The sequence below is a fragment of the Panthera tigris genome, chromosome B4 (genome assembly GCF_018350195.1).
Source record: "Panthera tigris isolate Pti1 chromosome B4, P.tigris_Pti1_mat1.1, whole genome shotgun sequence".
NCBI lineage: Eukaryota > Metazoa > Chordata > Mammalia > Carnivora > Felidae > Panthera > Panthera tigris.
In genome coordinates, this window is record NC_056666.1 from 80,834,919 (window position 1) to 80,979,097 (window position 144,179).

General features: G+C 35.0%; 10 protein-coding genes and 4 pseudogenes across 10 annotated transcripts; 13 read left to right on the forward strand and 1 right to left on the reverse strand.

Moving 5' to 3' along the window:
* The first annotated feature begins 13,501 nt into the window (after positions 1 to 13,501).
* On the forward strand, positions 13,502 to 14,440 carry LOC102950368 (olfactory receptor 6C74-like). The gene has a single exon (XM_007081445.1). It carries the CDS (start codon positions 13,502 to 13,504, stop codon positions 14,438 to 14,440), a length of 939 nt encoding a protein of 312 aa, XP_007081507.1.
* An 18,871-nt stretch (positions 14,441 to 33,311) lies between these two features.
* LOC102950668 lies at positions 33,312 to 34,236 on the reverse strand (annotated as a pseudogene).
* A 13,518-nt stretch (positions 34,237 to 47,754) lies between these two features.
* LOC102963941 (olfactory receptor 6C6-like) lies at positions 47,755 to 48,726 on the forward strand. The gene has a single exon (XM_015537235.2). The coding sequence runs from the start codon at positions 47,788 to 47,790 to the stop codon at positions 48,724 to 48,726; it is 939 nt and encodes a 312-aa protein (XP_015392721.2). The 5' UTR covers positions 47,755 to 47,787.
* Positions 48,727 to 65,072: 16,346 nt separating this feature from the next.
* On the forward strand, positions 65,073 to 65,993 carry LOC102950980 (annotated as a pseudogene).
* A 7,324-nt stretch (positions 65,994 to 73,317) lies between these two features.
* On the forward strand, positions 73,318 to 74,256 carry LOC102951268 (olfactory receptor 6C1-like). The gene has a single exon (XM_007081446.1). It carries the CDS (start codon positions 73,318 to 73,320, stop codon positions 74,254 to 74,256), a length of 939 nt encoding a protein of 312 aa, XP_007081508.1.
* A 720-nt stretch (positions 74,257 to 74,976) lies between these two features.
* LOC122240530 lies at positions 74,977 to 77,514 on the forward strand (annotated as a pseudogene).
* Positions 77,515 to 82,355: 4,841 nt separating this feature from the next.
* LOC102964520 (olfactory receptor 6C3-like) lies at positions 82,356 to 83,294 on the forward strand. Its single transcript, XM_015537236.2, has one exon. It carries the CDS (start codon positions 82,356 to 82,358, stop codon positions 83,292 to 83,294), a length of 939 nt encoding a protein of 312 aa, XP_015392722.2.
* A 6,054-nt stretch (positions 83,295 to 89,348) lies between these two features.
* Positions 89,349 to 90,299, forward strand: LOC102964804 (olfactory receptor 6C1). Its single transcript, XM_007081570.2, has one exon. The coding sequence runs from the start codon at positions 89,364 to 89,366 to the stop codon at positions 90,297 to 90,299; it is 936 nt and encodes a 311-aa protein (XP_007081632.2). The 5' UTR covers positions 89,349 to 89,363.
* Positions 90,300 to 92,967: 2,668 nt separating this feature from the next.
* LOC102965103 lies at positions 92,968 to 98,159 on the forward strand (annotated as a pseudogene).
* A 9,068-nt stretch (positions 98,160 to 107,227) lies between these two features.
* Positions 107,228 to 108,202, forward strand: LOC102965392 (olfactory receptor 6C3-like). The gene has a single exon (XM_007081571.2). The coding sequence runs from the start codon at positions 107,228 to 107,230 to the stop codon at positions 108,200 to 108,202; it is 975 nt and encodes a 324-aa protein (XP_007081633.1).
* Positions 108,203 to 112,921: 4,719 nt separating this feature from the next.
* On the forward strand, positions 112,922 to 113,869 carry LOC102965684 (olfactory receptor 6C1-like). The gene has a single exon (XM_007081572.3). The coding sequence runs from the start codon at positions 112,922 to 112,924 to the stop codon at positions 113,867 to 113,869; it is 948 nt and encodes a 315-aa protein (XP_007081634.2).
* A 5,644-nt stretch (positions 113,870 to 119,513) lies between these two features.
* Positions 119,514 to 120,452, forward strand: LOC102965965 (olfactory receptor 6C3-like). The gene has a single exon (XM_007081573.2). The coding sequence runs from the start codon at positions 119,514 to 119,516 to the stop codon at positions 120,450 to 120,452; it is 939 nt and encodes a 312-aa protein (XP_007081635.1).
* A 6,874-nt stretch (positions 120,453 to 127,326) lies between these two features.
* LOC102951571 (olfactory receptor 6C3) lies at positions 127,327 to 128,262 on the forward strand. Its single transcript, XM_007081447.2, has one exon. It carries the CDS (start codon positions 127,327 to 127,329, stop codon positions 128,260 to 128,262), a length of 936 nt encoding a protein of 311 aa, XP_007081509.2.
* Positions 128,263 to 136,545: 8,283 nt separating this feature from the next.
* Positions 136,546 to 137,484, forward strand: LOC102966256 (olfactory receptor 6C1-like). Its single transcript, XM_007081574.1, has one exon. The coding sequence runs from the start codon at positions 136,546 to 136,548 to the stop codon at positions 137,482 to 137,484; it is 939 nt and encodes a 312-aa protein (XP_007081636.1).
* The last annotated feature ends 6,695 nt before the right edge of the window (positions 137,485 to 144,179 follow it).

The window sequence follows — 144,179 nt, forward strand, 5'->3', positions numbered from 1 at the left end:
CTATAGATTATTTCTGACTGCACAGGAATGTTATGAATATGGAATAAGCAGTATGAGTTGGGCCTCTTCTGCCTAACATGATGTCTGTGGAATCTCTACAAGCTGTTGTATCTTGCATGATTTTGGTCACTTTCATTGCTTTATGACATTGCATTAAGTGACTATCCCAAATGTGAACTGGCATATGAATTGTTTAAGTGTACGAATTTCATGAAGAGTATTGTTATGGACATTTTTTGTATATTGTATATTTTTTATTTAGATATCGTTTCTCCTTGGGTTAGTTTTGGTAATTTGTGTTTTTCAAGAATTTGTCCTTTTTCATTTAAATATTCAGATATATTGGCATTTAGATAGCATTTTCATTCTCAAATCCCAGTGTTCATTGCTTGGACCTGGTCTAGTCTTCATCTTCACTCATTCATTCTCCTATGGTAATAATCCCAAATTCCTTCTGTAGCCTGGAACTCCTCTTTGCATAAAAGAACTACCTGCTTATTCTAAATCTCTATTTGGACGTCTAAGAATCTCAGACTTAACAAGCTCTGAATTTAAACTCTATTTCCCCTGAATTTTTTTTTTCTTTCTCAGACGTCATCTCAGCAAACAGCAACTTTCTTTCAGTTGTTCAGGTTAAAACCTTGAGATCATCTTTTTTCTTTCTTTTTTTCTTGTTTCCCCTCATACTTCTTAGCAATCTCTTGGCAATATCCGTTGACTATTTTCAGAAAACAGCCTCTACTTCTTCTTCCATTGCAGCCACTCTGGCCCAAGTCAAAGTCCCTTTTTGCTGTGATGATTGTGATAGCCCTTTGGTAACTCTTCCTCCTTCTCCACCTCCTCTTCCTCTCTCTTCCCTCTTCCGTTCTTTTTCTTCTTCACCTACTCCTGTTTTTCCTCTTCTCTTCCCTACTTTCTGTACCTTCTCCTCCACCTCTTTTCATTTCCCCCCATCTCTCACATCATGTATTTCAGCCTTCTACCGAAAACCCTTCAAAAACTCTCATCTTAATCATTTTAAGAGAAAAAAGCCTTAAAGTGGTCCACATTTCAGCTATATGATTTCCAGGGTTTTTTTTTTTGTTTTTATTACATTAGCCTCATCTTTTCTAATTGTTCTTTCTTACTATTCTGCAAAAGACAGAACACGTACTTGTCTTAGAATAGTTTTCACTTGATTTTCCTTTGCTCAAAATATTTTTTTCTTGATCCACATGAATTAAATATTCCTCCATGAACTTCTGTATTGTATTTAAATCATAATCCCACACCAGACACACCATAGTTCCTTCTCTGATTTACTTTTCTTATTATGTACATGGCATATTTTATTTTATTTTATTTTATTTTATTATATTTTATTTTCAATATATGAAGTTTATTGTCAAATTGGTTTCCATACAACACCCAGTGCTCATCCCAAAAGGTGCCCTCCTCAATACCCATCACCCACCCTCCCCTCCCTCCCACCCCCCATCAACCCTCAGTTCTCAGTTTTTAAGAGTCTCTTAGGCTTTGGCTCTCTTCCACTCTAACCTCTTTTTTCTTTTTTCCTTCCCCTCCCCCATGGGTTTCTGTTAAGTTTCTCAGGATCCACATAAGAGTGAAACCATATGGTATCTGTCTTTCTCTATATGGCTTATTTCACTTAGCATCACACTCTCCACTTCCATCCATGTTACTACAAAGGCCCACATTTCATTCTTTCTCATTGCCACGTAGTACTCCATTGTGTATATAAACCACAATTTCTTTATCCATTCATCAGTTGATGGACATTTAGGCTCTTTCCATAATTTGGCTATTGTTGAGAGTGCTGCTATAAACATTGGGGTACAAGTGCCCCTATGCATCAGTACTCCTGTATCCCTTGGGTAAATTCCTAGCAGTGCTATTGCTGGGTCATAGGGTAGGTCTATTTTTAATTTTCTGAGGAACCTCCACACTGTTTTCCAGAGTGGCTGCACCAATGTGCATTCCCACCAACAGTGCAAGAGGGTTCCCGTTTCTCCACATCCTCTCCAGCATCTATAGTCTCCTGATTTGTTCATTTTGGCCACTCTGACTGGCATGAGGTGATATCTGAGTGTGGTTTTGATTTGTATTTCCCTGATGAAGAGCGATGTTGAGCATCTTTTCATGTGCCTGTTGGCCATCTGGATGTCTTCTTTACAGAAGTGTCTATTCATGATTTCTGCCCATTTCTTCACTAGATTATTTGTTTTTTGGGTGTGGAGTTTGGTGAGCTCTTTATAGATTTTGGATACTAGCCCTTTGTCCGATATGTCATTTGCAAATATCTTTTCCCATTCCATTGGTTACCTTTTAGTTTTGTTGATTGTTTCCTTTGCTGTGCAGAAGCTTTTTATCTTCATAAGGTCCCAGTAGTTCATTTTTGCTTTTAATTCCCTTGCCTTTGGGGATGTGTCGAGTAAGAGATTGCTACGGCTGAGGTCAGACAGGTCTTTTCCTGCTTTCTCCTCTAGGGTTTTGATGGTTTCCTGTCTCACATTCGGGTCCTTTATCCATTTTGAGTTTATTTTTGTGAATGGTGTGAGAAAGATGTCTAGTTTCATTCTTCTGCATGTTGCTGTCCAGTTCTCCCAGCACCATTTGTTAAAGAGACTGTCTTTTTTCCATTGGATAGTCTTTCCTGCTTTGTCAAAAATTAGTTGGCCATACATTTGTGGGTCTAGTTCTGGGGTTTCTATGCTATACCATTGGTCTATGTGTCTGTTTTTGTGCCAATACCATGCTGCTGTCTTGATGATTACAGCTTTGTAGTAGAGGCTAAATTCTGGGATTGTGATTCCTCCCACTGTGGTCTTCTTCTTCAAAATTACTTTGGCTATTCGGGGCCTTTTGTGGTTCCATATGAATTTTAGGATTGCTTGTTCTACTTTCAAGAAGAATGCTGGTGCAATTTTGATTCGGATTGCATTGAATGTGTAGATAGCATTGGGTAGTATTGACATTTTGACAATATTTATTCTTCCAATCCATGAGCAGGGAATGTCTTTCCATTTCTTTATGTCTTCTTCAATTTTCTTCATAAGCTTTCTATATTTTTCAGCATACAGATCTTGTACATCTTTGGTTAGATTTATTCCTAGGTATTTTATGCTTCTTGGTGCAATTGTGAATGGGATCAGTTTCTTTATTTGTCTTTCTGTTGCTTCCTTATTAGTGTATAAGAATGCAACTGATTTCTGGAAATTGATTTTGTATCCTGCAACTTTGCTAAATTCATGTAACAGTTCTAGCAGACTTCTGGTAGAGTCTATCAGATTTTCCATGTATAATATCATGTCATCTGCAAAAAGTGAAAGCTTGACTTCATCTTTGCCAATTTTCATGCCTTTGATTTCCTTTTGTTTTCTGATTGCTGATGCTAGAACTTCCAACACTATGTTAAACAACAGCGGTGAGAGTGGGCATCCCTGTCATGTTCCTCATCTCAGGGAAAAAGCTCTCAGTTTTTCCCCATTGAGGATGATGTTAGCTGTGGGCTTTTCATAAATGGCTTTTATGATGTTTAGTATGTTCCTTCTATCCCGACTTTCTCAAGGGTTTTTATTAAGAAAGGGTGCTGGATTTTGTCAAAGGCCTTTTCTGCATCAATTGACAGGATCATATGGTTCTTATCTTTTCTTTTATTAATGTGATGTATCACATTGATTGACTTGTGAATGCTGAATGAGCCCAGCAGTCCAGGAATGAATCCCACTTGATCATGGTGAATAATTCTTTTTATATGCTGTTGAATTCGATTTGCTAGTATCTTATTGAGAATTTTTGCATCCATATTCATCAGGGATATTGGCCTGTAGTTCTCTTTTTTTACTGGGTGTCTGTCTGGTTTAGGAATCAAAGTAACACTGGCTTCATAAAATGAGTCTGGAAGTTTTCCCTCCCTTTCTACTTTTTGGAATAGCTTAAGAAGGATAGGTATTATTTCTGCTTTAAACGTCTGGTAGAACTCCCCTGGGAAGCCATCTGGTCATGGACTCTTATTTGTTGGGAGATTTTTAATGACTGATTCAATTTCTTCACTGGTTATGGGTCTGTTCAAGTTTTCTATTTCCTCCTGATTGAGTTTTGGAAGCATGTGGGTGTTTAGGAATTTGTCCAGTTCTTCTAGGTTGTCCAGTTTGTTGGCATATAATTTTTCATAGTATTCCCTGATAATTGCTTGTATCTCTGAGGGATTGGTTGTAATAATTCCATTTTCATTCATGATTTTATCTATTTGGGTCATCTCCCTTTTCTTTTTGAGAAGCCTGGCTAGAGGTTTATCAATTTTTTTTTATTTTTTCAAAAAACCAACTCTTGGTTTCTTTGATCTGCTCTACATTTTTTTTAGATTCTATATTGTTTATTTCTGCTCTGATCTTTATTATTTCTCTTCTTCTGCTGGGTTTAGGCTGTCTTTGCTGTTCTGCTTCTATTTCCTTTAAGTGTGCTGTTAGATTTTTGTATTTGGGATTTTTCTTGTTTCTGGAGATAGGCCTGGATTGCAATGTATTTTCCTCTCAGGACTGCCTTCGCTGCATCCCAAAGCGTTTGGATTGTTGTATTTTCATTTTCGTTTGTTTCCATATATTTCTTAATTTCTTCTCTAATTGCCTGGTTGACCCACTCATTCTTTAGTAGGGTGTTCTTTAACCTCCATGCTTTTGGAGGTTTTCCAGACTTTTTCCTGTGGTTGATTTCAAGCTTCATAGCATTGTGGACTGAAAGTATGCATGGTATAATTTCAATTCTTGTATACTTATGAAGGGCTGTTTTGTGACCCAGTATGTGATCTATCTTGGAGAATGTTCCATGTGCACTCGAGAAGAAAGTATATTCTGTTGCTTTGGGATGCAGAGTTCTAAATATATCTGTCAAGTCCATCTGATCCAATGTATCATTCAGGGCCCTTGTTTCTTTAGTCTGGTCATTAGGATTTTAAACAAAGCAGTATCGATGTTGTATATAAGACATAATAGGGGAAGAAGAGGATAGCTTTTGCTGGCAGTGAATTGTAATGTGATTTTTATTTAGGAAATAATAGAAATATATCAAATATCCCAATATATACATTCTGATTTTCTCCAAACCCTGTACCATTATTTCCAATCTGTGAGCTTTCACAAATAAGATCTGGTAAGGATGCAATTTCAACTGATGTTGTTATTTAACACGCTACAAAATCAGAGCCTACCTTTGATGATAATGCTTAATTGTATATTTGAAAGTTGCTAAGATTCTAAATCTTAAAAGGCCTCATCACAAGAAAATAAATGCAACTATGCATGGTGGCAGATGGTAACTAGACTTATTGTGATGGTGATTATGCAGTGTATATAAATATCAAATCATTATGTTAGATACTTGAAACCAATATAATATGATATGACAATTATACCTCAATTGAAAAAAGAGATCAGAGCCTACCTTTGTTTACAGCAATACCTAACATAAGGCTATAAGAGGTATTAAATTTCTTTGAGAAGTCATGGGAATTCCATGGTTTTCTGACTATAAATCAAGCTAAGAATTTAAAGCCACAAATTTGTCATTTTCTTTCTTTAGATCCTTGAAACGGTTAGAAATAACCATCCTGCCTCATAGCATGATAGTGACTATATATCTGTCACATTTATCATATTGCTATCATCTCCATTTAGTTTGGAAAAGGTTATCCTTTAATGTAAATTTCTTCCTAAGTGATAATCTAAGTAACTCTGTCAATACTTGATGCCATGGATTCCTGATGTCTTATTATGGTCACAGCCCTATCTTCAAACACTTCAAGGTCAGAAAACAACTTCAAAAAAAAAATCCCCCTTAAGCGTATATTTCATGCAACCCCCTGTGCTTTCATGACTACTGAGTGCCAATTTTCCATGGACTTGCTACATACATATCTTGTATTAGCTCTTGCTCTAGATTATTTTTACAACTGTTTTTATAGCATTCAGCCATGGATATAGAGATTATATCTCCCTCTATGCAAGAAGGCAGACTTTTTTCCTGACCAGGATTAGAAAGATCATGCCTCTGCATATGGCAATATTGGCCAGGTTTGGTAGCAGCCTCTTTAAATACTGTGATTTTTTCCAAGCTCAGAGTTTCTCAGCTCTGACACATACCTATTGTATGTGCAGCGTCCATGTGCATCCTCTCTGCATTTCTCTGTGTGGGGACTGGGAGGCAAGGGGAACTGTTGTAAACATGAAGTCTATGCCACCTGCTATGCTGTGAGTAGTAATATCTATTGTCTCTGACTAGGAGTCTTGTGTTTTCTGCCAGAATCTATGAAACTGTGGTTGGGTGACCTATTATCTCCCTCCAAGTTCTTGACAGTTTTGTTGAAGAAGATAAATTGCTAGAAAAGATATGGCTCTCTGGAAAAGGAGGGCACAGGGATCATCCATGGGCAAGGTTAGGAATGTGAAAGATCCCTCATCCAATTATAGATGCTCTTGAGCAGGTAGCAAATGAAGAGGTATGAGTCCCTAACTCACCTACCTCTTAATGAGCCTGAGGGTCAGGAGGTAGGATTGAAACTATCCAACAGATCACTGCTTTCAGTTATTGTTTACTCCTCTAGGTGGAAAGAGGATGGCCAAGGATGCACCAAACCTGACTTTGGATGTAAATGATATACACAATATTTTATATGTTTATATATTTTATATATGATACATATATATAGCATGTATGTTTTATATCTAATTGGAAAAAAATGAAAGCAATTCACAGGCTATTCAAAAGGCAAATGGCTAAACATACAGCAAAAGGAATAAGCTATCAAGCCATACATAGACATAGATGAATGTTAAATGCACACTCTTAAGTGAAAGTCAGCCGACTTCAAATGCTATACAGTGTATGATTGAACTTATATGCTATTCTAAAAGAGACAAATTTATAGATAAAGTAAACAGATCGGTGATTGCCAGGACTTGGGAGCTGGAGGGTTGAACAGTTGAAACACAGCTGATTTTTTTTAGGGTAGTAAAGTTATTGAATATGATGCCATGAAGATGGGTATATCACACTACAGTTGTAAAAACAGGTAAAAAGAACATTGCAACACAAAGAATAACTCCAATGTGTGAAAATTAAAAAAAAAATTAAATCCAGGATCTTAAAATGGAATGCAGAGGATTTAATTGCATTATGAATGTAAGAAACAACTTCACTGAAGGGAGTAGGGGAAATGATACTAACCTATGGGTGGAAATGAGTGAATCAGTAAGACTCAAGTCATAAGCCCTATACTCTAGTTGATATAGTTGCTTCCTACTGGACATTTCTATTGGAATTGAATAATTAAGTCAATTGCAGATGGAGGAAGCCATTGTTTCACTGCTGGAGTAATACATAGGAGCAAGAGGACAAAGGTAGAATGATTCATGTGATATTGGGTTAAAGTTGAAGATACTAGTATGGATTCATGTGTAGCATAACATAGATACAGAATGATACACATGTAAATGCATAATTGTGTGTATAAATCTGGATAGATATAAATATATATTCCCTTGCTCTATCACCTGAGGGTATCCAGAACAGATACTCCAGACACATTCCAATAAAGGGAGATTCTAGAAAATGCCTGACAAGTACTTCTCAGAACTGTCTAGGTTATAAAAAATAAGAAATGTCTGAGAAACTGTCAGTCTACAGAAACCTAAGGGTACAAGTCTAATAAATTTAATGTGATAACACCTGATACATTGTTATATTATTGCTTTAAACAAACTCCAATCAGTCAGGTTGGTACACATTCCAGGTGGGAACACGGCCACAAGGGGTCTAGTGGATTCAAGTTTAATTCTGGATAAGTTTTAAAAAAATGTCCTTGTCCTTTCTGCACCTGATCTTTCTAGATGAAAGGTCTCAGTATGAGTAGGGGATAACTGGAAACTAGATGCAATTATAGCTAGTGGAATGGACCACTCAGATTTTGTAGAAGTGGAGAGAGAGAAAAACCTGGTATCAGGCAAGATACCTGCCTTCCTCCAGAAGACAAATACTCCAATGCAAGAGCCTTAAATTTATGTGTTAGGTCTGCCATCTTCCACCAGATGGTCTCTGAGGATAGCAGAGACAAGAGGGGACCACTCCAGTACCTCCTGGTCACCCCCATACACCTACCTTCACCCTTCGGCAAAATACTTCTTTTTATTTTTTATTTAATTTTAATTTTTTTTTTTTACTATTTATTGATCTTTAAGAGAGATAGAGAGCAGAGGAAGGGCAGAGAGAGAGAGAGAGAGGGAGACACAGAATCTGAAGCAGACTCCAGCTCAGAGCTGACAGCTCAAAGCCTGACACGGGGCTCAAACTCATGAACCCTGAGATCATGACCTGAGCCAAAGTCAGAAGCTTAACCAACTGAGCCACCCAGGCGCTCCAAAATACTTCTTTTTAAAGTTTAATTCCAGTAAATTAACATACAGTACAATATTGGTGTACAATATAGTGATTCAACACTTGTATACATTATTTAGTGCTCATCATAAATGTACTCTTGATCCCTTCACCTATTTCACCCATTCCCTATTTATCTCCCCTCTGGTGACCCTCTGTTTGTTCTCTAAAGAGCCTGTTTCTTGGTGTGTCTCTTTTTCTTTCTTTCTTTGTTTTGTTTCTTAACTTTCACATATGAGTGAAATCATATGGTATTTTTCTCTGACTTATTTTATTTAGAACAATATCTTCTGGATCCATCCATGTTGTTGCAAACGACAGGATTTCATTCTTTTTGTGGCTGAATAATATTCTATTTACCACCTCTTCTTTATCTATTATCTATCAGTGGACACTTGGGCTGCTTCCATAATTTGGCTAAGGTACTACAATGAATATAGGGGTACATACATCCTTTTGAATTAGTGTTTTCATATTCCTTGGTGGAATTCCTGGATCATAGAGTAGTTCTAGTTTTAATGTTTGAGGAAGCTCCAAACTGTTTCCCACAGTGGCTGCATCAGTTTGCATTCCTACCAACAGTGCATGGGGGTTCTGTTTTTCTCCACATCCTCACTAGTACGTTTTTTCTTGTGTTTTTTATTTTAGTCAGGAAAAACACTTCCAAATGTCTTCCTCACTCGTATTTTGAGTCATAATGAAGCAGACAAATGTCACATGGCTAATGGCTTGAACAAATAGAACAAATTGGATTAAATACACTTAAGCAGTCCCTCCAAAAATAAGTGACTGAATTGGGAGCTCTAAGGCTTACCAGCCAGCTGGAAGTTACATGGGAGGCTTGCTAACCTGTAATCTGAATGATGCACGCTTAATGTGGCTGCCAACCTCTAAAATTGTAAACTCTTTCTAGGAGACCTCATGCACTCTTGGGTTTATACTTCCTGTGTGAGGGCTGGACATTGGTTGGCATCTTGTTGGAAAACACTGTGGTACCTTGGGAGTAATAAGAGAGACCTGCAGGTTAATCAGAGAGGTTAACATAGGAACATGCTTAGGGGAATTTGCAGCTGAAGCCAAGTTGGTATAGAAATGAGGGGTGGATTTGGTGGAAGGAAATTCTGAAACATTTCCACATGTTGTGATAGGTTTTGTTCTGGACTCTGTTTTCAAGAATGTTTTGTAATAGATTTGGCCTATTTTTCCCCTTAGCAGTATATTAAAGACACTCTCTTCTAGTAGGGCAAAATTAAGCAGACTTTCTCTTCACAAGACTGAGAATTTCCTAACCTGGTGTTCCTCAGCTTTAAATGTAGGTGCATTGTGTAAATAACAATATTTATTAGGGTTAGGGCCCTTCCTTGAAGAGAATTTAGGGGTCAGGAGAACAGATGAGAACATGAAGCTCCTGCTTCCTGCTATATAATACATAATAAAGTTTTCTGTTGCTGACCTGGTAGGCTTGCCTCCCCATCAGTATCTATGAAATGATGGTGGGCCAACCTGTTAGTCTCTAGGTAAAAGTTCAGACCCTTCTCGGGTTTTGATTAATACCATAGATTTGGTAGAGTGTAAGAAAGACAAATATCACATCATGGAACTCTTCTATGAAGTCACTGTGTTTCTTAGCTGGTAGGACCTGCGATGGTGTTAGGAACTTGGGTCTGCTGTCCCGTATTGAATGGCCAGTGTATTCCTCATGTGCTTGCTCATACTCATGGTTCCAAATGGTTTGCCATCCAACCTGCATCACAACTGTGTGAGGGACTAGCAGAGAGGAAGAGGAGGGCAAACCCCTCTTATCAAAGAACAATCAAAGGAAATTGCACAACATCTCCACTTATGTCCTTTGCTCATAATTTAGTCACATGGTCACAACCAGTTGCAAGGAAGGCTAGTTGTAGACAGAGACAAATATTCCATTAATACAGAGAAAGTGGAGAATGCTTGGGTGTTATGAAATAATCAGTCTTAAGATCTATAAGATCAGATTGTAAAGACGATTTGGAGGAAAGACTGAATTCAGAATAAAAACAAAATGATTATATGGAATAAAATGTTAGATATTTCAGGTGCAATTTTTTCTATGACAGGTTAATAACTTCTCCAACTAATATTGTCACTTGTTATTATCAACTAAAATTTTCTTTTTTGACTTCTAGTTTGTTATCTATGTATTTAGGGTTTCAAAACACATCTGTGTGGAAGGGCAAACACACATTAGGGAAATTTATACTGAAAGCTTTGGAGACAGAGTTAAAAGCAGTCTTGAAAAAAAAGTATATAATTTTTTTTTTTAAGTATTTAGTGCCTAGGGAGAACTCGTGCATAATGTATAAATTTGTGACCCTTTGAGAATGGTCTTCTTGGATCTCATATCCTCTCGGGACTCCTCATAATCTTTAGATATTTTCTTTCAAGATACAGACAGCATAAATATTCAATGAGATCAAGTGCTGATGAATTTCATATGGCACTGTGAATAATACCAAGAAAAGCACTCAAAACATAAATAAGTCAATTGTAGTGACAGGGAAATTTAATAGTCTAAAACTCTGAAAAAAAAAAACACTTTAAAACCATTTACAAAGTTGCCATAAATAAGTAAGAAAATCAGTCATAGATTGTGGGGTAGAGGGAGAATCCTACAGAGAAGAATGGAATTATCACTGTGGTCTGTTCAGCATGATGATAAAAGAGTTAAATATTGAAGCAGAGATAATTTGCTGGAATAAATCTGTTTAATATCTTCAAAAAATGTGTTTGATTTTTAAAGTGCTTTTGGCAGACTGATTAGGACTCAAAAGGATGAAAAAATTGGTATGTCGAAAATTTAAAGACCATATTTCCATTAGATTTGTTTTAACCCATTTTGTCTTATTTTTACCATTATGGTATTAACCTTATTTTTCTAACCTTCACATTTTGATTAAGGGGAAATCATGAAAAAAGACAGAATACAATGAAAATTTAGTTTTGAAAAACTTTACCTTTTTAAAATTTCACTAATATTCATAATATTTAACATAAGCTTGACTTCTAATGGTTTTGTAGTGTGAGCTTTGTTAATTTTTGTACAATATGTGTTGGGGATAGTTGGTGGGTGTAACTGTTGTAGTTGGACAAAGAAATAATCTGACATAGTAAAACTCTGATATAGGTGTTTTAGATATAACATTCCTACAGTTGTTGCCTTTGGAGTAATTTGTGTAAATGAAGAAAAATTTATGACTAATCGTGTCACAATTATGTGAATGTAAGAGGAATGTCCAGGAAAAACAACCATCCTTTCTTTTATACCCATATATGTCTACATTACTAACATGAATTTGACAACAGATCTTATTTTTTACCTACACTTTTAGATATAACTGGAAAGAATTTTTATTTGTACTCTATGCTTATTTTTATTTATATATATATCTTTGAAAATATATTCTGTGTGTTAGAGATTGAAATAATTATAATGATATTCTCAAAACAGAAAACATTGTCTTATCTATGGCCCATTACTAAACCTTATTTATTTTATGTGTTTGATATGAAGGTACCAAGGAAAGAAATTTTCCTTAGAATCATTATTAAAAAAAGAAAAAAGCACAATAAGCTGTCCTATAATCATTGGTAGAAGTTGCTATTTTTCAGAGCACAACGTAGGGAAAAACATTCTTTCAAACTTAATCTTGGTGTCCAATTTGCTAGCTGTGCAAACCAGAACAATCTGATTGTCTCTAATATATGCCATATGTTGAGATGACTACTGTTATCTATAGTTAATATTTATTTAATTACATTTTAGCCAAACATTTGAATATCCTTATGACAGGGAAATACATGCCTCCTAAAATTTTGTCAACACTATTCTGTGATTCATTGTATTTGAAATTTACCAAATACTGTTAATCTCTTTTAAGCCATGCTGACCTCAAATTGTTCATCTTTTCAGTCTGTATTTTACAGAAAGATCAAAATGGTAAGTGTAAAGCATAGAAGCAGAGAGAGAAATTTCATGACAAATATTTTCTTATAATTTGTATTTATTAATACTTACAAACTTACATATTTTTAATTTTAGGATTACTACTAATTTAAATGTCTTAATCTTCTTTCAATTTTTCTTACTAATTTAATTTCTTCCTTAAGCTCAATAACCTATTTCTAAAAATCCCTTCTATATCTCTAGGTTTCCATAAAGATTTATCTTTACCTTTCTCCCACTTCATATGAATTCCTGAACTCATATTTATATATTTCTATATGCTTCTATATCCATTACTCTCATTTTAATTTTTTTTTCATTTTTCAGAATCATAACTTAGAGAGGAAAACTGCAGTTTCTTATTAGACACACAAATATTACCAGAATATTCCTGCTGATTTTGTTTGGGAGTACAACATGGGAAGAGTGGGAATGATAACAGAGTTTGATGGGATGGAAATACTACTAAGGACAGAAAATAAAACTACTCATGATGTTTCATATTCACTTATTGGCAACTGTATCTCATTAGCCATGAAAGTAAATGACAGAAGAATCAAGCATTTGAATTTGATTAAGTAAAATGGTAAAGTTATATAACCCTGTCTATTGATGATGGTGAGGTGTGTGTGTGTGTGTGTGTGGTGTATATTTTATGAAAACCATTTTCTGATATAATTTTAATGACAATAATCATTTTGGTTCTGAATGCAAAGCTCTTAATTGAATAAGAAATGGCATCCATCTCAGTTCTTGCTAAAATCAAGAGAGAATAAGCATTTGTGCATGCTTTAAAAGTCCTTCTAATTTCCCTCATATAAAAACAGTCAACAACCGCTATCATATCAATCATCGCTATCATTATTCTCTGGCAGAATTGCAAAGTAAACATAAAATTCTCTATCCAGATACTTTGGAAATGCAAAGTATTGTTCTTCCTGGCATAACCTCCTAAAATAAGAATGGTGTTACTCTATCTGAAAGATTGCTTTCCTAATTTTACTTTAGACACTAGTTACCACTGCTATTTTCCCCTTAGGACTATCAATTTCTTTCTTTCTTTTCTATTTAGACCTGGAAAAGTAGAGGACAGTAATGGGAAATCACACACAAGTGACAGTGTTTATCCTGGCAGGTTTGACTGATGATCCACAATTGAAAGTTGTGCTGTTTTGCTTCCTGCTTCTCACCTACCTGCTAAGTGTCACTGGCAATCTGCTCATCATCACACTCACCCTGGTGGATGTCACCCTCAAGACCCCCATGTATTTTTTCCTTCGGAATTTTTCCTTCCTAGAAATTTCCTATACTACCACATGCATTCCCAAATTGTTGGTTGCTATGGCAACTGGGAACAAAACCATTTCCTTTAATTGTTGTGTTACTCAAGTGTTTTTTGCCTTCCTTCTTGGTGCATCTGAATTTTACTTGCTGGCAGCCATGTCCTATGACCGCTATGTTGCCATCTGTAAGCCCCTGCATTACACAACCATCATGAGCAGTAAGATCTGCATGCAACTTGTCTTCTGTTGTTGGTTTGCTGGGTTTTTTGTCATCTTTCCACCTCTCCTCTTAGGCATAAACCTTGACTTCTGTGCCTCCAACGTTGTTGATCATTTCTACTGTGATACAACTCCCCTGCTGCAGATCTCCTGCTCAGACACACAGCTCTTAGAGACCATGGGATTCATTTCTGCATCAGTGACACTTGTGGTCACGTTGGTAATGGTGATAATATCATACAGCTTTATTGCATTAACAATTCTAAAAATCCCTTCAACTAATCAGAAGAAAAAGGCTTTTTCAACATGTTCCTCTCACATGATTGTGATATCTCTTTCTTATGGCAGCTGTATCTTCATGTACTTTAAGCCGTCAGTCAAACAAAGAATATCTTTTTCCAAGGGAATTGCAGTGCTCAATACCTCCATTGCCCCACTTTTAAATCCTTTCATTTATACTTTACGGAACCAGCAAGTGAAAAAAGCCTTCATGAACATGATACAAAGGGTTGTTTCTTTCTCAAGCAAATGAATATCCTGTTGCATAATGTATAATGCAAATGAACAAAGGAACCCCAATAATATCAATGAATCTAATTATAGCTTCCAATACATAGTTTCTTTCAATGTTTTCTGCTTTCATGTCTTTGATATTCATCTTTATACCTTCTCAAGCTATATTTACAAAAACAAATCTTTGTTCCAAAGAAGATAATTTTATTGATAACCTTTAACAGATATTTTTTCTCAGCTCACTTCCATTTCCTATAAATATCTGAAAGAAATGGAGTTGAGATTTTCAATCGGTCTCTGTTGTCTTTGAATGTAGTCAAGGATCAAAATATCTTTTTATTTACATTATACTTGATGTAACATACAACGTAAAGTATTACATCTTTATTTATTTTAGTTGAACGTACTTACAACTAATATTCATTTATAGTTTTTGTAATACTACCAAATTATTGCTGCATACTCTAACAAAATGAGAGGAAAATTTTGGCAGAGATTAAAGATTAGTGTTGATGCTCAAATTAGAAAATGTTGTCTATTTAAAAATTGTTCATGTGTCTAAGTAGATCCCTTAGAAATTAGTTTTTTAGTTTCTATTAGAAAATTGTTAGCGTTTATAAGTGTATCAATTATAGGTGACAAAATGTGTTATTTCACTGCTATATTTTAAAAATTAATTATGAAGTTCAAACTTATTTGGTGTTTCTATGCTCAAAAAATCTCTTCAACAGCATGGGATACTCTGGAGCTAACTGGAAACTATAAGTGTAATTTGGAAAACCAATGGTAACTCAGTGTATTTATTCTTTTCAGGTTTTTATAGACATAAACATAGATAGTTATCCCAGTAAAATCAAAATAGTAGAATTAAAGTAAAACTTTACTTACAGATTTTTGAACTGTAGGTCAAAATTTAGAATTTCAGGGTTTCAAAACTTTTCTGTGTCATGGACAAAATGTAAAATATTAAATATAATACAAACATTTTCACAGTTACATATCATGTTTCATGTTTTTTAATAGAAATGTATGTGCATTAGGCCTTTTTTTTCATTTCTTTTTATCTTAACTATGGGTCTTGATTTGAATATTTTGAAAAATACACTCTAAATACTTCTGAACAGTTCATTAATGAACTGGATCTTAAAAGACATTTGAGTCATGAATGATTTCAGGAATAATAGTTAATGAAACCATTGATTACATTTTTTCTATGATCATTTATGTATATACTTTTTTTAAGTTTATTTCTTTATTATGAGAGACCACACTAGTGAGCAGGAGAGGGGCAGAGAGACAGGAAAAGAGAGACTCCCAAGCAGACTCCATGCAGTCAGTGCAGAGCCAGACACGGGGCTCAAACTCTCAAACTGCAAGATCATGACTTGAGCTGAAATCAAGAGTTGGAGGCTTAACTGACAGAGCCACCCAGGCGTCCCTATACCTATACTGTTTATATTCTGAGAAAGCCGATCTAATGATCCAGGAGCATTATCTAATTTTAGAAATTAAAAAAGCACAGAAAAATAATAAAAGATACATATGACATATTGAGACAATCTAATAGAGTGAAGCCTAAGATTCTCAATGGTGTTTGTTGTTGTTTTAATTCTTTCATGTATCAATCCAAATGAGTTTGTGTTAGACACACTGTCCAATCTAAGGCATTAATTTATCATTAAGTCATTCTAAAATGCTTTATTTATATATTTTAATGTCTGTCAACTGCTAGTTATTTACCAGAGGATATTAACATTATTTTTTAAATTATTTTTTAAAATTTTTTTTCAATGTATGAAATTTATTGTCAGATTGGTTTCCATACAACACCCAGTGCTCATCCCAAAAGGTGCCCTCCTCAATACCCATCACCCACCCTCCCTCCCACCCCCATCAACCCTCAGTTTGTTCTCAGTTTTTAAGAGTCTCTTATGCTTTGGCTCTCTCCCACTCTAACCTCTTTTTTTTTTTTTCCTTCCCCTCCCCCATGGGTTTCTGTTAAGTTTCTCAGGATCCACATAAGAGTGAAAACATATGGTATCTGTCTTTCTCTGTATGGCTTATTTCACTTAGCATCACAGTCTCCAGTTCCATCCACGTTGCTACAAAGGGCCATATTTTGTTCTTTCTCATTGGCTTGTAGTACTCCATTGTGTATATAAACCACAATTTCTTTATCCATTCATCAGTTGATGGACATTTAGGCTCTTTCCATAATTTGGCTATTGTTGAGAGTGCTGCTATAAACATTGGGGTACAAGTGCCCCTATGCATCAGTACTCCTGTATCCCTTGGGTAAATTCCTAGCAGTGCTATTGCTGGGTCATAGGGTAGGTCTATTTTTAATTTTCTGAGGAACCTCCACACTGTTTTCCAGAGTGGCTGCACCAATTTGCATTCCCACCAACAGTGCAAGAGGGTTCCCATTTCTCCACATCCTCTCCAGCGTCTATAGTCTCCTGATTTGTTCATTTTGGCCACTCTGACTGGCGTGAGGTGATATCTGAGTGTGGTTTTGATTTGTATTTCCCTGATAAGGAGCGACGTTGAGCATCTTTTCATGTGCCTGTTGGCCATCTGGATGTCTTCTTTAGAGAAGTGTCTATTCATGTTTCCTGCCCATTTCTTCACTGGGTTGTTTTTCGGGTGTGGAGTTTGGTGAGCTCTTTATAGATTTTGGATACTAGCCCTTTGTCCGATATGTCATTTGCAAATATCTTTTCCCATTCCATTGGTTGCCTTTTAGTTTTGTTGGTTGTTTGCTGTGCAGAAGCTTTTTATCTTCATAAGGTCCCAGTAGTTCATTTTTGCTTTTAATTCCCTTGCCTTTGGGGATGTGTCAAGTAAGAGATTGCTACGGCTGAGGTCAGACAGGTCTTTTCCTGCTTTCTCCTCTAGGGTTTTGATGGTTTCCTGTCTCACATTCAGGTCCTTTATCCATTTTATTTTTGTGACTGGTGTGAGAAAGTGGTCTAGTTTCATTCTTCTTCATGTTGCTGTCCAGTTCTCCCAGCACCATTTGTTAAAGAGACTGTCTTTTTTCCATTGGATGTTCTTTCCTGCTTTGTCAAAGATTAGTTGGCCATACTTTTGTGGGTCTAGTTCTGGGGTTTCTACTCTATTCCATTGGTCTATGTGTCTGTTTTTGTGCCAATACCATGCTGTCTTGATGATTACAGCTTTGTAGTAGAGGCTAAAGTCTGGGATTGCAATGCCTCCTGCTTTGGTCTTCTTCTTCAAAATTACTTTGGCTATTCGGGGCCTTTTGTGGTTCCATATGAATTTTAGGATTGCTTGTTCTAGTTTCAAGAAGAATGCTGGTGCAACTTTGATTCGGATTGCATTGATTGTGTAGATAGCTTTGGGTAGTATTGACATTTTGACAATATTTATTCTTTCAATCCATGAGCGGGGAATGTCTTTCCATTTCTTTATGTCTTCTTCAATTACCTTCATAAGCTTTCTATATTTTTCAGCATACAGATCTTGTACATCTTTGATTAGATTTATTCCTAGGTATTTTATGCTTCTTGGTGCAATTGTGAATGGGATCAGTTTCTTTATTTGTCTTTCTGTTGCTTCATTGTTAGTGTATAAGAATGCAACTGATTTCTGTACATTGATTTTGTATCCTGCAACTTTGCTGAATTCATGTATCAGTTCTAGCAGACTTTTGGTGGAGTCTATCGGATTTTCCATGTATAGTATCATGTTATCTGCAAAAAGTGAAAGCTTGACTTCATCTTTGCCAATTTTGATGCCTTTGATTTCCTTTTGTTTTCTGATTGCTGATGCTAGAACTTCCAACACTATGTTAAACAACAGCGGTGAGAGTGGGCATCCCTGTCATGTTCCTCATCTCAGGGAAAAAGCTCTCAGTTTTTCCCCATTGAGGATGATGTTAGCTGTGGGCTTTTCATAAATGGCTTTTATGATCTTTAAGTATGTTCCTTCTATCCCGACTTTCTCGAGGGTTTTTATTAAGAAAGGGTGCTGAATTTTGTCAAATGCCTTTTCTGCATCGATTGATAGGATCATATGGTTCTTATCTTTTCTTTTATTAATGTGATGTATCACATTGATTTGTGAATGTTGAACCAGCCCTGCATCCCAGGAATGAATCCCACTTGATCATGGTGAATAATTCTTTTTATATGCTGTTGAATTCGATTTGCTAGTATCTTATTGAGAATTTTTGCATCCATAGTCATCAGGGATATTGGCTTGTAGTTCTCTTTTTTTACTGGGTCTCTGTCTGGTTTAGGAATCAAAGTAATACTGGCTTCATAGAATGAGTCTGGAAGTTTTCCTTCCCTTTCTATTTCTTGGAATAGCTTGAGAAGGATAGGTATTATTTCTGCTTTAAACGTCTGGTAGAACTCCCCTGGGAAGCCATCTGGTCATGGACTCTTATTTTTTGGGAGATTTTTGGTAACCGATTCAATTTCTTCGCTGGTTATGGGTCTGTTCAAGCTTTCTATTTCCTCCTGATTGAGTTTTGGAAGCATGTGGGTGTTTAGGAATTTGTCCATTTCTTCCAGGTTGTCCAGTTTGTTGGCATATAATTTTTCATAGTATTCCCTGATAATTGCTTGTATCCTTGAGGGATTGGTTGTAATAATTCCATTTTCATTCATGATTTTACCTATTTGGGTCATCTCCCTTTTCTTTTTGAGAAGCCTGGCTAGAGGTTTGTCAATTTTGTTTATTTTTTCAAAAAACCAACTCTTGGTTTCGTTGATCTGCTCTACAGTTTTTTTACATTCTATATTATTTATTTCTGCTCTGATCTTTATTATTTCTCTTCTTATGCTGGGTTTAGGCTGCCTTTGCTGTTCTGCTTCTATTTCCTTTAGGTGTGCTGTTAGATTTTGTATTTGGGATTTTTCTTGTTTCTGGAGATAGGCCTGGATTGCAATGTATTTTCCTCTCAGGACTGCCTTCGCTGCATCCCAAAGCATTTGGATGGTTGTATTTTCATTTTTGTTTGTTTCCATATATTTTTTGATTTCTTCTCTAATTGCCTGGTTGACCCACTCATTCTTTAGTAGGGTGTTCTTTAACCTCCATGCTTTTGGTTTTTCCAGACTTTTTCCTGTGGTTGATTTCAAGCTTCATAGCATTGTGGTCTGAAAGTATGCATGGTATAATTTCAATTCTTGTATACTTATGAAGGGCTGTTTTGTGACCCAGTATATGACCTATCTTGGAGAATGTTCCATGTGTACTCGAGAAGAAAGTATATTCTGTTGCTTTGGGATGCAGAGTTCTAAATATATCTGTCAAGTCCATCTGATCCAATGTATCATTCAGGGCCTTTGTTTCTTTATTGACCGTGTGTCTAGATGATCTATCCATTTCTGTAAGTGGGGTGTTAAAGGCCCCTGCAATTACCACATTCTTATCAATAAGGTTGCTTATGTTTATGAGTAATTGTTTTATATATTTGGGGGCTCCCGTATTCGGCGCATAGACATTTATAACTGTTAGCTCTTCCTGATGGATAGACCCTGTAATTATTATATAATGCCCTTCTTCATCTCTTGTTACAGCCTTTAATTTAAAGTCTAGTTTGTCTAAGTATGGCTACACCAGCTTTCTTTTGGCTTCCAGTAGCATGATAAATAGTTCTCCATCCCCTCACTCTCAATCTGAAGGTGTCCTCAGCTCTAAAATGAGTCTCTTGTAGACAGCAAATAGATGGATCTTGTTTTTTTATCCATTCTGATACCCTATGTCTTTTGGTTGGGGCATTTAGTCCATTTACATTCAGTGTTATTATAGAAAGATATGGGTTTAGAGTCATTGTGATGTCTGTATGTTTTATGCTTGTAGTGATGTCTCTGGTACTTTATCTCACAGGGTCCCCCTTAGGATCTTGTAGGGCTGGTTTAGTGGTGACAAATTCCTTCAGTTTTTGTTTGTTTGGGAAGACCTTTATCTCTCCTTCTATTCTAAATGACAGACTTGCTGGATAAAGGATTCTCGGCTGCATATTTTTTCTGTTCATCACATTGAAGATCTCCTGCCATGCCTTTCTGGCCTGCCAAGTTTCAAAAGAGAGATCAGTCACAAGTCTTATAGGTCTCCCTTTATATGTTAGGGCATGTTTATCCCTTGCTGCTTTCAGAATTTTCTCTTTATCCTTGTATTTTGCCAGTTTCACTACGATATGTCATGCAGAAGATCGATTCAAGTTACGTCTGAAGGGAGTTCTCTTTGCCTCTTGGATTTCAATGCCTTTTTCCTTCCCCAGCTCATGAAAGTTCTCAGCTATTATTTCTCAAGTACCCCTTCAGCACCTTTCCCTCTCTCTTCCTCCTCTGGGATACCAATTATGCGTATATTATTTCTTTTTAGTGTATCACTTAGTTCTCTAATTTTCCCCTCATACTCCTGGATTTTTTTATCTCTCTTTTTCTCAGCTTCCTCTTTTTCCATAACTTTATCTTCTAGTTCACCTATTCTCTCCTCTGCCTCTTCAATCCGAGCCGTGGTCATTTCCATTTTATTTTGCATGTCGTTTAAAGCATTTTTCAGCTCCTCGTGACTGTTCCTTAGTCCCTTGATCTCTGTAGCAAGAGATTCTCTGCTGTCCTCTATACTGTTTTCAAGCCCAGCGATTAATTTTATGACTATTATTCTAAATTCACTTTCTGTTATATTATTTAAATCCTTTTTGATCAGTTCATTAGCTGTTGTTATTTCCTGGAGGGGAATTTTTTGAGGGGAATTCTTCCTTTTGGTCATTTTGGATAGTCCCTGGAGTGGTGAGGACCTGCAGGGCACTTCCCCTGTGCTGTGGTGTATAACTGGAGTTGGTGGGCGGGGTGCAGTCCGACCTGATGTCTGCCCCCAGCCCACCGCTGGGGCCACAGTCAGACTGGTGTGTGCCTTCTCTTCCCCTCTCCTAGGGGCGGGATTCACTGTGGGGTGGCGTGGCCCGTCTGGGCTACTTGCACACTGGGCTTGTGGTGCTGGGGATTTGGCGTATTAGCTGGGGTGGGTAGGCAAGGTGCACGGGGGGGCAGGAGGGGCAGGCTTAGCTCACTTCTCCTTAGGTGATCCACTTCAGGAGGGGCCCTTTGGCAGCTGGAGGGAGTCAGACCCGCTGCGGGAGGGTTGGCTCCGCAGAAGCACAGTGTTGTGTGTTTGCACGGAGCAAGCAAGTTCCCTGGCAGGAACCGGTTCCCTTTGGGATTTTGGCTGGGGGATGGGCGAGGGAGATGGCGCTGGCGAGCGCCTTTGTTCCCCGCCAAACTGAGCTCTGTCGTCCAGGGGCTCAGCAACTCTCCCTCCCTTTGTCCTCCAGCCTTCCCGCTTTCTGAGCAGAGCTGTTAACTTATGACCTCCCAGATGCTAAGTCCCGCTTGCTGTCGGAACACACTCTGGCCCCTCCGCTTTTCAAGCCAGACTTCGGGGCTCTGCTTGGCCGGGGGGCCGCCCCTCCAGCCTGGCTCCCTCCCACCAGTCCGTGTAGTGTGCACCGCCTCACTGCCCTTCCTACCCTCTTCCTTGGGCCTCTCATCTGCGCTTGGCTCCAGAGACTCCATTCTGCTAGTCTTCTGGTGGTTTTCTGGGTTATTTAGGCAGGTGTAGATGGAATCTAAGTGATCAGCAGGACGCGTGGTGAGCCCAGCGTCCTCCTATGCCGCCATCTTCCCGATTTCCCTCGAATATTAACATTATTATTAACATTATGCACAGTAGAAGCAATAGGTCAGTGAGGCTAAAATCAGTTTGAGGGATACACAGCTAAAAAGATTAGTGAAAATTTAAACTCAGGAAGACTTAGTTTTCATTGGTCCAATTTAAGATCTTGAGATCTTCTAAACATGTATCTTTAGCCTAATCTCTCTACAGTCGTGAGTTGTGGTAGAGGACATTTCTTTACATTGTGAACACTCTGAAAACAAAGTAAGGGTATTAACAGTATTACTTTTGCTTGCAATCATCCTTACCTAAATTACTAAGGTTGTACCATTCCCTTTAAACATCCAATTTGAATAACACCTTTAAGAACATTTTGTCTTTTCAGATTATAGTTAATCACTTAGTTCTTTTTGCAACCCACCCTTAATAGTCTTTTGAGTATCTCAATGACATCTTTCCTACAAGAATACTGTAATTTGCCAGTTGATCTGCCCATAAATTTAGCAGTTTCAAATTAATTTTTCCAAAATAAATTATAATAAATATGGACTTCTCTATTTGATTATGGTCACAGTTTTGCTTGTGTTTATTTATCAAATTAGTCTTCCAGAATTTAAATAAAATACCCATGATTGAAAGACTCATATTTGTTATTCAAAAGAATCTATGGAAACTCCCACACTTTGTCTCAAGAAACGTCTCAATGTTTCTTGGTCAATTAAAAAATAATATAAAATCCTTTCTCTTCTAGAAAGGTTTTGTCATTGCCATTGTATAATACAACATCCATATTGTTAGGTTAAACATTATTTAAGGTTAAGTCAATTTGGCATTAAACTATGACTAGACTCTCTAAAAAGTACAGGTATTTCTCCAATAAGTTCTTTGCAGAAATTTGTTCTTGTCTAAATTATCTCAAATGTAATTTCCTAATTGTAGACTCTATTTCTCATTTTTAGTGCTCTTTTATCCAATATGACATAGTAATTTCAGATTGTCTAACAAATCTCTATTTTTAGTTAGTTGGTTATACTTTGAAATTTTTGGTAACAAATGCCCTCTTATTTATTAGGATTTAAAATTATTCATGATATTATTTACTAAACACTGTATTAGTTTTTATATTGTGTTCAAATCCTTTGAAATATTCTATTCCTAATAAATGTCTCCTTGCTTGTTCTGTAATCTGAATTTTAAAAAGCATCAACACTAGCCTACATTTGGCTATTATTGTCATCACTACTTTTTTACTTCACATTCTCTCCTCAACCCCCTTTCATTAGTTTAAAGCCTAACAACTCAGTAACCTGTGTCTTTCAAACTCTTAGTTTTCCAAAGACGTGAGTGTTCTTTTTACTGTTATCTTGCTCAATCTCAACAATATTTAGCACAATTGATCATTGTGAGCAATGTGAAACGTGTTCAGAGTAACCTACTTCAGCAACCGAAGGCCGTCCCTGGGGTGCAGAGTGTTGGGGGAGCCCCATTTGAAAATATGATGGTGGACTTCATTGAGCTTCGCTGGGTCCAAGGCTATAAATATCTGTTGGTCCTTGTGTGCACTTTCTCAGACTGGGTGCAAGCCTTCCCTGCTCACACAGAAAAGGCACATGAAGTGGTCCAACTTCTTCTAAAAGAAATCATTCCTTGATTTGGGATCCCTATCACTATGGGATCAGATAACAGGCCAGCATTGTGGCTGAGGTGGTGCAGCTGGTGGCAAAGGGTTAAAGATCACCTGGAAGTTACACAGGCATACTGACCCCAGAGCTCCAGGAAGGTGGAACGAACGAACTGAACCCTGAAGCTGCAATTGAGTAAACTTTCAGGAAACTCACCTACACTGGCACCAGGTGTTTCCAATCACTTTGTTGAAATTCAGATGTAGCCCCACAAAGCAGATGGGGTTCTCCCCTTATGAAATCTTTTATGGGAGCCCTCCTACCATTATCAAGGGCATAAATGGAGGGATCTAAATGAGATAGGCAATCTAACGCTAAGGCAACAGATATGGGCCCTTGGCTCTACCCTAACTACCTTACACTGCTGGGTTAGGGAGCAATTACCTGTGAGTCTGACCACAGATTCTCACCCCTTTATACGAGGAGATGCTGTATGAATGAAGAAGTGGAATGTCCAGCTCCAAAAACCCCTGTGGAGAAACCCATTCACTGTTATTTAGTCCACCCCTACTCCAGTAAAGATGGTGGGTCCCTGGATTCACCACAGCAGAGTGCAGCCAGCGTCTTGAAACTGGTAGAGCATTCCTAATCTACCAACGCCATGCAAGCTGGCCATACAAAGGAAGCAATCTGCAACTCCATAGGCTCTGGAAGACTGTAGCCCTGCTTTAGTCACTCCAGAAGCTGACTAATCTATGCAAGACAGAAGCTTGATGGGCCAGTGGAACAAATGGACTGTCCTTATTTTCTATATCTGTTTCCTTACTGTGATGCACTGTCACCCCTTGTTTCTCTCTGTTAGTGGGATTCTTGCTCTACTTTTTGCTATAATAGGATTGGCAGAGGCCGCCTGGCCGGCTGGGAGTGTGGCAAGAGGTTTCTGTTAGCATTCACCTTCCTTTTGTGGATAGGATGCTTTGTAGGTATTGGTTGCTTCTAATCTGGACCCCTTCTGTAGACCTAGATTCCTCATCATGTGACCCATGTATTCACAGAACCAAGTCAGGCCAAGGAGTCTATATTTAAAATATAGTTTTAAAAAACCTACTTTTAACTGTGTCTCCTGTGAATTCAATACAGATTTCCATAATCTGTGTTTGCCCTTCCACAGTCATTTTAATTAATTTCCCATTTTTAATTTATTTTCCCATATTTAATAATTTAATTAAATTAAATATTAAACATATTTACATATTTACATAAATATTAAACATATTTAATTAAATTTAATAATTTATTTTAATTTCCCATATTTAATTTACTAACTTTTTTGAGTATAGCTGACACTGTCATGTCTCAAATACCAAATATATAGATAAGGACTTAAAGACAGGAAAAAAAGATAATTTTATTTAAAAAAAAAATTTTTTAATGTTTATTTATTTTTGACACAGAGAGAGACAGAGCATGAATGGGGGAGGGCCAGAGAGAGAGGGAGACACAGAATCTGAAGCAGGCTCCAGGCTCTGAGCTGCCAGCACAGAGCCTGACGTGGGGCTCGAACTCACAGACCGTGAGATCATGACCTGAGCTGAAGTCGGACGCTTAACCGACTGAGCCACCCAGGCGCCCCCAAAAAAGATAATTTTAGTTGGTAAATATCCTACACATCTTCAGTTTCTTTTCTGATAGCTGTCTTTACCCAAATAGTCTTGTGATATGATCTAGTAGATCTTAAATTCATATTTCATAACACCCAAGAATTCTGCACTTCGTCTGTATTAATGGAATACTTATCTATGTCTATAGTCAGCCTCCCTTGCAACTTGTTGGGACCATATAACTAAATTTTGAGCAAAAGTTGTAAATGGAGATGTGTGCAATTTCCTTTGATTGTTCTTTGATAGAAGGGGTTTGCCCTCCTCTTCCTCTACTACCTTTTCTGAACAAATCTCTGTATATATCTTCTTTAAGAAAGGTGTTTGAGTTTTTAAATGCTTTTGGCAGAATGAATTAGAAATGAAAAAGATGTAAAGAATTAGTATGTCTAAAATTTAAGAGAATATATTTCCTGTTGGTTATGTTTTGACCTCTTTTATTCTATTTTTATCGTTAATGTCTTATTTTTTCTAACCTTTTAATTTTTGGTATAGGGAAAATGGTGAAAGAAGACAAATGGAATATAAAGTCAATGTAGTATTAAAACTCATTTACTTTTAAAGGTTATCTTATATTCACAATATCTAACATGAATAAACAATACATTCATAGGCTTGACTTTTAATAGTTTTGTAATGTAAACTTTTTTAATTTTTGTACAATGTGTGTAGGAGATAGTTGGTGTCTGTAACTCTGAAGTTGGATGAACCATGAGATCATGACCTGAGCCGAAGTTGGCCGCTTAACGGATTGACCATCCAGGTGCCCCTAAAACATATGTTATTATTAAAAAGGCATATGCATAAATAAAAACATATAAGGACAAATAAAAGTTGCTCCCAGTTATATGTAGAAATATTTATAGGAAAATTCTAAGAAAAAATGAGATTTATTGTCAAAATCATGTTAATAAGATAGACATATATAAATGAAAAGATTTTTTTTCCTGGACATTTCTTTCACATAATTGTGAAGCAGTCTATTATATATTATTCTTCATTTACACAAATTATTCCAATGGCAACAACTGTAGGAATGTATCCAAACCCCCTATATCAGAATGTTACCTCATCAAACCATTCCTCATCCACAGAGTTATACACACCAACTACAAACTTTGGAAATAATCAGATAAATTTCATTTTGGCAAACAGGAACTATACAAGTTCATAGAACATCTCTCAGGTATGGTCATCTCTAAGCTGATCTGGTATATGACTTTATCATTTCATGCAGGAAAAAAAAATACCTGCTCATAGATCAGATTCTGAAAAAACTGTCTTTCTTTGTTGTCGGCATTTTTAGAAACTCACCTTGTAATAACATTACAGTTTAGTAAGCTTAGTTTGACCATTTTTATTTGTGTAGTTTTGATAAGACACATAAAATTAGGGAAATAGCAATCAATAATGGAGACAGTTCATTTGGAATGGATTGACAGATGAAACTTCACTGCAAATTGTTATTTTTCCCTTTTGATTTCTAAGGTACAATGTTGAACATGATGTATAATGTATAATCCCTACTTAAATATTTTAATGTATTTCTTCAGCCAAAATTTCTCCCTTTTTGGAAATCTCATTCACACTGATTTATATTTCTAAATTCCTGATAATTCCCATGATTGAAGACTAAACATTTTCCTAGAGTGTTGGTACAACTCGATTATTTTTTTCTTCATCTTTTTGGAAGCTTCAGAATCGTACGTTCATATGTCCTATCACTAATTTGCTGTAGTCTGCAGCCCACTGCATCACCTGGTGATTATGCCCAGCAAAATGTGCTACCAACTTGTATCAACTTGTACTTAGTTCATGGGACCGGGATTAATCTCTTAGTATACTTGAGACACAGATTGAAGTTCATTTGATAGTATTTGGATATCCAATTGTTTCAGCAGTAATTGCTGAATACTATCCTGTATCCACTGAATTACTAAAGAAGAATTATCTGAGACAGAAAACAGAAAGCAATAGCAAAAACCAATGAAGACAAAAGTCAAATCTTTAGAAGATAAATATAATTGATATATCTCTAGTTAGATTCATCAGAGAAAAATAGAAGGTACAAATTACTGATTTTAACATAAGATGATTTCAGTACTGATCCTATGGACTTTGAAAGAATAATGAACAAGTTTATGGCAAAAGTAGATCATTTATATTAAATGGATAAAATCCTTGTAAAACATAAACTTCCAAAGCACCCAGAAGAAATTTATAAATGGAGTACTATATAACTATTAAAGTAAATGATTTGTAGTTAGAAATGTTCCCAAACGCAAAAAAAAAAAAAACCTAGGTTTAGATGGCTTCACTTTTGAATTCTACCAAAAATTTATAAAAATATCAACTATACACACAGTCTTCAAAAAACTGAAGAGGAGGGAATACTCAATTCATTCTTAAGCCATCATTACCATTACACAAAAACAAAGGCAAGGAATTAAAAGAAAAATAAATTCAAAAAATATTGCTTATGATTAGAGATACAGAAATTTTAAAATAACATATAAATATTCAATCCAATAACATACAAAAAATGATAGTATAACATGACCAAGTGGGGTTATTTTTTAAATGCATTGTTCATTTAACATTAAAAAACATACCAATATAATCTTTAACAATAAAGCACCAAACAGTGCAAAGAAAAAATAGAATTGTGAAGAGAAATAGATGAACCCACTATCATAGTTAGAAACTTCAGCAACTCTATCCAAAATGGACAGATCCACCAAGCATAAAATCAGTAAGGACATAGTTAAACTCAACAACACCATCAATCAGCTGTATATAATTGACATCCATAGACTATTTTAACCAACAACAGCTAAATACCTTTTCTTATCAAATTCACCAAGACAGATCACATTCTGGGCCATAAACTACACTTTAAAAATTTTGAAGACTACAAATGATACAATAACTGCTCTCAAACCACAATGGCATTAAATTAGAAATCTATAAAAAGGATGACTGAGAAATCCTAAATTATGTGAAGATTAAATAACACTTCTAAATAATACATGGATCAAAGAAGAAATCTCAAGAGAAATTTAAAATTTTTTAACTAAATGAAAGTGAAATAACACCTTGTTAAAGTTTGTGGGATACGGTGAAAGCAGTGCTTAGAGGGAAATTTATAGCATTAAGTGAATCTATGAGGAAAGAAGAAAAATCTATAATCAGTTATCTAAGTTTCCATAATATGACATGGACATTAAAAGGATAATAAGGAAACACTATGAACAATTCTATGATCATAAATTTGATAACCGAAATGAAAGTGACCATTCCTTGAAAGAAAGGATTTGCCAAAATTCACACAAGAATAATCTGAAAAGGCTTATACCTATTAAAAACTCACTTAATAATTAATTATCTTCTAAAACAGCATCAGGCATTCCATGTTCATAGTTCATCAGACAAAATACTGTTAAGGTATCACCCAAAACAATTTACAGATTTAAATCAATCTCTATCAAATTCAGTAGCATTTTTTTTTTTCAAAAATGGAAAACTTGATTCTCAAATTCAAACAGAATTACAAGGAAACTTGAATACCTAAAACCATCCTGAAAAAGAAGAAAAAAGTGGGGACACTCACACTTCCCAACATCAAAACATACCACAAAGCTACAGTAATCAAAAAAAGTGTGATATTGACATGAGGACAGATATATAGAAACATGGAATAAAATGAGTCCAGAAATAAGTCTATGCACCTATCACTAATTCTTCACTAGGCTAACCAAGATCATTCAATGGAGAAAGAATAGCCTTTTCAACAAAGAGTGCTGGGATAACTAGATAATCACAGGTAGAAAAATAAAATTAAACCCCTGACCCACATACTACAAAATTATCTCAAAGTATATCTATTACCTAGATGTAAAAGCAAAACCATCCAACTCTTTTAAAAAGAGTGTATATATCTTCATGACTTTGGATTTGGATATGGAAATGAATTTTTAGATATGGTATAAGCAACAAAAGGATTAAATTTGGCTTCATCAAAATTAAATACTTTTTGTTCAGCTAAGGATATTACCACGAAAGTGAAAATAAAACTTACAAAAAGGGAGAAAATTGTATATCTTATAAGGTTCTAAAATATATGAATCCAGAATATATGAAAAACTATTTCAAATCAGAAACAACAACATAAAGAACTAACCCAATCAGAAATGTGCAAGGATTTGAATACAAATTCTTTGAAATGGCCAATGAACACATACAATGATGCTCAACATCATTAGTCATTATGGAAATGCAAATAAAAACCATGAGATACCACTTCAAACCCACTAGAATGTCTATAGTTGTTTTTTTTTTTTTTTTAAATGTGGATGTGGAGTAATTGGAACCCTTTTGCATTGTTAGTGGGAATGTAAAATTGTGTAGTTTGGCACAGTGTGTGGGCTAGAGATGTTTAGGTCAAGTTTGTGTTATTTCCATAGGTAGAGTCCACTGAAATCTGACTTCTAGAATAGCAACGTCTATTACAAAGAGTAATAAACAGAAATATAGGTTTTTTTGTGTGTTTCTCTTTGTGTTTATTTTTATGTGACTCTATTAATGCTATGGGTTATCCTTTAGGAAAGCCTAGAGTAAAAGAAAAAAAATTCAGAGACTTTCATAGAATTAGTGAAATTTTGAGTAGAAATTATATGAATGAAATTTTAGAGGCTGTTAACTGCTGACTTATGATACTGAAGCAAGTTGGATGTCAGTAGCAACGTGTTTATGAGGATATTAAGATAGTAGGTATCTCTATAGTCTTTCCTCTTTAATTCTCCTTTTTCCCTCCTCCTCTCCTCCTCCTTCTTCTTCATAAAAGTCAGCAGTGAGAAACCACACAGCAGTGACAGCCTTTATTCTTCTTGGACTGACCAGTGATCCACAATTACAGGTGGTCATATTTCTTTTCTCTCTCTCTGTTTTAAATTTACATTTGAGTGTCAGGGAATCTAATAATCACCCTCACCCTACTGGACTTTCATCCAAAGACACCCATGTATTTCTTCCATCAAAACTTCTCATTTTTAGAAATCTCATTCACAACTACCTGCATCCCCAAATTTCTTGTCAGTATGGCAGCAACTGATAATGAAGTAGGGAAGCTGAAGGTATCCATGTTAGAAAGGCTCCATCTCTCCTGGTTTTCTGCTAGGCCCCATTTACTCATGTTTCATATTTTGGTTCTGAATAAGCCAACAAAGCTATGTTCCCATTTCAAGAAGGGAGCAAGAAAGTTAATCATTATCTGAGTTTTGTCCTAGGCCCAAACACCTATTAACACCTAACAAGAGCCAAATTCAAACATGTTCCAGGACATTAGCTTCAAACAAACCTCAGTTGACACTGGCATCAATACCCCTAACTTTGGTAATTTATGGAATAACATTTATTGTTCACCTGGCATTTGCTTTTCTCTGGATTCCTGAATCAACGCATACTCTAGACCTTCTTCTAATATAAACCCCTAGCCCCCCCCCCAAAAAAAAAAACAAATTGACTCATTCTCCTTTCCTTTCCAAGTCTCCCAGACACTCCATCTGCTATTCTTTGTGTGTGATTCACGCTATCCAATAAACTCTGTTGCTACTTTCCCTGGCTTGCATTTGATTTCTACCCTGAGTGAAGCCAAGGACCCTCTTGGCTGGTCCTGTTAGGACCCTCCTCTGGAGTCTGCCTGCATCGATATGATCATTCCTTACAACAGTTGTGCAGAACAGCTATTTTATACTCGCTTGGGTTCAATACAACTTTTTCTCCTGTTTCCTTAGGCAAATGTTTGTCTTTGGACTAGTACTTCATGTACTCTGGGCAGACTTCCTTAAAGATCTCTGTAGTTAAACTATTTCAATAATGTGACCCTTATTAGTGAATGAAAGGATTCAGATAAGGTTACTCTTTTAATGATCTAAACAATAACCTTGTTTTCTGAGGGGTTGAAATTCCTAATTATAAAGCTTTCAGAAGAAATGGAAAATAGAATGATAAGGGTAGATCATTGGAAAAATATTTTTTTAATAGTCTTAGGAGATTCTTAGAATAATTACATGAAAGTAATAGTAATCATACTTTTAGTAGTAAATAAAAAAATAGTTTGCAAATGTGTAAGTCAAATGAGAATTTCCTGTTGCCCGTGAATTGCTATTAAAGGACCAAAACCAAAGTTTTCTTGTATATCAGATTCTAAAAACAGCCACCAACAACTAGGGTCAGATGCATTTACACAGGGTTTATAAACAGATGGAAGTATTAACCTAATTACCATGAACAAAAGGAATGAGATAGATCAAAGATATGGTTCTATCACCTCCCTAAATCAACAGTAAGGGACGGAACACCTACACAAAGGAAATGTATCCTTCCTTGCTGGAAGTTTGCTGAATTTTTTAATATTAAGAGATACACTATTGTTGCCAAAGGGAAAGAATCTGTGCATTATTTCCTCAGGTCAGAATTCACATAGTTTTGCTAGGTAGAAAAGAAACTGGAATTGACAGAAATATTTTGGCAAATAAACCTTATATCAGGTAACAACACTCTTATTATCAAACACACTGAATTTATTTCATAACAATTTTAGAAAACAGATGGATAACATAGCATATATTGGTTGTATTCCAGACGTAGGGATGGTAGGGACAGGAATGATAACCTTAAATTATATTTATAAGACTACCAAAGTGATTCTTACACAAAACCTTTCAAAATTACTGATATACCAGGTTTACGTCCAAAATACAATTTTAGCACACAGGTCCCTCCAACTTCTCTAGACTTGTTACCTCTACCTTTATAACAGTATATTAAGCACGTGTTGGACCACATTCTTGAATTGTTCAAAATAAGCAATATCTTTTACTGAGTGCTAAATAGTTCTAATAGCATATATTTAATGAACTATGAGCTGTGGATTAAATTTCTCCTATTTTATATATGGAAATTATTAGGCACAAAATTTTTATGTATTCTTTGCAGTATTCTACATTGTGTATGTAAGGAAACATCTACTGAACCCAGGCTGAATATCTCACAAATCCTGTTTGAAATATTAGATATACTAATTCTCCAAATGCATGTAGTTATCTAATACCTCCATGTTATCTGCATATATTTGTACCTCGTTCATCTTTCTCTATGTGTATTTTTAATCTCAACATAATTATTACTTTCTCCTAAAAGGCCTCCCAGATCTCCAAAATTACTTAGAAGCCATACAATATGCCATAAAGTATTTTAATATTCCTTTATTACAACACTAGTTATACACTGTATAGCAATATTGGAGTTTTGTGTTTGTCTCTGTTAAGCAATGCAAGCTTCTTAAAGGTAAGGACTGAGCCCCTTGCAATGCCTGAAATAAGGGAGATACACAATATGTATTTAACTACCAAATGACATATAACAAGTTATACTTATAAAAGACATACTTTATTTAAAGTATGGTTTCTAGAGGCTAATATATAATAAATAAATGTTACTTACAGCTTGTATTACAGACTTGAGGGAATAAGTTATTGTAGCAGGGTGCTTTCATTAGGAAGAATAAAATGTATTGGTGGCACTGAGCTGCAAGATTCTTCAAGAGACTGTCCTATATGAGTGGTGCCTGGGTGTCTCAGTTGGTTATGTGTCAAATTCTTGATTTCTGCTCAGGTCATTAATCTCATGATTTGTGAGTTCAAGCCCTGTGAGGGCTCTGCACTAACAGTGCAGAGCCTTCTTGGGATTTTTCTCTCTCCCTCTCTCTCTGCCCTTCCCCTTCTTGCTCTCTCTCTCTCTCAAAAAATAAGTAAACTTAAAAAAAAATTAAAGGCGAAACAAAGAGAATGTCCTATATAATAAGTAATGAGGTAGAAAAACATGTCACAAGAAGTGAATGAAACATTTTTTTTTGTTTTTATAAGATTATGATTTGTAGCATTTATTACAATTGTTTTTATGAAAAGCACATCTTTTGTAACATATCCCAGAAGACTTCTTTTACCTGCTGGTTCCTTAGGGTATAAATGAAGGGATTTAGTAAAGGGGCAACTGAGGTATACAGCAAAGCTACACCTTTGGATAAAGTCACTCTTTCTTTGGCAGATGGTTTAATATAAAGATGCAACTCCCATAAGTCATGGAGACAACAATCATATGGGAAGTATAGGTGGAAAAAGCTTTGGTCCTTTGCTGTGCTGAAGGGAATTTAATAATGGCCTTAATAATGCAAGTGTAAGACAGACTCACCAACACCAATGTGATCATAAGTGTCACGACAGCGAAGAAAAAAGACACCAATTCTAGGACATGTGTATCTGTGCAGGATATCTGCAGGATAGGAGGAGTTTCACACATAAAGTGATCAATTATTTTGGAAGCACAAAAATCCAGCTTGAGTCCCATGACCAATGGTGGAAAGATGATTAGGAATCCAGTTACCCAAGAGGAAAGTACAAGTTGATAGCACACTTTGCTGTTCATAATGATTGGGTAATGCAAGGGTTTACAGATGGCAACATAGCGGTCGTAGGACATAGCAGCCGAGGTAAAACTCCATAACTCCCAGTAAAAGAATAAAAAATAATTGAGCTGCACAATTGTTATATGAGATGGTTTTTCTCTCTAGCCACAATGGTTATCAAGTATCTGGGAATACATACTGTTGTGAATATGATTTCCAAAAATGAGAAATTATGGAGAAAAAAATACATTGGTGGCTTGAGGTGAGGATCTAGCAGGGTAAGGAGGATAATGATTAAGTTCCCCAACAAGCTCAATATGTAATTAAGAAATAGAAACATGAAAACCACAATTTGCAATTGTGGGTCATCTGTCAATCCTTGGAGAATGAAATCTATTTCCATCAATTGGTTTTTCATTTCTCTTTTATGAGACTTATCAAATGTACATAAGAAGACAACTCAACCTATATATATATATATATATACATGTATATATATATATATATATATATATATAAAACACATAAATATATATAAATTAGCCTAAGTGCATATAAATTAACTTAAATATATATAAGTTAACATAAATATATAAACTAAATATATATACTAAATCTATAGTTTAACTAAATATATATAAATTAACTAAATATTTATGTTTACCCAAAGCAGAAAAAAGTATATATTCTTTACCAATTTGCAAACGATTTCTCCAGCCTGAAATTGGAGATGCCACATAATTACATGCTACAGTCAATTCTAAATTCTTTCCCATCCATTAGTTCTTATTATATTTCTCACAATTTTTCTCTGGAACTTGGATATTTTCTTTGGTTAATACACATTTTTACCCTTTCCCCCTGAGTGGACTCAACTCTGCATGCATAATTTAAATAAAAGAATATGAATTATTTTAAATGTATTTTTCTATCATTTTTATTCCACCTGTACAAATGCACTAGGCTGTTTTGTGTGTTAGAATGTGTATTATGGTGATTTTCAAAACAAGGTTTAGAATTATATTACAATTCCTGTGGTAGCCAATGACTGAGTAGCACTGATTTACATTAATTAAAGTGAAATTTTTGTGCACTGAAAGTATATAATTATTATTATAAATTTTCTTGACTGGCTCTGCTATATTAAAATGTACAGTTGTTTTTCAGTATATATAATAAAGAAAACAATGCAGCACATGACAAAAACAGACAACATATTTTAATAAAAAATATTGTGTCTTTTTTTCAATTTTTTTGAAGTGTATTCCTACATGTGTCTACATAATCTGGGTTGCTGTTTCTTTGTTTTACTTTCTCAATATTCTTTGTAAAATTGTTGAATAATCCAGAAATTATTACAGGGAAGTAAAATGTGCCACCTCAAAATTGTCTCTTTGGCTTGATGGTTAATTTAAGCAGATTATTTTTAAGAAAGGGAAGACTCACAATGCTTTTCTTTTTACCTCCTCTTCAAATGCCTAAAAGAATTTAGACAGAAGACCTGCTCCAAAAAGGGAACTATCACCATAGATAACTACAGTGTAATATGAGTTAGATGTGGTAGAGAGGGAGGAAGTTAGCAAAGTCTGTTTGATAAAATTCTTCTGTACGTCTCATTGTTTCTGTATGGCCCAGCAAACATTTGTTTACCAAATACTTACTCTTTTTCATTTTCCTTTGAATTGTCTTCCTTCTCTTCAAAGTCCCAGCCCCTGGTATACCCTTCTTCTTAGCTCAGAATGGCATGTAAGCCTCAATTGCCTGACTGCTGATAATTCTCATATCCTTATGGAGCCACCCATAAATATGTAATTAATTTGATTTTCTCCTGTTAATCTGTCACATGTCAATTTCATTCTTAAATAAGCCAAAAGAATCTTGACTAGTAGAGTAAAATCCCCCTTTCCAACATGATATTACTACCTGTCCTTTCTATGTATAGCAATTCTACTTATTTCCATGTTATACTATCCCCTTTTATATTAAACATGCCAGTATATTTCATTATATGTATTACTTGCAGACCTTTAAAAGAAATGGTTTACTAAAGCATTTTTTACTAAAGCATGTTATTTTTATTCTTTTTTATTTGTCTTATTAATACTGCTATTTGTTTATTAATTAATTTTTCTTGTTTGGGGAAAAAATAAAACTAAGATGTTCCATGATTAATGTGATTTTCTAAAGCAGATATTAGGGAATAGCTTCAATATTTTTAACAGCAATTAAAGACTTGCAGTCTTTAGCTAAGTGATCACAAACTTTTATTGTAAAAAAATATATTTATCTCCTTGTTATAATTCCCATCTTTGCTCTATTTCTGACTTGAAAAGGTATGCTCACAGAGTTATTCATACAATTTCTATTACTGTATGGGTCTAACACAATGTTCTAGAACTATATTATTTCAAATTTTAAAGAGGAATTGCTCAGTATTTTTTCCACATCACTTTACCCAGGGCAATAAAGAGAAACAGAGAAAATGAAGGTTAGTTGCAACTATATATAAATAAAATCGATTACAACATTTGTTAATACACAACCATAAAATGACACTACTATTAAAAAAATTTGTAACTGTAGTAGTCATAAATGTAGTAGTCAAATTCAACTTCTTGAATTGGACTTGTGCATTTGACTTAATTTCTGATTTTGAAGTTAAAATTGTAGTTGTCTTACCTCCTTGGATTTATTGTGTCTATTGTTCCTTTATGTATGCATGGCAGAAATGTATTTTAACATAATTAATTATGATTTTACTCTTTTTTCTTTTTTATTTTTTAATGTTTATTTTTCAGAGAGAGAGAGAGCACAAGCAGAGGAGGGGCAGAGAGGGAAACACAGAATCTAAAGCAGACTCTAGGCTGTGAGCTGTCAGCACAGAGCCCTACTTGGGGCTCAAACCCACAAACCATGAGATCATGACCTGAGCCGAAGTTGGACACTTAACTGACTAAGCCACCTAGGTGCCCTATGACTTTACTCTTTTATGATCATAATTTATTATCTAATCTGGACAAATACTATTATCTATTTACTATCATTGATTTTTGTGGGAGCCACCATGTACATATGATACTTCTGTAAAGAATTCCCACATTCCCTCAAATTCATACTTACTTTGAAGGTCAGAACTCAGGTATTATCGGTTTTAATGGACATCCATCTTCTATTCCAGACAAGTTGCATGTTGTGAAATTTTGTTGTTATGACCGCTGTCATTCAAAACCTCAAAATAGGTACTTATACTTTAAAATAAAATAAACTATGGCAACCGAAACAACTCATGGCATCATTTAATGAAAGATAAGCAACTGTTCCAAGAAAGACTCCATATTGCTATCTGTACACTTATGAAATGCTGCAGTTTTATCGTTTTCTACTTACTACAGACTCAAGTGTTATATTGAAACAAAACAAAGCTGGGGGGAAACCTCTTCTTTGGGGATCAAGGTTCCAAAAGTACTAATTATTGTCAATAAAAGACACCATTGTATTCTACTTCAGATAAAAGCTGAAGTGAAAGTATCCCAGAGGAGTATCATAAGTGATTTAGAAAAATAAGTGAAAAATTTAACAGGATCATTAGCAGTTCACTGTCCTAGGGCAACCCTGAAAAATCCCAAGCTGTTTTATACAAGCCCAAGACATTGTCTTGTTTCAAATTAGCAACAGAAGCAATTTTAGACTTTATTGTAAACTATTTTATACTCTGGAACCTAGTGGTCTATTTGTTTATGAATAATAATTAAGCAACATATATTCTCAGATTAATAAATTGAGAATTCAGTGGGATTTTTGGTGAAATTATTTTGATCTTTCAAGTGAACTGAATTTTATCTATTAAATATATTGTATGTTAATGCTCAAACCTGGAGATTCCAATGTCTATCAACTAGTAAATGTTTTAACAAATTGTGGTATATACGTACAATGGAATAAACTAGTCGTATGTAAAACAAAACAAAACACGATTGAATCTTAGAAATATTATGCTAAGTGAAAGAAGCCAGATATAATATTTATATATTCTATGATTCTAGTTCTATAATTCTGGAAATATCTGAATTACAGAGACACAAATCTGATCAGTGGTTTTAAGGGCTAATGGTGAGAACTGACTGACTACAAAATGTCAAGAGAAAACAATTTAGGATATTGGAAATATTTTATATCTTAATTGTAGTGGTAGCTGCATTGCTATATATGTTTGTCAAATTTATCAAACTATATACACCCCCAAAAAGTGACCATTTTTGTAGTTAAATTCTATTTCAGTAATCTATCAAATATATTTAGATGTAGCTTACCTTTTTTGTTGTTGTTACATTACTAATTACTTAGGTCTGTACTATCCAATACAATAGCCACTAGCTACATGGGAATATACACATTTAAATTTAAATTAATAAATATTAAATTAAAAATTAAATATTCAGTTCCTCAGCTACACTAGCCACATTTCAAGTGCTTGATAGCTATAGGTGATTAGTGACTACCATCTTGGACAGCACTGACTTAAATAATTTTTAGCTTTTGTCTTTTCTAAAGCATATATTTTATTATATAAATTTTCTATAAATTTTGATATGCTACATTTTATTATCATATAGTTTAAAGTTTTCTCTAATTCCTTTCTGATTCCTTTTTTGACCAATTGGCTATATAAAAGTATATTGCTTAATTTCCAAGTATTTGGTCACTTTCTATTTGTCTGTTATTAATTTCTTGCTCATTTCCATAATAATTAGAAAGCATACTTTCAAGAATTTATCCTGTGAAAATTTCTGAAACTTTCTTTATGCTAAACTCATAGTCAACTTTGTAAATATTTCAATATTTTTGAGAATATTAAGTATTTTGAACTTGGATGCAGTCAGTATTCTATATTTATGAGGGAGTAAAAAAGAACAGAGCTTAAGATTTTTGGTATTTTTGCAAAGACTAATCATTTTATAGCAATTTAGTTATTGTAATTTTCATCTCCATCATTTCTTTTTGCTTTCTTTAAGGTTTTCTATCTCATTTTTGATATTTCCATCTTGTTCATACTTTGCTTTCTTGACTTCGCATCTTCCTTTAATTCTTTTAACACCTTTAGACAGTTCTAAACTCTGTCTAGTGGATCCACCATTAAGTCTTTTTCAGGGAAAAATTCTGTTGATTTCTTTTGAATGCGCCATATTTTCTTGTTTCTTTTTATGACTTGTGATTTGTTGTTGTTGAACACTAGATACTTGAATCCAATAATGTGATAACTCTGGAATTCAGATTCTTCTCCTTCCCCAAGGCTGCTATTTTTTGTTATTGTTTCTGTTTTCATTTATTTTTTGATGGTTGTAGACCAGGGCAGACTCTGCCAACACTGCATCTCTGGTCCTGTGCGCTTCGCAGAGCCTCAGTCCCAGTGGTGCTGCTGAGCCCCTCCCGTGGAAGACCTGCACACACCTCATTAAAACTACACAACCCACCCCACCAGCCTGGTCCTAGTGGAAGTGACATGTCTCTTGTCACTGGCACACAAACTTTGCAGGCACTGTGTGCCCCGCTCCCTCCAAGATGTTCTTGGAGGCACAAACCAGGCACAAGCCTGACAGTGTGCAAACAGCCGCAACAGGGCCAGGACCACTTCAAAGTGCCCTGGGGCTAGAGGAAGTTTACCACACAGCAGTCCACTGTGGTCCCAGCAGTGGGCTGGGGGAGGACATTTGGTCTGATTGCAGGCTCCACCCACCAAGGATAGCTTCTCAGGAGACCACACAGGAAAATCACCCTGTACTTGGGTGCCGCTGCATCTCTGGCAAATACCTGGTCTGACCAAATGCAGCCCAAAGCAGACACAGATTGATCCACTAACACCCCAGGGACACAAGGCTACCCACAAAAGGCAAAGGGAGCCACTGCAGAAGATTGGAATGAAGGAAAGAGTGGCCAAGACTCAACAGCAGGGCACATGCAACACAATACACATAGGAGACACCCATGAAGCACCAGGTTCTAGTGAGCAGAGGGCATGCCACTGCAGGACACTACAGGACCTCTTCTTCAAAAAGCCATTACTTTCAAGAGCAGGAGATGCAGCTGACTTTCCTGACACAGAGAATTAGAAAAAATGAGATAGAGGAATATATCTCAAATGTAATAATAGGACAAAACCACAGAAAGAGACCTAAGTGAAATAGAGATAAGTAATATGCCTGATAGAGAAGTTAATGATCATAAAGATACTCACTGGTCTTGAGAAAAGGGTGGAGGATCTCAGCGAGACCCTTAACAAAAAGATAAAAAGGAAACCATCAGAGATGAAGAACACAATAAATGACACTTTAAAAACCCTAAATGGAACAAATAGCAGACTAGAGAAAGTAGAACAACAAATCAGCAACCTTAAGGACAGAATAATGAGAAGTAATCAAGCTGAGAAGATGACAGAAAAGAAATTATGCAACATGACAAAAGATTTAGGGAATTCAGTGAGTACATCATTTAATAACATTCACATTATAGGGATCTCAGAAGGAGAAGAGAGAGAAAAGGAGGCAGAAAATTTATTTCAAGAAATAATAGTTGAAAACTTCCTGAATCTGGGGGAAGAAACAAAAATCCAGTTCCAGGAAGCAGAGATTCCCCAACAAAATCAACCAAAGGAAGTTCACACCAAGACACATACTAATTAAAATGGCAACATGTAGTGATAAAGAGAGAATTTTACAAGCAGAAAAGAAGATAGTTACATAGAAGGCAACACTTATAAGTCTATCAGCTGATGTTTCAGCAGAAAATTTGCAGGCCAGAAGTGAATGGCATGATATATTCAAAGTACTAAAAGGAAAAAAAACCTTGTAGCCAAGAATACTGTATCCATCAAGGCTATCATTCAGAACAGAGGAGAGATAGAGTTCCCCCAGTAACAAACAAAAGTTAAAGGAGTCCATGACAAGAAAACCAGCCCTAAAAATCAGTCAAGAGATTCACAAGTAAAAGGGTATAAAGTATGACACCATATACCTAAAACATGGGGGGTAGAGGAGTAGAGAATGGGCTCAAACTTAAGCGACCATCAACTTAATATACACTGCTATATGCAGGAGATGTTATATACAAACCTAATGGTAAATACAAATCAAAAGCAGTAATAGATATACAAAAAATAAAGAGAAAGGAATACAAGTACATCACTAAAGAAAGCCAGAAAACTGAGAGAAGAGAGTAAGAAAATAAAGAAACAGAGAAGAGCTACAAAAAAAAAAAACACAAACGGGTAACAAAATGGCAATAAATGCACACCTATTAATAATTACTTTGAATATAAATAGACTAAATACTCTAATCAAAAAACACAGGGTGATGGAAAGGTTAAAAACAAGGCCCATCTATATGATGCCCACAAGAGACTCATTTCAGGCCTAAAGACACCTGAAGATTGAAAGTAAGCGGATGGAGAAACATTGATCATGCAAATGGCTGTGAAAAAACTGCAGTAGCAATACTTATATCAGACAAAACAGACTTCAAAACAAAGACTGTAACAAGAGACAAAGGATACTATGTAATCATAAGGAGAACAATCCAGCAAGAAGATATAACAATGTAATTATTTAAGCACCAAACATGAAAGCACCCAAATGCGTAAAGCAGCTAATAACAAACATAAAAGAACTAATTGATACAATACAATAATACAATAATAATAAGGGACTTTAACACCCTATTTACCTCAATGGCTAGATCATCCAAATAGAAAATCAATAAGGAAACTGGCTTTGATGACACATTGGATGAGATGGATTTTACAGATATATCAGAACATTCTGTCCTACAACAGCAGAATACACATTCTTTTCAAGTGCACACTGAACATTCTCCAGAATAGATATGTCAGGCCACAAAATAAGTCTCAACAAATTCAAAAAGATCGAAGTCACGCCATGCATCTTTTCTTACCACAATGCTATGAAAGTAGAAATCAACCACAAGAAAAACCTGGAAAGAACATAAATGCATTAAGGTTAAATAGCATGATACTAAACTATAAATGAGTCAACCAAGATGCCACACAGGAAATCAAAAAATATATGGAGACAAATGAAAATGAAAACACAGTGGTTCAAACCTTTGAGATGCAGCAAAAGTGGTTCCAAAAGGGAAGTTTATAGCAATACAGGTCTATCTCAAGAAGCAAGAAAAAAATCTCAAACAACTAATATTACATCAAAATAGGAATAAATAAGACATAAACCCAGGGGAAGGAAGAAAATAATACAGATTAGAGCAGAAATAAACAAAATAGAAACTAAAAAAATAGAGACTGGGTCTTTGAAAAGATCAATAAAATGGATAAACCTTCAGTTAGACTCAAAAAAAGAGGACTCAAATAAACAAAATCACAAAAGCAAGAGGAGAAACAGCAACTGACACTACAGAAATACAAAGAATTATAAAAGAATATTATGAAAAATTATGTCAAAATATTGGACAACCTAGAATAAATGTATAAATTCTTAGAAACATATAAGCCACCAAAACTGAAACCAGAGGAAAATTTGAACTGATAAATTACCAGAAATGAAATTGAATTGATAATCAAAAAAACAAAAACAAAAACAAAAAAAACCCAACAAACAAAAGTCAAGGACCAGATGGCTTCGCAGGTCAATTCTACCAAACATTTAAAGAAGAGTTAATACCTATTCTCAAAATTTTCCAAGAAACAGAAGAGGAAAAAAAGCTTCCATATTCGTTCTATGAGGTCACCATTACTCTGATACCAATACCAAATAAAGACATTAAAAAAAGAAAACTAGGCCAATATCTCTGATGAACATAGATGCAAAAATCCTCAACAAAATATTAGCAAACCAAACCGAAAAATACATTTAAATAATTATTCACCATGATCAAGTGGGATTCTTTCCCCTGAGATACAAGGGTAGTGCAAAGCAATCAATATGTTGTATCACATTAACAAAAGAAAGGATAAAAATCATATAATCATTTTAATAAATGTAGAAAAAGCATCTATTTGACAAAGTATAATATTCATTCATGATAAAAACCCTCAACAAGGTAGGTGTGAAAGGAACATACCTCGATAAAATAAAGGTCATATATGAAAAACTCACAGCTAACATCATAGTCAATGGAGATAAACTGAGAGCTTTTCCCCTAAGGTCAGGAATAAGACAAGGATGTCCATTCTCACCACTTTTATTCAACATAGTACTAGCAGTCCTAGCCATAACAATCAGACAAGAAAAAGGAATAAAAAGAATCTAAATTGGTAAAGAAGAAGTAAAACTCACTACTTGCAGATGACATACTATATAGAGAAAACCCTAAAGACTCCACCAAAAAACTACTAGAACTGACAAATGAATTCAGTAAGAAAACAGGATACAAAATCAATGCACAGAAATCTGTTGCATTTCTATACACCAATAATGAAGCAGTAGAAAGAGAAATTAAGAAAACAAACCCATTTAGGGGCACCTGGGTGACTCAGTCAGTTGAGCATCGGACTTCAGCTCCGGTCATGATCTCACAGTTCATGGTTTGAGCCCTGCATCAGGCTCTGTGCTGACAGCTTGCTCAGAGCCTGGAGCCTGCTTCAGATTCTGTGTCTCCTTCTCTCTCTGCCCCTCCCCCACTCACACTTTGTCTCACTCTGTTACTCAAAAATAAATAAATGTAAAAAAATCATTAAAAGAAAAGAAAAGAAACCCATTTACAATTACACCAAAAAAATAAATAAATAAAATACCTAGGAAAAAACTTAACCAAAGAGGTAAAAGACCTGTACTCTGAAAACTATAAAACAATGGTGAAAGAAATTGAAGATGACACAAATTGAAAGATATACCATGCTCATTGCCTGAAAGAACAAATATTGTTAAGATGTCTATAGTACCCAAAGCAGTCTACACATTTAATGCAATACCTATCGAAATACCAACAGCATTTTTCACAAAACTAAAACAAGCAATCCTAAAATTTGTAAGGAACCACAAAAATAAAAAAAAACCCTAATAGCCAAAGAATCTTGAAAAAGAACAAAATCAGAGATATTACAATTCCAGACTTCAAGTTACATTAAAAAGCTAGCTACTAATTAAAACCATAGGGTACTGGAAGAAAAGTAGACACCTAGATCAATGGAACAGAGTAAAGAGCCCAGAAATAAACACATGATTCAATAACTCTTTGACAAAAAGAAGCAAAAATATGCACTGGGAAAAAATGGGAAAAACTTCACCAATGGTGCTGGGAAAACTGGAAAGCTACATGCAAACCACTTTCTTACACCAAACACAAAGGTAAACTCAAAATAGATTAAAGACCTAAATGTAAGACATAAAACCATAAAGTTCCTAAAAGAGAGAACAGGTAATAATTTCTCTGGCATTGGTTGTAGCAACATTTTTCTAGATATGTCTCATGACATAAGAAAACAAAAGGAAAAATCATGTTAGGATGGCTAAAAACAAAAACTAAAGAAACAATAAGTACTGTTGCTGATGTGGAGAAAAAGGGACCTTCATGCGCTATTGGTGGAAATGCAAACTGGTGCAGCCACTGTCGAAGACAGTATATATGGAGGTTTCTTAAAAAATTAAAAGTTGTGGGGTGCTTGAGTGGCTCAGTCAGTTGACTCTTGATTTCGGCTTAGGTCATGATCCCAGGGTTGTAGGATTGAGCCCCACACACTCTGTACAGATACAAAGCCTGCTTGATATACTCTCTCTCTCTCTCTCTCTCTCTCTCTCTCTCTCTCTCTCTCTCTCTCTCTTTCCTACTGCCCGCCCCTCCCTCCATCTCTAAAAAAAAAAAAAAAAATAGAACTACCATAAGATCCATTAGTTCCACTACTGGACATTGACCCAAAGAATATGAAAATACCAATTTGAAAAGATACATGCACCCCTATGTTTCTGAGGCATTATTTACAATAGCCAAAACGTAGGAGCAGCCCAAGTGTCCATGGATAAATGAATAAAGAAGGTGTATGTGTGTATATATATAAATATACATGTGATGAAATATTAGTTAGCCATAAAAGAGAATAAAGTCTTGCCATTTTCATCAACATGGATGAGTCTAGAGAGTATAATGCTAAGCAAAATAAGTCAGTCAGAGAAAGACAAATACCATTTGATCTCACTCATGTGGAATTTAAGCAACAAAACCAATGAAGAAAGAAAAAAAAAAAGACAAACCAAAAACAGACTCTTAACTATAGATAACAAAGTGATGGTTACCAGAGGGGAGGTGGGTGAGGGGATGAATGAAATAGATGAAGGGATCAAGAGTACATTTATCATGGTGAGCACTGAGTAATACATACAATTGTTGAATCAGTATATTGTACACCTGAAACAAATACAACATTGTATGTTAACTACACTGGATTAAAAATTTTTAAGTGTGCTTATAGTCAACTTAAAGAAAAAACAAAGAAAAAGGAAAAAAAGAATTTGCAACCAACATTCTTGAAAGTGAAGGAAAGACAGGGACACCTGGGTGGCTCAGTTGGTTAAGCATCTGACTTTGGCTCAGGTCATGATCTCTCAGTCTGTGGGTTTGAGCCCCGCGACCAGCTCTGTACTGACAGCTCAGAGCCTGGAGCGTGCTTCGGATTCTGCGTCTCCCTCTCTTTCTTCCCCTTCCTTGCTTGCACTCTCTCTATCTCTCTCAAAAATAAATAAACATTACCAAAAAAAACTTAAAAAAAAAAAGAAAGTGAAAGAAAGACTAGGGAACTATTCCAAATTAAAGGAGACTAAAACATGGTAATTAAAGTAACATGCAATTCTAAATTGAATTTTTTTTGTATAAAGAAAATTTTTAGACAATTGGTGAAACTTAAATAGGATTGGAGAAGAACATGTTAATAATGTAGCAATGTTAATGTCCTGATAACAATGGTTATATTGTAGTTATCTAGTAGAGCATATTCTTTTTTGTCATAAACACATACTACTCTACTGAGAGCAGATGGAGGATCAAATGGTGCAGGAATAAAAGATCTTCATCGTGTATTTGTTCTTTTTATTTATGTTTATATTGTTTCAAAATTTAAAAATAAGGAAACATGTAAGTACTGCCGTACACCTTCAATTTGGGGCATGTGTCATAAATTAATGAAATCCTAACATTGACTAGGAAGCAAGAGAGAGGTTTCTTTTTGGGGTAAACCCTCTTACATGTAGAATTGGTCATATTGTCCCAGGGAAGTGGAATATGTGAAATTCTTGTTGGCATCAACTTTAGAGTTTAAATTAGTTCTAGCTACCTTTTGGGGGGAATATCTGTTCTGTTTTATAGTCAAAGAAATTAAGTTTTTTCAATTTATTTATTTTTGACAGAGAGAGAGAGAGAGAGAGAGAGAGAGAGAAGTGGGGGAGCAGCAGAGAGAGAGGGACAGAGAGGATCCCAAGGAGGCTCCACACTGTCATGAACTGTGAGATCATGACCTGAGCCGAAATCAAGAGTGGGATGCTTAACCAACTGAGTCATCCAGGTGTCCCAAAGAAATTCAGTTCTATGGTTAAAGCAATTCACAGTTTTTATTTCCTTCCTTCTTTCTTTTGGTTGTTATTGTTTTTATTTTATATTTTACATACACACCCCCTGACACTAGTCTTAGGGGGCATTATTTTTTTTTTGTAATTTTAATTAATCCCCATGTGTCTCTTATGAGCAAAATGATAAAACTGTGGCTCTAATTGTTAGCACACAATTTGAATCAATAATTCTTTGTTACAAAATTCGGGTTCCTTTCATATGGGAAACTTCCTAAAACATCTTTCTATTTAGAGCATTGCATTTTCACTTAGAATTTTTATGGAGATATTCTCCTTCATTTTAATATATAAGAAAAGAAGACAGAAAATGAATCTTATCTGGCCTGAAAGAGGATTTTAACTGAATTATTTGTAATGTCTGGGTCATTTTAATGAGCGTGAGTGAAAGTGAAAGATATTAAAAGATGCAGATAATTTCCAGAATACATATCTGTTTTAGAATTCTTCTCCAGAAAACCTTTGGAATTAAATTTCCTCTTAAAATATTGAATTTTTTAATAATATTGTAAGAGAGAAAATACTCATCATTTATTTTTTACTCCTGTTTTTGCCATATTCCCACAGGGAGAAAAGTATATCATTGTATCCAAGATATGGTAAGTCATTTATAATTAGCAATAAATATCTAGATCATATATAAAAAGCAATTCTGCAAGTACAAGTCAGATAATATCCATTGACTTTAGAACTGTCATAGATTTTTCTATTTTCATGCAGATGCAATAGTCAAAACTTCCTGATTAAATGCAACTAATATGAGAAGACTGATGTGTTTGAAACCAAAGAAAAATAATAAAGTGAAATGAGATGAAGGAACAATGGGGATGTACTACATCGGGACTAAGTAATTAATGAATATTAATTATTAGAATATTTCAATCATATAAAAATATGTAATTGTCATTATTTCTATATTTCACATATTTTTTAAGTGTTTTAGTGAGCTAAGGACTTTGAATAAACGCTGTAAGTTGACATTGGTACAATTTTCTAGATGTTATGAGCATTTTTCAATAATTTATAAGATATACAAAGAAAATACATTTAAAGTCATACTTATGTTTATTTAGAACATTTAAACAGAATTCAGCTCATTTGGAGATGATCAGCTCAAATTTAAATTATCTTTCAATTGCAAATAGGGAAAAAGAAAAAATTCAATACTGTTGTTATAACTGTGGCTCAAATGGAACAATGAGAGGCTGCATAGGTTGATCTATGCTATAATTTTAAGTATCATCTGTCTTGTTAAATTGGATCAACCTTTTAAACTTGTTTACATTTCTGACTATGTTTATCTTTCTGTTTGTAGTTTTTTAAAAAAAAATTTCTTCTTTCCACTTTTGGGGTTGTTTTCCTATGTCTATTTCATAGGACTCAAATCTGAAATGAGGAATCAGTCAAGAGAGATGGAGTTCATTCTCCTAGGACTGACCGATGACCCACAACTGCAAATTGTGATTTTTGTATTTCTCTTTCTAAATTATGTGTTGAGTGTAATGGGGAACTTATCCATCATCCTCCTTACCTTGCTAGATCCCCGCCTCAAGACTCCCATGTATTTTTTCCTCCAAAATTTCTCCTTCTTGGAAGCTTCATTGACAACAATCTGTATTCCCAGATTCCTGATAAGCATCGTGACTAAAAACAAAACGATATCCTATGACAGTTGCGCATCTCAGTTATTCTTTTTCCTCTTATTAGAAATTACAGAATTTTACCTACTGGCTGCCATGTCTTTTGACCGTTATGTAGCAATCTGCAAACCCCTACATTACCCAGTGATTATGAACAACAAAGTGTGTTACCAACTTCTATTCAGTTCATGGACATCAGGCTTTCTATTTACATTTCCACCATTGGCCTTGGGACTGACATTGGAATTCTGTGCTTCCAGAGTAATTGATCATTTCATGTGTGACATTTCCCCTGTGCTGCAGCTTTCTTGCACTGACACTCGTTTCCTGGAATTATTTTCATTTGTCTTAGCTATTTTAACCCTCCTGGTCACACTGCTGTTAGTGATTCTTTCTTACACATATATTATCAAGACCATTCTAAAAATCCCCTCTGCTCAGAAAAGAACAAAGGCTTTTTCTACTTGTTCTTCTCATATAATTGTGGTCTCCCTTACTTATGGTAGCTGTATCTTTAATTACATAAAACCAACAGCAAAGGAAAGGGTGACTTTATCCAAAGGTGTAACTGTTATCTATACCTCAGTTGCCCCTTTATTAAACCCTTTCATTTACACTCTAAGAAACCAGCAAGTGAAACAAGCCTTCAAAGATATACTCCAAAAGACTTTCTCTTTTTTCAAAAAATGAAAAGAAACTTTAATTTTTAAATCTTGGAGAAAAAAGTAAATAGAAATGTTTACTCATTTCATAAATTAACTTAATCTGCCCTTCAATTAGTTAACCTGATAATATTTTAACCAGAGCTTTCAGCACAATACATCTATCCTTTCCTGTTTCTCTTTATGATTAGCATTCCTTTCTGTGCCTCAGCAGGAGTCCTCTCTTTAGTTAACAACACAAATGTTAAATTTCATTTACTTTACAAAACATGGTACTGACCTCCTCAAAAAAAAAAAACGTATTAGATATTCATCATAAGGATGTTATCAATTATACAGACATCAATATAACAACATGCGCTACCACTGGGGCTCTAGGAAATTCTTCAAATGTCATTCCAATATTTTCAACAAGGCAAGAAAAAAAGGCAGGCTTCAAATCATAAAAGGCTCATATGTCCTAAAATGCACCAGGACTTTATCTGGTAGGTCTAGAGACCTAAAAATCTGGAGTGAATAAGAATCACACACCTGGTTAGCTTTTTTTAAACAAAGTCAATGTTCTTATCCCTAAAATGTCTTTTCAATTTGTCTGGATTGCTGTATAGAAACATGGACTGTAGCCAATTCTGATGCATGTGGCTCCAATGAGAGTTTTATTTCTTGTTTTTTTTTTTAATGTTTATTTATTTTTGAGAGAGAGAGAGAGAGAGAGAGAGCAGAGGAGGGGCAGAAAGAGAGGGAGACAGGAACCAAAGTGGCTCCATGCTGACAGCAGAGAGCTGGGGCATCCACAAACCCTAAGATCATGACCTGAGCTGGAGCCAGGTGCTTAACTGACTGAGCCACCCAGGCACCCCGAGAGTTTTCTTTTTTAATATAAGAACCTATGCAAGTAGATTTTTATTTTTAAAGACTGCTATGTTAAACATATTGAGGATGGGTTTTTGGATGTTGGAGTCAGGAAGACAAGTTAGAGGGCTAATATTTTAAATGAAATGAGTTTTCTGAGAGTTGAAATGCAATAGAGTCAATGAATCTGAAGCTCCAGGTGATGGTTCCAGGGATATTTAGGAAAACAAACTGAGCCAAACTGTTGAACATTTGGATATATGGCATAAATGAAAACAGACTTTTTGTGTCTTCCTTGGACTTTCCTTCTGCCCACTCCTGCATGTACTCACTCATATATTTAACTCTTTTAAAGAAGGGAGCATTACTGATACCCTGTCAGATTTTTTAAAAATGACCTTCAAAGAAATCCCTGAAATATATAGAGTCCCATATTGAATATAATTTTCCATCAGAGAAACATGAGTGAAAAAATCACTAAGGTATTTAATGCTGTAACTACTATGCATGTGGCCCTGAAAAGAAAAAAATTAAGTTCAGTTTGTGTTCTGATTTATTTTACTATTTTAAGCCTGCACTGTTAACCATCTTCTTTTCTATGGCAATTAGAAGGAAATAAGCTCAAGTTATTATATTCTAGGCCCCCAAAGCTTTCTAATAAGTTCTTTAAAAACTACTAGGCTCTTATTAGATATGGTTTGTGAGTATTGATAGTGTACTTTGGCCACAAAAGTTTTAATTTTGATGAAGTCAAATGTATTTATTTATTTATTTTATTTTGTTACTGGTGCTTTTGGTGTCATATTTGAAAAATCATTGCTTAATCCAAAGTTGCAAAGATGTATATTTATCATTTATTGTAAGAAATTTATAGTTTTAGATCTTATATGTAGGTCTTTGATTTCTATTGAGTTAATTTTTGTGTATGGTTTGAGGTACAGATTAAAGTCACATTTTGTATAAAAATGTTCAGTTATCATTAACGTGATTTGTTGAAAAGGATATTATTTCCCCATTAATAATCTTGGCACCCTTGTGAAAAATCAATTAACCATACATGTATGGGTCTAGTATAGGATTCTCAGTTCTCTTCCTTTGAGCTATGTTTAATTGCTATTTCAGTATCTCACTGTCTTGATCAACGTAGTTTTATATTAAGTTTTGAAATTAGAAAGTATTACTTTCAATTTTGTTCCTCATTTTCAATACTGTTTTGATTATTCAGGGTCCTTTGAAATTCCAGATGAATTTCAGGATTAGCTTGGCCATTTATGCAAAAAGAGCAGTTGAAATTTTAATGAGGATTGCACTGATTCCATAGAGTAGATAAGTTTGGGCAATATTACCATCTTAATTAACAATGTCAAATCTACTATCCAGTAACATGGGATGCCTTTATTTATTTAGGACTTTTAAAATTTTTTTGTTCTGTTATTTCTTTTGTACAAGTGTTGCACTCCTTGGTTAAATTCATATAAACTCACTTCTATAAGGGAACAATAAAAAAAACCAAAAACTCAACAAAATATAGACAAAGGCCCTGAGTAGACATTTCTTCAAAGAAGATAGACAAATGGACAAAATGACATGAAATGATGCTCTAGAACAGTAGTCACTAGGAAAATGCAAGTCAAAACCACAATGACATACCATTTTGCAGTCACTGGGGCAGTTATGATGCCTGTACATATGTACACAGTATGTGTGCTGTGTACATATCTGTTGGTTATATACATCACAAAAAATAACAAGTGCTATTATACAGAATAACAAGTGATGATGTACAGAAATTGGAATGCTCATACATTGCTGGTGGGAATGTAAAATGTGCAGCCACTCAGAAAAGTCTGGCAGCTCATCAAAAAGTTACATATAGAGTTACCATATAACTCAGAAGTTCTACTTCTAGGAATTGAAAACACACGCTCACACAAAAACTCTTACACACATTTCCATAGCAGCATCATGCATAAGGGCCAAAAAGTAGAAACAACCTAAGTAACCTTGAAATGATGAATGGACAAAAAAAATGTGGTACAAGAATAGCTCATTTTATTGAGATATTGCTTTGCTTTATTGCACTTTGCATATATTGCATTCCTTACAAATTGAAATTTGTGGCAATCCTGCATCAAGCAAATGTAGTCACCATTTTTTCAACAGCATTGCTCATCTCTGTATCACATTGTGGTAATTCTCACAATAGTTCAAGCTTTCTCATTATCATTATATTTGTTATGGTAATCTGTGACCTTTGATGTAGTAACATACAATAGTAATTGTAATTGTTTTAGAACACCATAAACAACGTCCATATAAGGCAGCAAATGTGATCAGTAAATGTCATGTGTGTTCTGACTGTTCCACTGACCAGCTGTTCCCCTTTCTCTCTCTCCTCTGGCCTCTCTATTCCTTGACACACACCAATATTAAAATGAGGCTAAATAATGACCCTACAGTGGTCTCTAAGTGTTCAAGTGAAAGGAAAAATCACTTGTCTCTCACTTTAAATCAAAGCTAGAAATGACTAAGCTTAATGAGGAAGACATGTCAACAGCCAGGACAGGCCAAAAGCTAGTTCTCTTGTGCTAATTATTCAGTTGTGAATTCAAAGAAAAAGTTCTTGAAGAAATTAAAAGTGCTACTCCAATGAACACATGAGTGATAAGAGAGTGAGTCTTTTTTCTTTAAATTTTTTAACATTTATTTATTTTTAAGAGGCAGAGCGAGACAGAGCACGAGTGGGGGAGGGGCACGGGGGGAGACACAGAATCCAAAGCAGGCTCCAGGCTCTGAGCTGTCAGCACAGAGCCCGACAGGGAGCTTGAACTCACAGACCACGAGATCATGACCTGAGCTGATGAGGCACCTGAACTGACTGAGCCACCCAGGCACTCCAAAAGTCAAACAGTCTTATTGATGACATGGAGAAAGTTGTAATGGTCTGGTTTTCTAACCAGATCAAACCAGCCACCACATTCCCATAAACCAAAGCCTAATCCAGAGCAATTTCTTCAATTCTATGCAGATTGAGAGAGGTGAGGAAGCTACAGAAAAAAAAAGTCTGAAGCGAGCAGAGATTGGTTCATGAGGTTTCATTTTTGTATTTTTGCTGTTTTTGTATTTTTTTATGCCAGTTAGTTAATATACAGTGTAATGCTTTCAGGAGTAGAACCCAAGTATTCATCACTTACATATAACACCCAGTGCTCATCCCAAGTGTCCTCCTTAATGCCCATCACCCACTAGCCCATCCCCCTACCCAATACCCCTCTAGTAACCCTGTTTGTTCTCTGTATTTAAGAGTCTCTTATGGTTTGCCTCCATCTCTGATTTAATCTTATTTTTCCTTCTCTTCCTCTATGTTCATCCACTGTGTTTCTTAAATTCCACATATGATTGAAGTCATATTTGTCTTTCTCTGCCTGACTTATTTCACTGAGCATAATATGCTCTAGTTCCAATCACATTGTTGCAAATGGCAAGATTTCACTCTTTTTGATCACTGAGTAGTATCTATCGTGTGTGTGTGTGTGTGTGTATGTATGTGTATGTATGTGTGTATGTATACACACCAATTGTGTATGTGTATGTATGTGTGTATGTATACACACCAATTGCACTACTAGGTATTTATCCAAAAAGGCTCATGATATTTAAGGAAAGAAGCCATCTCCATAACATAAAATTACAAAAGTAGTAGTATCTATCGTGTGTGTGTGTGTGTGTGTATGTATGTGTATGTATGTGTGTATGTATACACACCAATTATGTATGTGTATGTATGTGTGTATGTATACACACCAATTGCACTACTAGGTATTTATCCAAAAAGGCTCATGATATTTAAGGAAAGAAGCCATCTCCATAACATAAAATTACAAAATGAAGCAGGAAGTATCATGTAGTAGCTGCAGCAAGTTATCCAGAAGAGCTAGCTGAGATAATTAATGAAGGTAGCCTAAACACCAATTTTTTAAATGTAGATGAAAAAGACTTATAGTGGGAAAAGATGCCATATAGAACTTCTATAGCAAAGAAGAGTACCCAATGCCTTGCTTCAAAGCTCCAAAGGATAGGCTGACTCTCTTGTTAGGGCTAATGCAGCTAGTAACTCTAGATTGAAACCAATGCTCATTGACTATTCTGAAAATCCTAGGGCTCTTAAGAATTATGCTAAACCGGGGTGCCTGGTCAGTCAGTTAAGCATCCAACTTCAGCTGAGGTCATGATCTCACAGTCTGTGAGTTTGAGCCTCCCATTGGGCTCTATGCTGACAGCTCAGAGCCTGGAGCCTGCTTTGGATTCTATGTCTCCTTCTCGCTCTCTCTGCCCCTCCCCCACTCTGTCTCTGTCTCTGTCTGTCTGTCTCTCTCTCTGTCAAAAATAAACAAACAAAAAAAGAATTACGCTCTGTGCTCTGTAAATTGAATAACAAAGCCTAGATGACAGCACACCTGTTTAAAACATGGTTTACTAAATATTTTAAGCTCACTGTTGAGACTTACTTTTCAGTGAAAGATTCCTTTTGAAATATTGCTTTTCACTGACAATGCACCTGACCACTCAAGAACTCTCATGGAGTTGTACAATAAGATTGATGTTGTTTTCATGGCTGCTAAAACAACTATTCTGCAGCCCATGGACCAAGAAATAATTTTGATTTTCAAGTCTTATAATCTAAGAAATACATTTCCCAAGGCTAGATTTGCCATAGATACTAATTCCTCTGATGGATCTGGGCAAAGTAAATTGAAAATTTTCTGGAAAGGATTTACCACTCTGATGCCATTAAGAACATTTGTGATTCATAGGAAGAAGCCAAAAAGTGCCAACATGAACAAGAGTTTGGAAGAAGTTGATTGCAGTATACAGTATTTATAAACATTATCAGTTATTGTTCTGTGTAGAAATAATCAAACCCTGGACGTTGGTCAAAATCACTATATTATGCAAATGATAGTGACCCTTGGAAGAAATTCAAGGTATAATTTTTTATTTCTGTGTTTGGGGATCTTTCTATATTTTAAACCATTTGTAAATTAAAAATTCCTGATCCATTCTGGTTGTGTCAATGTAATCAAATTTATTAAGTATATCTTACATAAAAGCATATGCAATCATTTTTATCCCATAGATTTGGGCAAATATTGACAAAACATATGCAGAATATCTTCATTATACTAAATAATTCCCTTTGCCTCTTCAAAAGCATTCCCTCTACTCTCCATGCCTGCCATTGAATTTAAGTATCCACTGATGTCCTATGGTCACATACATTACTTTTGTTTTTTTCTGGAATTTCTTTTTTTTTCTTTTTTCTTTTTGGAATTTCTTATAAAAGAAATCACAAATTGTGAACTTTAAAGTTTGATTTCTCTTGTTCAGTCATATTTTTGACATTGACCCATTTTATTGCATGCATCCTTACTTTTTTCCTTTTTGTTAATGCAATTTAGCCAAATCCAATTTAGCATATTTGATTTAGAAAATTTAGACCTCTGGTGATCTTTTGTGATAGCCAGATTTCCCTCCCAATTCCCACACGCTGGTGCCCATATTCTCTGAGGAATCTTTCCACAAGACTGAGTCATTTGCTTTGATCACTGTAACAATCAAGCACACACCATATACTGAAACGTCAATCCCTAAAAGCCTGTATCCTCCCATAATGTCCTTCTGATAAGCGTCTGCCAAAGGGAAACTAATTGGAAGGAGTTATTCCCCCTATGCCTTGCTGAATCTACTACTCAATTCCCATTCTCCATGGCAGTTGGAGTTACAGAATTACAGGAATTATCTTTAGAGGAACATAAGAAGGACACATGTAGAGGAATACCATCACCATTTTGTGGCTTTTTTGGCATCTCATCCCAACTCCTAATTAACATCTTCTATTCTCCTTCTAATGTAGCATGATGCAAAATTCTACCTACTTTTCTCCTTTGTGCTAGCAGCTCAGTTGGTCTTTAGGAGTTGATACTCACAAAGAGATGCTGAAGAATAATAGTACACTGTCTTACCTCCTGTCTTTGCTAACCTCTCATGAGTCAGCATATTTATTTGTTTTAAAGTTATACTGTCAGATATATATGAAATCACAAAATATTGTAATTATAGGAAATCACAAATTTGTAAATTCTTACAGCATGGGTCCTGTTATTAGTCAGGGTTCATTTGAAGGTAGGATTTCTGTAACTACTCTGGAAATAAAGGAGATAATGGAGGAATTGTAGCTTTTAAAAATAATGAAATAGGGGTGCCTGCATAGCTCAGTCAGTTAAGCATCCAACTCTTTATCTCTGCTCAGGTCATTATCTCACTGTTCATGAGATCAAGCCCCACATCAGGCTCTATGCTCATAGTGTGGAGCCTTGTTGGTATTCTCTCTTCCCTTCTCTCTGTCTCTCAAAAATAAATAAAAATAAACTTTAAAAATAAAATAAATGACAAATAAAATGACATAAATAAATAAAATGACATAAATAAAATAAAAATAAAAATAAAATAAATGACAAATAAAACTAATGACAGAGATAGAGAAGGAAACGTTTGAACACCAGACGGAATGTTGAGGAAACTAATTCCAAGTATCTCATGTTGAAGCCTTATAGAAAATGGGTCAAGAAAGCTTAATGGGAAATCATAGTGACTCTCAGTTATTTCTGAGAGAGCATCTACCAATAATCTTAACAATAAAGTGGGTAGTTAGTTCTCAAATACTTTCTGAAAATCCACTATGGATCTAGCCTCCACTCACCAGCCTGACTACAAACTGAACAATATCCTCTGCTTCCCTTCCAACTTCCAAATTTTGTACCAAGTCCTCTCACGGACAAAATATAAATTAGAACCATTCAGAGAAGGGAACTCTCAGAAATAGCATCCCAGTTTTTCCACAACACTGAGAGAACAACTAAGACAGTATTTGTAAGGTCAAGTTGGCAACAGACAATGCAGATACTTTAAAAATAACCAAAGACCTAGTCTCAGATTGCAAATTATTGCTTTTGTCATTGGCTTTGTCCATAGTGTGATATCAGTATTGGGAGCAAATTAGAAGAGATGAGACTTGTATTTCCCTGATGAAGAGTGACATTGAGCATCTTTTCATGTGCCTGTTGGCCATCTGGATGTCTTCTTTAGAGAAGTATCTATTCATGTTTTCTGACCATTTCTTCACTGGATTGTTTTTCAGGTGTGGAGTTTGGTGAGCTCTTTATAGATTTTGGATACTAGCCATTTATCCGATATGTCATTTGCAAATATCTTTTCCCATTCTGTTGTTGGTTGCATTTTAGTTTTGTTGATTGTTTCCTTTGCTGTGCAGAAGCTTTTTAACTTCATGAGGTCCCAATAGTTCATTTTTGCTTTTAATTCCCTTGCCTTTGGGGATGTGTCAAGTAACAAACTGCTGTGGCTGAGGTCAGAGAGGTCTTTTCCTGCTTTCTCTTCTAGGGTTTTGATGGTTTCCTGCTTCACATTCAGGTCCTTCATCCATTTTGAGTTTATTTTTGTGAATGGTGTGAGAAAGTGGTCTAGTTTCAACCTTCTGCATGTTGCTGTCCAGTTCTCCCAGCACTGTTTGTTAAAGAGACACACTCAGATATCACCTCACACCAGTCAGAGTGGTCAAAATGAACAAATCAGGAGACTATAGATACTGGAGAGGATGTGGAGAAACGGGAACCCTCTTGCACTGTTGGTGGGAATGCAAACTGGTGCAGCCGCTCTGGAAAACAGTGTGAAGGTTCCTCAAAAAATTAAAAATAGACCTACACTATGACCCAGCAATAGCACTGCTAAGAATTTACCCAAGGGATACAGGAGTACTGATGCATAGGGGCACTTGTACCCCAATGTTTATAGCAGCACTCTCAACAATAGCCAAATTATGGAAAGAGCCTAAATGTCCATCAACTGATGAATGGATAAAGAAATTGTGGTTTATATACACAATGGAGTACTACGTGGCAATGAGAAAGAATGAAATATGGCCCTTTGTAGCAACGTGGATGGAACTGGAGAGTGTTATGCTAAGTGAAATAAGCCATACAGGGAAAGACAGATACCATATGTTTTCACTCTTATGTGGATCCTGAGAAACTTAACAGAAACCCATGGGGGAGGGGAAGGAAAAAAAAAGAGGTTAGAGTGGGAGAGAGCCAAAGCATAAGAGACTTTTAAAAACTGAGAACAAACTGAGGGTTTAAGGTCGGGGGGGGTCGGAGGGAGGGGAGGGTGGGTGATGGGTATTGAGGAGGGCATCTTTTGGGATGAGCACTGGGTGTTGTGTGGAAACTAATTTGACAATAAATTTCATATATTAAAAAAAAGAGATGAAACTCATTCTGCATCTTTTTGTTCAATTTATAGGACATTATGTCAAGATCCTGAGACTATGAATATTTAATCCATGTAACCCACTCATATAAATTCCAATATCTTTTGCAACCTGGTTGAAAATTATATTTCTAATGTAATGGAGGAAAAAAATGAGAAAAAAGAGTGATAAAAGCAGGGTAATGAATTATATCACCACTAAAGTAGTGTAATTTCCCATGAGGCTAGCACAAGTCTAAATATTAAGCTCTAGAATATCCCAGGGAGAGTAAGACCTCTGCAACAAGGTATTCTAAAATAAATCCTTTTTACTCAGTAAATCCCAGATCTTGAAAGGAGAACTGTTTGTTCATTTATTCCTTAATAAATCAATTAACTTTTTTGATTATTTATTTTTAAATCTTTATTTAAATTCTAGTTAGTTAACATATAGTGTAATATTAGTTTCAGGTATACAACTCAGTGACCCAACACTTCCATACAACACCCAGTGCTATCACAAATGCCCTCCTTAATCCCCATCAACTATTTCACCCATCCTCCACCACCTCCCATCTGGTAACAGTTTGTTCTCTATAGTTAAGAGTCTATTTCTTAGTTTGCCTCCCTCTTTCTTTTTTTTCCCTTCACTCATTTGTTTTGTTTCTGAAATTCCACATATGAGTGAAATCATACAGTATTTGTCTTTCTCTGACTTATTTTGCTTAGTTTAATACTTTCTTACCTCCATCCACATCATTGCAAATAGCAAGATTTCATTATTTTTCATGGCTAAGTAATATTCCATCATATATGGCTAAGTAATATTCCATGATATATGCATATATATGTATACATATATTGGGGTGCATGTATCCCTTTGAATTTTTGTATCTTTCAGGTAAATATTTAGTAATGCAATTGCAGGATCATAGGGTAGTTCTATTTTTAACTTTTTGAGGAAACTCCATATTGTTTTCCACAGTGGCTGTACCATTTTGCATTGCCACCAACAGTGCAAAAGGGGTCCCCTTTCTCCACATCCTTATGAAACTTGTTATTTCTTATATTGTTGATTTTAACCATTCTGACAGGTGTGAGGTGATACCTTATTGTAGTTTTGATTTGTATTTTCTTGAGGATCAGTGATGTTAAGCATCTTTTCATGTGTCTATTTCATATCTGGATGTCTTCTTTGTAAAAAATGTGTATTCATGTCTTCTGCCCATTTTTTAACTGGATTATTTGTTTTTGGAGTGTTGAGTTTTATAATTTCTTTAAAATTTTTGGATACTAACCCTTTAGCAGATGTATCATTTGCAAATATCTTCTCCCATTCCATAGGTCGCCTTTTAGTTTTGTTGACTGCTTCCTTTGCTGTGTAGAAACTTTTTATTTTGGTGTAGTCTCAATAGTTTATTTTTGCTTTTGTTTCTCTTGCCTCAGGAGACATATCTAGAAAATAATTGCTACAGCTGATGTGAAAGGTTACTACCTGGGCTCTCTTCTAGGATTTTTATGGTTTCAGCTCTCACATTTAATCAATTTTGAATTTATTTTTGTGTATGGTGTAAAAAATATTTATTTTTCCCATTGGATATTATTTCCTGTTTTGCTGAAGGTTAATTGACCATATAGTTGTGGGTTCATTTCTAGGTTTTCCATTCTGTTCTATGGATCTATGTGTCTCTTTTTGTGCTAATACCATACTGTTTTGATCACTACAGCTTAGTAATGTAACTTGAAGTCTGGAATTGTGATGCCTCCTGCTTTGCTTTACTTTTTCAAGGTTGCTGTGTCTATTTGGGGTCTTTTTTGTTTCCATACAAATTTTTATGATTGTTCTAACTCTGTGAAAATTGCTGTTGGTATTTTGATAGGGATTGCATTTGTGTGGTATAGACATTTTAACAATATTTGTTCTTACAATCCAGGAACATGGAATGTTTTTCCATTTGCTTGTGTCACCTTCGATTTCTTTCATCAGTATAGTTTTATAGTTTTATAGTTTTCAGTATAGTTCTTTCACCATTTTGGTTAGGTTATTCCTATGTATCTTATTGTTTTTGGTATAATTGTAAATGGGATTGTTGTTTTAATTTTTCTTTCTGCTGCTTCATCATTGGTGTATAGAAATGCAACAGATTTCTGTAGATTGATTTTGTATCTTGTGAGTTTACTGAATTCATTTTTCTGGTTTTGTTTTTTAAATTTATTTTTTCATTTTGAGAGAGAGGAAGGGGGGGGGAGGGAGGGAGGGAGGGAGAGAACAAGCTGGGGAGGAGCAGAGAGAAAGGGAGAGAAGGAATCCCAAGCAGGCTGGGCACTGTCTGCACAGATCCCAATGTGGGGCTGGATCTCACAAACCATGAGATCATGCATGACCTGAGCCAAAATCAAGAGTCAGATGTTTAACCAACTGAGAGCCACACAGGTGACTCTGGGTTTCTTATATATATAGTATCATGTCACCTCCAAATAGTGAAAGTTTTACTTCCTCCTTGCAGATTTCGAGGACTTCCAGTACTATGTTAAATACCAGTGGTGAAAATGGACATCCCGGTCTTGTTCCTGACTATAGAGGAAAAGCTCTCCATTTTTCTCCATTGAGGATGATAATTAGCTGTGGGTTTTTCATACATGGGTTTTATTATGCTGAGGTATGTTCCCTCTAAACCTACTTTGTTGGATTCATACTTTAAATAACCACATGTGTAGCACACTGTGAAACTTATTCTAGGAAGGATGACACCTTGTTAACAATCAAAATATAATTACTACTACAAAGAGGTAGCACAGGGAATTACCAAAGTTTGAGAAAATCAAAGAATCAAGAAGACTACTATAAAGGGTAAAATTAAACTAGCATTAACAAAACAAAGGAATTAACAAACAGACAAAAAACAGACAAAAAGACCATAAATAGAGAGAACGAAATGATGGTTGCCAGAGGGGAGCAGGGGTACAAAATGGCTAAATAGGAGTGAGAGGTACAGGCTTCCATTATGGAATGAATGAGTCATAGGAATAAAACATGCTGCATGAGGAATACAGCCAATGTTATTGTAATAGCATTGTATGGTAACAGCATTGTATAGCTACACTTGTGGTAAAAGTAGCATAATGTATAAACTTGTAGAATCACTACTTTTCCACCTGAAGCTAATGTAATAGTGTAACTAATGTACTAATATAACTAATAGTTTTGTGTCAACTATACTCAAATATAAGCAAATAAATAGATAAATTAACATTTATGAATGATTAGAAGTGAATTTAGATGCCAAAGAAACCAGTTCCAGTAGGGAAAATAACATATGTGAGGGTGAATGACTTTCATTCATTATTTCACTTAATTTTTACAATATCCTATGAGTTGAGACTACTAGTCCTCCCATTTTATGAATAAAGAAATTGATATAAAGGATTAATACATTTTGTAAGTTAAATAAATTTTGCAATTTTACTAAAATATTGGGTCACTTTAACCTCAAAATCTAGGAACTGTGATCTGATCTATATGATACTGTATCATTATGTGAATTATGGCTCCATTTTTATCTCTCTTTTATAAAATGTATAAATGATTTTTAATACCTGTGATGGTTACGATGCAATGAAAAGGACACGTTCGGGGCGCCTGGGTGGCGCAGTCGGTTAAGCGTCCGACTTCAGCCAGGTCACGATCTCGCGGTCTGTGAGTTCGAGCCCCGCGTCAGGCTCTGGGCTGATGGCTCGGAGCCTGGAGCCTGTTTCCGATTCTGTGTCTCCCTCTCTCTCTGCCCCTCCCCCGTTCATGCTCTGTCTCTCTCTGTCCCAAAAATAAATAAAAAACGTTGAAAAAAAAAATTTAAAAAAAAAAAAAGAAAAGGACACGTTCTTGTCTGTAGGAGTGAAATTTTGAAGTATCTATCAAGATTTGGTACTCATATATATTTTCAGGTAGCACTTGTATATATGCAAATGAGCATAAAAATGGACTTAGCATTGTAGCAAATGATGTAAAATCGATGGCAAGTCAATCCCCTGAATCTTAATAAACAAAGTAATTATTAAATTATTAGAAGTCTCCTTTGGTATTCCATGAACTCGTTATAAAAGGATGAGTCCCATCTAGAAAATTTATAAGGAATGATACCCGTTGTATATTGTTAACTGAAAAAGAAAAAAAGAAAAATTGCAAAAATATTTTCTGTAGTAAAACTGCATTACTATATTTAAAAAATTGCCTCTGGGTGTGTGAACATGACTGTGTTTGTGAGTGAATATACAGAAAAAAATCTCTGAAAGGATATACTATAAATATTTAATACTGGTTGATTTGAAGATGTGAGGGCAAATAGAGGATGAGTTAGAAAACATAAGGGCCATGCCATCTGACATCATATACCATTGATTTGATAATTGATTCTCTGACATTATTTCTCAAGGCATTAAGTCTATATAACTCTTTAAATTAAAAAATTAAAAAATGAGTTTAAAATACCTTTCTGATTTTTAAAAATATTATGGGGGCGCCTAGGCGGCTCAGTCGGTTAAGCATCTGACTTCGGCTCAGATCTGATCTCATCCTTCATGAGTTTGAGCTCCGCATCGGGCACTGTGCTGACAGTTCAGAACCTGCAGCCTGATTCGGATTCTGTGTCTCACTCTCTCTCTGACCCTCTCCCACTCACACTCTGTCTCTCTCTCTCAAAAATAAAGAAACATTAAAAAAAATTTTAATATTAAAATTCTTTCTTGACTAATTCATTCTTCTTTGTTCTGGTAGAGATGTATAAATGAATAAAACCTGAGTGCCACCCTCAATGAAGGGTTTACTGTGGTGGAGTTCAGCTCTATATTTAATGAACCCGAAGCAACTGAGAATAACTTATCTCCTGAGTATAGATTGAATGCCATGTGCATATTAGAAAAATTAAATACAGCCAAGGGGAAACCAGGTTGATTGTACACACTGGTAGGCACATTTTTGCTTTTAGTCTCACTGTATTGCTTAGCTTTCTGGAAAGATGGATGTTATGACATCACTATACCATGTAAGACCATCTTGCCTGCATTCTGATTTTCTTTATTCTGGTCTCTCATACATTTATAGAGTGACTAGAGAAGGTAAGTTTGTTTTATCTTTGGATAGTATTAATCTTTATCATATCCAGTGAGCTTTGAAATGTTTTACCTTACAGTCAGGAAGCAGTATTCCCTGGAAATTTACTTAAAGCACTCTCAGGGTTACAATAGTAATTTCTTGAAATTTAGGTCACAACAATGTTTATGCTTATATGGAAAGATAAAAGAGATAAAGAAAAATTCCTTTCCTTTTAGCAGAGGCTATATAGCAATCAAGCCTGCATTTTCTCTGTCTGCATAGACAGAGCAAGGGTAAATGAATGATAAAAAGTCTCCTGAAGTAGATTATGAATGCATTGCCTCCAATATTTTAAGCAAATTAAGAAAATCTGGGATTATATTTTTGTCTGGGATCATTAGACATAGCAGAAATAAAGTATGTTTTGTATTTGTGAATAAATGTATTTTTATCTTTCTCCCATTAATAAGGTTATTTTTTGGAATACATTGCCGGGATCTCCAAATTACTACTTCAACATATTTACTATTTTTAATTTTATATTTTAATATTTCAGTTTGTTCAAAAACTATTAACAGTCTCTGTCTTTTGATATGCCAATTTTGCTGAAATGTGTCAAAAATGTGTCTTTTTAAAAAAATTTTTAATGTTTATTTATTTTTGAGAAACAGAGAGACAATGTGAGTGGGGAAGGGCAGAGAGAGAGAGGGAGACACAGAATCTGAAGCAGGCTCCAGGCTCTGAGCTGTCAGCACAGGGCCCAATGTGGGGCTCGAACCCATGAACTATGAGATCATGACCTGAGCTGAAGTTGGAAGCTCAACCTGAGCCACCCAGGTGCCCTAAAAATGTGTCTTTTTCTAAAGGAAGACAATGCTGGTTGTCAAGGAAAAAACATAAAGCAAGGAAAATAAGGCACAATACAATCTTTGACACTTACCACCTACTGACTTCTCCAGTTAATGCTGTAAAAACAAGTACAGACATAAAAAGGAGATCTTTGAAATGTGACAATGCGTAATAAGTGAATTTCATTCTAGTGTATAAAATGTGACATGTGAGAATTAATTACTGATACTAACTTGATTCATATTACATTGCCAGTGATTTTCATTTTTTAAAAAACTACAATAGCACAAATAAAAGCTGGTTGCTAAGATAAAGAGAGAACAACATAGACAGAAATCATATAGACTACATTTTAGCAATTTGTGGTTTCTATAAAGTAAATCTTATAGAGAATTTTTTACTTAGTCTTCTAGAAAGAAGGCAATGAGATATTTTGTGATTAAAAAAAAAACCTTTATGAGTCCCTTCTTGTACTCAAGTTTAAGAGTGAAAAGACAAAGTGAATATAGTTACAAAACAAAGTTAATTGTTAATTTAAATGAGGGACATAAAAATTATATAAAGGGACTATATTACTGAGATAGCTCTATCGATGTAAATATGGATATCACTGGCTTCAAGTTTTTTTTCCCATAAATTAAGAACTTTACTCTTATTACAGCTAAGACAATTCTAGTCCTATATTTTTATGATTAGAAATACATTTATCTAATGAGCATATTAAAAAGAATGTATATTAAGAATAAAAATGACAGCTATTATTAAGCTCAGGAATTGTGTTTGAGTCATCAGTTTCCAACAAAGCTTTACAACAAACTAAAGTTTATACATGGCATAAAAATTAAAACTCAAAATTAAATATTTCAGTCCTAAAAGCATGCAATCCTGGAAACCTGAAAACAATATCTCAATATCTAAATTACAGATATAATTACTAAATATTGTTGTAGAAATATATAAATAAGAGATGTATTGCACATATAGAAAATTTGGTTACAAGTACAGATGCTATATAAAGTCACTCGTGAGTGGACTTTTAATATAGACCTAAGAATACATTTTTCCTTTTCAACAGAGGATGTGCAAAATATTTCTACTTAATGGGACTGAGTGGATATTGCAAAAAGGCAAACAGGAAAAAAGTTCCATTGGCTTCATTTCATTGGAACTAATAGTGCAAACATTTGATCCTCAATTCCTTTATCATTCACAAACTCAATTTTGTTTTTCACAGATTTTGCTTAAAGATGATAAAAATCAGTATGCAAAACCATACAATGATTAGAATTTTTTCTCTTGGGCATCTCAGATGACCCAAAGCTTTAGGCTATAATCTTTATCATTCTGCTTAAGGCTTATATATTAAGTGTCACTGGAAACCCAACCATCATCATCCTCACCTTGACAGACTGTCCTATGTATTTTCTTCCTGTGGAATTTCTCCTTAGAAATTACATTCACCAGTGTGTCTATCCCCAGATTTTGGGGGACAATCATTACTAAAGTTAGGACCATTTCCTATAATGATTGTTTAGCTCAGCTATTTTTCTTCATCTTCATGGGTGTGTCTGAGTTTTTTCTTCTCACTGCCATGTCTTTTGATCGCTACGTTGCCATCTGCAGGCCTCTTCACTACACCACCATCATGAACAAGAAAATCTGCACCCTACTGGTCTTTGGGTCATGGCTGGGGGGATTCCTTACCATTTTCCCACCACTCATGCTCATCCTCCAGCTAGATTTCTGTGCTGCCAATGTAATTGATCATTTCTCCTGTGACTATTTCCCCATTTTACAACTCTCGTGCTCAGATACATGGCTTTTAGAGATGATTGGCTTTTACTTTGCTTTTGTTACTCTGCTCTTCACATTGGCATTAGTGATTCTTTCCTACACGTGCATTCTTAGCTCCATTCTGCGAATCCGTCTGCTACTCAAAGAAAAAAGGTTTTCTCCACATGTTCCTCTCACTTGATTGTCATTTCCATCTCTTATGGGAGCCGTATATTCATGTATGTCAAGCCTTCAGTAAAAGAAAGAGCATCACTGACCAAAGGGGTAGCTATTCTCAACACCTCAATTGCCCTATGTTGAACCCTTTTATTTATACCCTGAGGAACCAGCAAGTAAAACAAGCTTTCCAAAACTTGCTTCATAAAGTAGTGTTTTCTAGAAACAAATGAAAGTATGTATTAACATGAAAGGATGTTATTGGGAAGATCCACTAAAGGAAAAACAAAATTTTGACTTCTACAATATGCTCCCATAAGCAGCTCACAGATATTTGCAAGGTGCCAGAGTCCAACTCCAGCTTAAGAAACCTTATTTTCTTTCCCCAATGGTTCTTTTCCCAGGGGGTCTGTCGAGAGCAATTCCCCAACAGACAATTCCCCAGGTACTTTTATTAAGGCCAAATTACATAAAATCGGGAGTACAAGAAGTTTCACTGTTGATGGGCAGCCCTGCAGTCCCGATCTGTCCACTGCCTGGGCCCTGCCATCAGGCTGGTTGGATAGCTCAGCTTCCGGCAGCAAGACTGTGCTCATTTGCTTAAGCTTTCTTGTACACTGAAAGTAACTATGTTGTGTCTATCTTTCAAACTATCTGTAGGTTCAATTTCCTCACTGATTTACAATTCTGAATATAGCCAGTAGCTATAAAGTATAAATCATTTTCCTGATTGTTTATTATTTCCAAATAATAAAAAGGTTTTAAAAAGACTTGAGGAAACACTCTTTTAATTGATTAATCCTTAAATTTTATTTTCTGTTACTAATATCACATTTTCCTTTTTTTTTTTTTTTACATTTCCTTTTTAAAGCTATAAATAATATGGAACAAATTCTCTAACAATTATATTTTTTGCACAATATCTATAGTATCTGTCTAGTTCTTCTCACTCAGCTAATACAGCTGAATGTCTATTTTACTGCTTATAAATTATTTAAAAGTCATATATCTTTTGCTTTCTAGTTATGCTCAGGGTATGTGTTATTTTTTTATATACTCCCCCTTGTTTATTTCTATTATATTTTATAATATGTAAAGACAAATATTTAGGCAGTCACTATTATATTTATGCCACATGAAAGTTTGATAGGACTTTCATGAATAATACTATCTCTTCTTTAGAGAGCAGTTATTCTGTGCTATATGCTCAACTAGGTATGTCCTAGGTATTTAATCTGCACAGCTATATGGCAACATAGACTAATTATATCTTTCTTACAAGTGGGCAAACTGATGTTCAGAAGGGTTGAGTAATTTGCCTTAGGTCTTGAGGCATAACAGCCAGTGTGATAACCTGACTTGAAAAACAAAACAAAGGCAAAACTTGTGTTTATTTCACATATACTTAAGAATCTGTGGGAACTTGCAAATATCTATAGCTTTTACCTAGGACATGCACAATTTTATTGATGTTTTACACTCACATTATACTACTTGGGCATGATTATATTATTATAGTCTAGTAGGAAAGTAGTAATTCCTAATATTATACTTGGCACATAAACTGGAACTGTAATCGTTCAAAACCAGAAACTCTTCAACTGCCATTACTGGTGAGAAACAGAGGGAGAAGGAAAAAAATTATAAAGTATTAGCCATATTATAATATGGCTATTATATTCTTACTGAAAGAAGAAATTCTTTCTGAAAGGCAGATTAAATTATTGAAATGCAGATTAAAATATGGAGTAAAGAAAAGACTTAGTACTAGGTAGTAGATTATCAGTTTTTTAAAGATGGCACAGGTTAGAGATGCATTCAGTACAGCTATGTGTTATGAGCTAGGTTGTTAATCTCTGAAAAATACTGTCAGGGGACATGAACTTTCCCCTTAGTGTGGTTGTTTGCTTGCTTTTTTTTTTTTCCTGTCTCATCAGACACAGTCCCACAGCTTCCTTTTCTCATTTTAATACTAATGTGTATTATGCTTTATATTCCTTAGTGTTTTGTGTGTAGTTCTGTTCTGGCAATTTGGATTCACTGAATTATCCCCCTGGAAGCAGCAGTGAAGACAATATATAAAACACTAAGTAGCTTATACTATACAGAATCTGCGTAGCAGCCATAGTGGATGGTTTTAAAACATCTTCTGATTTTTTCCCCCTTTTATACATGCATTCCTTTCTCATTCAAAGAAATATATTCCCTCTAGATAAAATGAAAATTTAAGACCAAAATATTAACATAGAAAGCAAAGGGGTTCACGGAGAGGACGTATGTCCAGGAACACTGGTTTCCTTGGATTACAACAATAGCAATTGCTAGTATTTTTTGTATCCAGCCATTCTGCGTGTTAGTGAGCCTGTATGAAAATTAGAGGTAAGTCAGACATATAGAAGGCAATGGAAGTCTCCCAAACCGTATCATTGATTCATCAATTATCAATTCAACTTTTAATTAGATCAAATAGAGTATTCTGGAGTTTTATTTTGTAACTGGATATATTTTTTAAAATGTAAAGATATGTTAGTATATTTTGGTTTATTATATCAATTTATTCATTCTCTATTAAATAAAATGCAGAAAATTACCATCCCTGTGCTTGTGTTTCTAATTGAATACAAGTTATATCATACTTTCTTTAAGAGAACAGACTTTAATTTAGAGAATCTGTGATTATATTTATCACTTGTCAGCTGTATAAATATATCTAATGTACAAAACCCCACTGACCCTGGTGCTTCGTTTGGAAATAAAGATAAAAGTTCCAAAGATGTGTCATAAGGCTAAATGAGATAGAATATAAAAGTCCTTAGAATTTCATTGGAATCAATAATGGCTTTGCTCAATCACAGATAGTATTAATAATCTTCCCAGACTTGGAAATCAATTTCAACTAAAAGAAAATAAAGTAAATACACCAGCTCTTCTTAAAGCATAGTAAGTGCCACATAGTTTATAGAGCACTTGCATTATATTATTTCAGTTAGTTCCCAAAACACTCTTCAAATTTCAACTCCATGATAAACAGAACTGATGCTTAGGGAAATTGAGTAAAGTCCAAAGTCATCCATTAAGCAGCCCATGCGTATTTTTAACTCACGTTCCTCTAACTGCAGAGCCCACATACACTGTGACAGTAATTTACCCTAGAGTGTCATGAATAAGCAATTAATAGTGTTTTGATACCATAATCATTATCAGTTTATGCACTTTCCCTCTTTTCTTTGCTTATTGATGTCTAAATAAAGAACTGAAAGCTTGAGGTTAGGAACTGGTATTTGCCACCAACTCCTACAGGTACAATCCTTCCAGTGGCTCACTAGGTTCTCCGCGGGAGACTTTGCTTTATTCAGTCCCAAAGAAGTTCTTAGAGAACACCTGTGTCATGGCCCAAAGCCCAAGACTGAACATTGCAAGTAAATTTTGAGTAATTATGAAGCAGAACTAGATGTTACCCATGACACTGAATTAATCAATTTTCTTTTCCTCTAATGTATGAGCCTAATCTCTGAACAACTCTTTACTCATGAGGTAAAAAAAAAAAAAAAAAAAGAGTGATTTGATCATAAAGCACATTGCTTGGAAGCTATGATTTGTGAAGTTTTGCTAATGACCTCTAGCGAAGTTTAACTTAGTAAACAGAAAAAGTTGAAACAATTAGATTCTCAAAGTTATTGCATTACTAAGGGATATGTCCATCCAGGGCAACTGAGACATTAACAACAACAACCAAATTCACCACAAATAAAATGGAATCAGTCTAAGACTCCTAGTTTCTCAAAAAAACATCCTTTTTGTCCGTAATGTATCCTTTAAAACAAATTCCCTTTCTCATCTTGGGCATCAAAGAAGTTATCAGTATCTAGTTTATCTAAAGGCCCATTGTCTTTTTTTAAAAATTTATTTATTTAAATTCAAGTTAGTCACAATACTAACAGGTCATTGTTAATACTAAATTGGTGGTTAACAACTTTGAAAGGGCTTATGCAGGGGTGCTTTCAGAATGAAACCTTGAAGGTACTTTGTGGCCATCTTAGTCAACAAAAATGAAGTATTATTGTTAACTTTCATTTTGACTATGTCAAAGAGCCAGTCTCAGGGGTCCTTGAAGGGATTCTTGATTTTGACTAAACAGGTGGAAGATAATATAGAGGTTAACCTAAACCGTGTTCTTCCAGGGGGAAATATGGATCTGCCTTCAGAAACAACAAAGAGGAGTTAAATGCTTAGAGATAATCCTTTATCCACTGCATGAATACATCCTTGGGATGGCCTCAGGCTTGAGGAATCATATGCACCTTGTTAAACACTGAAGTTTATTTCTCCCAAAAGGCTGCTGAATGAATGAAGGCATAACATGTATCAGGCTTAGTTGATGTTGGTAAATGAATACAATTCATTGAATTTTCATTAACATCTTTACATAAATAGTATAGCATATCTCCCCCAAGTCTGTGATAGTGGATCATCTCTTCTTACAGTTCTTTTAAAAACAAATTTTTTTTATGTTTATTTTTGAGAGAGAGACAGATAGAGTGCGAGCAGGGAAGGGGCAGAGAGAGACAGACGGAGACACAGAATACAAAGCAGGCTCCAGGCTCTAAGCTGTCAGCATAGAGCCCGAAGCAGGGCTCAAAACCACCAACCGTGAGATCATGATCTGAGCCAAAGTGGGACGATCAGCCGACTGAGCCACCCAAATGCCCCTCTTTTGCAGTTCAAGTGTGTTCTCTGGTCCTACAAAATTGGCCGGTCAGTATTCACTTTCAGATGTTCACATGAAGTCTTCCTTATCTATTAATACCTTCCTTCACAGCTCTTTGTGCATTCCTACAAAGGGTTTAATCAGTAGCCAGAATGTGTAAGTCTGTCATGGTATTATTTTTCAAAAATGTTTTAAAATTGATAGGAATGTAAGAGGAAAAAAGAAAAAGAAAAAAAAAAACCTTGAAATTGTGGTAAAAATACAGTGCACTGACACATTATTACCTATGGAAGAGTAATATACACTATTTTTATTCCTGGATCTCCAATGCCAGTAAAATAGTACAGAAATTTCAATTTTCAGAATGATATTTTCTATTGGATAAGAACGCCTTTTGGGACTTCCAGGTGTTAGGAAAAACTAGCACTTTCAATGAAAAGGAAACCCTGATCAAAGACAAGTGATGTTATTGAGCAGAAATGATCTTAATTAAAAGAATGAACGTTAAAGAAATTTAATGAAAGTAATTTTATTTAAAGATTATTTATTTATTTTGAGAGAGAGAGAGAGACAGTGTAAGTTGAGGAGGGGCAGAGAGAGGAAGAGAGAGAGAATCCCAAGCAGGCTCTGGGCTGGCAGCATGGGGCTTGACCCCAAACCATAATCTCATGACCTGAGCCAAAACCAAGAGTTGGACACTCCACCAACAGAGCAACCCAGGCGCCCTTAAGGAAAGTAATTTTAAAATAATATTTTATGATGTTTTTAAAAATTATATATCCAAAAATATTGGGCTCCTTTACATGTCCTTTGTTATAAATTTACTCAGTACAGGGAATTTAGGTCCAGTAGGTAAATACACTCTGAAAAGTAGATAAAGTAGGCAACTACAGCTTGTAAAAGAAAGACACAACCTACATAATGCAGGTAGGAATTGGACATACAATGGAGAATCTCACCTGTTGGTGTGATTCAACAACAAACTCAACATCACTTAATTAATGAATTAAACAAGTGTTTATTTTAAGCCTACTGTGACTCTTCTGGGCATTAGATTGTGTTACATGGTTTTGAAGGCAACACTGCATCCTAACTTTCAGACACGCACAATGTGGTGAGGATTTCACAGGAGATGTCAGCACAGATGTTTGGTGGGCTGGGAAGAATAAGTCTAAGATTCTTAGGGGACTGACTCCTACTAAGGGTATTAAACCTAGTGTTGTGAAGTTGGGAAGAAGGTGATTTGAGGTGTCATTGAAATCCGCTACCCACAAGGCTAGTTACATATACATATTTTATTTAAGGCAAGTTTCACAATCATTCTCAGAAAGATTACTGTTACTAAGGAGAGGCAGAGAAAATAAGCGGCCATTGGCAGCCATTGGTAGCAGTGTTGAAGTGCAGCAAATTTCTACATGTGGTGATTGTATCTCAGCTGATTGAGAGAAGTGAATTGTTGGAGGGCAGAGTGTGATGGAATGCAGGAAGCAGATACACCATGGTGGCGAGAGGTCACCATGGTCATAAAGTGGAAAAACAAAGCTAAGATTTTCACAGGTACAATACATCCAGGTGATTCCACCTCATTTTTGTTGTTGTTATTGTTCCTATGTGATTCTCTCCGTGTTCATTGATTCATTACTATTTATTTTAGGTAAATCTTTTAAAAAAAGACACCATCTAATCCCAGAGGTTTTCAGCTCAGGGGTTAGAGAACATTTTCTCCACTGAGCAATCTTATTATGGCTTTTTTAAAATACTAAGCATGCTTCTAAACGCTTCATATATATTAACTCATTTAATACTCATGATGACTTTGTAAGATAGGCCTGTATACAGAGAAATAAACTGTATTTATACAAGTAACACAGAGAGACCACATGGCTTCATACCTAATAAGTGGCTTGGAATCAAACCTAGATATCGTCACTCTTCCTTACGGAAATAACTATGATAATATCATTTAAATTTTGTTTTAAAAAAAGAAATTAAAACTCACTATTTTGAAACCATATGCAAATAAAGAAATTAAACTATTTACCCCATCTTCTTGCAGAGCACTTATGTAACTCTTTAACTGAGGGAAATTCTTCAACAACAACAATAATAATAATGTTTTAAATAGAAGGAAAAATCATTTGTATAGGAACATGGGTCATAATAACTACACATAGGCTGAAAAATTATAAAATATTGCCAGGGATTCAGATGTGATCAAGCTCAGTTCTAAGCTCTTCCAGCTTAAATTATTTTCTGCCTCTTTCTTGCCTGTAACTCTAACACCTAAGGTTGCTGGTAGTGATGACTGTAATATATCTGACTTTGTGAGGTACTAGGAAGAATTGTAAAAGCTGAGCGTTAGCAAAAGTTGATCAATGCTGAAGGACAAAACACACTCTATATTAAAAAATACAGTATCTTTCCATTTTTTAGGATTCTCAGTGTAATTAAAGTTTAAGTTACAGAGAAAAAGAAACTGGTGTACAATTGGAACAAAAGCACAAAGTAGTTCTCACTGGAAAGAAACGTCACGGGCATGTCTCTGAAAGTTAAAAGGTAATATTTGGAGTCAGAAAAGCCTGGGGAAAAACCCTGCTCTAGCACTTCAAGTTTTGTGATATTGAATGTTTTCAAACCTGCCTAAACAAGCGTTTTCTCCTACAAAACAGAAGAAATTAACAGGTCATTGCTATTATCAATTCACTTAAAATTTCCCCTGCAGAGGAAATGACATACTATTTAAGCAAAATTCTGGCTTCACACTTGGACCTTTGTTAACCACTCTTCGAGTTTGTTCCTCGGGCTTTCTTCTGGAGGTTTGGAGAAAACAATAAATAAGCAACTGAGGAATGAGAAACCACACAGAAATAACAGAGTTTATCCTCCTGGGATTGTCAGATGACCCACAGCTTCAGGTGGTGATCTTTGTCTCTCTGCTCGTCACCTACATGCTCAGCATCACTGGCAACCTGACCATTATCACCCTTACCCTGCTGGATTCCCACCTCCAGACCCCCATGTATTTCTTCCTCAGAAACTTCTCCTTATTAGAGGTTTCATTCACAACTGTCAGCATACCCAAGTTCCTGGGCACCATGATGACTGGAGATAAAACCATTTCCTTTAATGACTGCATTGCTCAGCTATTTTTTTACATTCTCTTGGGAGTCACTGAATTTTACCTTCTGGCCGCCATGTCCTATGACCGTTACATTGCCATCTGCAAACCTCTGCATTACATGACCATCATGAATCACAGAGTCTGCATACTCCTTGTCTTCTCTTCGTGGCTAACGTCATTCTTAATCATATTCCCCGCACTCATGTTGCTCCTAAACCTTAATTACTGTAGGTCTAATATTATTGACCATTTTACCTGTGATTATTTTCCCCTGCTGCAACTTTCCTGTTCAGACACAAAATTCTTAGAGGCGCTGGGGTTTTCCTGTGCTGTGTTCACTTTAATGTTCACTTTGGCCTTGATATTTCTGTCTTACACACATATCATCAGAACAATTTTAAGAATTCCTTCTACTAGTCAGAGGAAAAAGGCCTTTTCCACATGTTCATCCCATATGATTGTCATCTCCATCTCCTATGGCAGCTGCATTTTCATGTACATTAATCCATCAGCAAAAGACACAGTGTCTCTGAGCAAGGGAGTTGCTGTGCTAAACACCTCAGTGGCCCCCATGCTGAACCCATTTATTTACAGCCTAAGGAATCAGCAAGTCAGGCGAGCCTTCATGGACAAGGCAAGGAAGATAGTATTTTTCTCAAGCAAATGAAATGCTGTGGTGTCATAAATTAGACACACACTTGCACAGCAATTTAAAATATACAAACATGAAATTCAAGGAACTTCTTCAAATCACAATGGCCTTCCTGTCATCCTTATACTTTTGTTCTCTGTTTTTAACAGCTTACAAGCACTATAATATATTTCCCATTCAATTGCAGTAATTTCATACGTCTTTCTAAAGGTTCCATTTTCTGAACACTTTGTTAGTTGCAACTTCTCGAGCAATAATTGTTTTATAAAATAAAGTTGTACTTTAAGTTTTGTTTAGGAAAACCATTATCACCAGGAATGGAGGGGACAGTGTGTAAATACTGTTATGATATTTTACTTACTCTATACAGAAAACACAATTTTATTATTTCATTGATATTTGACAGAATTTCCCTTAAACATCTTGCCACTTCTCTAGGGAAAAAATTATTTAACTGCCATGTGATTTATAGAACATGTGAATGCTTTCATTTAAAAACCAAGAAATACTGCTCACTTAATGGAGTATGTGCATGTAATTTACCTATTGGCTAAAAGAAGTGTAGATCTTTAACAATATAAATACATCTTCATATTTCCAAATCCTGTACTCAGTAGATATAGGTAGATATACAGGTAAATATATATATGCATATACATGTGTACACATATTGTGTGACAATAGTGAAGCAATATCTGTTTTAGATATGTAAGATAAGTCACTTTCTCTAATTCCATGGAGGGTAAGCTCCATTTTCTGACTATGCTGAAATACATATGTATAGCTTCTTCTCTAGTTTTGGACAAGTTTCCAACAGGACATGTATCTAAATTATTTAATGCCTAAACAAAATCATTTAGGTTTCATAGAAAATAAAAGCTTCATAAGAAGAAAATTTATCCATTTCATATAAAATAAAATATCACCTGATAATATTCTTCCACTCACTCTATGTAAGGCATTAAGTGCCTAAAGTATTTTGGAAAGATGTGTGTGTGTGTGTGTGTGTGTGTGTGTGTACATTAAATAAGAATTGTGGAAACTTAAAATGTAATCTAAATTATATGAACTACTTTTTAGTAATAGAAAATATACTACAATCCTAATTAGTAGCCCAACATGCCTAATGATCACTATGCAATTTATTCAATTGAGGAATATATCACAGGAGTTGTTGAGAAAGAAACAAAATAAATTATAGAAAAATGAAGGAGACTCAAAGTGTAAGGGAAAACCTATGCATGGTTTCTCAATTTCATCTTCTCTGAAGTATAATTTGTATGCTAAATAAGGCAAATAGTTGGCAAACTGAGGGTTTCTATAACCTCTCAACATATACTTCCCCATTGATAAGGCAGGTGTCAGATAAATCTGGCATATATAATGTACTTAGGGATGGAAATGAACCTGTCAGGCATATAGTATAAACAGCTAACAATAAATAGCAGTGATTGTTATTGTTAATATTGGTCTTTATATCTAACCACTATAGTTTGGAATCAGTACAAATTATATTTATTAGGTGGTGAGAATATTTAACACAAAATCTACCCTCTTATTTCTCAAAAGCACAATATAGTATTAACTGTAAGCAAATGTACTACAGCAAACAATGTTCTTCAACAATATTCATCTTCAACATTCTCAGAACTTATTCCTCTAACAGAACTTAACTTTTTTCTTCTTAATGTGTATTTTTGAGTGAGAGAGAGAGAGAGAGAGAGAGAGAGACAGAGCATGAGTGGGGGAGGGGCAGAGAGAGAGGGAGACAAAGAATCCAAAGCAGGCTTCAGGCTCTGAGCTGTCAGCACAGAGCCTGACACAGGGCTTGAACTCATGGCCAAAATATCATGATGTGAGCCAAAGTCAGACACTTAACCAACTGAGCCACCCAGGAGCCCCACAGAATGGAACTTTATAGCAGCTACCATCAATTCCCCATTGGCCACTCCAACCTGTCCCAAGGCAGCCACCATCTATCCTCCATTTCTATGAGTTTGACCAACTTTAACACTTCATAAAAGTGGATTTATCCTTTTTTTGTTCTTCTGTCATGTGACTGACTTATTTCATCTAACCTAATGTTCTCCAAATCCATTAACACTGTCACATATTGTTAAAAAAAGAGGAAAGAAAAGAGAAGGAAATGAACAAGCACAAAATGATCAGTTTGTCCTGCTGGGCCTTTATGATGATCCTGATCTTCTGATTGTGATTTTCATCTTTTTATTCATCACATACATATATGTGTCACTGGAAACCTGACTAATCATCACTCTAACCTGGTGATGATCTATGGATCTACACATGCCTATGTATTTCTTACCTGGAACTTCTCTTTCTTAGAACTCTCCTTTACAACTATATATATTCCTAGATTTCTGAGGGCAATTATTACCAAAGACAAAAACATTTCTTATAATAATTGTATAGCGCAAGAAATTTTTTTTTAATTTTTTAAATGTTTATTTATTTTTGAGACAGAGAGAGACAGAGCATGAATGGGAGAGGGGCAGAGAGAGAGGGAGACACAGAATCGGAAGCAAGCTCCGAGCCATCATCCCAGAGCCTGACGCGGGACTCGAACTCACGAACCGTGAGATCGTGACCTGAGCTGAAGTCGGACGCTCAACCGACTGAGCCACCCAGAAGAATTTCTCTTTCTTTTCATGGAGGTGGCTGAACTTCCCATCCTAATCGCCATGTCCCTTGACCACTATGTTGCCATTTGCAAACCCCTTCATTACACAACCATCAAAAACAGGAATCTCTGCAACCTGTTTACGCTCTGTGCATGACTGGGCATGTTTCTGGTCATTTATGCTACCCCTTATACTTCTGCTCCAGCCGGATAACTGTGCTTCTAATATCACTGACCACTTTGCATGTGACTATCTTTCCCTTGTACAACCATATTCTCAGATGCAAGGTTCCTAGAAGTAATTGGCCTTTACTTTGTTTGGATTACTTCGCTATTCACTTTGGCGTTTGTGATTTTGTCCTACATGTATATCACATCTGTCAGTCAGACAAGAAAAAGTTTTTCTCCTCTTGTATTTCTCACATGATTGTTACCTCCATTTCCAAATATGCTAATTATTCTGCAGGAAAAAAAGGCCATCACTGACAAAAGTAGTAGCTATTCTCAATAACTCCTTTGTCCCCATGTTGAAACACTTCACGTACCCCTTAATGAACCAGAAAGTACACAAACCTTCAAAGATATGGTCCTTAAATTACTGTTTCACACAAATACATCAAAATTTTGATTAAGATGAATTAATATTATCATGAATATTTAATAAGAGAAAATGAAATTTTAACCTTCTAATCTCCACTATCTTGCTATATACAGCTATAGGAAATCTTGAGTTCATTAGCTAAACATTCCAAGTTCCCATGTAAATGATTTATGATTGTGAACATAAAATCAGTGGTTATGGAACACAAATCATTTTTCTTACTATTCTAAGTAATAAAAATATTCAACTAAAAATACCAATTCCAAAAGATATATGCAGCCCTGCAGTTTTTGGAGCATTATTCACAAAAACCAAGATATGGAAGCAACCCAAAGTGCACACTCATAGATGAATGGATAAAGAAGACATTATACACACATGCACACAGACACACACACACACACACACACACACACATACAATGAAACATTATTCAACTATAAAAGAGGATGAGATATTGCTATTTAAAACAACATCGATGGACACAGAGGAGATTATGCTACATAAAATATGCCAGACAGACAAAGACAAATACCACCTGATTTCACTTATATATAGAATCTAAAAAAAAAAAAAAATTAACAAACAACCAAAGCTGAAACAAACTCATTATTACAGACAACTAATTGATTTTGCAAGATGGGAGGGGTTGGGGTGATGGGCAAAATAGGCAAGAGGAGTGGGAGGTATAGGCTTCTAGTTAGGGAATAAATAGGTCATGAGTATAAAAGGTACAGAATAAGGAATACAGTCAATGCTTTTATAAATGTGTGGTATTGTGACAGGTGGTAGCTACTCTTAAACGGTGAACACAGCACAGTGTATGCACTTGCTGAACTGCAGTATTATAACCTGAAACTCGTGTAACTTTGTGTGTCATCAATACTCAAGTAAAAACAAAGCAATAAATATAAATAAAGTATCATTGATGAATGAGTAGAAGTGAACTGAAGTGCCAACGTTTTCCTCATTTCCAACAGGGTAAAGATCATATGTGACTGTGAATGACCCAAAGGAGAAGAAAAAGTAAGATTATTACAACAAATACACAAATAAAACCGCAGGTATTCTGGAGTGGAAAAAGTGAGGGTGGATGGTAAGAAGTGAGTCTGAAATGGCAGAAAGGGGTCAAATATTACTGTGCCTTAGCCCTGTTAAATTTAGACATATATATATTGAGGGTACTAAGAAACCTTTTTTTTCCCCTGAAAAATGAGAAGTATGAGACCACATGAAAGGACACAGAAGGCATCATGTAAAGTGAAATGACTCAGACCAAGAAAGAAAAATGCCATATGATTCTCCTCATAAGTGGCTGTTAAAAAAAAAAAAGTAAACAAACCAAAAGCATAATCATATCTGTAAATACAGAGAAAAAACTGATAGTTGCCAGAGGAGGGGGGGGATGGGTAGGAAAATGGGGGAAGGGGAGAGGGAGATACAGACTTTGTTATGGAATGAATAAATCATGGAAATAAAAGACACCAAAAGGATTACAGTCAATGATATTGTAATAGCAAGTAATGGGAGCTGGTAGCTATACTTGTGTGAACACAGTGTAATGTATAAACTTGTCAAACACTAAGCTGTACACCTGAAACTAATGTAACAGCGTGTGTGCACTATAATCAAATTAAAAAAAAAACAATTAATAACTTGAAAAAGAGAGCATAAGTAAGTTTGTTGAGCACAGAACAGGCATTTTCAAGGCATAATGAGATCCACAGTTGGGTCATAAGGAGTACAGATGTAGTAAGCTGGTTGGGGCTGACAGGTGACAAGATGAAGGATTTCTGGGAAGATTTTTATATCTGGCAGAGGATTTCATCCAAATGTTTTTGGGAGAGGGTGGGCAATAACCTAACACTCAAGTCAGAATGTTTTTATGTTTTATGATTTTTTATAACAAATTTGGTAACCAGTGAGGACATTTTCATTTTAAAGTTAATAATAAAAATGCACAACAAAAATAAATGAAATAAGTTGTTTATGTATTCATTCTACTTTATACAAGTGGGAATGTATCAATTAATAAAGCTTTGGTGCCACCTTCAATGAAGAGTCCACTACCATGTGGCTCAGCTCTGTATTTAAAGAGTCCCAAAGGAACTGAGAATAAATTACCTCCTGAATGTACACTAAGTGCCATGGGCATATTAGGAAAAGTAAGTACAGCCAAAGGGAAACCAGGATGATTGTATATGCTAGCAGGTACACTTTTGCTTTTACCTCACTGTATCACTTAGCTTTCTGGAAAGACGCGTGTCATGGCATCACTACACATCTGAGTTTATCTGTCCTTGCACCTTTCCTTTCTTGACCGAGGTCTCTTGGGGGATTTATACAGTGACCAGGGAAGGTAAAATTGGTTTATCTTTGGATAGTAGTCAATCTTCCTCTTATCCAGGGAGCTTTGAAATGTTTTAACTTCCAGTCATAAGGCAGTATTCCCTGGAAATCACTTAAAGAACTCTTAGAACTTAAGAACTTAAGAACTTCATTAAGTTCAGGTCAGAACAATGTTTGTGGTTATATGGAAAGATAAAAGTGATAAAGAGAAATTCCTTCACTTAGAGCAGAGGCTATAGAAAGCTTGCATGCACTCAAGCCTGCCTTTTTCTCAGTATGAGAGGCTTTTACATAACAGAGGCATGGGAGAACTGATGACAAAGTATCCTGAAGTAGTTTATGAATGCATTCTCTCTCACATATTAAGTAAATAAGAAAATCTGAGGTTGTATTTATGACTGGAATCATTAGACATATCAAAACGTAAGTATGTTCTAGATTTGTCAATAAATGTGTTTATCTTTCTCCCATTCCAAAGGTTACTTTGTTGGAATAAAGCAGGGTGATTCCCAATTTATCATATCAGCATATTTACTAAAACAAATTTTATATTTTAGCATTCCAGTCATGTTTCAAAATACAGAAATAGTCTCTGCCTTTTGATCTGCCAATTTTGCCGGTATGTTACAACAAATATGTGTCTGTTCCTAAAGGAAGAGAATGCTGATTGTCAGGAATAAAGAAAAGAAAAGAAAAAGACACAATACAAGCCTGACAGTTACTCCTACAGACTTACCCAGTTCACCCCATAGGGAAAAAAAAAAAAATACAGCAAATATTATTGAGGACTTAGACCGTAGATAAAATCTGATTGATTTTTAAGAATAAAAAGAGAAAAAGACAGGTAAAAGTCATATAGTCTACATTTTAGAAATTTGTGGTTTCTATAAAGTAAATTTTACAAAGAATTTTATTTATTCTACTTATTTAGTCTCCTAGAAAGAAGACAATGAAAGGTTTTGTTATCAAAAACACTTCCTTATCAGTTCCTGCTTGCCCTCAGACAAATTTGAGAGTTTTAAAAGATAAATAGTGGAAAAAGAAAAAACAGAAAACAGTTGTTAATTTAAATAAGGAACATAAAAATGACATAAGTGAAACAGTATGCTGTCAAAATAGATTATTGATATAGCTCTACCTATGTGAGTATTAACTAATATCTCTGGCTTTAGTTTTCTTTCTCATAAATAGAGAACTTTACTCTTATCTATCACTAAGGAAATTCTAATATTTCCTGATAGACAACACATTTATTTCCTCTGCTCATATTTAAAAGAATATATATTAAGAATAACATTGGGGCACCTGGGTGGCTCAGTCGGTTGGGCATCCGACTTCAGCTCTGGTCATGATCTCACTGTCCATGAGTTCGAGCCCCATGTCGGGCTCTGTGCTGACAGCTCGGAGCCTGGAGCCTGCTTCCGATTCTGTGTCTCCCTCTCTCTGGCCCTCCCCCACTCACACTCTGTCTCACTCTCTCTCTCAAAAATAAATAAACATTAAAAAAAAAAAAGAATAACATTAATCATAGCTACTATTAAGCTCAGGAATTGTGATTTGGTCATCAGCTTCTACCCAATTTTATAAGACAATAAGGTTTGTAAATGGCATCAAAATTAAAACTCAAAATTGGACATTTTGGTCCTAAGAACACAGTCTTAGAAACTGGAAAACAATGTCTCAATATCTAAATTAGAAACAGAGTATTGTTGCAGAAACATATTTCCTTTGACTCAGGAGACATATCTAGTAAAGTGTTGCTAAAGCTGATGTCAGAGACATTGCTGCCTGTGCCCTCCTCTAGAATTTTTATGGTTTCAGGTCTCCCATTTAGGTCTTTAATCCATTTGGAGTTTGTGTATGGTCTAAGAAAGGGGTGTATTTTCATTCTTTTGCATGTCCTGACCAGTTTTCCCAATACCATTTGTTGAAGAGACATTCTTTTTCCCATTAGATATTCTTTCCTGCTTTGTCAAGCCAAGAAACACACTCTTAACCATAGAGAACAAGATTATGGTTACCAGAGAGGAGGTTTGCAGAGGGATGGGTAAAATAGGTGATGGGGTTTAAGGAGTTCATTTGTCAGGATGAGCATTGGGTGATGTATGGAACTCTGGAATCACTATATTGTACACCTGAAATGAATATAACAGTGTATGTTAACTATACTGGAATTAAAATAAAATGAAAATGAATAGCTAAATATTAAAAGATGTAGTGCACTATTAGAAATTTGGTTACAAATTTGCTCACAGGTATAGATGTGGTATACAGTCACTCATGAGGGGACTTTTAACATAGATCTGTGAATACATTTTTCCTTTTCAACAGGATGTGCAAAATGCTTCTGCTGTAATGGGACTGAGTGGATATTGCAAAAATGCAAACAGGAAAAAAGTTCCATTGGCTTCATTTCTTGGGGCTAATAATACAAACATTTAAATCTTCAACTCCTTTACTATGCACATTTTCTTTCTGTTTTGTTTTGCAACAGATTTTGCTTAAAGAAAATAAAAAATCAGCATGAGAAACCATACAGTGATTACAGAATTTGTTCTCTTAGGCATCTCAGATGACCCAAAGCTTCAGATTATAATTTTTATCTTTCTGTTTATGGCTTATGTATTAAGTGTCACCGGAAACCTAACCATCATCATCCTCACCTTAACAGACTTTCATCTCAAGACTCCTATGTATTACTTCCTGAGGAATTTCTCCTTCTTAGAAATTATATTCACCAGTGTGTCTATCCCCAGATTTTTGGGGACAATCATTACTAAAGTCAAGACCATTTCCTATAACGATTGTTTAGCTCAGCTATTTTTCTTCATCTTCATGGGTGTGTCTGAGTTTTTTCTTCTCACTGCCATGTCTTTTGATCGCTACGTTGCCATCTGCAGGCCTCTTCACTACACCACCATCATGAACAAGAAAATCTGCACCCTACTGGTCTTTGGGTCATGGCTGGGGGGATTCCTTACCATTTTCCCACCACTCATGCTCATCCTCCAGCTAGATTTCTGTGCTGCCAATGTAATTGATCATTTCTCCTGTGACTATTTCCCCATTTTACAACTCTCATGCTCAGATACATGGCTTTTAGAGATGATTGGCTTTTACTTTGCTTTTGTTACTCTGCTCTTCACATTGGCATTGGTGATTCTTTCCTACATGTGCATTCTTAGCACCATTCTGAGAATCCCGTCTGCTACTCAGAGGAAAAAGGCTTTCTCCACATGTTCCTCTCACTTGATTGTCATTTCCATCTCTTATGGGAGCTGTATATTCATGTATGTCAAGCCTTCAGCAAAAGAAAGAGCATCACTGACCAAAGGGGTAGCTATTCTCAACACCTCAATTGCCCCTATGTTGAACCCTTTTATTTATACCCTGAGGAACCAGCAAGTAAAACAAGCTTTCCAAAACTTGCTTCATAAAGTAGTGTTTTCTAGAAACAAATGAAAGTATGTATTAACATGAAAGGATGTTATTGGGAAGATCCACTAAAGGAAAAACAAAATTTTGACTTCTACAATATGCTTCCATATCCATCTCACAGATACTTGCAAGGCTGTGCTCATTTGCTTAAGCTTTCTTGTACACTGAAAGTAACTATGTTGTGTCTTTCTTTCAAAGTGTGTATACGTTCCATTTCCTCATTGATTTACAATTCTGAATAGAAAGGCAGTGGATATAAAACATACCATTTTGCTGATTGCTCCAAATAGTAAAAATATTGTATACTATAATGGCTAATGGAGTAAAATGTTTTAAAAACATACTCTTTATATTTTATTTTCTTGTACTAATATCTAAGTTTCTTTCTTAAAGTTATAAAATATATGAAATACAGTATCTATAACAACCATATTTTTTGCATACTATCTGCAGTATCTAATTCTTTCCACTCTGATATAGGGTTGAGTGTTTATTTTACTGTATATAAACTATTTGAAAGTCATATGTCTTTTATTTTCTACTTATGCTTAAGGCATACATTGTCTTATTTTATATGCTCTCCTTGTTTATCTGTATTATATTGAAACATATGAGATTGATAAACATTAGGCAGTCACCAAGACATGGCACCTGGAAGTTTGATAGGAATTTCACAAATAATAGTATCTCTTCTGTAGAGAATATTTACTCTATGCCATTTGCTCAACTAGATATGTCCTAAATCATATCATATTGAGCTGTCACAGCTATATGGCAAATTTTAGTGATTTTCACACTATTTTTCACACATGTGTAAATTCTAAGCTGGAGGAACTTGCCCGAGGTGTTGAGCTATCACAGTCAATGTGATAACCTGATTTGAAAAATGAAACAAAATGACAAAAACTTGTGTTTGCTCTATTGTGTACATTTTTCAAATCTAGAGACCTGCATATTTTGCATAGCTTTTACTACGGACCTGCACAATTTTATTGGTGTTTTGCACTCACATTATCTCATTTGGCCATGATTATATGATTATAGTCTGGTCAGGGAAGGTACTCATCCTTAATATTGTCGTTGGCATATACTTTGGAACACTAATCAATCAAAAGAAGAAACGCTTCAACTGCCATTGCTGGTGCCACCAGAGTGACAAGGACAAAATATAAAGTACTAGCAGTATTATAGTCCCAAAATTCTCTGTGGAAGGCACATTAAAGTTAATGGAGCCAACGAATGACTTAATACAATGTGGTAGATTCTCAGTTTTTAAAAATGGCATGGAGGAGAGATGCATTTGTTAGAGAGCTGATGTAAGAATTAAGATATTTTATAGTAATCTCTGTCTGGAAAATAATCTGTTGGTCTCCATTTCTCAAGAGAAACAAATAACACTACAAGGTTGTTATTTTTTTCTGTCTCATCGGACACTGTCCCCCAAGCTTCCTTTTCAAATTTCTGTACAAATGTGTTATGCTTTATATTCCTTAGTGTTTTGTGTCTAGTCCTGTCCTGGCAATTTGATTCACTGAATTATTCCCCTTGAGCCAGTGGCAGAGAATAGATAAAACATAAAGTAGCTTATGCTACATAAAATCCATGTAGGAACTGTACCAGACAGTTTTAAAACACCTTCTGAAATTTTTCTCTTTCATATATTTGCTCCTTTCTCACCCTCTTTCCTCAAAGAAATCTATTCCCTCTAGATAAAATGGAAAATTTAAGTCAAAAACATTAACAGTAGAGACCAAATGTGTTCAGTGAGAGGAACTGTGTTCAGGACACTGATTTCCCTGGATTACAACAATGGAAACCACTAATATTTTTTATATTTCAGCCATTCTGCATATCAGTGAGACTGTATGAAATCAAGGTAAGTAGGACATAGGGGAGGGAATGGTAGTCTCTCAAACCTTATCATTGATTCATTACTTATCAGCTCAAAGTTTAAGCATATTAAATAGGGTATATTGGAGTAGTATTTTGCAACTGGATATATTTATAAATTAAAGAGATCTTAGTATATTTTATTATATAAATTTATTCCTTTTCTTAAATAAAAAGCAAGAAATTACCACTCTATGCCTGTGTTTCTAATTTAATATAGACTATGTAGTACTTTCTTTAAGAGAACAGACTTTAATTTTAGGTATTCTCTGATTAAACACTTGTTAGCTATACGAATATATCTAAGGTACAAAAACACACTGACCCTAATGCTTCATTGGGAATAAAGATAAAACTTCCATAGATGTGTCCTAATGGCTATATGAGATAGAATATAAACGTCCTTAGGATTTCATTGGAATAATGGTTTTGGTCAATTACAGTTAACTATGAATATTCTGCCCAAAGTTGGAAATCAATTTCAACCAAAAGAAAATAAATACACCAGTTCTTCTTAAAGCATAGTAAGTGCCACATGGTTTATAGAGCACTTGCATATATATTATTAAATTCATTCTGAAGATGCCCTTGAAATTTTAACTCCATGATAAACAGAAAAAAACTGATGCTTAGGGAATTTAAGAAACTGCCAAAGTCACACTTCCATTTGTATCTTCAAATCACATTCTCTAATTGCAGAACCCATATACTTTCTGTGATAGTAATTTACCCTAGACTGTCATGAATAAGACATTAAGTGGTTTTTTTTTAATGTTTATTTATTTTTGAAAGAAAGAGAGAGAGTGAGTGGGGAAGGGGCAGAGAGAGACACACACACACAGAATCTGAAGTAGACTCCAGGCTCTGAGCTGTCAGCACAAAGCCCAATACAGGGCTCCAACCCACAAACCATGAGATCATAACCTGAGCCAAAGTTGGATGCTTAACCAGCTGAGCCACCCAGGCACTCCAAAAATTAATAGTGTTTTGATATCATAATCTTATTATCACTTTATGTACTCTTCCTCTTTGCTTATTTTTGTCTAAATAAAGAACTGAAAGTTTGAGGTTAGGAGTTGGTATTTGCCAACAATTCCTACAGGTACAATCCTTCCAGCCACTCATTGGTTTCTCCAGGGGAGTCTTAGCTTTATTCAGACCAAAAGAAGTTCTTAGTGAACACTTGTGCCATGGCCCAAAGCCCAGCAAGATTGAACATTGAAAGTAAATTTAGAGTAATTATGAAGCCAACCTAGATGTTACCCACAACACTGAATTAAACAATTTTCCTTTCCTCTAACGTATCAGCCAAAATGCTGAAGAACTCTTTACTCATAAAGTTAAAAAAAAAAAAAAGAAAGAAAGAAAGAGTGATGTGATCATAAAGCACAATGCTTGGAAGCCATGATTCATGAAGTTTCTCTAATGATCTCTAATAAGGTTTAACTGAAGAGTGAATTTAGTAAACACAGAAAAAGTTGAAACAATTAGCCTCTCAAAGTTATTGTATTACTAAGGGATATGTCTACCCAGTGCAACTAGGACATTATTAACAACCACAAAATGCACCGCAAATAAAATGGAATCAGTCTAAGGCTCTTAATCTCTTAAAGGAACATCCTTTTGGTTCTTCACATATCCTTTAATACAGAGTCCCTTTCTCATCTTGGGCATCAAAGAAGTTATCAGTTTCTACTTTATCTAAAGGGTCATTGTTAATACTAAATTGATGGTAAAAAATTTGAAAGGGCATTAACTAGGGGTCCTTTCAGAATGAAACCTTGAAGGTACTTTGTGGCCATCTTATTCAACAAATATGAAGTATTATTGTTAACTTTCATTTTGAATATGTCAAAGAGCTGTCTCAGGGGTCCTTGAAGGGATTCTTGATTTTGACTAAAAGGGTGGAAGATAATATAGAGGTTAACCTAAACCGTGTTCTTCCAGGGGGAAATATGGATCTGCCTTCAGAAACAATAAAGAGGAGGTTCCTCAAAAAATTAAAAATAGATCTACCCTATGACCCAGCAATAGCACTGCTAGGAATTTACCCAAGGGATACAGGAGTACTGATGCATAGGGGCACTTGTACCCCAATGTTTATAGCAGCACTCTCAACAATAGCCAAATTATGGAAAGAGCCTAAATGTCCATCAACTGATGAATGGATAAAGAAATTGTGGTTTATGTACACAATGGAGTACTACGTGGCAATGAGAAAGAATGAAATATGGCCCTTTGTAGCAACATGGATGGAACTGGAGAGTGTGATGCTAAGTGAAATAAGCCATACAGGGAAAGACAGATACCATATGTTTTCACTCTTATGTGGATCCTGAGAAACTTAACAGAAACCCATGGGGGAGGGGAAGGAAAAAAAAAAGAGGTTAGAGTGGGAGAGAGCCAAAGCATAAGAGACTGTTAAAAACTGAGAACAAACTGAGGGTTGATGGGGGGTGGGAGGGAGGGGGGTGGGTGATGGGTATTGAGGAGGGCACCTTTTGGGATGAGCACTGGGTGTTGTATGGAAACCAATTTGACAATAAATTTCATATACTGGGGAAAAAAAGAAACAATAAAGAGGAGTTAAATGCTTAGAGATATCCTTTATCCTCTGCATGAATACATCCTTGGGATGGTCTCAGACTTGAGGAATCATATGCACCTTGTTAAACACTGAAGTTTATTTCTCCCAAAAGGCTGCTGAATGAATGAAGGCATAACATGCATCAGGCTTAGTTGATGCTGGTAAATGAATACAATTCATTGAATTTTCATTAACATCTTTACAAAAATAGTATAGTATACCTTCCCCAAGACTGTGATATTGATCATCTCTCCCTACAGTTTCTTTAAACATGTTCTCTGACCCTACAAAACTGGGGTATCAGTACTCATTTTCAGTGATGTTCACATGAACCCTTCCTTACCTATTGTAACTTCCTTCATAGCTTTTCGTACATTCCCTCAAAAGTTTCATCAGTAGCTAGAGTATGAAAGTCAATCATGGTATTATTTTTCAGAAAAGTCTTAAAATTGAAAGGAAACACGGGAGAAAAAAAGACTATGCAAAAAAGTTTAAATAAGGGTAAAAATACAGTGCACTGATACATTATTAACTATGGAATAGCAATAATAGATTTTTAAAAGCTGGCTCTCCAATGCCAGCTAAATAGAGCAGAAATTTCAATCTTGAGATTGAAACCAAATATTGTCTATTTGATGAGAATGCATTTGGGGATTTCTAGGTGTTATGAAAAACTAGCGCTTTCAAAAAAGCAACCCCTGATAAAGGAAGACTGACATTACTGAACAGGAATAAAGTTAATTGAAGGAATGAATTCTAAAGAAACTTAATGAAAGTAACTTTAAAATAATGTTTTATGAAGTTTTCTTTTTTAAATTGCATATTCAGGGGCACCTGAGTGGGTTATGCATCCAATTTTTGGTTTTGGTTCAGGTCATGATCTACGGCTTCGTGGGTCTGAGCCCCACATAGACCTCCTCGCTGGCAGTGTGGAGCCTGCTGGGGATTCTCTCTCACTCTCTCTCTGCCCCTTCCACTTGTGCTGTCTCTCTCTCACACAAAATAAATAAACACTAAACACTTTTAAAAAACTAAATTGTATATCCAAAAAATTGGGGTTTCTTTTACATATCTTTGTTATATATTTACTTGATATAGGGAATTTAGGCCTAGCGGATACATACATCTTGAAAAGTAGATAAACTAAAAAAAAAAAAAAAAAAAAAAAAGCTTTTGCAAAACTAAGACCCAGCCTGTGTGATCTGCAGCCTGGAATTTGAAATACAATAGAGAACTTCACCTCATGGGTGTGTTTGATTCAACAACAAACTCAACATCACTTAATCAATGAATGAGACATGTGTTTATTTTAAGCCTTCTATGACTCTTCTAGGCACTGGATTGGGTTGCAATGGCTTTGAGGGTAAGAATCTGTGCTAACTTTCAGACAGGCACAATGTAGTGGAGGAGCTCACAGGAGTTTTCAGCACAGATGTTTAGTGTGCTGAGAAAAATAAATCAAAGACTCTTAAACTTTCCCCTGTAGATGAAATGACATACTATTTCAGCAAAACTCTGGCTCTACACTTAAACTTCTGTTAATCTACGTTCAAAATTTGTTCCTTGGGCTTTCTCCTAGAGATCTGGCTGGAGGACAACAAATAAGCAACTGAGGAATGAGAAACCACACAGAAATAACAGAGTTTATCCTCCTGGGATTGTCAGATGACCCACAGCTTCAGGTGGTGATCTTTGTCTCTCTGCTCGTCACCTACATGCTCAGCATCACTGGCAACCTGACCATTATCACCCTTACCCTGCTGGATTCCCACCTCCAGACCCCCATGTATTTCTTCCTCAGAAACTTCTCCGTATTAGAGGTTTCATTCACAACTGTCAGCATACCCAAGTTCCTGGGCACCATGATGACTGGAGATAAAACCATTTCCTTTAATGACTGCATTGCCCAGCTATTTTTTTTCATTCTCTTGGGAGTCACTGAATTTTACCTTCTGGCCGCCATGTCCTATGACCGTTACATTGCCATCTGCAAACCTCTGCATTACATGACCATCATGAATCACAGAGTCTGCATACTCCTTGTCTTCTCTTCGTGGCTAACGTCATTCTTAATCATATTCCCCGCACTCATGTTGCTCCTAAATCTTAATTACTGTAGGTCTAATATTATTGACCATTTTACCTGTGATTATTTTCCCCTGCTGCAACTTTCCTGTTCAGACACAAAATTCTTAGAGGCGCTGGGGTTTTCCTGTGCTGTGTTCACTTTAATGTTCACTTTGGCCTTGATATTTCTGTCTTACACATATATCATCAGAACAATTTTAAGAATTCCTTCTACTAGTCAGAGGAAAAAGGCCTTTTCCACATGTTCATCCCATATGATTGTCATCTCCATCTCCTATGGCAGCTGCATTTTCATGTACATTAATCCATCAGCAAAAGACACAGTGTCTCTGAGCAAGGGAGTTGCTGTGCTAAACACCTCAGTGGCCCCCATGCTGAACCCATTTATTTACAGCCTAAGGAATCAGCAAGTCAGGCGAGCCTTCATGGACAGGGCAAGGAAGATTGTATTTTTCTCCAGATAACGAAAGGCTGTGGTGTCATGAATTAGCCACATACCACATGGCAATTTAAAATATACAAACATGAAATTCAAGGAATTCTTCAAGTCACAATGGCCTTCCTGTTTCCTTATTCATTCTTTGTTTCTTTCTAACAATTAAGAAGCACCTTTAATATATTTCCCATTCAATTATAATAACTTCATATGTCTTTCTAGTTCTCAGTCTTCTGAACACATTGTTAGTTGCAACTTCTTGAGCAACTATTGTTTTATACAGTATCATAGTTTGAGTTTTGTTTAGGAAAACAATTATCATCAGGAATGGAGAGGCTCTGTAAATATTGATATATTTTATTTAATCTATACAGAAAATATAATTATATGATTTTCATTGACAGGAATTCCCTCACCATCTTGTCATTTTTCTAGGAAAAAAAATTCTTCAAATGCCATATGATTTACAGAAAAAAATGTGAAAGTTTTCATTTAAAAAAACATATTTAAAAAACAAGAAACATTGCACACTTAATAGGTATGTCCATACAAATTATCTGTTGGTTAAAAAAAAAGCAATCTCTAATAATATATACTTTTGTATTCGTGTTGCCAAATCTCCATATTTACAAATTCCATAATTACTCAGTAGATATAGGTAGATATACAGGTAGATACATATATACAAACATGTATGCATACATACATACTATAGAATATATATAGCATAGTATACTATATATAGTAAGCATACATTTGCACATACTGTAGAAAATTATGAAGTAATAGCTGTTTTAGATATGTAGGATCAGTTTATTTTCTCTAATTTCATAGAATGTAAGCTCCACTCTCTAACTATGCTGAAATATTAATTATACTTCTTTCTCTACTTTTGGACACGTTTGACACAAGACATGTGTCTGAATTATTTAATGCCTAGACAAAATCTTTTAGGTTTTGTAGAAACTTTGTGAAAGCTTTATAGCAGAGCAAAATTTTATATTTATATAAATTTATATTTATATTTATATAAATTTATAGCAGAGCAAAAAAAATCTATAAAACTAGAATTTCACCTGTTAAACTACTCTTCCACTCATTCTACTTAAGGTATTAAATGACTAAAGTATTTTAGAAAGATGTAGAGATGTGTGTGTGAGAGAGAAAGAGAGAGCGAGAGAGACAGAGAGAGACTAAAGTAAGAATTATGGGTACAAAAAAAGTATTCTAAATTATATAAATTACTTTTTAGTAATAGAAAATATAATATAATCCTAATTAGTGGTGCAACATTCCTAATGATCTCTATGCAATTTATTCAATTGACAAATACAGGAGTTGTTAGAGAAGAAAAAAAGAAAATAAATAATAGAAAACTGAAGGAGATTCAAAATGTAGGAGAAAACTTATAAATGGTTTCTCAATTTCATCTTCTCTGAAGTATAATTTGTGTGTTAAATAAGACAAATAGCTGGCAAACAGGGTTCTATAACCTCTTAACATATACTTCCCCACTGATAAGGCCAGTGTCCAATAAATCTGGTATATATAATGCACTATAGGGATGGAAATGAACCTGTCATAGAGAATAATTAGCTATCAGGAAAAAGTAAGGATTATTGTTAATATTGGTCTCTATATCTAACTGCTACAGTTGAAAATCAGTACAAATTATATTTATAAAGTGATGAGAACATTTAATATGAGATCTACCCACTTATATTTTAAGGCCACAATATAGTATTGTTAACTGTAGGTAAAAATGTACTATAGCAAACAATATTCTTTAATAATATTCATATTCAACATCTTCAGAACTTGCTCCTTTTACAGAAGTGAACTTTGTAGTGTCGTAGACTTTGGGTCTGGAGTTCTCTCTTGTCTAGCAAGAGAGTGGGACACAGGATTAAAAATGTGAGAGAAGCTAATGCCCGGGAGGAGACAAGAGCCCTGAGTAAGGGTCCTTGCTCCATTTTTATTAGGATCAGAAGGCTTACAAGAGTGAATGATGTGCATAGAGACACAATGAAACCATGAACATTAAGTCATGGGCATGGGGAAAAGGGGGTTTTGGAGATATGTGGTGTTAGGGATTTGGGTAAATACAAAACAAGATTCTGCTGCTGGGTGGGAAGGACCCACCTCTGTTTACCTAAACTGGTCTAGGGGACAAGAAAGACAGAGCATGCTACCTCAGGTTCAACAAGGTGCTTTCTTTTGCTAATTAGCTCCACTCTGGGCAACTCTGCACTGTTGTGGTCTATAGCCCTATTTGCCTGTTTACCTAATTTGGTCCTTCCTTCCTTCCTGTGAAACCATCTTTCTGCTATTGTCCCATATCTTTGTCCTAAACTGGGGGCCTTTGCCCCATTTACCTAATCTTATTTACCCAAACTTGGGTGTGTTCATCCTATGGCTTTCTAATTATTTATGCCTTGCTAACCCATCAGTGCAGGCTCAGAGAATTCCTAAGCTTATTCCCCACATATAGCAACTATCATCAATTCCCCATTGCCCACCCCAACCTGTCCCAAGGCAGCCACCATCTATTCTCCATTTCTATGAGTTAGACTAATTTTAATACCTCATAAAAGTGGATTTATCCATTTTTTGTTCTTTTGTGACTGACTTATTTCATCTAAACTAATGTCTTCCAGATTCATCAATGTTGTCATATATCTTTAAATGAAATAAAAATGAAAGAGAAAGAAATACCTATATATTTCTTAGCTGGAACCTCTCTTAGAAATCTCATTTACACTGTATGTATTCCTAGATATCTGGAGACAATTATCACCAGGGATAATATCATTTCCTATAACAGCTGTGCAGCCCAACTATTTTTCTTTGTGTTCATGGGAGTGGCTGAATTTCAATTTGAATTTCCATGTCCTTTGGCTACTATGCTGTCATTTGCAAGCCCCTTCATTATACAACCATTATGAGCAGGAAACTCTGTACCCTGTTTATGCTATCTGCATGGCCAGGTATGTTTTTGATCATTTTCCCACCCCTTATACTTCTCCTCCAGCTGGATAACTGTGTCTCCATTGTCACTGATCATTTTACATGTGGCTATCTTTCCCTTTTACAACTGTCTTATTTAGATACATAGCTCCTAGCAGTAATTGGTTTCCACTTTGCTTTCATTACTTTACTATTCACTTTGGCATTTGTGATTTTGTCCTACATATATATCATATCTGCTAGTCAGAGAAAAAAGTTTTTTCTGCTTGTTCTACTTACATTAATGCCATTTCTATTTTCATATATGCTAATTCATCTGCAAAAATAAAAAGTATCATTGACAAAGGCAGTAGCTATTCTTAGTAATTGTTTCCCTCAGGCTGAACCCCTTTACACCCTAAGGGGCCAGAAAATATACAAACCTTCAAATATTTGGTCCTTAAGGTATGTTTCATACAAGCAAATCCAAATTTGGGGTAGTATGAATGAATGTTATCATAAAGATTTGATAAAGGAAAATGAAATTTTAAACTAATTTGTACTATCTTCCTATATCTGTGTCACAGCTACAGGAAATGCTGAGCTCATTTGTTAAGCATTGTTCATAACATAGATGTGGATGGGTTGTGTCTTCCTTTAAACTATCTGTAAGGGTGCCTGGGTAGCTCAGTTCATTAAGCATCCAACTTCGGCTCAGGTCATGATCTCACAGCTTGTGAGTTCAAGTCTCACACTGGGCTTGTGCTGACAGCTCAGAACATGGAGCCCACTTCGGATTCTGTGTCTCCCACTCTCTCTCTTCCCCTCCCCCACTCATGCTCTATTTCTCTCTCTCTCAAAAAACAAATAAACATTAAAAAAAATTTTAACTATCCGTAGGTTCCATGCCAGTGATTTATGATTGTGATTTATGATTGTGAATATAAAACCAGTACTTATGAAACATAACTCATTTTAATGACTATTCTTATTAATCAAAATGTTTTATCAAAAACACTAATTCCAAAAAAAAATACGAAATCCCTGTGGTTTTTGCCACATTATTCACAATAGCCAAGATATGGAGGCAACGTAAGTGTACATTGGTAGATGGAAGGATAAAGAAGATGTGATATATCCACAATGGAATATTGCTCAGCCATACAAAAGGATGTTTTGCAACAACATGGATGGACGTAGAGGGTATTTTGCTAAATGTAAAAAATCAGACAGAGAAAGGCAAATACCATATGATTTCACTTGTATGTGGAATCTCGAAAACAAAATAAAGCAACGAACAAACAAATAAAGCAGAAACAGATCCATAAATAGAGAACAAACTGATGGTTGCCAGAAGGAGAGGATTGAGGGATAGGTAAAATGTGCGAAGGAGAGTGGGATGTACAGACTGTCAATTGTGGAATAAGTCACAGAAACAGAAGTTACGGCATAAGGAGTATAGTCAACACTATTTTAATAGCTCTGTAGGTGGCAGCTACACTGTGGTGAGCACATCATAATGTATAGACTGATTGAAATGTTATGTTGTACAACTGAAACTAATATAACATTGTGTGTTAGCCACATTTCAATAAAAAGTGTTTTCTACTTTAATGACTTGAAGTAACACTGTTTTAATCAACTTATTTTAAATATCTCTTTCTCTTGATATACAAATATTTTTCCTTTTAAAAGTTACATGAATCACGAAATAAATATCTACAGCACCATTGTTTTTTCATACTACCTGTAGTGTTTGTCCAATTCTTCCCATTCAGCTAATAAAACTGGGTGTATATTTTACTACTTTCAAATTATCTGAAGGTCCTGTGTACACTGTTTTCTGTATATGCTGAAGTCATGTGTTATGTGTTATTTTATGAACTCTTCTTATTTTCTGCATTATTGTTTCTAAAAAAAAATGTAACACGAATATTTAGGCAGCCACTGCCTCTTATGCTACATAAAAGTTTGATAGGAATTTCATAAACAATACCTCTTCTATACAGAGCATATATTCTGTGTCATATATAAGCCAGGTATGTTCTACACCATATCATAATTAATCTTCACAGCTATATAACAAATTAGGCATAGTTATCCCTCTTTACCAATGTGTAAATTGATGCTTATAAGTTTTGAGTGACTTGGCTAAGATCTTGAGCTATAACAGCCAATATAATAGCCTAATTTGAAAATAAAAACAACAAAACAAAGAAAAACTTGTGTTTGCTCTCTTTTACACATCTTTGAAACTCTTCGAGGAACTGCAAATTTGGCACTGATTTTACCACAAGCACAATTTTACTGGTGCTTTTAACACATGATCTCCTTTGTGCATAATTATATTACTATTATTGAGTTCTAATTATATTATTATAGTCTAGTCAGGGAAGGTACTAACTCTTAATACTCTACTTGGCATTTAAATGCCAATCAATCAAAACAGGAAACTTCAACCGCCATTACTGGCGAGCAATACAGTGAGCAGGAAAAAGAGTCTTATGTATTATGTATAAGAGGTATTATGATACCAAAAATTCTTCCAGGAGGCAGATTAAAAATAATGGGAGTCAAAGAATGGATTTAGCACAATGTGGTAGATTACCAGTTTAAAAATAAATGGCACGGTGTAGAGATGCATTCAGTAGAGATCTACATTAGAAATTAAGACATTTGGTTGCTAATCTGTGTGAAAAACAATGTCAAGGAAAGCAAACAATCACACTTAGTGTGATTGTTTGCTTGTTTGGGGATTTTTCTTTTCATTTCTCATTGGACACTATCCCACAGGATTTCTTTTCATGTCAGTGTTTTATATGTTAGTAGTTTATGTACACTCCTGTTCTGACAATTTTGATTCACTGAATTATTCCCCTTGAGTCAGTGGCAGAGAGAATAGATACAATAGTAAGTAGTTGTACCAGTTAAATCTGTGTAGAAACCATGTCAAAGAGTTAAAACACACTCTGATATTTTTTTCTCATTTGTATATTTGGTCCTTTCTTACTGTCTACACTTAAATAAGTATATTCCTCCTGGGAAAAAATGGCAATGATAAAACAAAATGTTGATAACAGAAAATATACTTGTTCAATGGCAAAGGGAAGTCTATCAGAAATGCTGGTTTTCCTAGAGGACAATGATCAGATTTGCTTATCTTTTACCATTCTAGCCATTCTGACTGTTTGTGAACCTTTAGGAAAAGCAGAGTTGTCAGGCATATTAGAAGGCAGTGAAAGTCTCTCAGACCTAATCATTGGTTCATTACTTAGGTCAATCTTTACTCAAATTAAATGGAATGTAGTGGGGTTATACTTTGCAACTGTATATACCAAAAAGTATAAAAAACAAGAAAGCATATATTTTCTATTATAACAATGTATTCATGCTTAGTGAAAGACAGGAAGTCACTATGTCTCCATCTTGTGTTTCCAACTAAATATAGGCCAGTGGTATTGTGTTTAGGAGAACAGACTTTAATTTCACATTATATTTGACACTTTCTAGGTGAGTGGATTTATGTAAGGTACATGATTGCTCTGAGCCAGTTCTTGATTTGGGAATTAAGATTTAAAAAGTCCAGGGCGCCTGAGTGGCTCAGTTGGTTAAGCATCTGACTTCAGCTCAGGTCATGATCTTGCAGTTTGTGAGTTCAAGCCCCGTGTTGGGCTTTGTGGTGACAGCTCAGAGCCTGGAGCCTGCTTTGGATTCTGTGTCCCCCTCTCTCTCTCTGCCCCTCCCCAGCTCATACTCTGTCTCTCTCTTAAAAATAAATAAACTTAAAAAAAAAGTTAAAAAAATTTTTTTAAAGTCTAACAACTGTGTTATAAGAACTAAATGAGATAAATTAAAAAGTCCTTAAATACTACTGAAATAAATAATAACTTTGCTAAATGACAACTTCAGTGAACATCCTTCCCAAAATTAGGAATTAATTCCAACTAAAAGAAAAATAAAATAAATAAAGCAGTTATTCATATATCCCAGTAAATGCAACATAAATTACAGAGCATTAAGTTATGAGTTGATATTCAGGCATAAACCCCTATGAATATGTGTGTTACTATTTCTGAAAATATTATTAAATGCTGGAGGAGTGTTTGGTAGGGGGATGGGCTGAATGGGTGATGGGCATTAAGTAGGGAACTTGTTGGGATAGGCACTGGCTGCTATATGTAAGTCATGAATCACTAAATTCTATTCCTGAAATCTTTATTACACTATATGTTAACTAACTTGGATTTAAATAAAACTATGTGTGTGTGTGTGTGTGTGTGTGTGTGTGTGTGCGCACACGTGCGCGTGCGTGCACGCGCACGCTCAAGCAGGGGAGGGGCAGAGAGAGAGAGGGGGAGTGAATCTTCAAACAGACTCCGTGTTCAGCAAACAACCTGACACAGGGCTGTCTCACGACCATGAGAGCATGAACTGAGCCAGAATGAAGAGTCACTCACTTAACCAACTGTTTATATTTATAATTGTATGAATTTCAACAAAACTGAGTCAGCTTAACTTTATTGAAATGAAGAAATATAAAATATTCAATTGATTTTGGGAAACAGTCATCAAAAATTATTATAAGGAAGAATAAAAGCAAATTCCAATAAACAATTCTACCAACCACTCAGTCGGATCAACTGTGAAGATTTTGTTTCATGCAGGCAGAGAAAGTGTCACATGAACTCTCATTAATTTGTCAAGAGTGAATGAGCAGTGCCAGAAGTGCATTTTAGTGTAATTATGAAGCTGAGCAGGATGTTGCCCATTACACTGAATTAAATTCTTTTTCTTTCTCTAACATATTAGGTTGAATGTGAGCAACTACTTTATTGAACAATTCCATAAAAGAAAAAGAAACAGGGTAATAGATACAATAAAGCAAATTACTTTGGAGATAGTCTCTGAACATATTTTTCTAATGACTTTCAACGCGCTTTAACTCTAAAGAAGAGATCAGTGAATAGATACACAAGATGATGAAAAAACCTACACTTTCAAAAATAATGCATCACCCAGCACAACAGAAAGTCTTTTTTTTTTTTTTTTAATTTAAAACAACTGAAATGAAGTGGAACCATTCAAAAGGTCCTCTCTCAGGCTGTCAAAGGGACGTTCTTTGGGACTTTGAAACTCATGTATGTTTTTAAATAGAGTCATTTTCTTACCTTGAACATGAATATCATTAACTAGTTTATCAGAAGGTCACTACATATTTACTTGATGGTACATTTTTCAGAAGGCCAGGATATCGACACATTTTAAGAACAAAAGCCCTGAAGATGCTTTCTAGTCTTCTTATTTAGCCAATGTTCAGTATTATTTTTTAATTTCAATTTCAAATGACTCAGTGAATCTGTCTCAGGAATCCTTAGAAGGCAAGTCAATATTAATTGTGATAAAAGGAATGGAATAAAATGTGTATCTTAGTAGCATAAGCCATTAACACTTAACTGGAATAAATGTAATTAAGTGCATTTTTAGTTGGTGAGATAACCACATGAAGCCAAATTATTCCAAGAGATTTTAAATGCTGTAATTGGACCATATATCCAAGTGGGATTTAATCCAGGGACAAAAAGAATAGCTTAAAATATCTGAAGTTGTTCCTAGGTAGGAATAATATTGTGGATGGTAGGCTGTCACTGTTATTCTAATAATGCTGTATGTGCAATGTGAGGATTGCAAATGAAGATTAACATGATATTACAATTTTATCTAATGCTATTCATAGCCAGGGCTCTAATCATGAGATAAAGGAAATATAAAGTTATAAAAGATAAAAGGGGGTTCTTAAAAATATTGTAGTCCTATGCAGCCGAGAATCCTTTATCCAGCAAGTCTGTCATTTAGAATAGAAGGAGAGATAAAGGTCTTCCCAAACAAACAAAAACTGAAGGAATTTGTCACCACGAAACCAGCCCTACAAGAGATCCTAAGGGGGATCCTGTGAGACAAAGTACCAGAGACATCACTACAAGCATAAAACATACAGACATCACAATGACTCTAAACCCATATCTTTCTATAATAACACTGAATGTAAATGGATTAAATGCGCCAACTAAAAGACATAGGGTATCAGAATGGATAAAAAAACAAGACCCATCTATTTGCTGTCTACAAGAGACTCATTTTAGATCTGAGGACACCTTTAGATTGAGAGTGAGGGGATGGAGAACTATTTATCATGCTCCTGGAAGCCAAAAGAAAGCTGGAGTAGCCATACTTATATCAGACAAACTAGACTTTAAATTAAAGGCTGTAACAAGAGATGAAGAAGGGCATTATATAATAATCACAGAGTCTATCCACCAGGAAGAGCTAACTATTATAAATGTCTATGCGCCAAATACCCGAGCCCCCAGATATATAAAACAATTACTCATAAACATAAGCAACCTTATTGATAAGAATGTGGTCATTGCAGGGGACTTTAACACCCCACTTACAGAAATGGATAGATCATCTAGACACACAGTCAATAAAGAAACAAGGGCCCTGAATGATACATTGGATCAGATGGACTTGACAGATATATTTAGAACTCTGCATCCCAAAGCAACAGAATATACTTTCTTCTCGAGTGCACATGGAACATTCTCCAAGATAGATCATATACTGGGTCACAAAACAGCCCTTCATAAGTTTACAAGAATTGAAATTATACCATGCATACTTTCAGACCACAATGCTATGAAGCTTGAAATCAACCACAGGAAAAAGTCTGGAAAACCTCCAAAAGCATGGAGGTTAAAGAACACCCTACTAACGAATGAGTGGGTCAACCAGGCAATTAGAGAAGAAATTAAAATATATATGGAAACAAACGAAAATGAAAATACAACAATCCAAATGCTTTGGGATGCAGCGAAGGCAGTCCTGAGAGGAAAATACATTGCAATCCAGGCCTATCTCAAGAAACAAGAAAAATCCCAAATACAAAATCTAACAGCACACCTAAAGGAAATAGAAGCAGAACAGCAAAGGCAGCCTAAACCCAGCAGAAGAAGAGAAATAATAAAGATCAGAGCAGAAATAAACAATATAGAATCTAAAAAAACTGTAGAGCAGATCAACGAAACCAAGAGTTGGTTTTTTGAAAAAATAAACAAAATTGACAAACCTCTAGCCAGGCTTCTCAAAAAGAAAAGGGAGATGACCCAAATAGATAAAATCATGAATGAAAATGGAATGATTACAACCAATCCCTCAGAGATACAAACAATTATCAGGGAATACTATGAAAAATTATATGCCAGCAAATTGGACAACCTGGAAGAAATGGACAAATTTCTAAACACCCACACTCTTCCAAAACTCAATCAGGAGGAAATAGAAAGCTTGAACAGACCCATAACCAGCGAAGAAATTGAATCGGTTATCAAAAATCTCCCAACAAATAAGAGTCCAGGACCAGATGGCTTCCCAGGGGAGTTCTACCAGACATTTAAAGCAGAGATAATACCTATCCTTCTCAAGCTATTCCAAGAAATAGAAAGGGAAGGAAAACTTCCAGACTCATTCTATGAAGCCAGTATTACTTTGATTCCTAAACCAGACAGAGACCCAGTAAAAAAAGAGAACTACAGGCCAATATCCCTGATGAATATGGATGCAAAAATTCTTAATAAGATACTAGCAAATCGAATTCAACAGCATATAAAAAGAATTATTCACCATGATCAAGTGGGATTCATTCCTGGGATGCAGGGCTGGTTCAACATTCGCAAATCGATCAACGTGATACATCACATTAACAAAAAAAAAGAGAAGAACCATATGATCCTGTCAATCGATGCAGAAAAGGCCTTTGACAAAATCCAGCACCCTTTCTTAATAAAAACCCTTGAGAAAGTCGGGATAGAAGGAACATACTTAAAGATCATAAAGGCCATTTATGAAAAGCCCACAGCTAACATCATCCTGAACGGGGAAAAACTGAGAGCTTTTTCCCTGAGATCAGGAACACGACAGGGATGCCCACTCTCACCGCTGTTGTTTAATATAGTGCTGGAAGTTCTAGCATCAGCAATCAGACAACAAAAGGAAATCAAAGGCATCAAAATTGGCAAAGATGAAGTCAAGCTTTCGCTTTTTGCAGATGACATGATATTATACATGGAAAATCCGATAGACTCCACCAAAAGTCTGCTAGAACTGATACATGAATTCAGCAAAGTTGCAGGATACAAAATCAACGTGCAGAAATCAGTTGCATTCTTATACACTAACAATGAAGCAACAGAAAGACAAATGAAGAAACTGATCCCATTCACAATTGCACCAAGAAGCATAAAATACCTAGGAATAAATCTAACCAAAGATGTAAAAGATCTGTATGCTGAAAACTATAGAAAGCTTATGCAGGTAATTGAAGAAGATATAAAGAAATGGAAAGACATTCCCTGCTCATGGATTGGAAGAATAAATATTGTCAAAATGTCAATACTACCCAAAGCTATCTACACATTCAATGCAATCCCAATCAAAATTGCACCAGCATTCTTCTCGAAACTAGAACAAGCAATCCTAAAATTCATATGGAACCACAAAAGGCCCCGAATAGCCAAAGTAATTTTGAAGAAGAAGACCAAAGCAGGAGGCATCACAATCCCAGACTTTAGCCTCTACTACAAAGCTGTCATCATCAAGACAGCATGGTATTGGCATAAAAACAGACACATAGACCAATGGAATAGAATAGAAACCCCAGAACTAGACCCACAAACGTATGGCCAACTCATCTTTGACAAAGCAGGAAAGAACATCCAATGGAAAAAAGACAGTCTCTTTAACAAATGGTGCTGGGAGAACTGGACAGCAACATGCAGAAGGTTGAAACTAGACCACTTTCTCACACCATTCACAAAAATAAACTCAAAATGGATAAAGGACCTGAATGTGAGACAGGAAACCATCAAAACCTTAGAGGAGAAAGCAGGAAAAGACCTCTCTGACCTCAGCCGTAGCAATCTCTTACTCGGCACATCCCCAAAGGCAAGGGAATTAAAAGCAAAAGTGAATTACTGGGACCTTATGAAGATAAAAAGCTTCTGCACAGCAAAGGAAACAACCAACAAAACTAAAAGGCAACCAACGGAATGGGAAAAGATATTTGCAAATGACACATCGGACAAAGGGCTAGTATCCAAAATCTATAAAGAGCTCATCAAACTCCACACCCGAAAAACAAATAACCCAGTGAAGAAATGGGCAGAAAACATGAATAGACACTTCTCTAAAGAAGACATCCGGATGACCAACAGGCACATGAAAAGATGTTCAACGTCGCTCCTTATCAGGGAAATACAAATCAAAACCACACTCAGATACCACCTCACGCCAGTCAGAGTGGCCAAAATGAGCAAATCAGGAGACTATAGATGCTGGAGAGGATGTGGAGAAACAGGAACCCTCTTGCACTGTTGGTGGGAATGCAAATTGGTGCAGCCGCTCTGGAAAGCAGTGTGGAGGTTCCTCAGAAAATTAAAAATAGACCTACCCTATGACCCAGCAATAGCACTGCTAGGAATTTATCCAAGGGATACAGGAGTACTGATGCATAGGGGCACCTGTACCCCAATGTTTATAGCGGCACTCTCAACAATAGCCAAATTATGGAAAGAGCCTAAATGTCCATCAACTGATGAATGGATAAAGAAATTGTGGTTTATATACACAATGGAATACTACGTGGCAATGAGAAAAAATGAAATATGGCCCTTTGTAGCAACGTGGATGGAACTGGAGAGTGTGATGCTAAGTGAAATAAGCCATACAGAGAAAGACAGATACCATATGGTTTCACTCTTATGTGGATCCTGAGAAACATAACAGAAACCCATGGGGGAGGGGAAGGAAAAAAAAAAAAAGAGGTTAGAGTGGGAGAGAGCCAAAGCATAAGAGACTGTTAAAAACTGAGAACAAACTGAGGGTTGATGGGGGGTGGGAGGGAGGGCAGGGTGGGAGGGAGGGCAGGGTGGGTGATGGGTATTGAGGAGGGCACCTTTTGGGATGAGCACTGGGTGTTGTATGGAAACCAATTTGACAGTAAATTTCATATATTAAAAAATAAAAAATAAAAATAAATAAATAAATAAAAAAAGATAAAAATTGAATTTCTTTGGCAGAAGTAAAGAAGCCGTTTTGAAATGTCAAAAAAAAAAAATATTGTAGTCCTAAATTTGAATGATACACTTATATTGCACTAATAAATGTGCCTGTGTGGCTCAATTAAGTGTCCAACTTCAGCTCAGATCATAATCTCGCAGTTCATGAGTTTGAGTCCCATGTGCTGATAGCTCAGAGACTGGAGCCTGCTTCAGATTCTGTGTCTCTTTCTCTCTTTCCCTCTCCAACTAGTGCTCTCTGTCCCTCTCTCTCAAAAATGGACAAATAAACATTTTAAAAAATTAAAGAAAATAAAAATAAACTGCATTCATAGACCTTTTATTTGAAAAAAAAAAAAGTGTTTGCTGGTCCTGTCCAATGAAAATACCTAGAAAGAATGATTGAACTCATAGTAATTATCACAGCTAGTGTCCAGATTCTTAACTTGATTTACCATTTCCTAATCAATGGAGGAGGGACTCTTTAGAGAAATGACTCAGTCCAGTTCTCATACAGAAAAGTATAGCATGAGCCTGGGAACACTTGTCATCCAAGATGGGAAGGAAGCAATCAAAGAGGAAAAGTGTACTGCCCAAAAGGAAGAGTTTTCTCACTGGCTGAAAAACATACTAGAGAACCAACTCTGACTATGCAATAGAAATAAAATAGGCATTCATCTGGGCTTTTCAGTATAAACTGTACCAATGAATGAGCAAAGAAAATGACAGATTAAGAACAGAACCATCTTGCAGTACATAATGAATTAATGGGCCCAAATATTGATCAACAATGGCTGCTAAGAATAAAAAAATAATAGTAAGACAATTGAACAAGTATTTCCTGTTAAAGTTTAAATACCATCTCTAGATTACTCTTGCAAATAAAGAACCCAAACCTAAACCTGGATTAAGCCTCTAAATCTAACTAGCAACTAGAGGAAGTCATGAAGATGAGCTTGCAATCAAGTGAAGCATGACTGCACACTGCCCTCCATGAATAATAATAGATTTTCTTGTTGCCTATTAGCTGGGCTTTTAGGATAAAAACATAATATCATTTCATTATTACAACAAAATTGATCTGTAAGATATTATATACTTGAAAGTTGCTGAGTAAACCTTAAATGTTCTCACCACAAAAAAGAAATGGTAAATATATAAGTGATAGATCTGTTAGGTAACTCCACCAGAGTAATCATTTCACAATATACAACTGTATAAAGTCAACACATAGTACACTTTAAACTTACACAGTGTTATGTGTCAACTGTGCCTTAATAAAGCTGAAAAAAATAAATGAAATGAACAAGGGTATCACTCTATATGATACAGAGACACATCTGCCAAGAAGGCTTCTTTACTGAGTGCTCCATTACTAGGTTAAATACACACTCATAAATTTGAGTTATGCCTACCTTTTTCTTCCATTTTTTTTCCACACTCTAACTCCGCTCTTTCAGTAACTAATTCCCAAATAAACATGCATTCCAGCTGTGATTTACTTCTGCAATGGTAACTCTACCATTATCTGATTATACAAACTATCGTATTTTTTATGTTAAATATATGGCTTGTTATTTTATTTAGATATATGACACTTATTTAATTTTAACTAGTTATTATATAATATGTATTATATGTTTATACAATTATAGAAATATGCCTTATTAACTGCTTACATGTAAAAAGTTTTATTACCAAATATTAGAGAAACATAAAAACAATAAAGAAAATAATCAACAATAATTCACTACCCAGAATTTCAAATAAACAAAACATTACTACTTGGTGATATTTCTCATTAGAATATTAAAGGTATGATAAGTGATAAATAAACGTAAAGGCTAAGATGAAAAGTAAGATGGGCAAATTGGTATTATAAGTAAATATTGCTATATGTACTCAGGATTAAATTAATTAACCTATGTAATTAACATTAAAATGTGAACATAATCTGTGCATTTTAATAGTTATTATTTAATTTAGAATTATGAAATGGCCTTAGTTCTCAGTGCCTCACCACTAACAGATCCTAAGGATAAACAATAACAAAAAGGGTATATGTTAAAAACTTTGTATTTCCAGAAGCTTAAATATAAATTAGATTCTCAATTTTATTTTTGTAAGAAAGTCAGTTTCACAACTGTTTTTATTATTCACAAAATGTTAGGTAATTGTGATTAATGGAAGCAATTATTTTATAGAAGACAACATTTCAGGTTCTCTGTGGGATACGAAGGTGAACATAACCATGCTCAAGGGAGATTCACCATACAGAAGAGCTAAAAGGCTACTGAGAAATGCAAGGCTTCCAGAAATCCCTCATGGTCTCCCATATAGCACAGATCTGACCTGGACTTGGCCTTGTTCCCAGGAGATCAATGAATAAAACCTTCTTTTGAAGTCAAAAACAAGTAGACTTGGAAAATTTGAGCTATAAGTGAAACTAGAGGGAAGCCAATCTTAAGAATCTGTCCTTAGCATCACCATATATGATGCTATATCCCACTCAGTTCTCTAATTATTGCTTTCTTAAGTTTTTATATCAACATTATTGAAGAGGATTGTCATATTATTTCTACATTGTTTTAAGGTTTCTGACATTCCATTTTTATATCCTGAAGTATTTCCTTTGAGCCATCATAAAATGGAGACAAAGCAAATCAAATTTGATTTTAGTGAACTTTGCTACAGTCTGACAGAAAAGCAATGAGGTGCATTCTACTCTTCACAGCACAAATTTGTTTAAAATTTAAAGTAGGTAACTGTCATAATTTGGGGAAACAAAATCTACAGCATAGCATATCCAGCACAGCTGAGAATTAACTGAATGGGTTAGTATGAATAAAAGACATTTTCCTATATTTTTCTGAAATATACTTATAGATCAATGGTCTCATGTAAAAGATAAGTGTGGGGCAGAATTATAAAAGAATCAAACATTTTTTCATAAAGCTAATATATAGGAAAAAGGATGTTCAAATGGAAAATGCACTGGGTAACAATCTCAGAGACAGAGCTTTAAGATCTGAAGCAATTAGTTACTTTCCCGATTTGTGCTTCCGTGTAAAATAAAAACTAGATAAATACTGTATGTCCCTTTAAGCTCAAAAAAAAAAGTTCAATATATACATCATTGGCATATAGCAGAAGATGTCAAACATTGATGATTTTGATGAAATTACAAGACTATCCAATAAGTAAGTGAATATGTTCTCTATTTGTTATATAAAATAATAGGCTATTTACTCTCATATAGAAAACATACATAATATACTACTATATAATATGTATACAACATTCCCTATTACCTTGATAGCTATCTCCCAAAATATTAACATCTAAAAATTAATAATTAAATAACTTATGCTAAGAAAGTCATTAATTCATTTCTTGTATCATAAAAAGTATAATGGTTGTTATTTTAGTCTTCTAAATTGCACTTTTACCTTGTGATGGAATTAAGAGCATTCATTTCCGTTTTTAAGGGGTGGTATATCTAATAAATACATAACAGAAAGGAAAGAAAATTCATATTTAAAATTTTTAACAAAAATGTAATGATTTGCATAAATTGGACAAAGCAAGGAGCACTGATATCATTTATCATCTCTCAATGATGTGAGTTATTGTATGAAGATTTCCAAACTTCCCCTGCTCCATTTCAAATAAGAAAACTAGTAAATAAAGCAGAACTCACAAATGTGTATGAAAACCAAATGCAAACAAGAGAGTTCAATAGAAAATAATATCATGCATGGATTATAGAATATATTTTAGAATTGTATCAATGATGGTGATATTGATCATCATGAATTATACTTTTCATCTCCTCCCTTTAATACTCTTGCCACCTAAATATCTTTAAGAGAAGAAAAAGGAGAAACAGAGAGGAGAAATGAACCGCACAGTGATCACAGAGTTTGTCCTGCTTGGCCTTTCTGATGATCCTGACCTTCAGATTGTGATTTTCCTCTTCTTATTTATCACATACACATTAAGTGTCGCTGGAAACCTGACTATCATCACTCTAACCTTGGTGGACCCTCATCTACAGACACCAATGTATTTCTTCCTCCGAAACTTCTCTTTCTTAGAAATCTCATTTACAACTGTCTGTATTCCTAGATTTCTAGGAGCAATTATCACCAGGGATAAGACTATTCCCTATAACAATTGTGCAGCCCAACTCTTTTTCTTTATTTTCATGGGGGTGACAGAATTTTACATTCTCACTGCCATGTCCTATGATCGCTACGTTGCCATCTGCAAGCCTCTGCATTACACCGCCATCATGAACAGGAAACTCTGCACCTGGCTTGTGCTCTGTGCGTGGCCGGGAGGGTTCCTGACCATTTTCCCACCCCTCATGCTTCTGCTCCAGATGGATTACTGTGCTTCCAATGTCATTGACCACTTTGCATGTGACTATTTTCCCCTTTTACGACTGTCTTGTTCAGATACATGGCTCCTAGAAGTCATCGGTTTTTACTTTGTGTTGGTTGCTTTGCTATTCACTCTGGCATTGGTGATTTTATCTTACATGTATATTATCAGAACTATTTTGAGAATCCCATCTGCCAGTCAGAGAAAAAAGGCTTTCTCCACATGTTCCTCTCATATGATTGTCATCTCCATCTCTTATGGAAGCTGTATATTTATGTATGCTAATCCCTCTGCAAAAGAAAGGGCATCATTGACCAAGGGAGTAGCTATTCTCAATACCTCTGTTGCCCCCATGCTGCACCCCTTCATTTATACTCTGAGAAACCAGCAAGTGAAGCAAGACTTCAAAGATGTGGTCCATACAGTAGTATTTTCTTCAAATAAATATTTATTTGGCAAAAAAAAGGACACTCTGCAGTGTAACTAGGTAAAATCTTGAATACTATTTAAAGATATCAGGTCCTTGATAGATATTTGTTCAACGAAAGAAATAGTGCTTGAGTCAACAGACTTTTTTTTTGTCGTTTCTAAAATGAGACTGAAAGAAATCCGAATTGTAAAATCGTGCCAAGTTCCTGGATTTTATGCTTCTATTAATTACTGGGTTAAACACTGCACATCTTTCAAATGGAAAGAGACCTTCTGGATAGTAGATCCTTCTCAAGAATTAAGAACTCTTAATAGTAAGAATTAATTACTATTATGGGAGAGTAACTTCAAGTGATTTTTTGAAAAGGTTGAAGAGTTCAATGAATATTTAAATCCATACTTTTTTCATGCCTTTCAATGGGAACCCAGTGAGCACTGAACTATATCCCACTCTTTTTAGTGCTCTATAATTTTTATTGTTCTATATTATTATTTCTGAATAATTAAATTATTAATTATTAAAATAAATTATTATTTCTGAATAAATTTGATACATACTCACTTGGAGAGCCACTTTTATGAAGACATTTTAGTATATGATAAAAATGCAATGTTTTCACGTAAGATTAAGTTGTCTCAGCATTTCACCCAGCAAGAAAAGTAGTGGGAGCATATTTTTTCAGAGAAATTCCGATTTAGGAAATTCAGGAAACCTCTCCAAAAGCTTTGTACATTGTACATTTTCTTATTTAGATAGTATGCAAAATATTCCATATGCTTCTGGCTTATTTCTTATGCCCGTCCTATCTCTTTGGGCATTATCTCAAAAGTTTCCTATTCCAATAGTGGTACAAATGTTGATAACATTTGTATAATCCTTAGTGTATTTTCCTCTAGGCCTTTGTTGGCACATGTGATTCCCTGGAGTATTTGCTGGGAGACATGGACATACATGATAAAACATGTGCCTTATGCAGGTGAAAATCCATATAGAATCCTTGTCCAGAAAGGCCCAAAGTAACTCCAAACCTAGCTTCTCTTCACTAATTTTGCTCCCATGGCTACAATGGGAAATGTGTAAAAGATTATTAGCTATAAAGTAATTCCAATATATTAAGAAAGATTGATTTTAAAACTACTGACTCTCCTGATCTAAAACTGAAATAGTTGTTAATACGCTTTCTTAAAAAAATCATTTTGACCAGTTGATGTGGTGCATTTGTATGACAAAGGTAAGATTGTAAAGTGAGGACAATGAAAAATTTCCTTTGGTTTGCATCAATTCATTAATACTTAAGTTTTCATCAGAATCCATAGAATAATTTGGGGCTGTTATGTCATCTGTATTTATCAAGGATAATGAACAATGAGGATGTTACATGTCTTGTTTGTCATAATAATATATTCTTTTATTAATTTTCTGAAAATTATTCTCTGAATTTGATTTTCCTTATTGAATACAGGTTTAATAAGTAGTACATGCTCCAGTTTCAGGCAGAAAGAGTTAGGAATTCCAATTCTACCATGAACAAGTGTCTGATCTTGTTTATGTTACTTAAGTTGTTTCATTGTCAGATTCTTCAAAGGAACATAAGATTATCATATTGAGTAAATGAGATAAGAGCCTAAAACTTTTCATTGTCTCTTAAATGAGGGCACTCTAACATGGTTTTTGGTATTTTACAATGGGGCAATATTCCCCAAATATGTTACTGATTTTATTTTGGGGAAAATAAAGATAATAGTAACCACTGTCTGGGAGTACATTTTATTAAAATTTTGTATATTTTGTATAATTTTACTTTTCATTTAAATTGGGCTTCACAATTATTCTGTGAGATACTATTGCCATTTATTAAAATTAAGGAAACTACAACTCATGTTAAGTAACATGTTCAAAGTCACAATACTATAATGTGACTGAGTTGCATTATTGATCCATTTCTCTTTGAATGCAAAGCCCACAAGTTGCCCCAGTAATACCGTTCATTATAAATAAATATTAAGTTCTGATGCCATACATTTTTTAAGAATTCATTTCCTTTTTTAAGTTAAAAATTATCCTCAAATATATATAAATAGCTAACAAACTAAGACATTCAGGTTATAAGTAGAACATCTCTATGAAAACGTAAGGATTTTTCCTTCATTATTCTATTCATACTGGTTGGTGCTTTGATTTTACTTGGGATTCAAACTTTCCCTTTCTATAGAATTAGGAGAAAAGAAAGCTCTTTTTTTTTTTTTTCCAGAGGACTCAGGGAAATAGGATTCTGAATTAATCTGAGGAATATTCTGAGGCATTACTAAAGTTATAATCTGAAAAACATTAAATAGGTTCTTCTTATGAGATTTTTTTGCGTTCAGTAACGATGAAGCTTTTGCATGACATTAGATGTCAGCAAACACAGGAATGGAAAAAATCATTCCAGGAAAAAAAACTAGTGGTTGTTACAAAACCAAACTGTTACTCAAGATACCACATTAAACCAATATTTTGTTCTCTTCTCTGACAAATTAGCCCAACATGTACACCTAACACCAACAGTGTCAAGTGAGAGAAAGATAGAGAGTTAGAAAACTGTACTAACCTTGTGGGTGCAAATTGCCTTGAATATATGTGTCACAACTTTAAGGAGTTTTAACTTAAGAAGAGAGAATTCAGCACAGGTAGTGCATAATGATAAAATTAGTTTCCAATTATATTGTGGAATTTAATCTCCTAAATATTACAAAAATAAAGAAAAACAATCTCTTAATCTTTCAAAGGTCTTTAAAAATTGTCGTTTCTTTAAATTGGACAATTTGAGGAATACTATTGTGGGTTTTTTTTCCCAAAATTTATATAGAATGGCAGTAGTGTCCTTAAAGTAATTTCCAGCTATTTATTTAACACAATAACAAGTAGCTGTTTATAGACTAGGTTAATTTCCACTTTCAATGAATGACACACTTGATTCAACAATGACATATCTATGACAGAGCCAAATTCATCCATTGAAAAGAAAGGAACAAAGGGGAATACAAAGCTTCGGACAAAAGTTACATGTAGCTGGTAAAACAAACATGGATGAGTAGTTAGGAAGGAAAGTTTGAAATGATGTCTTGGAACCTTGGGTATATTTTTGATAACTCTACCAAATATATCACAGAAATAATTTATAGATCAAAGACTGTACACATAGCTGTTAATTATAGAGGATTATTCATTGAGAACAATGACTTTTACGATTGAAATATCCATCATACACTTGAATCACCATTCATTTGTTTACAAAATATGTCATTGTGATGTTTGCTTCTCTTGTAAGTGCTCTTTAGCTTGTTTTTTTCAGTCCCTGAGAAATAGCAAAAGAAATGTTCATTTCCTGTGAATCTCACATGCTTTCCTAGTAGCATTACCACTAACCATCTCAGTTGGAATTTGCCTTAAATTATCAACAGCAATATTTTTTGCTAAACAGTAAAGTGAGTGGAAAGAGAACTCAGGCACATAAGAAAAAACAAGGAAGAAATTTCACAGTATTATGATGCATTATATACCAAAAATCAACAATCCTATATCTGGAAACTAAATATTCTATTATAAAACTTCTCTCAGGACACTGAATTGAATACTTTACTATTTAATGACAATGAACACAATGCAGGATATGATAATAGATTGGTTTGATTTACTGAAGAAAATTTAGCTTCACTTTAAAATGCATTGTTATTATTACTATTATTATGATTAATTATTTAGGAAAAGAAAATAAGGAGGTTTTATGTGCTGTTTCATAGATTACTCCAAGGCAGTGACAAAATAAAGCTTCTATAACTCATGTAGATAAAAGGAAATGCTCATGTAGATAAATGCTCATGTAGATAAAAGGAAAAATATAAACAGTATAATATGGAATAGAAAGCAGAATTCATATATAGAGAGATAATACTAACAACATTTAAATAGAAGAAACTCTGAAGGAAAAAAGTTCTGTAAAAGATAATTTTAGTATTCATACAGTTCGGTTTCTTTAGTCTGTGACTATGTGGATCCAACCTACTAAATTTCTATCCTGCCTTCTCTCCACTCTGTACTCTCTAAAATCTGAGGATATCATGTCAAAGAATTCATTACCTCTGGCTTCAGATGAGGAGTTGGAGGCTGCAAAAGAATGTGAACCAGAGTGAAAACTTAGGAATTTTGCCACATTGTTAAAAATTGAACTTCAATGACTTTCAAATTTTGGTGCATCCACATTTGAGTGACCTTTCTCCCAACACATCATCTTTTCTACATTATACTAGTAAGTAATAATACGGAGAATTAGGTGACAGAAATGAGGAAATGAGTCACTTTTATTGGGGTTGGAAAAAGGACAAGGAGTTTCCCGACGGGAAGAAAACCCTTCCGGGAAGTGTTTTTAAAAAGTCAACAGGTAGCACTTCTATTCCAGTTATCAAACATTCAGGAAAACCTAGGTTAAAATCCCTGTTTTCTCATTCAGGTATATGATTTTGACAAGATTTTTAAAAATCTTTTTAGATTCAGTTTCCAATCTGTGAAATAAGGACTTTAAGAAAAATCATTCTATGTAAAACACAGAGTGTCGTATGTAGTAAAACCTTACTTTAAAACATTTTATCTATTTTTATTAAGTTGTCTTAAAGACCTCTATATTAAATTAAATTTGTTTCTTGGCAGAGACAAATTTCAGCACTATCTGTGTAACCGTCTTTTCTTTAATCCTTCTATTTGTGTTTTCTAGTCTAGATTATACAAGAGAAGAAAAATATGAGAAACCACACAGAAATAACAGAGTTTATCCTCCTGGGATTGTCAGATGACCCACAGCTTCAGGTGGTGATCTTTGTCTCTCTGCTCATCACCTACATGCTCAGCATCACTGGCAACCTGACCATTATCACCCTTACCCTGCTGGATTCCCACCTCCAGACCCCCATGTATTTCTTCCTCAGAAACTTCTCCTTATTAGAGGTTTCATTCACAACTGTCAGCATACCCAAGTTCCTGGGCACTATGATTACAGGAGATAAAACCATTTCCTTTAATGATTGTATGATTCAGTTATTTTTTTTCATTCTCTTGGGAGTCACTGAATTTTACCTTTTGGCTGCCATGTCTTATGACCGTTACATTGCCATCTGCAAACCTCTCCATTACATGACCATCATGAATCACAGAGTCTGCATACTCCTTGTCTTTGCTTCATGGCTGGCTTCATTCTTAATCATATTCCCGTCACTTATGCTGTTCATACAACTTGATTACTGTAGGTCCAATGTTATAGACCATTTTACCTGTGATTATTTCCCCTTACTACACCTTTCTTGTTCAGACACAAAATTCCTAGAGATAGTGGGTTTTTCCTGTGCTGTGTTTACTCTAATGTTCACTTTGGCGTTAATAGTTCTGTCCTATATATATATCATCAGAACGATTTTGAGGATTCCTTCTGCTAGTCAGAGGACAAAGGCCTTTTCCACCTGTTCTTCCCACATGATCGTCATCTCCATCTCCTATGGCAGCTGCATTTTCATGTATATTAATCCATCAGCAAAAGACAGAGTGTCTCTGAGCAAGGGAGTTGCTGTGCTAAACACCTCAGTGGCCCCCATGCTGAACCCCTTTATTTATAGCCTAAGGAATCAGCAAGTCAAGCAAGCCTTCATGGACAGGGCAAAAAAGATTATATCTTTCTCAAAAAAAATGAAGAAATAAAAGTGCTATTATAATTAAAGGCACATGAGGAGCAATTAAACAAAAGTAGGGCCCTTCCAAAGTTTATTAATATCTACACAGCCTCACTGGAGTTATTTTTTCTTAATTAAACTTTTATTGCCAGCAGTTTACTGAGGAGACATATATATATATATATATATATATATATATATATATACACACACATGTTTTTTCTATTTAAATTCCAATCCATCTCTCATGCATTTCCCTTCCTTTGAGCTAGTCTTCCCACTCTGTAACCATGAGACTGGCCTCATTTCTTATAAATATTTTTAAATACCAATTCTTTCAAAATCATACTTAGAAAATCAAAGAAATGCAAAGAGAGACCCAAGATCAATGAGTTAAAATTGTTTTATGATTTTACCAGGAAACACTCTTTCAAAGAATTTGGAAAATATTGTCATGTTTAACATTCTTTTTAATTTACTATATAAGTATCATAAATATAACTTAGTCTTATTAGAATGTTACAGAGACTATCCTCTCCATTTTATAGCACGCTTAGTAACTATGCAAAAAAAGTGCAATTAAAAAAATAACAATTATTTTTTTGAGAACTCTAAAAGTATTTCCAAGTACTGAGTTTAACTTTTCTGTGCCATAATTAATTGAAAACACAATTATAAATATACACTTAGGAAAAACTTGAAGCAGCCCCTATTTTTGGAACTCCATAATTACCATATACACCATATCAGCTCTTTAAAAAGCCTAAAGAAATAAATATTCCTAGATACAGATCGAGTACATATACTGTGTTTCAGTAGTGTATTTAAATGCTTGATGTTAAACAGCTCTTTTTGAAAATCAGTTAAGTTATAAGTTTCTCATACCTTTTGTGGCTGTTTTGATATGAGAGCTTACACATACAATTCATTTAAGTGCAAAAGATGCAAAACCTTATTTGTTTCATAATATACTTTGTTAATAGAAAAATCATTTTAAGTGTGCCTGGGTGGCTCAGTCAGTTGAACATGCAACACTTGATTTAGGTTGTGGGATTGAGCCCCACATCAGGCTCCGCTCTGAGCGTGGAGCCTGGTTGAGATATTCTCTCTCTCTCTCTCTCTCTCTCTCTCTCTCTCTCTCTCTCTCTCTCTCATGCACACACACATGCTCACACCAAAAAAAAAAAAAAGTAATTTTAACAAAAATAAGTTACATACCCACTCTCACTGCTTTTATTCATTACTCTATTAGAGGTTCTATCCAGGGCATTAGCACAAGAATACTAAATACATTTAAAACTACTGGAAAAGAAGAAACAAATAAATCTTTCTTTGCAAAGAACATTATTTTCCTCCTATGGCCTTACTGCATTTACACTAAATGTTTCTTAACCCTGACATACTCCCCTCCCAGATATCTGCATGGGATAAGCCAGACATCCACATGTCCCCTCAATAAGGCCCACCCCAATGACACTACTTGAAATTTAGTGGCTCTCCACTTCCAAGATTTTTAAATTTTCTCTTCCTTTACAAAACATTAATTTACAAAAGACCATATAATGTACTAATCAATTGTGTCCATTGCTTATTGTCTGTCTTATATCCCTCACCCCATGAAAGCAGGGATCTCTGTCCACTTTGTAGACACAATGATGTGTTCCAGCAGTGCTGTGCTGGGACCTGCCTTTACACTTCCCAACAGCCAACTGTGCTTGTGTCTCCTCAATTCTGCATTCAGAAAGGCCACATCACCTGCCATGGTGGGAGACTTTACATCTTCAAAATTGATAAACTCTACTGATGGGCTCCTCACCTCCACTCGCTGAGGCAGCTGTTAAACATTTACTGGAAGTCACTATTCCTCCTCATTTAGAACATGTGTCTGCCATGTAGTGGGTATTCAATAAATATTTTTTGAATAAATAAGTTTAAATAACGTAGAATGGCTCCAGTGTCCTAGCAATCAGAGCCCTGACTAAATATTTTGTCCAACAGAACCACATACTATTTATATAATAATGCACATGACATTTAGCTTTTAAAACAATGTTCAAATAAAATGTGTGTTTCATCATAACTAGACAACTTTGAATGACAAAGAAATAATTAACTGAATATTTCTAATGCATTTGGTGCTCATTTTTTCTTTTATTTTACATTAGGACACTTGACAACTACGTAAAAATCTATTTCCTTGATTTTTCATGAAATCAATTATAACATTTCTAGTTAAGGTTTTCCTAATGAGCTTTCTAATGGTAGCAATGGATTCTCTAATGGATGCAAACCCTTGTTTTTCTCATAGAAAAATTCTTACAACTATTTGGGCTACACTTAATAATATATGAGATCCAACATCATCTGTCAGTTGATAAACTTCTGAGATTATAGATTTAATTTGTAGAATAATAGCTCAATTAAATGGTGGTGCTCAGTAAGTAGGAGGCCAGTCACACATCCTGAGAGGTGGGAGGGGACTTACCTATAAAGGATGATAATGTATCACTGAAATTAATTAGTAATATGCACTGGAATTATTTAGTAATATGATGTCAGTTAAGGTTTTCAGAGAAAGTCTTTAATAATTTTTTTTATTTATTTTAGAGATAGAGCATGAACGGGAGAGAAGGGTAGAAGGAGAGAATCCCAAGCAGGCTCTATGCTCATCACGGAGCCTGGGCTTAGATCTCTTTACCCTGAGATCATGGATCCAGACGAAATCAAGACTCTCAACTGACTGTTTTACTGGTTCATAAATATTCTCACAACAAAAAGATGTCATATGCACAAATATAAACAAGGATTTAATGGAAGTAAATAACATAATGAAAGAAAGTAGTCAAAAGGCAATAAAAGCCACATTAGCAGGAGCTTTGGGAAGGGTTTCCCTAAATTCAAAGGGCCAATACAGGGATAAATCTTCTCATGTCTTTAATAGGTTGTCCATTTCAGAAGGCAATCAAGTCACACTAGAAATCCATAGGAGCATTTTCTACCATTTCATTCTGCTAAAGAATTCCTCTCGGGGTTGCCAGAATTCAAAGGATATAAGGACACCAATTCTACTGAGGAAAAGTCCAGAGTTTCTGGGAGAAAATGTGAATTCCTTGTATAATCAGAAGGGTGAATTCCAAGTCCAGCTCCCACACACTCATTATCACTCTGTTTATGTATTTGCCTATTTACCTAATAAATTTGCTTTTATACTTCTTAATCAATGTTTATAAAAATGATTCACCTGTATCTTTAATGATTCTTCTCCTTGGCACTCAGATTATTTAATGAATTCCCCTGGGCCAACAAAAAGACATAGTTAAATAGGTCCAGTTCCATTTGTATGGCATACATTGAAAGGAACACTCCTTATTTTCTATTTTTCAAAGAAGCATTTGCAGCAAAATATAGCAGTCCCTGAACCTAGGGAAAATACTACTTAGATTTTATAGATGTATAATCAGAATTACAAATTATTGATTTCAAATGTTTACATGAATAGAAAGAAAAATGATTTAATAAATCAGTGTGTTGTACTATATGAAAAGAGGCAAATGGGAGAGTACTTTACTAGCCAACCCAGGTGTAACTGAATTAGTACATGGAGCTTGATAAAAGATGAGAAGCCAGAATGAGTTGTACTACAATAAAATGTTTTCAGAAATTCAGAGTATCAGTAATGAAGGATATCGTGAGTCACATATAATTAATCTACCAACAAAGAGAATTATGATCCTTAAGAACTTGAAAAAGCTAAAACAACAAACTTCTTTTGAGAGCACAATAGAAACCAAGTCTTTTGCTAACTCAATTTAGCAGCTCTGAAATTATGTAAATATTTAAGCAAATCAGATGACAAAATTTGAGATTAAATCATCCAGAAGAACCAAAGTAAGTAAATTTTTCATTCAATATATATGTCTTCATTTTATACCAATATCTTCAAAAAATATTATTTGTATATGTTTGGGGATTTATAAACTTTTCAATATTAAAAATTAAATAACTGTTTACTACCAAGAGACTATTAATACAATGTTAAAGGAGGAACACAGAAATAAATCTTGGATTGTTCATTTCTTTCTAACTTGAAATCATATTCTGTTATAAAAGTAGGGGTTATTTTTTTGTTGTTGTTGTTTTTTAATGTTTATTTTTGAGACAGAGAGAGACAGAGCATGAACGGGAGAGGGGCAGAGAGAGAGGGAGACACAGAATCAGAAGCAGGCTCCAGGCTCTGAGCCATCAGCCCAGAGCCCGACGCGGGGCTGGAACTCACAGACCGTGAGATTGTGACCTGAGCTGAAGTCGGACGCTTAACCGACTGAGCCACCCAGGCGCCCCATAAAAGTAGGGTTTTTAAAAAAATTCCCAGGGCACATGGGTGGCTCAGTCAGTTAAGCAGCCATCTTGGGCTCAGGTCATGATCTCATAGTCCATGAGTTGGATAGAGTCCTGCGTCAGACTCTGTGCTGACAGCTCAGAGCCTGGAGCCTGCCTCAGATTCTGTGTCTCCCTCTCTCTTTGCCCCTTCCCTCCCCCTCTGCTCATACTCTGTCTCTCAAAAATAAACATTAAAAAATGATAAATTTTTTAAAATTCCCTACTGGAAAGGGTGTCTATTATTTTGATTATCTACGTGTTTATCTTCCATGACAATATTGTAAAAAAAAAAAAAAAAAAAAAAAAAGTTAGGCATTATATGAATTAAACTATTTCCAGGATATTATTTATTTTAGTAATAGAAGGAATAGAAGGGTACTTTCTTGGCTGTTCGGCCTTTTTATCAGAAAAGGAAACAAATGATAAGAGAGATATAACATCAATCAAACCCTTAAGAAAGTAATTTATGAGATGAGGTGCCTGAGTGGCTTAGTCAGTTAAGTCTCCCACTTTGACTCAGGTCATAATCTCACATCTTCTGCGTCCTAGCCCCATGTTGGGCTCTGTGCTGACAGCTCAGAGCCTGGAGCCTGCTTCAGATTCTCTGCCTCCCTCTCTCTCTGCCCCTCCCCACTTGGGCGTTCTCTCTCTCTCTTAAAAGTAAACATTTAAAAAAATTTTATTAAAAAAGTGATTTATGAGAGAATGTGAACAAAACATTCCCATGGATAGACATGTATGTTCTAAGTGAGATGATTACTATAGTGACAAGTTGTTTAATCTTGTGAAAGTTCCCTCAACTATGTACCTTCAAAATATAAAATGTGAGGGCAGCCTAAATCACTCCTATAAGATTTCAAACCCTATATTTAGATTATCCATAATCCAGACTAGTTTTTATAATATTGAGGTAAAAGAAAAATCATTAGAATATTTTTATGTTTTTATAAAAAAGAGAATAGTTACAAGCTTAATCTTGAAACATTAGAAGAAATAGCTTCTGCTTAAATGTTACCAAAAGACATTTTTTATAATCCATGGCCTGTGATTGTGTATACTCAACAATAAGAGATCAATCTTTAACTTCAGATCATGTTATTACTTGAATGTAAGGTCCAATAGAAATTGGACAGAGTTGCTGAAGGGGAACATGTGTTTTTGGCTTTCATAGATTATTCACCATCATGGACATTTTAAGATTTTATATTCTATCCTCAATCTTCTTTTAACTCTTTTATTTTCTATAGGGGAACATACATTCTCTGTTCGAAAGTGGGGAAAAATGATCAGTGATGAAAAACCACACAGTACCCAAAGAATTCATTCTTCTAGGGCTATCCGATGACCCAGAGCTCCAGACTGTGATTTTTCTCTTTTTAATTATCACATATCTATTAAGTGTCACTGGAAATTTGACCATCATCACTCTCACCTTGGTGGATTCCCATCTACAGACCCCTATGTATTTCTTCCTCAGGAACTTCTCTGTATTAGAAATATCCTTTACAACTGTCTGTATTCCTAGATTTCTGGGCACAATTATCACCGGAGACAAATCTATTTCATACAATAATTGCACTGCTCAGTTGTTTTTCGTCATCTTCATGGGTATAACTGAGTTTTATCTTCTAACTGCCATGTCCTATGATCGCTATGTAGCCATCTGTAAACCCCTACATTATGCAACCATCATGAACAAGAGAGTCTGCATTTTACTTGTCTTTTGTGCTTGGCTGGCAGGATTCTTAAATATCTTCCCACCAGTTATTCTTTTTCTCCAGTTAGATTATTGTGGCTCCAATGTCATCAATCACTTTGTTTGTGACTATTTTCCCCTCTTGCAGTTATCTTGCTCAGACACATGGCTCCTAGAAGTCATTGGCTTTTACTCTGCAATAGTCATACTGCTTTTCACTTTGGCATTGATAATTCTATCCTACATGTTCATCATTAGAACAATTCTGAAACTGCCTTCCTCCAGTCAGAGAAAAAAGGCATTTTCTACGTGTTCCTCTCACATGATTGTCATTTCCATCTCTTATGGAAGCTGCATATTCATGTATGCCAACCCTTCCGCAAAACAGAAGGCATCATTGACCAAAGGAATAGCTATTCTCAATACCTCTGTGGCTCCTATGATGAATCCATTTATATATACCCTGAGGAACCAGCAAGTAAAGCAAGCCTTTAAGGATACTGTCCAAAAGGTTATGTTTTTCTCCAGTAATTGAAGGCATTAGTAGCATTACAAGAATGAAGTGCTTGGAAATGCTTTCTATTATTCACACTTTCTCAAAACTCCCTTTCCTTTACTCGAGTTATGTGTTTTCCCCTTTTTTTCCATCCCCCTATTAAAATTTCCCAATCATGGAACTCAATAAATTTGATAATGTGAATATTGTCTCAGAATTTTCTGTGCATTCAAAAGTTTTATTCAAATGTATTTGGATGAAGTAATAAAATTGGGTTGATGATTATGATTTTGAATGGGAGTGGTTTGATTTTGAAGAGACATGGGCTTTAGGTTGATGGTAAGTGTGTAAGAGTACATGCAGATTTCTGAACTTTTCATTCTTACTAATAGAAATGAATGTCATTATAAAATTTTGATTCTATTTGTCATTTCCATGAAATCAATTCAACACAATCATCAGGGGATTGGGAATAAAATATTTATTTAAAGGTTTTAAAAGATTAGAAACTCATACATATTAAAGATCTTTAACTATTAATAATAATTAAGATGCTAATGAGGAAGGGGAGAAGCAAGAGAGACAGGGGTAGAAGATAACATAAAATTTTCCAGCAATTCCTACACTCCAGATCTATTGTTTTCTTTGTATTGAAACATCTAATCCTGACAACAACTTTATGAGGTACTTTTAATTACTATTCTTTTCGGGGATGCCTGGGTGGCTCAGCCAGTTAAGCATCCAACTTTGGCTCAGGTCATGATCTTGCAGTTCATAAGTTCTCCAGTAATTGAAGGCATTAATAGCATTAGAAAATGAAGCCCGGTGTCGGGCTCTGTGCTGACAGTTTGTGGAGTCTACAGCCTGCTTCAGATTCTGTGTCTCCCTCTCTCTCTGCCCCTCCCCCATTCACACTCTGTCTCTCACTCTCTCAAAAATAAATAAAAAATAAAAATTAAAACACTTGAAATTTCGACTCCACGTCACACAAAGAAAACTGAAGCCTAAAACAATCAAGTAACATCCAAAGTCACAAATGCTATTAAGTGGCTCATTTGCCTTTTCAGTCCATGTGTTCCTAATGGCAAAAGACATAAATGTTCTATGATAATAAACTCACCCTATAATGTCCTAAGCACAAGTTTATAGTAAGTTTATATGCCATAACTTTATTAACTATTTACTTTTCCTTCCTTGTTCATATTTTAGATAGCTAGTTAATAAACCAAAAGCATGAGCGCCCTGGGTGTCATATGTAAGACATGCATCACTGGGTTCTACGCCTGAAACCAAGACTACACTGTATGTTAACTAACTTGAAAATAAAAAAAAAAGAAAGAAAGAAAAGAAAAACAAACAAACTAATAAATAAATAATAAACCAAAAGCATGAGGTTATATATTGATATTCAGCATAAACTCCTACAGATATGATTATTACTATTTCTGAAAACATTATTAAATGTGATTTGGTGATCTCTCTTTCCCTTGATCTCTTACTATACACAACTTTATGAATTCTAAAAACTGAATCTGCTCATCTTTAATGAAATGAATAAATGTAAAGTATTCTGATTTCTCCAGGGAAATGGTCACTTGAAATAATTATGAAGAGAGTAAAAGACATTTCTTATAACTCTTCCAACCACCCAGTGAAGTCCACTGTAGAGATTTTGTTTAATTCAGGCAGAGAGAATGTTTCACATGAACTCTAATTTGTCAAGAATGAATGAACAGTACCAGAAGTGAATTTCAGTGTAACTATGAAGCTAAACTAGATGCTGCCCATAATTAACTGAATTAATTTCTATTCCTTTTTTCTAATATATTAAGTGGAACATGAACAACTACTTTATTAAACAATTTAATAAAGGAAAAAGACACAGGGTTACATGATCAGTAAAGCAAATTGCTTAGGAGACACTCTCTGAACATGATGTCATTTAATGAGCTTTAACGAAAGAAGAGATAAATGAGTAAATACATAAGATGAAAAAAACACTTTGAATATTAATGCATTACTAAGGGAGACTTCCACCCAACACAACAGAAAGAATTATTTAAAAAATTTTTATTTCATTTAAAACACCTGAGATGAAGCGGAACCACTCAAAAGGTCCTCTCTCAGACTGTCGAAGGGACACTATTTGGACTTTGATTCTCATGTATTTTTTTTTAAACAGAGTCATTTTCTTACCTTGAGCATCAGTGAATTTGCCATTAACCAGTTTATCAGAGGGCCATTGCGAATATTTACTTGATGGTCAAGATTTAGGGAGGGCAGGATATCAAAATGTTTTAAGAACTAAAGCCATGAAGATGCTTTCTAGCCTTATTTGCCAATGTTAAATGTTATTTTTAAAATTCAATTTTAAATAGCTCAGTGAATCACAGGAATCCTTAAAAGGCACATCAAACTTAATTGTGATGAAAAGAATGGAAGGAAATGTTTATCTTAACAGAATAAGCCATTACACTTAACTGAAATAAATATAATTAAAATGTATACTTTTAATGTATATTTTCATAAAAAGTATGTTATTTTTATTGTATTATTTAATGTACATTTAGTTGGTGAGATAACCACATGAAGCTAAATTATTCCAAGAGATTTTATTTTTATTATTTTGTATTTAAACTTTTTTTAATGCTTATTTATTTTTGAGACAGAGAGAGAGTGTGTGCAAGTGGCGGGGAGGGGCAGAGAGAGGGAGACAGAGAATCCGATGCAGGCTCTACTCAGACAGCAGAGAGCCCGATGGGGGACTCAAACTCACCAACCATGAGGTCATGATCTGAGCTGAAGTCGGGCACTTAACCAACTAAGCCACCCAGGCACCCTTCCAAGAGATTTTAAATGCTGTAATTGGACCAGACATACAAGTGGGATTTAATCTAACAACAACAACAACAACAACAACAAAAATAGCTTAAATATCTTAAACTGTTCCTAGGTAGGAATAATATTGTGGATGGTAGGGCTGTTATTCTAATACTGGTGTATGTGCAACATGAGGAAAAGAAGCAAATGAAAATTAACGTGATATTACGATTTTATCTAATGCTATTCATAGCCAGGGCTCTAATCATGAAATAAAGGAAATATAAATGTTCAACAGATAAAGGGGGGAGGGGGGCGAACCTAAAAGTATTGTAGTCTTAAGTTTGAATGATACATTTAAATTACGCTCATAGACATTTTATTTGAAAATAAAATATATGTGTTTGCTGGCCCTCTCCACTGAAAATACCTAGAAAGGATGATCGAACTCATAGTAATTATCACAGCTAGTGCCCAGATTCTTAATGTTCCTAATCAATCCCAGATTTCCTAATCAATGGAAGGAGGACTCTTTAGAGAAATGACTCAGTCCAGTTCTCATACAGAAAAGTATAGCATGAGCCTGGGGACACTTGTCATCCAAGGTGGGAAGGAAGCAATCAAAGAGGAAAAGTGTACTGCCCAAAAGGGAAGAGTTTTCCCCCAACAGACGCACTCCAAAGAGATAGTGATCCCAATTTAACTCTCTCTTGAAATGTTTAAGTCAATCACTAATGTGACCTACAACAAAAGCAAAATTTATAAAGCCATGAATTCATAACAATACCCACAAAAAGATACTAGAAAACCAACCCTAACTACAGAATACATATAAAGTAGGCATTCACCTGGAAAATGACAGATTAAGAACAGAACCGTCTTGCAGTACATAATGAATTAATGATCCAGCCATTGATAAACAAAGCCTGCTAAGAAAAAAAAAAAAAAAAAAAAAGAAGAGGAAGAAGAAGAAGAAGAAGAAGAAGAAGAAGATGACAATTAGACATGTATGTCCTGCTAAAAGTTTAAATTCCATCTCTAGGGTAGTCTTACAAAAAAAACGTTCCCAAACCTAAACCTGGATTGAGCCTCTGAATCTAGCAACTAGAGGCAGTCATGAAGACGAGCTTGCAATCAAGTGAAGCATGACTGCACATTGCCCTCTATAAATAATAACAGATTTTCTTATTGCCTATTAGTTGGGCTTTTAGGGGAAAAACAAAATACCATTTCATTACTGCAACAAAACTGATCTATAAGATTACCATATTATATCCTTGAAAGTTGCAGAGGGGCGCCTGGGTGGCTCAGTCAGTTAAGTGTCCGACTTCGGCTCAGGTCATGATCTCACAGCTTATGAGTTCAAGCCCTGTGTGGGGCTCTGTGCTGACAGCTCAGAGCCTGGAGCCTGCTTCAGATTCTGTCTCTCTCTCTCTCTGTCCCTCCCCCACTCACGCTCTGTCTCTCTCTGTCTCTCAAAAACAAATAAACATTTAAAAAATTTTTTTAAATAAATAAATAAAAGAAAGTTGCTGAGAGAGTAAACCTTAAATGTTCTCACCACAAAAAAAAGGGTAAATATACGAGTGATAAATGTGTTAACTACGCCTATCCTGGTAATCATTTCATACATACAACTGTATAAAGTCAAAACATTGTACCCTTAACCTTACACAGTGTTACATGTCAATTATATCTCAATAAAACTAAAACAAAAAAAAAAAAGTGATTTGGACCACGGTATCACTCTCTATGACACACAGCCACATCTGCAAAAATTCTCTTTTACTGAGCGCTCCTTTAACTAGGATAAATAAAGGAAGTCTACATGGTCATAAATTTGAGTTAGGCCTACCTATTTCTTCCATTTTTCTGCCTACTCTGTTCTAATTCCCCTCTTCCAGTAAGTAATTCCCAAACAAATGTGCATCCCAGCTGTGATTTAGTTCTGCACTAGTGACTGTATTATTTGATTATATAAAATCATTATGTATATTTTACATTAAATGCATGTTTTGTTATTTTATTTAGATATAAAACACATTTAATATTAAGTAGCTACGGGGCACCTAGGTGGCTCGGTTGGTTAATCAGTGTAATAGCATTTTTTTAAAATGTGAGTATGATATGTGCATCATAATAGTTATTATTTAATTTAGAATTATGAAATGGCCTTACTTCTCAATGTCTCAACACTAACAAAGCCTAAGAATAAACAACAACAAAAAGGGTATATGTTCAAAAGTTCGTATTTCCAGAAGCTTAAAAATAAATTAGATTCTGAGTTTTATTTTTGTAAGAAAGTCGGTTTCACAACTTTTTATTACTCATGAAATATTAGGTAATTGTGATTAATGGAAGTAATTATTTTATAGAAGACAACATTTCAGGTTCTCTGTGGGATATGAAGGTGAACATAACCATTCTCAAGGGAGATTCACCATACAGAAGAGCTAAAAGGCTACTGAGAAATGCAAGGCTTCCAGAAATCCCTCATGGTCTCCCGTATAGCACAGATCTGGCTTGGCCTTGGCTTTGTTCCCAGGAGATCAACGAACAACTTTCTTTTGAGGTCAAAACAAGGAGACTTGGAAAATTTGAGCTATGAGTGCAACCAGACGGAAGCCAATTTTAAGAATCTGTCCTCAGAACCCAACGATGTTATATCCCTGTCATTTCTCTCTTTAAATATAGCTTTAAGTTTTTATATCAACATTATTGAAGAGGACTGTCATATTATTTCAATATATTTTTAAGCTTTCTGACATTGTATTTTTATTTCCTGAACTATTTCCTTTGAGTCATCGAAAATAGAGACAAAACAAATCAAATCTGATCAGAGTGAACTTTGCTAAAGTCTGGCAAGGAAGCAATGAGGTGCATTCTAATCTTCACAGCCCAAATTGGACTCTTTAAAATTTAAAGGAGTTAACTGTCATAATTTTACAAAGCCAAATCTACAGCATAGCACAGCTGGGAATTAACTGAATAGGTTAGTACCAATGGTAGACATTCTTCTTTATGTTTCTGGAATATCCTTATGGATCAGAGGTCTCATGTAAAACATAAGTGTGAGGCAGAATTACAAGAGAATCAAACACTTTTTCATAAAGCTAATAGCTCAGACGGAAGATTCAAACAGAATATAGAACCGACAGAGCTACTAAGATCTGAGGCAACTAGTTACTTTCCCAGTTTGTACCACAGTGTAATACACAAAATGGATAAATAATGTATGTCCCTTTAAGCTCAAAAGTAAAAATGTTTCTATATGTACATTTCTAGCAAGTCACAGAAGATGTCAAACATTAATGATTTCAGTGGAATTACAAGACAAACCAGTGAGTATGTTCTCTGTTAAATAAAATAATTAGGTTATTTATTCAATCATATAGTAAATACATATGTATTATTACATAATATATAAATATAATGTCCTTACATAATCTTGAACTATACCAAAAATATTAATGTAAAAATAAATTAGTAAGTAATAATTTATAACCTATTTTGTTAAGAAAGTTATTGATTACTTATATCGTACCAAGTATAATGGTTATTACTTTAGTCTTCTAAATTTTACTTTTACCTTGGGATGGAATTAAGATTATCCATTTATGCTTCTAGGTAGTGGCATCCTTTAATAAATACTTGACAGAAAAGAAAGAAAAAATGCATATCTCTTACTTTTTCAAGAAGATTCTAATGATTTGTATAAATTGGACAAAGCAAGAAGTACTGATTTTATTTATCATCTTTCAATGATGATAAATCATCACTCTCAATGATGTGAGTTACTGTATGAAGATTTCCAAACTTCTGGTACATTTCAAATAAGAAAACTAGTAAATAAAGCAAAACTCACAAATGTGTATGAAAACCAAATACGAACAATAGAGTTCAATTGAAAATAAGATCAGCATGGATTATAGAATATACTTTAGAATTGTATCCAAGACGGTGATATTGATCATCATGAATTATATCTTTCATCTCCTCCCTTTAATATTCTTGCCACCTAAATATCTTTAAGAGAAGAAAAAGGAGAGGGAGACAGACAGAGACAGAGAGACAGGGAGAGAGAGACCGAGAAATGAACCACACAGTGATCACAGAGTTTGTCCTGCTTGGCCTTTCTGATGATCCTGACCTTCAGATTGTGATTTTCCTCTTCTTATTTATCACATACATATTAAGTGTCGCTGGAAACCTGACTATCATCACTCTAACCTTGGTGGACCCTCATCTACAGACACCAATGTATTTCTTCCTCCGAAACTTCTCTTTCTTAGAAATCTCATTTACAACTGTCTGTATTCCTAGATTTCTAGGAGCAATTATCACCAGGGATAAAACTATTTCCTTTAACAATTGTGCAGCCCAACTCTTTTTCTTTATTTTCATGGGGGTGACAGAATTTTACATTCTCACTGCCATGTCCTGTGATCGCTACATTGCCATCTGCAAGCCTCTGCATTACACCGCCATCATGAACAGGAAACTCTGCACCTGGCTTGTGCTCTGTGCGTGGCTGGGAGGGTTCCTGACCATTTTCCCACCCCTCATGCTTCTGCTCCAGCTGGATTACTGTGCTTCCAATGTCATTGATCACTTTGCATGTGACTATTTTCCCCTTTTACGACTGTCTTGTTCAGATACATGGTTTCTAGAAGTCATCGGTTTTTACTTTGCGTTGGTTGCTTTGCTATTCACTCTGGCATTGGTGATTTTATCTTACATGTATATTATCAGAACTATTTTGAGAATCCCATCTGCCAGTCAGAGAAAAAAGGCTTTCTCCACATGTTCCTCTCATATGATTGTCATCTCCATCTCTTATGGAAGCTGTATATTCATGTATGCTAATCCCTCTGCAAAAGAAAGGGCATCATTGACCAAGGGAGTAGCTATTCTCAATACCTCTGTTGCCCCCATGCTGAACCCCTTCATTTACACTCTAAGAAACCAGCAAGTGAAGCAAGCCTTCAAAGATGTGGTCCATAAAGTAGTATTTTCTTCAAATAAATGAAATATTTATTTTGGCAAACAAAGGACATGCTAAAGAGTAAGTAGGTAAAATCTTAAAATTCCTAAATATCTGTATCCGTATGCTTGTTCCCATAGTCTCTTATATGCCACCTTACAGTTAACTTAATGTTTTTCCAGTCCATTTCCACTTCCACACCCAGATTTCCCCAATGCATGGTTTATTCACTTGTTTTAAAATATGGTAAACTTTATTTCTCCTACAAAATTTTTGGGTATGGATTTCTTTAAGACATACCCTATAACAGAATGTGGAAAAATAGTTTTAATTCTATTAATAAAAAATTCCTAAAAAATACATATAACAGCATATCATACTTTGAATGTAGAGTTTCAAAATCAGTGTGTGATTTCTTTTGTGTTTTCAAGATATTCATTGGTAATTTCTTAACATTTAAAAATATACACTTCCTATATATGTTACATTCATTCCTCAGAAGTAATATGGAGTAGTGAATTACACTTTAAATGTAGAGCTTTATATTTTGTGAAATTTAGTGCATATTATCAAGGAAAATATTGATCATGATATTGAGCACTATTTATAGAATTTCCATGTTCTGTGTTATTTAAATATATATATATATATATATATATATATATATATTTGTTAAAAATTCAAAATAAATATGATAAAACTAAAACACATGCCACTTTCCTAGTTCATTGAGCATAATTTGTCAGTAGTGCATATATTTCTCCAGGGTTGGCTAATGAAGATTTCATTTGTTTGATTGGACCATTTTTCTCTGTTTCTTCACGTTCCTACTACCTTTTTATTGTTATGTACACATTTGAAAACACAACCATCTCTCACAGTCTTGTAAAACCAGATTTGTGCAGAGCAAGACCATCACCATTCAGTCCCCCTAGAGATTCTGGAGGCCTCTCAAGACTTTTCTAAGGATATGCATTCTCAGAATTTCACATGGATATTCCTAGTTAGATTTTACTCATTTTTTGCTTTTGATGGAGCTTGTAATTTCTTTCTGAGCTCTGTTTCTGTCTGGGGTAACTCGGGTCCTGGAAGCAACGGCAGGCCATCCAGATCCTTTTTGTTCTCAGCAGCCCATAGTCACCTAGAGTATGTCAGGATCCCTGAGTTAACAAACAAATGTTTTTATTTTACCTTCACTTATTCCTTCTGCAACACTCTTCCTTACTTTATGGAAATCTGACTTTGTGAATTATATTATTTTCCTTCTCTTTAAAGCATTTCTTTTAACATTTCCTTCAAGCTTGGAACACTGACAAAACATACACTTAAGTTTCTGTTTGTCCAAGGAATTCTTTATTCCTTCAGGGATTTTTTTTTTTGTTTTCTTTTGTTTTGTTGGATTTTTCATTCTCTGCTTATGCTACCTTTCTATTCTTGCATTCCATCTGCTTTATCCAGGAGAGCCCTTATCATATTAATCATAGTTGGTTTAAATTTCCAGTCTAATCATTCTAACACCTCTGTCATGTCTGGTTCTGAATCATTCTCTGCCTCTTCAAAACTTTTTTTTTCCCCTTTTTTAAGTCTGTACTGTTTTCTTGACAACCAGACATGATGCACTGGGTAAAAAGAACTGGAGCAAATAGCCTTTAGGGGCTGTGAGAGTCAGGCATCGGGGGAGGGGAAGGATTCCACAGTCCTATGATTAGGTCTCAGTCTCTTAGTGAGCCTAGGCCTCTGGACTGTGAACTTCCTAAGGGTTTCTCAGTTCTTTCTCCCCAGTTCAGTCAGACAGGAAACTTAGAGTGGGCTAGAGTTGGGCATTTCCCTTGTCCTACGTGGAAGGCTAGAGGACACTGGAGTTGGGTATTTCTCTCCCTGGGTCAGTTAAGCTCTGATAGTGTTCCAGCAGGTTTGTCTCTGGCCATCTAAGATTTCTGTGAGGGCAGGCTCTCTCAACAACAACACAGTGCTCTGATGCATTTCAAAATGGTTCCTTTTCTCTTGCCCCTGACAGAAGCAGGAGGTGATTTTTCTCTGACATTCACTACCTGAACCTGGTTGAGCTCCTGGAAGCATATCTCAAAAATGGGACGGGGGCCTCATATATCTTGGTCCCCCCAGAGCTTTTAACTCTGTGTTTCCTCCCTGAACCTCCACAAATTATCAGTTTACTTCCGGTTTTCCTGTGCTGGCACTGGACCTTGTGGTAGTTTTGGCTCCCAAGTCTCTGTTCCCTTAAACCTTCACTTCTTGTATTTATATGATTTCCAATCTTAAGGACAGTGATTTGCCTTCCCTAAGGATACAAAGAGAGTGGATTTTTCAATCTGTTCATCTTTTTTCCTTATTGTTAGACTTGAGTGGTGATTTGCAACTCCTTACTTGCAGAACTGGACACTAAAGGTGTCCTCTGTCTTCAAGCACATTGTTTCTCCGTTTAATCTCACATTTCCATATGTTCGTTTCTTGAGTATCAGGGCATATCAATCCACTCCTTACAGAAACAGAAGGCTCCACATAATGTTTTCTTTAATTCTCTAAAAACTTGCAGATTCATTGTTAATCCTATTTTATAAATGAAGAAAGGCCTTTAACAATTTTCCAAGATTGCAACATGAATAAATATCATAGCTTGCATTTGAACCTCTCTCTTGGACCTAGGATGCCATTTTAAAAATCTTTCTGGTAAACTGCCTCCCATTGGTATTCTTGTATATCACAAGCACTTATATATCAATCCAAAAATATTTTTTTGAAAATTTTGAGCCCTAATGTAACAAAGTTTTGTATACTTGAAAACTTGAGTAGAAATTAAAGAAATCTGTTAAAATAGCTTTTTTAATAGATATGCTGGGTATGCTATTAGTCGTGATATGAACAATTAGATCATCAGCCCCAAATTACTTTGACCTCCAAATATAATTTTATTAGATATGATGGTTGAATGAGGATAAATTAGAGTGTTTAACAAGCAAAGAATCACTATTTTGGGGAAACTTTTGATGAACATGTGATTCAACAGAAAGCTTAGAACATGTTGAAAGTGGACTTTTGTATAAATTCATGTTAGAAAAATGACTCAGAAATAATGGGATCAATAGGGCATATTACCTAGTATAATGGAGTAAGTTTGCTGAATAAAAACTGGCTTGGTGTAGTAGAGAAAGTTCTGAACTGAGAAACAGGTTACTTTATTTATATCTTTCACAACATTTTCTCTCATCGGTTTACCCTTGATTTTGGTTATTATAGGACAGTGGGACTCGTATCTATTTTGATTCCATTTTATTCCCAGTGTTTTGTATACTATTTAAAGATAGCAGGTCCTGGAAAGATATTTGTTGAATGAAAACAAATAGTGCATGAGTCGACAAGCTTCTTTTTTTGCTGTTTCTAAAATGGACAAAAAGGAATCTGAATTGTAAAATCATGACACCTTTCCAGATATTATGCTTTCATTAATTACAGGGTTTAACCCAGCACATCTTTCAAATGGAAAAGGATTTCTGGATAGTAGATCCTTCTCAAGAATTAGCACCATTTCTATTTTGCGAGAATGATTCTTGGAAAATGTTGAAGAGTTCAATGAGTATTTAATCCATATTTTTTCACGCCTTTCGATGGGAATCCAGGGAGCACTGAACTCTATCCCACTCTTTGTATTGCTCTGCATTCAGCATTTCTGAACAATTTATGTGATACTACTAGCTTGGAGAGTCACTTTAATGGAGACATTTTAGTGTATGATAAAAATGTAATGTTTTCATGTAAGATTAAGTTGTCCCAGTATTTAACTCACCAAGAAAAGAAGTGGGGGCCTCAATTTGTCAAAGAAATTCTGATTTAGGAAATTCAGGAGACCTCTCCCAAAAGCTTTGCAACTAAGTTATTTTCTCACTTAGATAATGTGCAAAATATTCCATCCGTTTCTGGCTTACTTCACATGCCCTTTGTAACTCTTTGGGTATTATCACAAAAGTTTGCTGTTCCAATATTGGTGCAAATGTTGATAACATTTTTATAATCCCTTAGTGTACTTTTCTCTAAGCCCTTGTTGGCACATTTGATTCACTGGAGTAATAGCCATGAGAGATAGGTATTTATGGTAGATAAAACATGTACCTATGCAGGTGAAAGTCCATATAGAATCTTTGTCCAGAAAGGCTAAAGCAACTCCAAACCTAGCTTGTCTTCACTATTTTTGCTCCCATAATTACAATGGAAAATGAGTAATAGAATATAACCTATAGAAATAAAGTAATTCCAAATGTATTAAGAGTGATTTTTAGGAATACTGAATCTCCTAACCTAAAACTGAAATAGTTGTCAATGTGGATTTTTATCATTGCAACCAGCTGATGCAGAACGTTTGTATGACAAGTAGAGGTAAGGCTGTAAAGTTGAAGCCAATGAAAAATGTCCTTTTCTTAGCACCGATTCATTCATTTTTTTTTAATTTTTTTTAATGTTTATTTATTTTTGAGACAGAGAGAGACAGAGCATGAGTGGGGGAGGAGCAGAGAGAGAGGGAGACACAGAATCATTACCTGAGCCAAAGTCGGTTGCTCAACCGACTGAGCCACCCAGCACCCCTGATTCATTCATTCTTAACTCAACTTTTCATCAGATCATATAGAAAAATTGGGGGTTGCTATTTCTTTCCGAATGCATCAACGATTATGAAAATGAGCATGTTACATTTCCTATTTCTCATAATTTATTCCTTTATTAATTTTCTGAATTATTTTCTCTGAGTTTGGTCTCCCCCACTGAATATAGGTATTGAATACTAGGTAGCCCATGCTCAATTCTATCATTTAGTAGCTGTCTGACCTTGTTTATGTTATTTAACCTCTCTCATTGTCAGTTTCTTTTAACCAACACAGGATTATAAAAATTAGTAAATGAGGTAAGAACATACACCGTTAGCAGTCTCTCACATGAGGGACTACAAAAACGGTTTTTATTATTTTGCACTGGGGCTCTATTCCTCAAGTGTGATCGTTGATTTTATTTTTAGGAATAATAAGGATATTAGTAACTGCTGTCTGGGAGTACATGCTATAAAATTGTTGTACAATTTTACACTGTATTTAAATTAGCTCTATTTCCATAATATATTATTCTCATTTTAAAAGTTAAAAAAAATCTAAAACTCAGAGAGATTAAGTAACTTGTCCAAAGTTACAATACTATACTATAATGTAGCTAAGTTGCATTTTTAACTTTAAACTACTTAATTTCTCTTTGAGTGCAAAGCCCACAGGTTGCCCCAATAATACCATGCATTATAAATTAATATTAAGTTCTGATGCCTTTGTTTTATAAGAAGCCCTTTCCCTTTTAAATTGAAAATGATCTACAAATATAGTTACCTGGTTAACAGACTGAGATAATCAGGGTTTAAGTAGAACACCTACCTATGAAAACCTACAGATTTAGAAGTGATTTAGATGATTACTGTTTTCCTTCATTATTCCTATTCATATTGGTTGGTGCTCTGATCTGACTTGGGATTTAAATATCCCCTTTCTATTAGAATAAAAAAGCAAGGTCCTATCTTTTTTTCAGAGGACTCAGGTAAACTGCATTCTGAACACACTTTAGGAATACTCTAAGGCATTACTAAAATAATAATCCGAAAAAGAATCTAAATTGGTTCATCTTATGAGATTTTTTGCATTCAGTCACCATGAAGTTCTTACATGATATTAGATGTCACCAAACATACATCAAAAATGGAATGAATCATTCCAGAAAAAAAATAGTACTTGGTGTAAACCAATTACTCAAGATATCAGATTAAACCAGCATTTTGCTCTCTACTTTGACAAACTGGCCTAACATACAGACCTAAAACCAAGAAAAAGATTGTCAAGTGAGAGAGACATAGAGAATTGGAAAACTGCGTAGTAATGTTGTGGGTACAAATTGCCTTGAAGATATACGCATTCACACCTTTTTTGGGAGTTTTAACTTGAGAGATTTCAGCACACATAGAGAATGCAGAATGATACAGTTAGTTTCCAACTAAAGTGTGGAATTTAGGGAGACTCTAACCATCTCTCCTAATTATTAAAAAAAACAAACAAGGAAACACAAGCTCTTATACCTTAATAGGTCTTTTTAAATTGTTGCATTTTAAGTTGGGCATAGGAAGACACTATTCTCTTCTCAACAGAGCCATCCTTAAAATTCATATGAAATGGCAGAGGTGTCCTAAAAGTCATTTATTTAAATAAAATATTTAGTTGGTGCTTATTATTTTATTCACATGCATCAGTTATTTCATTTAGCACAACAGCAAGTATTTGTTCATTAAATAGGTTAATTTTCACTTTCATGAGCCACCCAACATAGTTCAACAAAGATACCCAGGATGGGTTCAAATTCATTGAAACAAAAAGGGGCAGGGAGCATACTAAATTTGTGATCATAAGTTACATGTGACAGGGAAGAAGAAATATGGATGAGTGGTTAGGAAGGAAAGCCTAAAATGATGTTTTAGATTCTTGGATAAGTTTTTCATTACTCCACCAAAAACATCACAGAAATGGCTGAGAGATCAAAGGATCTATACAGCTATTAATTATAGAGGATTGTTAATCAAGAACAATGACCTTTATTTTTTTAAAGATTTTTTTAATGTTTAATTTTGAGAGAGAGTGTGTGAGCAGGTGAGGGGCAGAGAGAAGAGGGTAGATCTGAAGCAGGCTCTGCTGACAGCACAGAGCTGCTGTGGTGCTCAAACTCATGAACTGTGAGATCAAGACCAGACCCTAATCGAGCCACCCAGGCACCTCAAGAACAATGACCTAATTGAAATATCTATTACACACTTGAATTGCCATAAGTTTGTTTACAAAATATGTCATTGTGATGTCTTTTTCCTCAAGTAAGTGCTCTTCAGCCTGTTTTCTCCAGTCCCTAAGAAATACTCATTTCTTGTGAACCTCACATACTTTCCCAATAGCATTAGCACTATCCATCTTACCTCAAATGTACCTTCTAATCAACAGCAATATTTTTGGCTACACAGGGGAAGTGAGCGAGAAGACAGCTCAAAGATGTAAGAGAAAAAAACAAAAAATTTCACAGTATTATGATGCATTATATACTACAAATCAACAATCTGACATCTTTAAACTAAAAATTCTATTGCAAAACTTCTCTCAGGACACTGAACTGAAAACCTAACTATTTAATGAGAATGCCCAGAGTAAGGGATATGATAATGGACCAGTTCAATTCATTGAGGGAACTTTTAGCTTCTCTCTAAAATGCATTGATGATGATGATGATGATTATAATTCAGGAAGAGAAAATAAAGGGATTTCATGTGCTGTCTCCTTGATTACTCCCAGGTATTGACAAAATAAAGCTTCTACAAGTAAAGGCTAACGTTCATAGAAAGGAAGATATAAAAATACTATACGCGATAGAAAGCAGAAGACATATACAGAGAGAATACACTACAAGGTTTAGATGGAAGAAATTTTGAAGGAAAAAAGTTCTGTAGAAGATCATGTTTATTTTAGATACTCATACAATTTTGCTTCCTTAGCCCGTGAAATATGTAAGTCCAATCTACTAAATTTCTGCTCTGCCTTTTCCGTATTCTGTACACTGTAGAATCTGAGGACATTAACATTATGGCAATGAATTCATTATCTGTGGCTTGAGATGAGGAGTAGGTGGTTGAAAGGAGAATGTGAGCCAGAATGAAAACAGAAATTTGTCACACTGTTAAAGATTTAACATCAATGACTTTCAAATTTTGGAGACCTCCCCATTTGAAGGACCTTTTTCCTGACACATTTGTCTTTCTATATTTTACAGGTAAGTAATAATACAGGAAATTTGGTGAGAGGAATGAGGAAATGAGACACTTTTATTGTGGTTGGAAAAAGGACAAGGAGTTTCCCAAAAAGAAGGCAACCCTTGAGAGAAGTATTTCTGTGTCAACAGGCAGGATTTCTATTCCCGTTATCAAACATTCAGAAAAACCTGGGTTAAAATCCCTGTTTTCTCATTTAGGGTATATGACTCAGATAAGATTTTTAATAACTGTTTTAGATTCAGTTTCCAATCTGTAAAATAAAGATTTTAAGAAGAAACATTATGTGGAAAATACAGAGTGTGCCATATGGCAAAAATGTACTTTAAAACGTGTTACCTACTTTTATTGTCTTAAAGATCTCATAAATTAAATCAATGTGGTATGATACGTTTACTTCCAGAGACATATTCCAGCAGTATCCATGAATAATCCTCTAATCCTTCTATTTGTGCTTTTCCCTCTAGATTATACAAGAGAAGAAAAGTATGAGAAACCACACAGAAATAACAGAGTTTATCCTCCTGGGATTGTCAGATGACCCACAGCTTCAGGTGGTGATCTTTGTCTCTCTGCTCGTCACCTACATGCTCAGCATCACTGGCAACCTGACCATTATCACCCTTACCCTGCTGGATTCCCACCTCCAGACCCCCATGTATTTCTTCCTCAGAAACTTCTCCGTATTAGAGGTTTCATTCACAACTGTCAGCATACCCAAGTTCCTGGGCACTATGATTACAGGAGATAAAACCATTTCCTTTAATGATTGTATGACTCAGTTTTTTTTTTTCATTCTCTTGGGAGTCACTGAATTTTGCCTTCTGGCCGCCATGTCCTATGACCGTTACATTGCCATCTGCAAACCTCTCCATTACATGACCATCATGAATCACAGAGTCTGCATACTCCTTGTCTTTGCTTCATGGCTAATGTCATTCTTAATCATATTCCCATTACTTATGCTGTTCTTGCAGCTTGATTACTGTAGGTCCAATGTTATAGACCATTTTACCTGTGATTATTTCCCCTTACTACACCTTTCTTGTTCAGACACAAAATTCCTAGAGATAGTGGGTTTTTCCTGTGCTGTGCTTACTCTACTGTTCACTTTGGCATTAATAATTCTGTCCTACATATATATCATCAGAACGATTTTGAGGATTCCTTCTGCTAGTCAGAGGACAAAGGCCTTTTCCACCTGTTCTTCCCACATGATCGTCATCTCCATCTCCTATGGCAGCTGCATTTTCATGTATATTAATCCATCAGCAAAAGACAGAGTGTCTCTGAGCAAGGGAGTTGCTGTGCTAAACACCTCAGTGGCCCCCATGCTGAACCCCTTTATTTATAGCCTAAGGAATCAGCAAGTCAGGCGAGCCTTCATGGACAGGGCAAGAAAGATTGTATTCTTCTCAAGAAAATGAAAAAAATTAAAAGTACTGTCATAAATTAAAGGCATAATGAAGAATAGTTAAAAAATAGGGCCCCTCAAAAATCTATTAAATACACATAGCCTCACTGGAGTTATTTTTCATTGCTTTTATTTCTATTGCCAGCAGTTTACTGAGGATATTTGAATATATATATATATATATATATATATATATATATATATATACATATATGTATTTTCTACTCAAATTCCATCCCTCTTTCATTCATTTCCCCACCTTTGAGCTAGTCTTTCCACTCTGTAACTATGAGCTTGGCCTCAGTTCCTTCTTTTAAATAGTTTTAAATTCCAGGTTTTCCACAGTAATTCTTAGAGATTTCAGAGACAGAAAAAGAGCAAGAGCATTGGGGAGAAAACTGTGTTTTATAATTTCATCAGGAAATACTCTTTTTAGAAATTCAGAAAATATTCAGTCAAGTTTAACATTATTTTAAATTACTATACAAAGACTGTAAATACAGCTTGACAGTCTTATTAGAATATTGCGGTTACTATCCTCTCCATATTATAGCACTATTAGTAATTATATAAGAAACAGTACCACTGAAAGAGAAATGTAATTATATATATTTTGAGAAATCAAAAAACATCTTTCATTACCCAGTTTAAAATTTTCTGTGCTAAATAATTTATCAATTTAAAACATAATTAGGAAAACTTGAATTAATCCCTTTTTTTTTTTTTTTGGAATTCCATAATTATGAGATACACAATACCAGTTCTTCAAAAAAAAAAAAAAAACCTGAAGAAATAAATATTCCTAGATACCAGATATGACTACATATGGTTCAGGGGTATATTTAAACAAGTGCTTAGTCTTTTTTTTTTTTTTTTAACGTTTATTTATTTTTGAGACAGAGAGAGACAGAGCATGATTGGGGGAGGGGCAGAGAAAGTGGGAGACACAGAATCGGTAGCAGGCTCCAGGCTCTGACCCATCAGCCCAGAGCCCGACGCAGGGCTCGAACTCACGGACTGCGAGATCGTGACCTGAGCTGAAGTCGGACACTTAACCGACTGAGCCACCCAGGCACCCCAACAGTGCTTAATCTTAAACTGCTCTTTTTGATAATCAATGGCTAAGAGTTATAACTTTCTCTTATCTTTACTGGCTATTTTGATATAAGAGTTTACAGGAACAATTCATTGAAGTGCAAAAGATGCCTTCTTTATTTCATAATATACTTTGTTCATAATATATATACTTTGTTCCTAGAAAACTTATTTAACAAAAATCTATTACAAGCCCACCATCACTGCTTTTATTCTGAACTCCACTGACAGTTCTATCCAGGGCATTAGCACAAGAATACTAAATACATTCAAAACTACTGGAAAAGAAGAAACAAATAAATATTTCTTTGCAAAGAACATTATTTTCCTCCTACGGCCTTACTGCATTTACACTAAATGTTTCTTAACCCTGACATACTCCCCTCCCAGATATCTGCATGGGATAAGCCAGACATCCACATGTCCCCTCAATAAAGCCCACCCCAATGACGCTATTTAAAATTTAGTGGCTCCCCACTTCCAAGATTTTTAAATTTTCTCTTCCTTTACATAACATTGATTAATTTACAAGAGGCCATATAATGTACTAATCAATCATGTCCATTGCTTATTGTCTGTCTCACACCCCTCCCTCACCCCCATGAAAGCAGGGATCTCTGTCCACTTTGTAGACACAATGATGTGTTCCAGCAGTGCTGTGCTGGGACCTGCCTTTACACTTCCCAACAGCCAACTGTGCTTGTGTCTCCTCAATTCTGCATTCAGAAAGGCCACATCACCTGCCATGGTGGGAGACTTTACATCTTCAAAATTGATAAACTCTACCGATGGGCTCCTCACCTCCACTCGCTGAGGCAGCTGTTAAACATTTACTGGAAGTCACTATTCCTCCTCATTTAGAACATGTGTCTGCCATGTAGTGGGTATTCAATATTTTTTGAATAAATAAGTTTAAATAATGTAGAATGGCTCCAGTGTCCTAGCAATCAGAGCACTATTTTGTCCAACAGAAACACATGCTATTTATATAATAATGTACATGACACTGAGTTAGCTTTTAACACAATGTTCAAATAAAATGTGTATATCATAACTAGACAATGTTGAATGAGAAAGAAATAATTGAATATTTCTAATGCATTTGATTTTCATTGTCTTATATTTTACATTAGGCCATCTAAAAACTATGTACAAATTTATTTCTTTGACTTTTCATGAAGTCAATGATAACACTTCTTATTAAGTTTTCCTACTGAGCTTTCTAATAGTAGGAATTCCCATAATGCAAACCCTTATTTTTCTCATGGAAAAATTCTTAGAACTATTTGGGATACACCAAGAAATGTATGAAATCCAACATCGCCTGTCAGTTGATACACTTCTGAAATTATAAATTCAACTTATAGAATAATAGGTCAATTAACTGATAGTATTCAGTAAATGGGAGATCAATCACACATCCTGCAGGGGCAGGATAGCTTACCTAAAAAGCATGTTAATATATCACTGAAAATAATTAGTTATATGCACTGGAATTATTTAGTAATATGATGTCAGTTCAGGCTTTCAGAGAAAGTCTTTAATAATTTTTTTAAATTTATTTTATAGAGAGAAAGCAAGAGGCGGGGAGGGACAGAGGGAGAGAATCCCAAGCAGGCTCTGTGCTCTGCATATAGCCCAAAGTGGGGCTTGATCCCTTGGCCCTGAGATCATGACCTTAGCCAAAATCAAGTCTCAACTGACTGAGCCACCCAGGCTCAGAACTCTATGAGAGGTCCTTCTAAGAAAGTCTTAAATTATTTGGATCCCTTAACCACTTGATTTAATAAATTTTATTTTATGATTTTGAACATGTTACAGTAAAACATTATTTGTAACTGTAGGAGAGTGAAACCTGGTAGCTGAACAATGTTTCATTGGCCTTAAACATAGTCACTCATCAACCTCACAAGACATGAAGGTAACTGACACATTCTTAAAAACATGATGTCCTAGTATCTTTTGGATACGTAGCAGGTATAATCAGCCTTAATTAAAAGTAAATTATGAGGAGGTCCAGAGAAAAGCTAGACAGCTATTAGGAACCAAGAATAAAACAATAATGTAAGAACGTAAGAGACTGAGAGAATGATCAAGTAAGAAAGACAGGCAATTCAGCATCTAGGAGTCTCAGAAAAGATGTGGAGAAGAAACCTGTCTAATAGGATATTTCAAATGAAGTGCAGTGCTTTGTGAGATAGAAACTCACTTCCTTTTCCTGTAAGAAAATCAATGAAGACTGCATTGTTCACAAACACACAAGTGGTGGTCAGCACACACTTAGCTAACTTCTTTCTACTTCAGAGTCTTTACCTGAGTAATAGCACTGACCTCAGAGGGTTTTGTGTTGTCTGCTTGTTTGAAAAAGTTGAGATAATTTAAGTGTATGGTCAGTGCCTGGTAACCAATAAAAGCTCAGAACAAAACAGAATCACTATTTGGAAACAAAAATAAAGACAAAGGAATAGAATTTTCATAAGTAGAAAATCAGTTTCACTATCTCTATTGAAATATATTGAATGAATATTTTCAATTACTGTTTTAATATGTATCAATTACAAATTCAACACATCTCAGGGTGCCTGGGTGGCTCAGTTGGTTAAGTGACCAACTCTTGGTTTTGGCTCAGGCCATGATCTCATGGTTCATGAGTTCGAACCCTGTGTTAGGCTCTGTGCTGACAGAGCAGAGCCTGCTTGGGATTCTCTCTCTCTCCCTCTCTCTCTCTCTCTCTGCCCCTCCCCTGCTCACTATCTCTCTCTCTCAAAATAAATAAATATTTTTCAAAATAAATAAATTCAACACATCTCAGCATCTATCTATTGTTCTGTGTATTAGCTAGTTATTTGTTCATCCTTTCTCACTTCTTTCTTTTGTCCCACTTTCAAATATTCTCATCTTTCAATCCTGCATATTATCTGCATTTCTGGCATTAATGCATGCATGTTTTATGCCCACATTTTTAACTGAAGAAAATAAAGATAAGTCATCAAATGTGAAATTATATTACATATGTGTACATATATGTGTACATTACATATATGATATTCAAATATCGTATTCTTCTAGTAATAAAAACAGCATCTCTCATTGAAGAAAATGTGAAAATAAACAAGTTAAAAATATTCGATGCCGGATTCCAGATATTTATTTTACTGGTTCAAAAATATTCTCACCACAAAAAGATGTCATATGCACAAATATAAACCAGTATTTAATGGAAGTAAATAACAGAATGGAAGAAAGTAGTCAAAAGGTAATAAAAGCCACATTAGCGGGAGCTATGGGAAGGGTTTCCCTAAATTCAAAGGCCCAATACAGGGATAAACCTTCTCATGTCTTTAACTGGTTGTCCATTTCAGAAGGCAATCAACTCACACTAGAAATCAACAGCAGTGTTTTCTAGCATTTCATTCTGCTAAAGAATTCTTCTCGGGGTTGCCAGAATTCAAAGGATATATGGGCACCAATTCTACTGAGGAAAAGTCCAAAGTTTCTGGAAGAAAAATGTGACTTCCTTGTATAATCAGAAGGGTGAAATTCCAAGTCAAGCTTCCACACATTCATTATAATGTTGTTTGTACATTTGCCTATAAGTTTGCTTTTTATATTTTTTAATCAATATTTATAAAAATGATTCACCCCTATCTTTAATGATTCTTCTCTTGGCACTCAGTTTACTTAATCAATTCCCCTGGGCCAACAAAAAGGCACATAAAATCAGTCCAGTTCCATTTGTATGGCATGCCTAGAGAAGAACATTCCTTATTTTCTGTTCTTCAAAACAGCATTTGCAGGAAAATATAGCAGTCCCTGAACCTAAGGAAAATACTACTTAGGTTTTATAGATGCATAATCATAGAATTACAAACTATTGATTTTAAATGTTTACACGAATAGAAAGAAAAATGATTTAATCAATCATTTTTTGTACTATATGAAAAGAGGCAAATGGAAGAGTACTTTACTAGTCAACCCAGGTGTAAGTGAATTAGTACATGGAGCTTGATAAGAGACGAAAAGCCAGAATGAGTTGTATTATGTTTTCAGAAATTCATAGCATCAGTAATGAAGGATATTGTGAGTCACTTATAACTAATCTAGCAACAAAGAGAATTATGATCCTTAAAACCATGACAAAGCTAAATCAGTATACTTGTTTGTTTTAAAAATCAATATGCTTGTTTTGAGAGCACAATAGAAACTAAATCTTTTGCTAATTCAATTTAGCAGCTCTGAAATTATGTAAATGTTTAAGCAAATCAGATGATAAAATCTGAGATTAAATCATCAAGAAGACCAAGAAGTAAGTCAATTTTTTATTCTTCAATATATATACCTTCATTTTATTCAAATGTCTTTAAAAATATTATTTGTATATGTTTGTGGATTCACAAATCTTTCAATATTACAAACTAAATAATTGTTCACTACCAAGAGACTATTAATAAAATGCTAAAGAAGGAACACACAAATCAATCCTGGATTGTTCTTTCTTTCTTTCTAACTTGAAATCGTGGTCTGATATAAAAATACAATTTTTTTTATTCCCTATTGGATCTTTCATACTTTCCCTTTTAAGAGTTACCATTTCTTAGAATAAAAAACTGTTTTCCTAGTTTAATATTTCTAATTGCTTATTTTTTGTGTTAAATTCAAGTGTAAATATACTTATTACATTTAATTTTAAAGGTAGATCTATATTATAATCATTTTTGTTACATACATTATGTTGGATGTTGGGTGGGGGATGGGCATTAAGGAGAACACTTGCTGGGATGAGCAGTGGATGTTATATGTAAGTAATGAATAATTAAATTCTACTCCTGAAATCATTATTACACTACATGTTAAGTAACTGGAATTTCATTAAAAATTGAAAAATTGAAAAAAAAATTCCCAATTGGAAAGGTTATCTGTTTCCCAGTAAATGCTATACTGATCACCTACTTGTTCATTTTCCATGACAATACTGTAAAAAAACAAAAAATAGAATTCTACATTGTATGAATTAAACTATTTCTAGGCTATAATTATTTTAGTAATAGAAGAAGACTGCCTGCTGTCCTTCTGGACTTTTATCGGAAAAGGATTTAAAAAGATAAGAAAAGGGAGGGGAGCATCAACCAAACCTTTAAGAAAGTAATTAACAAGAGAATGCGAACAAAACATTCCCATGGATAAACTTGTGAGATGATTACTATGGTGACAAGTTGTTTAACCTTGTGAGAGTTCCCTCAACTATGTGGGCTTCAAAATAGAAAATGTGGAGATAGCCTAAAGGACACCTGTAAGATTTCAAACTCTATATTTAGATTATCCATAATCCACACTAGTTTTATAGTACTGAGGAAAGGAAAAGATCAATCAGAATATTTTCATGGTTTTATAAAAAAGAATAATTAGATGCTTAATCTTAAAGAAACATTAGAAGAAATAGCTTCTGCTTAAATGCTAGCAAAAGACATTTTTTTTTAACCCATGGCCTGTGATTGTGTATACTCAACAATAAGAGATCAATCTTTAACTTCAGATCATGTTATTACTTGAATGTAAGGTCCAATAGGAATTGGACAGAGTTGCTGAAGGGGAACATGTGTTTTTGGCTTTCAT

Bases quoted from the DNA above. Each gene is read 5' to 3' on its own strand.
- LOC102950368 (XM_007081445.1), top strand. From the start codon at position 13,502: ATGGGAAATCACACACAAGTGACAGTGTTTATCCTGGCAGGTTTGACT.
- LOC102965684 (XM_007081572.3), top strand. From the start codon at position 112,922: ATGAGAAACCACACAGAAATAACAGAGTTTATCCTCCTGGGATTGTCA.
- LOC102965392 (XM_007081571.2), top strand. From the start codon at position 107,228: ATGAACCGCACAGTGATCACAGAGTTTGTCCTGCTTGGCCTTTCTGAT.
- LOC102965965 (XM_007081573.2), top strand. From the start codon at position 119,514: ATGAAAAACCACACAGTACCCAAAGAATTCATTCTTCTAGGGCTATCC.
- LOC102951571 (XM_007081447.2), top strand. From the start codon at position 127,327: ATGAACCACACAGTGATCACAGAGTTTGTCCTGCTTGGCCTTTCTGAT.
- LOC102964520 (XM_015537236.2), top strand. From the start codon at position 82,356: ATGAGAAACCATACAGTGATTACAGAATTTGTTCTCTTAGGCATCTCA.
- LOC102964804 (XM_007081570.2), top strand. From the start codon at position 89,364: ATGAGAAACCACACAGAAATAACAGAGTTTATCCTCCTGGGATTGTCA.
- LOC102966256 (XM_007081574.1), top strand. From the start codon at position 136,546: ATGAGAAACCACACAGAAATAACAGAGTTTATCCTCCTGGGATTGTCA.
- LOC102951268 (XM_007081446.1), top strand. From the start codon at position 73,318: ATGAGAAACCACACAGAAATAACAGAGTTTATCCTCCTGGGATTGTCA.
- LOC102963941 (XM_015537235.2), top strand. From the start codon at position 47,788: ATGAGGAATCAGTCAAGAGAGATGGAGTTCATTCTCCTAGGACTGACC.